General features: G+C 33.7%; 6 protein-coding genes and 5 pseudogenes across 9 annotated transcripts in view; 5 read left to right on the top strand and 6 right to left on the bottom strand.

Annotated features, from left to right (window-relative positions):
* Window positions 1-2,846, top strand: part of LOC115992566 — a 13,218-nt gene extending 10,372 nt beyond the window's left edge. The window contains exons 9-11 of the mRNA XM_031116783.1: window positions 198-1,611; window positions 2,215-2,295; window positions 2,483-2,846. Of these exons, the coding sequence (XP_030972643.1) occupies window positions 198-1,611; window positions 2,215-2,295; window positions 2,483-2,547 (1,560 nt within the window). The 3' untranslated portion in view covers window positions 2,548-2,846. The remainder of the gene's footprint in view (window positions 1-197; window positions 1,612-2,214; window positions 2,296-2,482) is intronic.
* A 23,121-nt stretch (window positions 2,847-25,967) lies between these two features.
* On the bottom strand, window positions 25,968-28,264 carry LOC115992314 (anthocyanidin 3-O-glucosyltransferase 5-like). The gene has a single exon (XM_031116466.1). It carries the CDS (start codon window positions 28,108-28,110, stop codon window positions 26,692-26,694), a length of 1,419 nt encoding a protein of 472 aa, XP_030972326.1. The 5' UTR covers window positions 28,111-28,264; the 3' UTR covers window positions 25,968-26,691.
* Window positions 28,265-31,973: 3,709 nt separating this feature from the next.
* LOC115989379 lies at window positions 31,974-32,485 on the bottom strand (annotated as a pseudogene).
* A 3,314-nt stretch (window positions 32,486-35,799) lies between these two features.
* On the top strand, window positions 35,800-47,485 carry LOC115989200 (annotated as a pseudogene).
* A 1,060-nt stretch (window positions 47,486-48,545) lies between these two features.
* LOC115988390 lies at window positions 48,546-52,299 on the top strand. Its single transcript, XM_031111936.1, has 5 exons — window positions 48,546-48,700; window positions 49,250-49,943; window positions 50,530-50,766; window positions 51,152-51,243; window positions 51,346-52,299. Exons 2-5 carry the CDS (start codon window positions 49,293-49,295, stop codon window positions 51,956-51,958), a joined length of 1,593 nt encoding a protein of 530 aa, XP_030967796.1. The 5' UTR covers window positions 48,546-48,700; window positions 49,250-49,292; the 3' UTR covers window positions 51,959-52,299.
* A 1,381-nt stretch (window positions 52,300-53,680) lies between these two features.
* Window positions 53,681-59,231, bottom strand: LOC115989207. The gene is made up of 4 exons (XM_031112877.1): window positions 58,815-59,231; window positions 57,659-57,835; window positions 54,452-55,576; window positions 53,681-54,255 (listed from the first exon to the last, which is right to left on the bottom strand). The coding sequence occupies exons 1-4, from the start codon at window positions 58,905-58,907 to the stop codon at window positions 53,980-53,982; spliced, it is 1,671 nt and encodes a 556-aa protein (XP_030968737.1). The 5' UTR covers window positions 58,908-59,231; the 3' UTR covers window positions 53,681-53,979.
* A 6,357-nt stretch (window positions 59,232-65,588) lies between these two features.
* LOC115989209 lies at window positions 65,589-68,715 on the top strand (annotated as a pseudogene).
* Window positions 68,716-68,813: 98 nt separating this feature from the next.
* LOC115989210 lies at window positions 68,814-71,268 on the bottom strand (annotated as a pseudogene).
* Window positions 71,269-75,847: 4,579 nt separating this feature from the next.
* LOC115989206 lies at window positions 75,848-82,716 on the bottom strand (annotated as a pseudogene). Its single transcript, XR_004091843.1, has 14 exons — window positions 82,051-82,716; window positions 81,826-81,888; window positions 81,538-81,720; window positions 81,200-81,290; window positions 80,997-81,063; window positions 80,769-80,891; window positions 80,188-80,280; window positions 79,743-79,872; window positions 79,381-79,462; window positions 78,796-78,929; window positions 78,198-78,403; window positions 77,981-78,108; window positions 77,442-77,751; window positions 75,848-76,417 (listed from the first exon to the last, which is right to left on the bottom strand). The product of XR_004091843.1 is annotated as a probable inactive purple acid phosphatase 1 (transcript).
* Window positions 82,717-92,914: 10,198 nt separating this feature from the next.
* LOC115989208 (25.3 kDa vesicle transport protein) lies at window positions 92,915-98,498 on the top strand. Its single transcript, XM_031112878.1, has 6 exons — window positions 92,915-93,105; window positions 93,909-94,117; window positions 94,660-94,820; window positions 94,951-95,097; window positions 96,180-96,256; window positions 98,061-98,498. Exons 2-6 carry the CDS (start codon window positions 93,930-93,932, stop codon window positions 98,142-98,144), a joined length of 657 nt encoding a protein of 218 aa, XP_030968738.1. The 5' UTR covers window positions 92,915-93,105; window positions 93,909-93,929; the 3' UTR covers window positions 98,145-98,498.
* Window positions 98,499-99,283: 785 nt separating this feature from the next.
* On the bottom strand, window positions 99,284-113,217 carry LOC115989212 (3-oxoacyl-[acyl-carrier-protein] synthase II, chloroplastic-like). Of its 3 annotated transcripts, XM_031112880.1 has the most exons (14): window positions 112,907-113,217; window positions 112,367-112,771; window positions 107,609-107,814; window positions 107,329-107,532; window positions 107,071-107,181; window positions 106,870-106,965; window positions 106,079-106,124; window positions 105,925-106,004; window positions 101,281-101,349; window positions 101,066-101,150; window positions 100,659-100,813; window positions 100,496-100,585; window positions 99,842-99,901; window positions 99,284-99,632 (listed from the first exon to the last, which is right to left on the bottom strand). In XM_031112880.1, exons 2-14 carry the CDS (start codon window positions 112,695-112,697, stop codon window positions 99,510-99,512), a joined length of 1,656 nt encoding a protein of 551 aa, XP_030968740.1. In that variant the 5' UTR covers window positions 112,698-112,771; window positions 112,907-113,217; the 3' UTR covers window positions 99,284-99,509. The 3 variants fall into 3 exon arrangements, with proteins under 3 accessions (XP_030968740.1, XP_030968741.1, XP_030968739.1); XM_031112881.1 differs by having other exon boundaries at window positions 100,496-100,576; window positions 112,367-113,217; XM_031112879.1 differs by having other exon boundaries at window positions 112,367-113,217.
* Window positions 113,218-123,158: the final 9,941 nt, after the last annotated feature.

A 123,158-nucleotide genomic window follows, 5' to 3' on the forward strand; every position in this document is an offset into this window, starting at 1 on the left:
CATGTAGACTTATAAGTGCTTATTGGAGGTTAATGTACTCCTTTTGAAGTAGACTTGGGATTAACATATAGGACATACGTGCTAAATCTGATGACTTGTATAATTTGATGTGTACACTCAATCTTAATTCTGAAGCCGTATTTTGGTTTTTGATTTTCTTTCTTGTAACTAATCATAATAAGATTGTGCTTTCACAGCACCCAATAGATTCCTTTCAGAGTGAAGACGATGAAGACCTTTCTGAATTTCCTGAACATAAATTTTATGGACAAGACAGATTTTCCAGTGAGCCATCTGTGGGAGATGTTGCTTCCAGAAGTGCTCAAGCAAAGAAGATTTTGCCTAACAGAAATGTGTCTATATCTACTCCTCGCACCACAGTAAATTCAGTTACACGGTCATCAGCCAAAGTCTCCAATTCCAGTTCTGGGAGGAGAAGAATGCAAGCAGAAAATCCTCTAGCACAGTCAGTTCCCAACTTCTCAGATTTCAGGAAAGAAAACACAAAACCTTCTTTGGGAGTTGGCAAAACAACCCCCCGCTCACAGGTGAGAAACTTTAACCGCAGCAAGAGTATCAGTGAAGAGGCACCAAATGCTAAGGAAGAGAAGCCACGGCGGTCTCAGTCCTCAAGAAAAAGTGCCTCTAATCCTGTAGAGTTGAAGGATTTGTCCGCTGTGAACTCTGACAACTCTGTTTTGGCTCCATTAAAATTTGATAAAGAGCAGACTGAGCAGATCCCATCTGAAAAAATTTCAAAGAATGTGGATTCAAAGGCTTTCCTCAGGAAGGGTAATGGCATAGGTCCTGGTGCTGGAGCTAGTATAGCTAAGCTGAAAGCTTCATTGGCATCCGAGACTTTGGAAAATGACGAAGAATATGAATCAGCCTTTGAGGCAGATGATGTGGATATGGCCAAAGAGGAAGAAGAGGAAGAAGATGAAGAGCTTGAAACCATGCCAGTCGAAGATTGTGTTGACGTGGATAATGGAGAAACAAGACTAAGTCAAGAATATGACAAGTCAGCTAATTCTGGGTCTGAAAATGGCGATTCCGTGAGATCTCTTTCTCAAGTGGACCCTACTTCTGTTACTGAATTGCCTGCTACTGTGCCTTCAACTTTCCACAATGTAGGATCTCTGCAGGACTCACCAAATGGAAGTCCAATCTCATGGAATTCACGCATGCATCATCCATTTTCATACCCACATGAGACCTCTGATATTGATGCTTTTGTGGATTCTCCAATTGGGAGCCCTGCATCTTGGAATTCTCATAGTCTTACCCAATCAGAGGCTGATGCAGCTCGAATGAGAAAGAAATGGGGAGCTGCTCAGAAGCCTATTATTGTTGCCAATGCATCCCACAATCAGTCTCGTAAGGATGTCACAAAAGGGTTTAAACGGCTATTGAAGTTTGGAAGGAAAAGTCGCGGGGCTGATAGTTTGGTTGACTGGATCTCTGCTACAACTTCTGAAGGAGATGATGATACAGAAGATGGGCGTGATGTTGCCAATAGATCATCAGAAGACTTGAGGAAGTCGAGAATGGGATTCTCACATGGTCATCCTTCTGACGACAGCTTCAATGAGAGCGAGTTCAATGAACAGGGTAACTTACTCTTTCCCCTATTTTTATGTTTTTCGTATTTATTATTTTTATTTTTAGTAGTAAATAAATTCATTGAAAAATCAATAAGAAAAGCACTGCCCAAGTACACGGACTGTATACAAGTGATACCGCAGAAAGAAATAAGAAGAGAACAAAACTAACAAATAAACAGAAACTAATGAAAGCTCATGGAATCCAGAAATCTAGAAACCCTTCTGCAGAAAATGGAGTTCAATTGTTGACAGCAAGCATAAAATTTTGTCACTTAATAAAAAGATTTCAGGAGTTCCATTGGTGCTGCTTGCTTATATGGGTTAAGCTTCAACCATCATTCTGTTAAATGATCATTTTTCTAATGTAACCGCTGCCAACTTTGAGTTTGTGGTCTGCATGATAGCCACTTGCAACTTATTTAGAGTGTGTAACTTGTTTTCCACTGGGTTAAATTATGCTTTCGTTATTTGTTGCATCTTCTCCTTTGTTTGTTTATTTCTTTTCTTTTTTATGCTTGGGATAGACACAGAAATGTAACTTTTTCTCTAGTTGATCACTCAATAATATTAAAAAAAAAGTTGATCAATCAATGGCTTTCATTTCTTTCAGTCCAAGCCTATAGCTCTATCCCAGCACCTCCAGCAAACTTCAGACTAAGGGATGATCATTTGTCCGGAAGCTCCTTAAAAGGTATGGTTAATCAGCATTAATCTGATTGTGTTGTTTATCATACTTTTCCTAGCAGTAACATTATCAATGCGATGGAGCTGAAGTAATAGTCTCTCTGTCAGAGGTGACTCTTGATCAAAATAATTATCATCAAAGAATGGTTGAACATCTTTCTGACAGTGTTATAACCAAATATTTAATCTTACAGCTCCAAGATCATTTTTCTCGCTCTCATCATTCCGAAGCAAGGGAAGTGATTCAAAGCCTAGATAATCATTGAGTGGATGGTCCAGAGCAAATGTGTTGGATTGTTGAAATTGGTAGGGTGTAAAGGATTATAAGATACAAATGCTTGAGTTAGGGATGATACGAACATTTATAAAAGATCTAGAATGGACTATGTATATCTTCTTGGTCTCATGAGGCCTTCCTCATGATTTAGTCGGTAATCTCATAGTGTGATTCAATATTTTGTATATGCTATTGAACGAAGAGTCGCTATTTTTGGTTTTATTTGTCAAAATTTTGTGAATGTTTGTAATCAATTTACGTCAGAGACTTTTGTCATTGAATTTTGTTGGGAATGATAGGCACTTATAGATGATTATACCAAAAAAGAAGTCTAAAACACAACAAAATGGCACAATATTTTCACAATACCTTTATTTTCAGTCTTGGTAAGTTTTGGTTTGATATATTATTATTTATTTTATAGAAATGTTATTTTCATAATATTTTCATAACAAATTTTAAATGATAAGTTGTTATTAATTTCAAAATGGGCCCACGACTAATATCATTTTTTTTTCCATCAATAGTAGTTTACTTATGATTTGTTGCGAAATTAATGTGAAAATATTGTGAACTTAACATTTTTTTTTTAAAAAAAATTGATCTATAAAAAATTGAGATCTCAACAATTGTGAAAATATTGTGATAACAAGTGTTACAAAATTTTCACAAAACTTTTATTTTCAATTGTAGTATGTTACAGTCTCATATTTTATTATTTTATTTCGATCTATAAGAAATTGACATTTCAATAATTGAAAATATTGTTAAATTTGATTTCTCAGTATAACTATATATATATATATATTAGCTCATATAAATATTTAAAAGAAAAAAAAGAAAAGAAAAAGATACCGATGACCAAAAAAAAAAAAAAAAAGAGTATCTACAGTGCCAATCAATAGCTACTATTTATTTGCGCATTCGTGCATTTTATTTTCACAAAACATTTATTTCTAGTTGTGGTTAGTTACAGTCTCATATTTTATTATTTTATTTTGACTTATAAGAAATTGACATCTCAATAATTGTGAAAATATTGTGAAATTTATTGTGTCAGTATAACAATATATGTACCAACTCATATAAATATTTAAAAGGAAAAAAGAAAAAGAAAAAAAGAACAAACCGATGACTGGAAAAAAAAAAAATGTAGCTAAAGTGCCAATTGAACAAACCAAAAAGGCACTGTAGCTACAGTGCATTTGCGCATTTGCCCTTTTTATATATACTAGTAAGGGTTGCATGTGCAAGGCACGTGCTGCCCCTTGAGTGAAAAATTTTTAGATAGAATTTTTATTTGAAGTAGTATCAAATCATGTATTTAAATTTAGAATAGTTATTTAACATATGACTCTATTTATTTTGTATTATAATTTCTTAGGACCTTTTTTTTTTTTTTTTTTTTTTTTTTTTGAGAAGCCAATTTCTTAGGACCTATTTACTAAAGATAGTATCTACTCACCAAAAAAATTATACTAAGAATGATAACAAATGTCATCATTTTCCAACAATAAACAATTAAGTTTTGATAAAACATTGTCACAATATTTAAATTTTCGCAATAAATGATGACATATGCTACAATTGAAACTCTTCATCAAATTAAATACTTACAACCATTTGCAATGAATATTTTATTATACATACTTCCTTCTTTATCATTTTATTTTATGAGCCTAACTACGACACTTCGCTTACTTATTTTTTAATGAACACCTTTTTAAGAAATAGAAGAAATAAAAAAACAAATAACAAAAGACAAATGTCATTGAAGTTTCTATAGATAAAATTATAAATCTAGAATATTTAAACCTCTAATAAATTAGGGTTCTCTAGATAACAAATAGAATACCATAGATCACAATTTTTACTTTTTAAGTATGTCTAACACATAAATCTCAAAGAACACAAAGAAAATTTTTGGGACATTAAAATTTAGTGAGGCATTTTAGATATTGCACAATGAAATATCTAGGAATCATAAGATTTTGTTAGGATTTAACTAAGAGAGTAACAGCAGGGACTATATGCTTGTGTACAAAATATAAATGAGGAAATTATTCAACTTTAAAGTTGGGAGATGAAATTACTCCAAACATAAAGGGGGAAAGTATTTTTTTTTCTATATTTTTTTTTTTTTGTTGGTAAACTATGTGTTTTTTACTTTAAACAATGTGTTAAAAGAAAAACCCCAAGAAAACTGTCTGTAAAACTATGAATTTTGGCTCAACAGATTGGCTAAAAAAAAAGTTAGGAACATCATAAATGTCATGTTATTTTCTCAATACTTTTATTTTAGCTATGGTGGGCCCTAGTATGATATTTTATAATTTTATTTTAGAGTAATGCTACATCCATAACATTTTCACAATAAATTCTAGATGGTAAATTGTTATTGATTTTTAATTGGGACAACTACTTTAAACTATGCATTTAAAAAAAAAAAAAAAAAACAAACAAAAGAAAATTGTTTGTGAAATAGTGAATTTTTGCTCACCAAATTTGACTAAACCAAAAGAGAAGTCTAGGAACATAACAAAATGTCACAATATTTTTACAATACTTTTATTTTCAGCCTGATAAATTTTGGTTATATATATATATATATATATATATATATTTATAGAAATGCTATCTCCATAATATTTACATAACAAATTCTAAATGACAAGTTGTTATTGATTTTAAAATGGACCCACAACTGATATCACTTTTTTATCCATCAATAGTAGCTTACCACCTATGATTTGTTGTGAAATTAATGGGAAAATGTTGTGGACTTAGCAATTTTTTATTTGATTTATAAAAAATTAAGTTTTCAACAATTGTGAAAATATCGTGATAACAACAAGTGTTACAACATTTTCACAAAACATTTATTTTCAGTTGTGGTTGATCATAATCTCATATTTTATTATTTTATTTTGACTTATAAAAAATTGACACCTCAATAATTGTGTATTAAAAAATTTGTTATGTCAGTATAAAAATATATATGCTAGCTCATATAATATTTTTTTTTAAAAAGAGCACAAATTGATGATTGTGTAATGTAGTGGGCCTTTTTTGCAATGTTGGGTTAGGCTGTCTCTTGCTGTATTTGGCCCAAATGTTCTGAGTCAGGAAGTCGGGACCGGTCCAATTGTAACTCACTTTGGTCCGGTTTGTGCACAAACTATGCCTCGTTCGCCAGAGTTTAATCACAGACCCATGGCAGACAGAACCACTGTGAGGAAGTTATGACAGGCAGATATAATAAAGATGATATAAGAAACACAATCACTACTTTTAGCCACAATGAATGAAAGTGAGCAACAAAAGGCTCTTTATACACAAAATAAGCTAAGTGAAGGATAAAAAAAAGAGTTAGCAAAATCAAAGCGTTAGTTTGCCAGGCCAAGTAATACACAGAGTTGAAACCAAGAAGGGAAAAAACCATTCCCTCAATGCAAGTAATCTCAGAGAAGAAATTAATTGCTTTGAAAGAACAGGCCTAAATAGTCCATGCCCAAATATAGATCTTTTGCCTTTTATAGAGAGCAAGGCAATTGAGGGAGAGAGGAAATTAACCTATTGGTGCATGCCTGTCGTTCTAAACTCTCTGTTTTTTCTTTTCCTCTCTTTTCTACTTCTTGGTTTTCTTTTTCTTTTGTTTTACTTCCTTTCCTTCTCAATACTTATTTCTAGGTTATGTTTTTCTCTAGAAGTTCCTATTACCGTAATTTTTCTGAATCCCTTCTTAGTGCACAACAAGGGGTCCTTTATAATGCCTGTCATGATTGGTATTTACTATTTTAGCCCTTAATTGCCTTTGTCTGGTGTGGGTGTCTTTGCTAACCATTTACTGGTCGTCAGTGGTTCAGCCACCACCACTTACTTGTGCTGACTGTGTCGCTCCCTTTGCCAGACAAAGAAGGTTATTTTGTTTGTTTGTTTGCTTGCTGTGGCTTTTTCTATCCATTACAGTGTGTGTGCTCTCTCTCTCTCTCTCTATTCCTCATGACATGCACCTGGTGGTTCCAACTCATCCTTACTTTTTTTTGGTGGCATGTCATCACAGCAGGACATTTCTCCCAAAAGAGCTTGAGCAAGAACCCCAGAATAGGTTTTTTCCCTCTCCCCATTGCCAGACCATGCCCTCTGACTCATGACCCACCACTTCCTATATTGGCTGGGTACAGGCTGGTGGTGCCTGGGTCTCGCGCGTGCTTCATCCTTTTCACCTGCCGCTCATGCATTTATCGTGTTCTGGAGATCGATCTGTACGTTCTGCCGTGCACTTTTGGTTTCTTATGGCATGGGTTGTTTTTCCGATCTGCCATTCTTTATGACTTGCTTCTTTTGGGGAATGGGCCTTGTTGGATCATGGGCCTTCCTTCCCCCCGGCCTATTCTGAGTTCACTTCGTGACCTTGTTAGCATTTTCCTACTGTACCATTCTGCTATTCCTACTATAATGTTGTTTGACTCAATCCAATTAGGCCTCTTTGGGCCTGCTGTTTATTTCCCTCCCAGTAACTTAGTGTATTCACGAGGCCTTTTCTTACATTGTTTGCGGACTCCTGTGTTCCATTTCCCTCTAAGGCACTCTTGGCCCATTTGCTTTTCTTGGACTTCCTCGGCACTTTTCCAATCATTCTTTCCCATGGGCCTTTACTGACTCTCTTTGGGCTTCCTTGGCCCAATTACTTTATACTTCATCATTGGGGCTAATGGGTCTTCCATTAGTCCCTTACTTTTTTTGCTTGCATTACCTTGGGCCTGCTATGGTCCATTCTCACTTTTCTACATACTGCCCATGGGTTTTCTTCCTTTCTCTTTCTGGGCCCATTTAGGCCCGTTTGCTTCTTCAGGACCCACTTTATGAGCCTGTGAGCCATTCATTCCTACCACTTGGGCTCAATGGTTTTTTCTTGCTTGCTAACTTTGGACTGCCCATGTTGCTGGGCCTTTTCTCTTATCGGACTTGCCAAAAATGAGCTTCAACAACTGGAAAAAAGAAAAAAAAAAAAAAAAGACAAAAATAAAGGACTAATGAAGTGATGAACACTACCTATTATATAAATAAAAAAGTAATGTAGCTACTACAGTAGCTTTTACATATTCACTGATTCACATAACAAGTGTTATAACATTTTCACAAAAATATTTATTTTTAATTATAGTTGGTCACAGTCTTATATTTTATTATTTTATTTCGGTTTATAAGAAATTGACACTTTAATAATTGTGGAAATATTGTGAAATTTGTTGTGTCAATATAACAATATCTTTATTTTTAGTTGTGGTTAGTTCTAATATGATATTTTATTTTGATCTATAAGGAATTAACATTTCAACAATTGTAAAAATATTGAAACAATTTATTGTGTTAACTAATAGCTATATATATATATATATATATACATATATATATATATATATATATATGAGATGAGTTCAAGTTACACCTAGAATTACACATTTTTTAAGCCGTTAGATCTACTTAGATCCAACTGTTAAAAAAAACTCTCATTATTAAAAATAGTCTTATTACTCTTATTTATTATTACATTCTAAACCTATCTTTAGACCCAAAAATGTTTGACGTCTCTCTCTCTCTCTCTCTCTCTCTCTCTCTCTCTCTCTCTCTCTCTCTCTCTCTCTCTCTCTCTCTCTCTCTCTCTCTCTCTCTCTGATCCAACGGTATGAATCACAGATGCTTATGATGTGGGCATGACTATTAGTCTATGTAGTCCGAATTTCCCTTGTTTCCCTTCTCACACGTGACGTGCATGGAACGAAAAAGAAATTGTTCTAGTAATTCCAAATTCCAGGCTATACGTATCATTACTACTTCTCCAAGCATTCATTGAGGAAATTACTGTGACAATTACAATCAAGTCAATGACCTCACCTAAAAAGACTTGCAGAACCACAGACGCACCTTCCCTCTTTATATATATATAAAAGGAGTTGACTGGTCAATATTACCGAGAATAAAAAAAAAGGCCAACGAACGGTGCAAATTGAACAAAAAAATGTAGCTACTACTATAGTTTTATGCATTCACACTTTTGTTATGAAAGTGTTATAAAAAATATTGTTGATGTACCACTTTTTTTTTCACAATATCTTTATTTTTAGTTGTGGTTGATTTTATATAATATTTTATTTTGACCTATAAGGAATTAACACCTTAACAATTGTGAAAATATTGTGACAATTTATTGTGTTAACTAATAGTTCTATATAAAATTTATAAAAGAAAAAGGAAAAAAAAAAGGAGTGGACTGCTGGACGATATTACACGAAGGAAAAAAAAGAGTAAAAGGCAGCAAAACAGTGCAATGGATTGAATAAACCAAGTTACTGTAGTTAGCGTATTCACGCTTTTTATATATAGATTAGTGTGGGTGGCACGTGCTACCTCTTCAATAAAAATATTACAATAAAGTTTTTATTTGAAACAGTATGAAATTATATACATAAAAAATATATGTCATACAAAGTTAATCTCATTAGTATAAGAATTTTGATACTTATTTGTTAAAGGCAATATTCACTCATTAAAAACTTTTAAGAATGATAACGAATATCATTATTTTTCAACAACAAGCAACTGAGTTTTGCTAAAACATTGTCACAATATTTAAATTCTTGCAATGAATGATGTCATATGCTACAACTGAAACACTTCATCAAATACCTTCAACTATACACAATGAAAAATTTGTCATTCATACTTCTTTTTTTTAATCATTTTACATGAGTCGAGGTGTAATCTTTACTTAATTAATTTCTATGAACACCCATTTTAGGCAAGAAAAAAAAAAAAGATAGCAAAAGGTATGTGTCATCAAATTTTTTACTAGATAAATTATAAGTTTCGAAGATTTAAACCTAGTATTTCAATGTCCTCTAGGTAACAAATAAAACACCTTATATTACCATTTCAACTTCATAAGCATCACTACCATTTAAAACTCAAAATACGTGAAAATTTTTTTTTGACCCACTATAGCTGTCACTTTATTTCAAAGCAAGAAACCGATTGCAACTTTATCCAGCACACAGCCCTGCGCAACTTGCCTTTGAAAGATCCTCTTCTTCGAGCATCCACAGCAGTGGAGTTAAATTTTTAGTTTTTTAGTACCACAAAAAGTCACTTTATCTATTTTGCTTTCTCACATCCAATAGCAGTTGTTTTATTTTAGCTTTTAACACAATAAAATAATATAAACATTGTCGGGGATGTTTTGCGACAAGGGCCGAAAATGCAAAAACGGCCCAAATATCCCCTTGGGTTTCTTAGAAGTGTTTATTAGTGGAGAATCAAGCCCGAAATTCACAATGTATAAAAAACAAAGGCTAATGGTGCTTTGACAAGAGAGAATAACAATGCTAATAACAAAAGTGTAGAAAAAGTGTAAAAACATAACGGGTCTGAAACTTCGACCTACAGTTACCGAGAAGAGAAAAATGAGAGAGGTTGTGAGGAAGAGAGGGAAGGTTCCCCTATATCCATACTTCCACCCCTAAGGTTCAGAATTGTGAGAATGTTTCCTAGCTTAGTGGGTTTTTGCTCTTAAGTTTCAGCTCTATGGGGAAAACGTGGTTCAACAGGTCTGAAACTTTGACCCACAGTTATCCATAAGAGGAAATTGAGAGAGGTCGTGAGTAAGAGAGGGAAGGTTCCCCTGTACCCACATTTCCATCCCTAAGGTTTGGAATTGTGAGATTGTTGACTAGTTGAATGGGCTTTTGCTTTGAAGTTTCAGGTTTCTAGGTAGAACGTGGTTGGTCCATTTTGAATCTGATTGGGGCCTTTTGTATTGAACTTGGGGTGCTCTAAGTGACTGGTTTTTGGTCAATAGAAGAGGCTTTGAACCCCAAGGTCTCAATCAAAGAGGTTATGGTCAGATTTACTTTAATTGGGTAAGAGAGTTGGCTTGCTTTTTACATAATATGGGAAATGGAGTGACCTAAATTCATGGGCTGATATTTCTTAGACATGGCAAGTCCTTGGAGTCTGCATTTGGGTGGCTGAGTGAGCTAGGTTGTTCAACCTTTTTCTTAGAGTCAGTTGTGTTTTGGTGTGGAAAATGGAGCTAGGTTGAAAATTAGGGACACAATCACCCAGAGCATAAAAGCTCTTTTGAGGTGGAAATTTTTGGTACAAGACCTCCTCCATGAGCTTGAGGTGCTACCAGTGTCCCTTGCCCACTTGGTAGCACGCATGGGTTGGGCTCATGCAAAAGGTCCAAAAGGAATAGACCCATACCCTCCAAACCACACTTCCTAAATTTCCCCAATGAGTCACATGGGCTTGGGTCATGCTTAAAAGAATAAAACAAAACATAATACATGAATTGAGCCCACAATAAAGTCGGGCTTAGTTGAATCGGGCTTTTAGAAAATGTGTTGCAAAAATAGGTATCAACAAACACTACAATAAAATAATATTTCATTCAACCACCAAAACACAACCACAACCACCATCAAAGCTATAAAAATCATTGCACGGAGACATGGAGAGAGGAAAAGTAGTGTCAACGCAAAATGAAATGCATAGAAATCACTGCACAGAGACACGAAGAGAGAAAAAGTAATGTGAACACAAAATAAAATGCAGAAGAAAGAATAAAAAATAAGAAAAGTAGTGTGAACACAAAATAAAAAATAAAATTTTTTTTAACCTTTCAGCTACGGTGCACAGCCAAAAATAGCTATGCACTGTAGCTGTGGAGCCAAAAAATATTACTTTGACTCCACTATTGCAGGGTACATTTTGAGTTTTAGTGGTATTAAAAATAGCTATATAGCTATTTAGCACTGAAAGTTTAATTAGTGTATAAAACACTATGAACGTTTAGACCTCCAATTAACAAATTACCAATTCAAACTTAATATCAAACAATTAATGTGCGGAATATGAACATAAGCTTAATACAGAATTGATAAACAATCTAAACCAAATAAAATCACATCCACAGCAGAAATTAAATGGCAAAGATTAAGGGAAGAGAGATGCAAACACAAGGACAACACATGATGTGTTATCGAAGAGGAAACCGAAACTCTCGGCGTAAAACTTCTCTGCCACCCTCCAAGCGGTAAATAATCCACTAAAGAATGTAGTTGGGATACATGAATAGCAGAAGACCCTCCAAGCTTAATCTACCCAATGTACCTAAGCCCTCCAAGCTCCTACTCCAACGAGGTTCTGCCGAACCTATTTCTTCTTTAACTTACCGGATTCCGCTACTTAACCATAGCATCTACCAATATGAAATTGGTCCCTTCTTAACTGCTTCCCAAAGCACCAAACAGCCTTCTCACAGATATGGGTATGGTGAGAAAAGGTTTTTGGTAAAGTACCTCTCAAGGATTTAACAATGGAGAGGAAGAGAGTAGAAGAATTTGAAGAGTCTCTAAGTGAAGATTATGAATGAATCAATCTTATTTTTCTCTAGGGTTTCTCTCTTAAAATTTTCTCTGGAAGCTCTCTACATTTGGTGGGTATAAGGGTCTATATATAGTAGGGTAAGAAAGGAATGCGAAGAGTCAGTTTTTCCCAAACAAAGTGGTTTGGCGACTTGGCCTCGCGATTGGACTGAGTTGCGAGTACAAGTCGTGAGCTAACGACTTGGCTAGCCTGGGACTTTTGTCCTGTAGTGCAACAGCTGGCATGACTCTTCAGCTCCCCTGCATGCTTCACACGTGTGCCAGCTTTGGCGGCTTACTAGTCGCGAGTCACCCGCAAGTCTAGTAGCGAGTCTCTGCATCCTTGCATAATCTTGAGCATTTCTTCACACTCTCTCACTCACTACCCTTACATGATTCCCACCTAAATACATGACTACTAATTGCTAAAATACAAATAAATTTAATACATAATAAAGCCAACAAGATGATTGATAAAATTCAACCTTACAAGCATCACTATTGCTAGCGCTCTTATGCCTATATAAGGAGATAAGAGTTATTGTTTGAAGCACGGTTCAAACAATAAGAGAGCATTTCTATTCTGCTTAAGAAGTGTTTCAGTTTTTCATCCCCTTCCCCTATATGTATGTGTGTTTATAAAATAAAAAATAAAAAATAAAAAAGAAGTGTTTCAGTTCTAAGTGAACCAGTCATATAATAAGTTTATTTTGAGTGTTTGTGAGTATTTTTATCTTTCCAATATTTTGTGTGGTGTGGAGGAACTTCCTCAGTATTTGTAATATTTGATCTTCTTCAACTCTTGTAAGGTACATTCTCTTTTTGTTATCTAAGTGTGTACTCAAGTATTTTATGTGATATAGTACTGTGTTTATTCAAAGCTTCTTTTATATTTCAAGCTCTAGTTTATTTACTGTACTTAGAAGGTGTCATAACTACCGCTGAGTGCCTCGTAGAGCCCGTTTGTGTCCGTGTTAGGACTTTGGTGGCGTCGTTGAGGATTTCCATGTAGGTCAACACCCTATAGGTATTAGAATATTGAAAAAAAAAAAATATATATATATATATATATAGTTTATGATTGACGAAATAATAAGGTTATTGAGTCCTAGTATCCCTGAGAGTCTAAAAGAAAGAAGAAAAAAGAAAGTGGTGTTTAGATTATTGTTCATACGGACAAAAGTTTGGATTGTTTGTCTACCATAGGGTACCATATAAGACCAAACCTTCCCATCACAAGCCAAATTTTAGGAGAAACTTTAAATTGGAGTAATTGCACTTTGAAAAGAATAGAAGATAAAACTGAATATATACAAAGCAAAGTAGAAGAAACATCCTCAGTAGAACTACCCACAGACAGCAATTTTTACGTTTCTTAGCATCTCAAAACTCAGATATCTTAGAAAGGATAAGTGAAATAAAAGCACCCAAGTTAGATCTCTCAAGCTTAGACAGTAAGATACTCAAGTTAATTATATAACCTTTTAGAAGCTTAGACAGTAAGATACTCAAGTTAATTATATAACTTTTTAGAAAGATTTCCGTCAAAAGACAGCATAGAAAGTCTTAAAAGAGCTATAGAAGAACCGAAAGACAGAAAAGGAAGCAGCTGAGCTAATTAACCAAGCAAATAGCAAAATTTATTAGAAGCAGAACATATGTTAGAACAGATAGACCTTAGGTTAAGAGAAATAGAAGAAACCAATACAAATCTTAAAAAGCTTTTAGAAGAAGTAAAAGCCCAAGCCATAGAATTAGAAAGATTAGCCAAAATATAAGTTTATGTCTATAAGTAGAGTAAGCTGTAAAATAGATGTAAGAAAGACTGTAGAAGCACTGTCTAATAAAGGAATTAAGTTGATAGAAGCTGTAAAATTCCCAGCAGATATGTTAGCAGGTTTAAACTGGAATCTTGAATCTTTTCTGAGTAAAGAAATCATAACTCCGAACTCAGTAAATATTTTTGTTAACGGTAACCAGGGGCGGAGCTGTGTTGAAGGTTGCCCCCCAAAATTTTGAATTTTTTTAAAATATATATAAAATTATTTTAATGTTTTCAAAATTTAGTCTATAAAAATAAGAGTTGGCCCTCCCAAATATTTGAATTAGTCCAACGATGCTTTAAAAAAAAATTGTTCTAATAGTTATAAAGATATAACTTTATTTTTTGCAATTCTATTTTTTATTGTAAAATGTACTCTTATATCTGTTAAATATTTTATAAAGTTTGACATCAAATATATTTGAATCTATATTTTTTAACCCGTTATGTGGCGATTAACAAGTCATTGACTTATTAAAAAAAACTTGTCACTAAAACTATACATGAAATGTGTTTTTAGTTGCCACATAATAGCTTAGAGCAAGATGACTTCAAATATGTTTAGAGACTAATTTATTCCTTCTAGTTTTGGATCATTCATATTTTTAAAAATTTCATTAGTTCAATTGAAAGATTTTATACTTACTTTAGTATAAAATTTGATAATTTGTATTTAAAATGACATTTTCTAAGAATTTCACTATGAAAATGGGAAAAATGAATTTTATTTTATGAAAGATCGCCATCAAATATAATTTTGATTGAAAATACTAAGTTTTTTTTTGTTGTTGTTGGGGGTGTGTATATATATAACTTATCAAATAAAAAAGTGTATATATATATGCATGTGTATATATAATAAAAAAACGTGTATATATATATGTATGTGAGAGTTATCTTGATAAATATATTAATGCCGCAACTTGGCCCCCTAAGCAAAAATTCCTAGCTCCACCCCTATCGGTAACAATACCATAAGCCTTAGATTTTCTGATTATCAGTATAGAGAAGCACCTTTAGCAGAAGATAGTGAAAGCATAATGGAAGAAGAAGGTGATAGGCCAAGAGAGCAAATTTCAGCTATGATGTTTAGAGTAAGGTCGATAGATTTAGATGAGTTCAAAAATAGTTTCGAAGTAGCATTAGGATATAGAAAGCCTAGCATAACTAAGAAAAACATTTTAGATAGTAAGTTAAGCAAGAAAGAAGATATTAAAATTAATAAGCCAAAGATAGTAGAAAAAGTAGAAGCTAAGACATTTAGACAAATAGATTATTCAGTTCTTAGAAAGGCAGATAATGTAGAAGACTATATAAATATGATGTATGACTTTAGTGACATAAATTTTGGAAAAGAAGCAAATTTTGATGATGAGATAGTTATGCAGCACATAGATGAGCGAAAGTATAGAGATAGTTTAGATAAAGAAGCATTTTCGTTAGATTGTTTTAAAACCTATAAAGAGCCAGTTCAAGCCAAAAAACTAGAAGAGATAGAAGTCATAGAAGCTAAAGTAAATGAAGAAGGATTATTCGAGGAAGCAGTAAGCTATAGTGATTCAGAATTCGAGAATATAGAAGAAGTAGAAAGCGTGTATATGATGATAGTTCAATATATAGTTTAGCAGAAAGCGAAGAAGATGATAATAATTTAGAAAACATAGAAATAGCAGATTTCTTTTTATTAATAGATGAGTCAAGCTGTGAGCATAAATGGTATCAAGGAAAAGGAGACAGCAACATAGAATGCATAGAATGTAAATTTTATCCTAGTTTACAAAATAGATAAAAATGCATAGAATGTGGAATACAAGTCTGTAAAAATTGCCTAGCAGAGAGTAATAAGCCTCAGACAAAAATAGAAAGAGATTTCAATAAAAAGGAGACTGAAGTAAGTTTAAGATTAGAGAAGCTAGAATTACAAATAGACAGATTAAAGTTAGAAAATGCTCTGTTAAATAAAAAATTAGAAGATTTAGGAATAATAGTTAGGGGAGAAACTTTAGAAAGAAGATCGATAGGAGATAGGTCAGTAGGAAGCTATAAAGAAGATTTCGAAGATTTAGAAGGAAAAACATTTTTGGTAGAAGAAGGATATAATTCAGATTACTTACAGCCCATAGATACAAGTTACATGTATATACATAGAGATAGCAATATCATGAATCCACAAACAGCGTGTAGAATACCCATAGAAATAATAATAAATAATAGGGTAATACAACTTGTAGGGATAGTAGACACAGGTAGCACTCATTGCATGATAAATAGGAAGCTTATTAAAGATACAGAGTATGTTAAAAGCAAAGTAATTTATGAAGCAAAAATGATGAATGGTAGAAGCATAATAATAAATAGGCAGTTACCAGATGATAGTAAGATTAAATTTCTTTAGCAAAGATTTGAAAACAATGAAAATAGGACATATAGCTTAACCAGAGCTTTAGTATTAGATGAGACCGATTGTGATTTTGCCATAGGATACCAGTTCCTTATTTCTTCACGAGGAAGTCTGTGCATGTCAGGAAACAGTCATAATTAGTAAACAAGTAGTAGAAATTCCAACCATACCATACGTAAATAAAATTTTAGACAACATTTCATTAGAGTTTGCACAAGCGAAGCGTGGTGGAACCTTAGAAGATTTAGAATTTTTTGATAGTTTTTAATAGAAGAAGATGGAGAAATAGAACTTAAAAAATGTATAGAAATTTTAGATGATACAGAAATAGATAGATATTTAGAAGAAGATATAGAAATTGACAATTCTTTAATTTTTATACTAAGTCTGACATATAGTAAATTTGATTGTAAATCAGGATTTTGGCAGATAAAAATGCACCCAGATAGCATTAAGTGGACAGGTTTTACTACTCCACCAGGACATTTCGAGTGGTTAGTAATGTCTTTTGGCTTAAAGAATGCTCAATTAATTTTCCAAAGGAAGATGGATGAAATCTTCAATGATTGTGCGGATTTTGTTCGTGTATATATAGATGACATACTTGTGTATAGCTTAGATGATAGACAACACATGAAGCATTTAGAAATAGTCTTTAGATGATAGGCCAGCTAGCAGATACACAGCTAGGGCCAGCTCAATGAATTTGGGGGCCCTAGGCAAAAGCTTTAAATGGGGCCTTTTATTATATTTAATTATAAATTAATATATTTTTTTAAATTAAAATTTATTTTTCTTGTTTTTTAAGAGGTAAAATTACTAATTAAATTTTTGCATTCAAGTTCCGCTAACATTTCATTTTCAATTGATAATATAGCTAATTCACTTAATCTTTCTTGTGACATAGTTGATCTTAAATAAGATTTTATTAATTTTAATTTTGAAAAACTTCTTTATGTGGAAGCAACTGTAACAGGTATAGTTAGTAATATTCTGAAAGCAATACATGCATTTGGAAAAGATTCTAGCCTATTTATGAATAAATGAAAGACAATCTATAATTTAAAAAAAAATACAATTTAACTAGAATAATATAAATTTAATGTATAAAACAATAGAACCCGGTTTATCAAAACCACAATTGCAACTTTACTTAATATGATCACTTTACAATTTAAACCTGCACAAAAAAATTAATATTAATATTAATACAAAGTAAATTATTCTAAATTTATAATTGTGTTATCAATACTCTCTTTTTTTGTGTAGCAATAAACCTTTTTTTTTTTAGCAAAATGTGTAGGACTTAACTTGATTGGATCCACTAAGACTAGCCCACTAGCAAAATATGTAGGACTCAACTTGATCCACCAAGACTAAGACTGGCCCACTATTCCTCCATGGCTCCATCCCACTAAATCTGATTAATTTCTTAAAAAAAAAAAAAACAAAAACAAAAACAAAACAAAACGTGTAAGACTAAGTGTGTGTTTGGTTCCAACGTCTGAGTTTTGCTTTTGCGTTTTGCTTTTTTTTTTTTTTTTTTTACACGCGTTTCAGGGGACAAGTGCAACAGAGGAGTACTGTTCAGTACTGTTTGGCCATGTTTTTTTGACATTTCTGTCCATCAGTGGGCCCGTGCACTGTTCATGGACCCACAAATTTCATTTTTTATCAAATTTTTCATTAAAAATGAGTCCCACAGCACTATTCACACATTTAAAAATTACTTTGCTACAGTGTTTTCAGTTTTCAGTTTTCAATTTCAGCAAAATAAGTTCTATCCAAACACACCCTAAGTCTAGAATCAATACTTTAGATTTCTTTAAGTGGGTCCGGACCATTCCATTGGCTTCTAGAAATATCTAAAGAAATCTAAGAGAACAAAAAAAAAAAAAAAAAAAAAAGAGTAAAGAGTACTTGTACAAGTGTACAACTAAACTAAAGTTCAGCCAAAATAAGAATAAAAACCCAGCAGAAATGAGCAAAGCAAACTCCTCTTCAAAAAAAAAAAAAACCCAGACACCCAGCAACAAACCATGAAGGAGACAAAAGAGGCAAATGAGGAGAAAACAAAAAATGAACCTGAAATGAAGATCTGTGAACACACCAAGTCTATTGCCAACACCAATTGATGAGTAAGCCAACTAAAAAGAGTGTTTTTTTTTTTTTTTGGAATCAAGATGGAGAGAGTCAGAGAGTGGGTGCTTTTTTTCTTCTTTCTTTCTTATTTGTCTCTTCTTTCTACCTTTTGTAATTTTTTCTTCTACAAGCTAAAGATTTCTGCCTTTTGTAATCTTTTCTTCTGCAAGCTAAAGATTTGGTGATGGAATTAGCCTTCATGTCACTTCAGTGTAAAAAACGGGCCCTTTTTTTTTTTTTTTTAGATGAGAAACGGGCCTTTTGTAATCTTTTCTTCTGCAAGAAAGATATGGTGATGGCATTAGCCTTCATGTCATTTCAGTGTAAGAAACGAGCTTTTTTATTTTTTATTTATTTATTTTTAGATGAGAAAGCAATATTATATAATATATTATTACTATTTGGGGGCCCTCTTACAAGTAGGGGCCTTAGGCAGTGACCTAAATGGCCTATAGGTTCAGCCGGCACTGTTCATAAGTATGGATTTGGCAAAGCCCTTACCACTGTTATTCAGAATATCATCAATCAAGAATGCCATTGCTCATCAAATGAAGTCATTGTAAATATAATCAGCAAGCCACCAGAGTGGACCTCTACAGGAAAACTTATTCCAACATATCATAGCATCAATGTCAGTAGAAGCCATGGAATAGCCTACAAGATTAGAGCATTCTCATCAAGTCTCCTAAATGCTATAAATGCTATTTTTTAGCATCTGAACCCCAAAAAACCCACTCCATCAAAACTTGTATATGCTATAAAATTTGCAATCTTGCCATAGTGCACTCTCATTTTTGAGAGCGCACTGTAGCAAGATTGTATAATATTTTATTGATTTTAATTCTCTCTCTCCTTAGACTCTCATACTCTCCCTCAGACTCTCCCTCTCGTTCTCTGGTTCTCCCTCACAACCCAGGCATCATCTCCCTTCCCTTTTCATCACGCTGCCTCCATTTTGATGAGCATCTGATCTCCATTAAGCTTCAAGGGTTTGTGGTCGGCAATTGTGGTTATGATTTGGTGGGTTTCGTGGGTCTGATTTGGTGGGTATCGGTGGTGCTCGGTGATGGTTTTGAGGAGGTTGAGATCAGGGTGGGTGGGTGGTGGTGGGTTTTGGTTGGCGGGGTTGAGATGGGGGTGGGTGGGTGGTGGGTTTTGTGGTGGTGGCGATGGAGATTTTTTTTTTTTTTTTTTTTTTTTTTTTTTTTTTGCTGTGTTTTGGTTTGGTGTGGGTTGTGGGTCACCGATCCTGGGTTTGTGTGTGTGATGGGTTTTGGTTCACCAATCTGGTTTTGGTTCTTGTGGGTTTTGGTTCGGCGTGATGAGTTTGCAGGTGGGTTTCTTGGTTGTTTTTGTGGTGGTTGGGTGTGATTTTCGTGGATGGTTGTGGTTATACTTTAGTTTTTTCTTTTTTTATTCTTCCTACAGGGGGTTGTGGTTACCACGATGGTGCTATGACTTGTAGTGGTGGTGGCTGTGGTGGATTGTGGTTGCTACAATGGTGGTTATGGCAAGTGGAGCGGTGGTAGGGGTGGTGGAGGAGGGGGTTGGCTGGTTGCTATAGTTTTGTGTGTAGTTGTTTTATTATTATTTTAACTAGCAAACTGATCATGAAGCATTTCATATGTCATGTTGGAATCCTCCGATATTAATCTTTTAAAATACACACAAGCAACCAAGTCAATCTTGCTAGGCATGGATTTCTTTCGACAATACCAAAATGTTTGAAGATTTCAGATCCATGACTTCAATCCTTTTCGGTCCATGAAGGTAGATGATGTGCCTAAATTCTATCAAGTTTTAGGACTTGAAACCTACAAATCCTTCAACCCTTTGCACTGCATGAATCTCAAATCCTCAACTAAAGGGTGGTTGGAGATTCAGTTTTTGCGGTTGTGGATGCTTTATACCACTATGCAATTCCAGCTTACACCTATGTAACCTTAATCTAGTTAATTGTTTTTGCATTAATAACAGCCTAAGGCAAACTGAAATGTTTATTTTTCTTGACAAGAACATGGATAGCTCTTTTATAAGAGGTAATATGTAGGACCAATTTTGAAAAAGTCCTTAAATATCTTATTATTATTCATCATATCCAGACATCCCTCCTGTTCTTGAATATTGTGTTGGTCAAATTTCAAAATGGAGAATGAACTCCACATCTGCTTCCACCTTCTGGATAAGATACTGGTTGGAGTTGCATCGTTTGTAGCACAAAGGAGAGAGTGTGATTAATGATGTGTTAAGGCAATTGAATGATCAGATCCCTGGATTCAACTATCTATCTAGCTTTTTTAAATCTTCTATACAATTACTTTCTCAAAAATTTTTATAACTATTACAAGAAGTTTGCGAGGGGAAATTTTAACCCTAGTTCTCTTTATAAAGAAGGCTATGTAATGCTAAGTAATGCTACGTCCACAAAATTTTCACAATAATTTCATAACAAATTCTAGATAGTAAGTTGTTACTAATTCTAATATGGGTCCACTATTGAAATTACATTTTGGTTAACCAATAATAACTTACCAGCTAGGATTTGTTGTGAAAATTTTGTGAACCTAACATTTCTCACTTTTTTATATATTCAAAAATAACCCTATTATTTAATTGAAAATGATTAAACATTAAGACAAATTAGGATATAAATGTAAATCGAGAAATTTCAACTTCAATTACAAATACTCCAAAGTGGTACAATGGATTTTTATTCCTAACTTATTGTTATCAATGAGGATGGAATGTTAATATAGTGGGTAATGCTAAAGTTACTATAGATTTTACTATATGAAATTTACAAATTGACATATCACAATTCCAATTATTATTTTTTGCAACAAAATCTGCCTAGAGAACACTGTGAGAAGAGATGGTGTGGTAGGATGAGACCCTTTCTGAGGAAGGTGGTCCAGGTGGTGAATATATTGATGTAATATGAAAAGTTTCAATGAATGAATTATGCTATTTTGTATTGTCAGAGAAGAATTTTTAATAGGCCAAAAATAAAGAAAAGAGCCCAAACATCTCCTTGGTTTCTTAGAAAATGCAATAAGATGGGGAAATCAATTCCAAAATTCCAATATTTGTTAAATAGAGACTATTGGTGCATTACAAGAATGAGCTTAAGGTGCTGAACAATAGAAAAATGGTAAAACATGTGAAACACATAAATTTGAAACTTTTCTTTACACACAGCAGGAAGGAGAATTTAAGAAAAGTAGTGAGGGAGAGAGGAAAGACTCATTTGTGTCATTATTTTCACTCTTAAGAATTGAATGTGAATATGGCTCCTATGATGTTGGTGTATGGGCTTTTACTCTAAGTTATGGTTTTGTAGGTAAAAGGTGGTTAGCTCCTTTGAATTTGAAGATGGGGTTTTATATCAAGCTTTGGAAGCTCTGTTTTGGTTCAGTTTTCTTGTGTTTGGAAAAAGATTGGCTAGCTTTTAGCATTATTAAGAGAAAGTCTTTACCAAATAAGATTGGGTGCCCTTCCCTAGCCCTTTTCTGCCTCTTGGGAAGCTGGTCATGCTTGACATTGTGTAGCTAAAGTTAGCCAAAAAGCTAGCTTGGTCCAAAATCTTAAAAAAGGAAATGTTTGAAAGTTTCAGCCACACATATAGCAATAACTACTAGTCTTTATTTGGGTGAAAACTTTGGACATGTGATCTTTTCCATGAGCACTGGGTCATAGCTTGCATAGCACAACCTATGTCCTAGACTCATGCAAAAAGTAATAAAAAGTCTACCCACACTAACCAAACCACACTCCCTCAAATCCCTCAAAGGTGCATAAGCTTGGGCCATGCAAAAGAGAATAAAATGAGATAAAATACGTGAATTGGGCCTAAAAATAAATTGCTCTTAACTTGCATTGGGCTTATAGAAAATGTGTCACTGAAATAGGTTTAGAGGAAGAAGTGGAGCATGAGGTTGCTACTAAGGCAATTAGTCTGGAAGAAGAGGTGGAGATCACCTTGTATGCACTCACAGGAACTCCCACACTTGGTACTATGAGGGTGATGGGTAAGGTTAATGGAAGTGGGTTGGTAATCCTAATAGACACTGGTAGTACCCATAATTTTGTAGATAATGCTTCTTTGGCTTCTGGGTTGCAGTTAAGGGTAGATGTTTCTAAGATTTTGGAGGTTAAGGTAGCTAATGGTTATGTGGTTAAAACTCAGGGTTTTTGTAGTAGTGTGCCAGTGTGCATTCAAGGAGTGAAGTTTTGCATTCAATTCCATGTTTTAGCATTGGGAGGTTGTGATGCAGTGTTGGGCACCCAATGGTTAAGCACTTTAGGAGAGATTCAATGGAACTTTAAACTTTTAACCATGTGTTTCTGCTATAAGGATCAGAAAGTACTGTTTCAAGGGTTAACTCCATCTTTGGGGTCTTTTATTATGGATTGTAAGCAGTTTTTCAAGGTACTTGTGAAGAAGGGACTGCTGTTACAAATTTCTAGTATGGAGGCCGGTGAATCAGAAGCTAAGCTGCCTACTGAAATGGAATTATTGTTACATGAGTTTGAGCATGTTTTTTAGACTCCTACAGGATTACCTCTTTTTAGGGGTCATAAGCATCCCATTGTTCTTAAAGAAGGAGCTCAACTTGTGTGCCAAAGACCCTATAGGTATCCTTTCTACCAAAAAAAGTGAGATTGAGAAGATTGTGAGAGAATTGTTGTCTGTTGGGTCAATTAGGGACAACAACAGTTATTGATGAATTGTTGGATGAATTGAGTGGAGCTGTCATTTTCTCCAAGCTGGATTTGAGGTCTAGACATCATCAAATCAGAATGAGGGAAGAAGACATACCTAAAACAGCTTTTAGAACACATGAGGGCCATTATGAGTTTTTGGTGATGCCTTTTGGTTTAACCAATGCTCCCTCAACCTTTCAATCATTGATGAACCAGGTATTTAAGCCCTTCCTTTGACAGTTTGTATTAGTGTTCTTTGATGACATACTAGTCTATAGCAAGTCCTTGGCTGATCATGTGATCCATCTAAGAAAGGTTTTGGAGATTTTAGCTACTAACAAGTTGTATGCTAAAAGGTCAAAGTGCATGTTTGCTTGTAAGGGAGTATTTAGGGCATGTTATTACTGTTGAGGGGGTTCAGACTAATCCTAGGAAAGTTGCTACAATGCAACAATGGCCTATTCCTAAGGATATTAAGTCTTTGAGGGGGGTTTTTGGGGCTCACTAGGTATTATAGGAAGTTTGTCAAGGGGTATGGTCAAATTGTTGCCCCCTTGACAGCCCTATTAAAAAAAACTCCTTTTGTTGGTCTAATGAGGCTGAGTTGGCTTTTCATCAACTTAAGGATGTTATGAATTCTCCAGTGTTAGCTTTACCAAACTTTGATCACCCTTTTGTGATGGAATGTGATGCTTCTAGAAGAGGGATAGGTGTAGTTTTAATGCAACATGGCAGGCCAATAGCCTACCATAGTCAGGCACTTAAAGGTAAAAATTTAGCTTTGTCAACATATGAGAAAGAGTTGCTAGCCTTAGTCATTGCTATCAAGAGATGGAGAGCATATTTGGTGGGCAGACCTTTTACAGTTAAAACTGACCAGTAGAGTTTGAAGTACCTGTTGGAACAAAAAATTGGCACACCAGCTTAACATAAGTGGTTTGCTAAATTGCTATGCTATGTTTTTGTTGTTGAGTACAAGAAGGGCAAAGACAATTTAGTGGTTGATGCATTGTCCAGGAAAGCTGATTTTGATGATTGTACTTCTAATGGAGTTTCAGAAGCTTATGAGGGGGTCTTATGCATGGTTTCTTTTCCTTCTCTAGCCTAGTTAACTGATCTTAAGGCCAGTTATGCTTTTGATTAGCAGGTGCAAGATATCTTCCAAGCTTTTCAGTTAGGAAAGGGGGTTCTAAAAGGGTATTTTGTGCAGAATGGGTTGTTGTTGTATAAAGGTAAGATCTATCTCGGGTCATGTGATGCTTTGAAGGCTGCTGTTCTGCAACAAGTCCATGACAATCCTTTAGGGGGGCATTCAGGATTCCTCAAGACCTTACATAGGGTGAAGAGAGACTTTTATTAGCCTGGTTTGAGATTTGATGTGAAGAAGCATGTTAGGGAGTGTGATATATGCCAAAAACTTAAGTATGAAACCTGTCATGTTGATGGGTTGTTACAACCCCTACCTATACCTGAAAAACCTTGGCTTAATGTGAGCATGGACTTTGTTAAAGGCCTTCCTAAGTTTGAATCCAAAGATGTGGTTCTTGTAGTAATGGACAGGCTTACCAAGTTTGTTCATTTTATTCCATTATCTCATCCTTATACAGCTGTCAAGGTGGCTAACCTCTATCTGCAACATGTGTTAAAATTGCATGGCATGCCAGCTTCAATTATAAGTGATAGGGATCTTGTTTTTACCTCTCATTTTTGGCAAGAGTTGATGAGGTTTCAAGGGGTTCAGCTTGCTATGTCTTCATCTTATCACCCTCAATCTGATGGATAGACTGAGGTAGTTAACAAGAGTTTAGAACATTACTTGAGAGCATTTGCAGCTGATAGACCTCAAACTTGGGTGGAATGGCTACCATTAGTTGAATTTTGGTTCAATATCAATTTTCATACCTCTACCAAGTTGACTCCTTTTGAAGCTTTATTTAGCTATCCTCCTCCCAAGCTATTGGATTACATTCCAGGCACCACTAAGGTTGATAGTGTGGATGTGCAATTGAGGACTAGACAGCAGCTCCTAGCTTTATTGAGGCAAAATTTGGCAGCAGCTCAGGAAAGGATGAAAGTGAATGCTAATAAGCATAGGACTGAAAGGGAATTTGCTGAAGGAGATTGGGTCTACCTCAGATTGATTCCTTATAAGCAGAAATCATTGAAGTAGAAGCATTTGGGCAAGATGTCATCTAGATATTATGGACTTTTTAAGATTTTACATAGGGTTGGCAAGGTATCATATAGGTTGAATCTACCATCAGATTCTAGAATCCATCCTACATTTCATGTTTCCTGCCTTAAGGAGAAGTTGGGCAAGCATGTAGCTGCTGTTCCTTCATTACCTTTTGTGGATGCACCTTGCAGTCTTAGTCCTGAACCAGTGGCTGTCTTGCAGACTAGAACTCATAATTTGAGGAGCAGAACTATTACTCAAGTCTTGGTGCAATGGCAAGGGGAAAGTATTGATGATGCCACCTAGGAAGACTTGTACCAGCTTCAACAACAGTTCACTCACCTTGTGGGCAAGGTGCTTTAAGGGGAGGGTACTTGTTAGGGATATTTGTGGTTAGTGCAGATAACAAGTGGGGTTATACGACAAGGATTGTGTATGATTGTAATGCAATTGTATCAGTAGGTTCAATATTGATATTGTATAGTGTATTGAGATTGTTTGTATACAAGATGGTGAGGACAAGTGGTAGGGTGGTTATGATAGGGTGGCAAGTCAGGTAGTTAGAAGTTAGTTAGGAAATTGGGATTTAGCTGTGAGTACCAGCCACGGGTTGGAAGGCAAGGATTAGGCTTTTGTACAAAGGCAAGAGAGTTGTAAAGAAGGATCAATAAGAAGATTGTTACTCAATTTATATTCCTTTTTCTTTGTTTCCTTCTCTATTATTCTCTCTTTTCCATTGGAGGACCAGCTGGCCTCGAATTTAGCTAACCATCAATCCAATCCTTAACAGAATTGTTGATGGGAATGCTTACAGCAAGCCATGACAGTGGAAATTGAAACATCGAAAGTACTGTAGAGCAAGTACCCTTTAAAAAAATATATTTAAAAAGAACTGAACAAATCAATGTACTGTAGCGTTGCGCACTTTAGTACTAACTCATTGGCCCTTTTTATACATAGACTAGACTTGTTCTTCTTCTGCTTTAATCTTCACTCATTCTAACAAAGGCCATCTCTCCACTGCTTGCTCACTGCCATTCAAGAAGCAAGGTCCATACTCTCCAATAAAGGAAAAAAAACCTTCAAAACTTCTTCATAAATCCTTTTCCACACACAACAGAAATCGAAGAAGAATAAAAATATTCCTCTGCAACCCTTCACATCATCGAAGGGCCTAATTCTAAAACCTGTTAAAAAGAGTAGGAAAATTGGAAAAGCCTCACGAAGAGGCACTTCTTCACACCAAGGATCATGCCAAAAGTGGACACACTAACCACCACCAAACTCAAATTTAATAAAAGAAAGAGAAATGTGACTAACCATTACAAATATGTATCCAAAGGCTATTATGCCGCATGTAATTTTTCACAATGAAGACAAAAACATGCATGACCAGAATTTAACTCAAACAGCGCATAGGTGATCGGAGTGTGTAATCGTCCCAAACTTTCAATTAGATTTGATCTGAAGTCGTCCATTCTTTGACCACACGAAAAAGTGACTCATATGATGATCCACCAAAGTTCAACCCTTGAGATGCACTGTGTTCTTGCTCTTTAGCCCTACCCCTTATTGCCTTCCCTTCTTCACCTTCCATTACCATCCTTACCATCCTCTCTATTTCCTCCCTTTCCACCACACCTTTTCCCTCTCCCACCATCGGCTTAACAGCCACACCGACCTCTTCCACCAGCATCGCCGCATTCATTCTCTGCTCTGCATAAAGCGGCCACGCTATCATCGGCACACCATAAGTGATGCTCTCTAGAGTAGAGTTCCACCCACAGTGGGACAAAAACGCACCCGTTGATGGGTGGCGGAGCACTGCTACTTGTGGAGCCCAAGATGGCACCACCAGCCCCACCCCTTTGGTCCTCTCTATAAACCCTTCAGGCAAATATGCCTTTGGATCATTAACATCACCATCCACGTTAAAAAATGAACCTGAGGCACTACCATCGGTTGGCTTACGTACCACCAATATGAACCTTTGTTGGCTCAGTTCCAAACCCCATGCCAACTCAGTGAGCTGCGCATTTGTTAGAGTCCCTCCACTACCCAATGAAACGAAGAGAACCGAATCCAATGGTTGTTTGTCTAGCCAAGCCACACACTTGGCACCTAATTCAGTCAACGGCTCGTCCTCTTTGATAAGCGGCCCAACTGGATGAACTGGTGGTGTGGCTATTTGCTTATAGAAAGGGTGCTCTCTTATTGCTTTAAGCGAAGCTGGTTCAAAATCCTCCCATGAGTTCAAGAAAATCCCTGTTGCCAATGGGGTTCGATTAAAGTGGAACAAGACCCACTTGTATTCATCAATCTTCCGGTTCCTGACCTGGTCTAGCAAGTCCTCGATTCGTATCGGAGTGCAACCTGGGACCTGAACCGGTTCAGGAAGGTCAACGTACTCGCACTCCACCTCACGGTCCAGTGTAGGAAGGTACAAAGTGAAAGCAAGGAAAGCAGTTGAGCATGTGAACAACGTGTAGGTAGGAATAGAAAGCTCATTGCAGATTTCAAAAGCTTGTGTACAAAACAAATCAATAATTAGAGCTTGTGGCTTGCCCAACTCGATGAGGACCGACTTTAGTGGCTTGAGGCTCTCCTGTACGATGATACAAAGCCGAGTGACAATCCCAGCGTCTTCTGTGACTAGTGCTGAAATATCAGCAGGTGGGAGGTCGATAACTTTGAGGTTTGGAGGGAGAGTTGGTGAGTGGAGTAGTTGGTTTTGAGCTGCAGAAGCCTCGGTGGTGATGTTGAGGAGGCTGACATGGATGCCATGGCGGACGACAAGTTGTTTAGCTAGCTCGAGAAAAGGGATGATGTGGCCCATGCCTGGACTTGGAAGGACTGCAACATGGACTTTCATGGTTTCAGATTGTGAGATGTGGTTGGAGACTGGTGTGGATAAGTGGGTCTATGTATATATGTACAGTATAGGACAGTTGGCTCAGGTTTGCAATTTGCAACAACTAAGAACAATTTTGGTGTCTCTGTGTAGGTAGCAGAACATGGGTTTGTGGTGCTACTGGACGTATCTATATACCTCTGCTGAAATAAAAAATCTCTCAATTTATAGAGCAAAATGGTAACCTTTTTTTAATTCAAGTTTACATTTTACTGTCATTATAAATCTAAACTTAAAATTTTCCTTAATTAATAATATAGAATTGTGTTGGGCATGTATTTTTTTCTAAGAGTTTTGATTCTCTCACATTCAATATTTTTCATTTTTAGGTTTCAGCTAACTCAACTGGTAAAATCTCTGATGGTTGAATAAGAGATCTGGACTTCAATCCCCGCCTACATCAAAAACTGATTGGTATCTTGGTTTGATGATAAAAGAGCTATCATCAGAAGCAGACGCCATAGGTTGAAACTCTTTAAAAATATATATATATATTTTTTTTTTTTCATTTATTTTTTTTACATCTACTTTTATATGTGAAAATGTGAATATATTTAAAATATAGTATTTTCACATCAATTATGAATGTGTAAAAAAATGGATGTGAGTGTGAAAGAATATTTTTCCTTTTTCTTTCTTTGGCACTTATGCTCAGCTTAGCTAAGGGAAATTTTATTTTTTTTATTTTTTTATCAATAGCGAAGGATTTTATTGAAGAAGAAAAACATTAGGAACTGCCTACCTCAGAAACAGGTCAAGTTCCTACAAAAGAGTAACAACAAAAATCTTGGACCCAAGAACAGAATCAAAAGACGACCATGTAAGCTGCGTGTATAATAGGACAGTACTAGCTAGCCGCATAAATATATGAAAAAGCAGCTATCATATAATTGCACCAAATGCGCCGAAAGCTTTTGTTTCTAATAGGACAGTGTGTTAGGTGCCTATTGGGACATGCACCTCCTTTATTTATATTAGAGAAAAGGTTATATGGCCTTATCAGCTCGCATAAATATATGAAAATGCAGCTATCAAATAATTGCTCTAAATGCTTCGAAAGCTGTGTTTCTAATAGGACAGTGTGGTAGGTGCATATATGGACATGCACCTCATTTATTTATACTAGCCGCGGTTCTATGTGTTGCGTGTGATAATTCTTTTAAGGTGCTCTATGTTTAGTTTATTTTTTACAATTAGGATTAATTTAATAAAGAATAATGTATTTTATAACTATATTTTCATTTACTATAGGAAAAATCACAAATGTAAAATATATAAATTTTATTGTATCTAATGAAAAAAATATAATTTTTCAAGAAATCAAAGGTAAGTTAGCGAAAATATTCATTTTTTTAATAAAACTTATTTATAACATTTTGTGTATTATTAAAAAATATATAAAATTTAGAAATTATTCTTTTAGTTTTAAACAAACTTTCTCTAACCCAATTTTTTCTACCCTACACACCAAAAAACATATCTAAAAATAATAATAAAACTCAACAAAACTATAATTTAAAACAAAAAAGAAAGAGAAAAATAAAAATCGCATCATAACCAAACTCCTTCCCAATATGTAAAACATATCAAATGTAATGTGATAAGCCAAATATCCAATGTACAATCAAATTCAAAAATTTTAATAAGGTTTTGAAGTTATGCAATAGAAATAGATGGCTGATTCTAAGCAAAAGTGCTAGTTGTAGCTTTATACATGATGATTTTAACTCTTTTACCTTAATAATATAAAAATAATATAAAAATAAATCAATAAACCAAGAGTACAATTCCAAATGGGAAAAAATTAAGGAAAATTTTTGAAAAAAAGAAGGAGAAGTATTGTGTAAATATTGTCATAATCTAATCCAATATTTGAATAATAAATAGATAAATAAATAATTTTAAGCACAAAATTGAATTTTTTTTCTTCAAAATCTTCAAAAATATACTAATGAGATATGGAAGATGAAGAGTAATATCAGATATTCGTAAACACTTAAAACAATTACTCAAATATCTAGGAACATCATATAAAAAAAACATAACAATTTGCTGCTAGTTTGTTAAAAAAAAATTTACAAATAGTAAAAGGAAACTATACAAAACTCTTCTTCTTCGACTGCACAAAATGTTCTTCATCATATTGTCTAGACTATCTTTTTCCAAATAAACAAAAACTTGACAACAACACAAAATAGGACATATTATAATATGATTTTTCTCCAAATTAGGTCAACAACAAACACCATTGAGTATAAACCTCTAGCAGGAGATCTATAACATCCTTGATTTGGATTCCTCCCATGGGGTAGTTGTCAGGTTATATCTTTTCTACCATCAAATATTAAGCAAGATTTGTGAATGCCATTTTATAAATTTAAAAAAAATTTTTTTTTTTTTTTTTGTTTTTTGTTTTTAATTCTTCATTGATTTTATTTTTCAGTTATAAACATCTAAATTAAAGTAAATGAACATGTAAATGCAAAATTATATGTAAAGTTAAAACCGCTCAAGATGAATATGTATAGACAAAATTTTTTGTTTTGGTTTTTTATTGATTTATTATTTAGTTATAACATCATAATTAAAGTAGATGAATATGTAAAACCAATATATATCATATTTATTTGTTGTGTTAAGAGAACTACTCTAATGTCTTGTTTATATTCTACTCCCCCTTCCCTTCCCCCTCAATCCAAACAGGCCTAAAATTTTCAAATTTCAGATTAAGAAAGCAACCAAAAAGCAAAAGTTGTTTTTGGTGGTGAAGTTCCAGAGAACCATTAGGGAAGCATCTTCTTATACCTCATGCAAATTTTCAAACCCCCAAAAAGAAATTCAAATGCTAAAACATAGAGAATTTTATCTACTATACTTAAAATCAAAACAAGTAGCAATGTATGATTCTTAAACTTGCACTACATAATATGACAATATTAGCACCTCTAGAAGACTTGCAGAACAACTCATTCCACTATTTTTTGTAAATTTCCCTAATTTTTCATTTAAACAAAGAACGATTATAAACAATCTGGGAAAGCAATAAATTCGCCCCCCAAAAAAAAAATCAGAGGTTCAACTACCTAAATGCTTAACATAACACCCTTTTGCCACATAAACCTCAGATTATCATTAAATCCACAAAAACCATTTCAAAAAGCAAACTTGCTTTATTTTCCAAAAGAACGATTGTAGACAATATGGGAAAGCAACAAATTCACACACAAACTCAAAAGTGCAACTACCTAAGTGATTCTAACGAAAAATTGATGGTTTAAGTTTTCAAATTATGTCTTCACTGCATAAAAGGCAAAAGAAGCAAAGCAAAATAATCTTCAACATTTATCATCGTGTTCACTTTGCAACCAGAGATAAGCAGCCTTGACAATTTGATGGATACAACTTGCTTACTCCAAATATAAAGATCATTTTAAGGGTATAAACTAATGTACTCAAATAGTCAAATTCACATTATAATCAAGCATTTCAATACTAATAACAACAGAAAAACTATATCCTGTAACGGATTTACTTCTTGACGCAACAAAATCAACTGCAATAAAATAAATAATCTGAATTAGACACAATGCACAGATAGAGCTTGCCTCATTCCAATTGGAAAAAAAAAAATCTCCAAATACAATTAGTGCGCATTTGACTCCAACTTAAAAAGTTAGTTTATTTTTGTTACTATTTATAATCCACTGCACTTTTTGATACTATTCATGAATCTCACTGTACTATTTTAGCTAATTTTTAACTTTTAACAAAAAGTTTTCAATTTCAAGAAAATAATCCGGTCACAAGCAGAACAACTGCTGCCAAAAATGGTTTGTAAGTGATACAAAAATAAAATCAAATAAAGTACTTAACCATCTGAATTTCTTTCTGTTTAAAGCCACATTTCTCATAGAACGCTCCATTCTCCAATCTGCAGTCAAGAATCACCTTATAACATCCCATCAAACGAGCATGCTCTGTGAGGAACGCAATAATTTTCTTGCCTAATTTCAACCCTCGAGCATTGGAGTCAACCACAACATCTTCAATGTGCCCAACTTTGCCACAATTCCTCAAGAACTTTTTCTCGATGAAAAATGCTCCCAGTTGCAATAATTTTCCCAGAAGAAGATTCATCTTCTACCACAGAAATAATGTGGTCATCTCTTCCAAGGGCGCTGAGCTCCCAAAATCGATCTTCAAAATCTTTGTCAGATACAGAGTCACAAACAGTTAGTTGCCTCAGTAGCTCTATGAAACCTTTGTTTTTGTCTGAGATTTGTTATTTTCGGACCTGAAACTTCTGTTCTTCTCTAGACGAGTTACTGGCACGCATCTTTTTCGAAAGTACTTCAGTTCTTTGCCTAACTTATTAAAGTTTTCACAAAAGTTTTCTTACCTCTTCCCACCCAAAAAAACACACAAACTCATTTTATTTCCTATTTTCTCTCTACTCCAAACAAACCCTGAATGTCTGTTTGAGAATAATTTATTTACTTGAAACTAAAATCTTTTTGCTGTAAAGTGGGGCTCATTAATACTATCAAAAAGTATAATAAGATTTATAAATAATAGCAAAAATAAATTAAATAGAAGTAAAAATAAACTGAATAGTAGAAAATAAACTAAGGTTGTGTTGGCATTGACTTAAAAAACCAGTTTTTTTTACTATTCAGCTTATTTTTGCTATTATTTATGTGTCTTATTGTATTTTTTGGTATATTATTCATAGATCCCATTATATTATTTCAACTACTTTTTATCTTTCTTTACAGTATTTTCAACAAAAAAAACTTTTAGTTTCAACTAAATAAATTATTCCCAAACAGACTCTAAATAGTAAAAAAAATTAGCTTTTTAAGCCAATACCAAACTCTGAGTGTGTGTATGCGTGTGGATTAAGAACTTTTTGGCTTATGATCGTGTGTACTATGATAACTGAAATATAGGTGTCAATAAATATGCCTTTTCTCTTATTGGGGTTGACATATACTTATTCTCTGGTTCAAATGGTGAAAACTGAAAACCGTCTCCAATATAATGGTACACATGTTTATGCCCTCATATGTGTAGCGTGACTAATGAGTAATGACCATCATCCTCTTTACTAAACATTGATTCATAAATTGTATCCCAAGAAGAAACAAAAAGACAATGTGGATATAAATGCATTTTGAACAGGCTGAATTCTTTCATTGAAATCTCAGCCTTTCATATAGAATTTGGTCTTAAAAGCAATAACTGAGACATAGGACTTGGTATTATCTACTTGGAATTTAATCTCTCATTCTCATTTTATCAACAAAGCCTTGAGGTCCTTGGATTAATCCCAGCTCTTAGTGACTCCCTAATGAATATGAGAAATACTATATCCAAAATATTTTCACGACACTGTCATAACAAATTATAAGTGATAAGTTGTTATGGGTTGTTATTGGTAGACAAAAAAATAATTTTAGTAGTAAGTTTAAATTATAACCAATAACTTATCACCTATAACAAGAAAAAAAAAAAGAAAGAAGAAGCATCATGGTACTTTTATATAGGCTTCTTGCATATCACTAATAATACCTGATGGTATGTTCAATGGGCTACTCTTTTTTTTTTTCTTTTCTTGGAACGAATATGTTCAATGGGTAATTGGGGAAGAATAAAACCATATGTCGTAAACCAATGTTACAAGTAACAAGTTTTTTATGTCAAAACTTGTCACACATCCTTTGTAGGTATAAAATTGTCATTCAATAAAATAAATAAATAAATAATTTTAGGTTTAAAAATGAAAGAAAAATATAAGTCATATTTTTGGAAAAGAGTAATAACATTCAGGGTCAAATCCCATTTTCCCCAATTATCAAATTATTAAGAAAAAAAAAGTTGCAATTGAGACTTTTCATAATCACTTATGAACTCAAGATTCATCTAGAAAATAATTTGATATGGAAATCAGCACATGCCCGCTTAATACAAATTTAAACAATTCAATCCAATCAAATCCACCCAAATTATATCATACATAACCTTCCAGGTGGATAGGTAATAGGTATATCTATCCTGGTGCAGATATCTTGTATTTTCATTTGTTTTCTTTTTGAAAAGTCTCATATATTAAACTATGAAAACGTAATTGTCCAATTTGATGCTAGTTGGATTTGATGGTAAAATGTATCTCTTTTATTCCTCCCTAAGCTTTGGGAGTTCCTATTGGAGATGGTCCGTGTTCCCTCTTTGTGGAATAAGACTTATTATTTTGTTTTGAAACATGTATCTATCCTTTTTTTTGAGAACTTTTCAAGGGCTGTGTCATGGTCAATCTTTCATGTATAATTGACTATCATTCATTGTTGGATGCTGTGGTCTCTTCACCAGTGGATCCAGTCTGGACCCTTGTTAAATCACATTTTAATGACAAATGAGGAAAGCCTTGTAACTATAAACTATTGATAATTTGCTGCCATCTAGGGAGAGAATATTTGCTATTTTTCATTAGCAAACACTCACAAGCTTCTGTATCAAAGAAATCGTTTTCATAAAAAAGTGAAAACAACCCATCACAATTCGAGAAAATACTGCTAAGATTTAGTATCTACAACTATAAATCATTACTTAGTTTACAAAGATACACATTTTTTATATATTAATATTTCCTAAAATGATAAGTCAATGTCTAAGGAAACTATGATTATGAACATTTTTAAGTAGCCGGCCTCCTTGCATTATAAGCTGGCCGTGCACTATGTTGTGTTGTCTGTCTTTAGGGATTAACTCACATACCCAAAACAAGGCCATTTGTCAATTCAAATAGTGTTGCAACTTAAAATAGAGGTTAAAATCTCCCTTTGGTTGAATAAAGGATAGTAAGACACTATAAACTTTAAAATTTGATATGAGTCAACAAAATGTTTTGACATTTTTTCAAACTAGAACAATAGACCCTCCTGTTCTTATGCATAATGTTGCTAGTCCTTGTACCTTTACAATTACAAGACCTCAACTCAGACAAAACAAAGAGAACCTTGAACCTATATTTCGATTGTTCTGATCCTGTAGAGTAACTTGGACTATACTAAACAGAACCTTTAACAACTAATCTTTTTTCACTTTTTTTTTTTTAGATTTGATAAGATTTCAAATTTATGGGGTCCATTTTATAATAATTGTTCTTTACTATTTAGCACCCGTTTGGATTCCACGTCCAACATCCACGTTTAGCGTTTTGCCTTTTTTTTTTTCTTGCATTGTTCATGGGATATGAACAGTGCATTAAGGCAAATGAACAGTGTTTGGTGGAGTGAACAGTAATCCAAAATTTTATTTTTATTATTGTTTTCAGCAAAATAAGCGGTATCCAAACACACTCTTAATCAAGATCTCAAAATAAACTTTTTTATTTATTTATTTAAGCAAGATTAAAACCTACGCTTGACAAGAGAATTTACCGATTAAACTAATGGTAATCCACCTTAGACTAACTAAACTAGAATACAGGCGGAAGAGGCAAAGTATAGTGACTAACAAACCAACATTGGACGCCAACTACAATGTAGTCCTTGTTCTTTTCTTCTCCTCTATATTCTCTCCTTCCCTTCCTTTTCACCACTTCCATTTCAAGCTCATGTCACATTTCCACACCATCACACTCCTCCATCAATGGCTGACTCCTCCTTTGAAATGGAATTCTACTCTCCCTCAAGCCACCAAAACCACCTCCATCTGACACCCACCAGCTCACACTTTAGCACTTCTTCCAGCTCTCATCACAGGTCCGATACTCCCACCCCTAGAAGAACCCGAAACAGACCTCCGGCCACACCTTTTGCCTCAGACAATGACATGTCATGGCAAGGTGAACTATCACGGCAGTTTGAGCCTACTAGCTGGCATGCTAGTAGCAACTTAAGTGCAGCTTTAAATCCATGGACTCCCATGCCCCCCTCAAAGAGTCGTATATTTCGTCGTTCAGCCAATGACTATTACCATTCTTGATCAAAAGGCTTTCAAGACTTTGGAAGTCCATAACATGATTATTCAGGCTATGGGGCTGTTTCTGGCAAAATTTGCCAAACAGTACAATTTCAGAAATATTTCAGCCGGATAGCACGCGTTCAAACTTATTTAGTTAGTTAGACTCTTTTTGGAAGTCGATTTTATCAAACTCAACTTCCAGGCAAAATCAACGCCCCCCACCGCAAATATTTAAGTCTGATGTGGATTAAAATAATGAAAAAGGCCACCTGGAAGTCGAGTATACTGAACTCGACTTCTATTGAAAGTCGAGTCTAGTGAACTCGACTTCAAGCTTAGGTTAAAAAATTTCATGGGGGTAAAAAGGGGAATCCAAGTTTAGTATAATCAAGTTCACTCTCTCTCCTACACCATTCCTTCTCTACGATAACCTTCTCTCTCTCTCCGGTCTCCCTCTCCGTCCATCGTTTTCCGACTCAACCGGCAAGTTCATTCTCTCTCTGTCTCTCCGGTGTCCCTCGCCGTTCCTTCTCTTTATTTATTGGCTGAAATGAAATGGGTTTTGATTTGCTTTTTAGGTTTAGTGATTTGGAGATTTGGGTTTCATTTGTTTGTTTTTCTTTCTCTTCATTTGTTCGTTCTCTCTCCATCATTTTATTTGTTTTTGTTTCGAGCATTGCTCCAATTGTTGAAGCTAGCAGGTAATTGCTCAATAATTTTATGACCTTCAAAGCTAACCTTTACAGAAAGGTGCATATGAAATTTGTCTAACTTTTGTTCATGATTTAGAAAATAATATTATTAATATACATATAGTTCTTGATCACTGCCAAATTATATAAAGTTAAATCACGGTATGCTTTTTTTTTTTAATGTGCATTTTAAAGTTGCTTATGAACTTTTGGATGTTTGTTTGGTAGTGGGATTAGATTTGAAATATGTTTCCATTTTCTTCTGAATGTAAATAATATTTACTCAATTTGGTCTTGCTTATTTTTCAATGTCATACCCTCTGAGAATGTTAGCACTTTGCTTAGTTTATTAGTTGAATACTAGTGGAAATGGTCTTTGAACTTTGGCATTCGCTCAGTCTCAATGTAAACCAATGAATTTTTGAATTGTTTTTTGTTTCATTCACACTTGGGTACCATCTATAGAAGGCAAAAGAGTAGGGTGAGTGGAGAGAAACTTTTAAACAAATACTAGTGTATATTATTGTTTGTTAGCATGGTTTCTTAGATTTGTCGTTAGTTACTTAGTTTTGGATGATGGCAATTCCCTTTTGAGATTTTTGCCTGCCCCAACTATCAGTCATGTTTAGTATATGATATCATTTTGGCTTTTTCCTATTTTTTTCTTAACTTTTTCTTGTTTAGGCCAGAGCAGATTTGCTTGCGTTTTCGTATCTTGAAGTGGCCTCTAATTAGATTCCAGCCTTTGCATAATTATATTTGGGACCCTAAAACCCTTGAGCCATATGCCTTTACCAGTGTGATCTCATGCTTTTAGTTGTCTCTTAGTTATCATTTGATAATATGCAAGTTTCTGTTACCACTCTCTCAATACTCCATAATGAAAAATAATTTCTTGAGAGTTTTATAGGGCTGTCTCTTTTTTGGTTTCTCCTTAAATTGTTTCCTTATGGCAAGGACTACATGAAAATGAAATTGAAAAATGAAGTTTGGTGACCATGTTACACTAGCAGCAATAATTAAAGAGAAGTGCAGAAGTAGAGTTTACTTATTATTGTTTCAAGAAAATTCTATGCATTGCTTAGTTTGACGACAAACATAATATATCTCCAGAGTAACCCCATTAGGCTAATCTGTCCCTTGTTAGTAACCTGTTCTTAACAATGAAGCAACTTTTAAAAGCAAACTTTGGAATAGCTTTTGGAAATCAAACAATGTTCCACTAGTCAACAAGAAGTAGCTTTTGCCTAATAGTTTCCTAGGTTTCTGCAGTTGTGTATTTTCCTATCTTATATGCAGCCTAGAAACACAATCTTCATTAATGAACTGACTGTGTGTAGCTGACTTTTTTTTTTTTTTTTTTTTTTTTTTTTTTTTTTTTTTTTTTTTTTTCGAATTAGCTTAGTGGAAAATGGTCTTTCCTTTACCTACATGATGCTAGGCCTCAAGCCATACTTTTCCTCCATCACACTTTCTGTTGGAACCATAGCTCTCCAAAACTCTTTGAAGCATTTTGTTCGCAAATGGAGTTTCTTTGAAGCATCTCTTCATACTCATCTCTACCATGATCAACATCATCTTCGTCTTCGTCTTCCCTCCCTAGAGATTGAATACATTCTTGTTGATAACTAGATCCGCTAACCTCCATTGGAGTTGGTGTCTCTTGGCATGGTGGTGTATAACCCCCAACCATGGTGCACGGGGTAAGAGTCGGATAACTATCCATATGTAATGATTGGAATTCTTCCCCGCCACCACCCTCCAAAGTTGTTTGTTGCACATCTTCACCGCCAACTTCTATACGAGGCTCCACACTTATATACAACTCGGCAACTTTTAACTGGGGTGTAGAGTTTATCCGGTCAAACATAATCTTAACATGCTTGTCTCCTTTTATTTCAATGGACGTGAAGACAATACGGTCATTGAACACTGCATGAGAAGCATGATATATAATTTTTATGTCATGCAACTGACGGTCCAAATCTAGCTCTTTGATAATTTTCTTTTTCAACTTCTTCAAATTTATCTCCCGCCCTTTTTTTAGTTGAATAATCTCTATCTTTTTACCAGGCCCTTCATATGTCACTCCATAAGTCACATCACTGCAGGACTCCCCACCATAATATAGATATAAATCAATCGAACTCATTACAAGCTTGTAAGTCAAATAAGTTTACTAAAAATTAGTGACAAATATAACACCTTTATTCGATATGAACTACAAAATATTACCTCAAGGCAAATATAAAGATAACATTGTATAGTCCACCAAACAATTATAAACAAATTTTTAAACTCAAACAAATTTGTACATGGTCGCTAACCTTAAAAAATTAATATTTGTTACACCTTACAACTAACAAACCATTACACATTACAACACATTGCAAATAAATAACATATTACCAATTAAAAAATTTGTACATGTTACACATTGCAACTAACAACCCATTACAAAGGACAAATAACAAATGCAAAAAACAGTAATAATAATGAAAATAAATTACTATTACAAACAACACATTACTCATCAACAATATAAAAGTGGTATGTGTATATATATATCTACCAAATGAAAAAGTGAGTATATATATTAGCCAAGTCTAACCAAAAAAAAAAAAATTAAAATGGTTTGAACATTACAACTAACAAACCATTACACATTACAAATATTAACATGTTACCGATTAAAAAATGTGTACATGTTACACATTGCAACTAACAACCCATTACAAAGCACAAATAACAAATGCAAAAAACAATAATAATAATAATGATAATAAATTACTATTACAAACAATACATTACTCATCAACAATATAAAAGTGGTATGTGTGTATATATATATATATATATATATATATCTACCAAATGAAAAAGTGAGTATATAGCTAGGTCTAACAAAAAAAAAAAAAAAAAAAAAATTAAAAAGGTTTGAATATTTACCTACAAATTGAAGAAGAAGAAAAGCTTTAATTTGTAGAATGATCAATGTGATTTGTAGAAGAAGAAAGGCCTTTTAATTTGTAGAATGATCAATGTGTGTGAAAGGGAGAGCTTTGGCGTGGGAGAGAGCTGTGAGAAGTGAGAGTTTGAGTGGAAAGTGAGAGTTGAATGATCAATGTGTGTGAAAGGGAGAGCTTTGGCGTGGGAGAGAGCTGTGAGAAGTGAGAGTTTGAGTGGAAAGTGAGAGTTGAGTGTATCATCAAAGTGTATAATCTGAGACGGGGGTGGTAGTAAAATTTATTGGAACTCGAGTTTGATAGACTCAAGTTCCATTTAAATAAATTTTTACTGTGCTCAAATAATTGAGATAGGTGGGGTAGGTGGGGAAATTTACTGAAAGTCGAGTATGTTATACTCGACTTTTAGTGCTGAAATAATAGATACGTGGAGGTGGCAAATTTTTTTATTGCACCTGGAAGTCGAGTTTAGTATACTCAACTTCCACTGAAAGTCGAGTTTAGTGGAAAGTCGAGTATACTAAACTCGACTTTCAATGCATCTACGTGGCTTTTTCCTCTCTTTTTTAATCCACGTTAGAACAGATTTTTAGTAGGAAGTCGAGTTTGGTAAAATCGACTTCCAAAAAAAGTCCAACTTACTAAATAAGTTTGAACGCGTGTTATCCGGCTGAAATATTTCTGAAATTGTACTGTTTGGCAAATTTTGCCGGCTGTTTCTGCAGGGAGGCTTGAGTTCCAAAGTTATGTTGCTAGAGATGGCGAGAGTCCATTTTTTGGAAACAGTTTCATTTCTGGTGAATGTAGGTCTCGTGGGGTTTCAACATTGGACATTAGAGGTGGAACTAGTAGTGGTCCTTTGGCTACGAAAGATGAGCTTAATATGATTAAATATGAGTCTCAAGAACATGAATTTCTTCATGGCTCGTCTCATAAGGTAATTATCATCATCATTGTCATGACCTATCACATATGCATTCTCGTTATGATCACCGTGGTCATGAAATTTCACATATTGGACACCATGGTGAGCAATATAGTTATGTGCACAATGGTCATGGGATATCACATGGGGTTCAGCAAACTCCAAGTCATCATTTTGGGGGTGATGATCAGTACAATGACAGTGATAAGGTTTCGGCATATGAGGAAGATGATGATGATGAGGGTGATGGGGGGCCAACAAAGTCAATTGGGCTGCTTGGCTTGTTCAAGTATTCAACAAAGTGGGATATATTTCTTGTGATCTTGGGTTGTTTGGGAGCTCTGATTAATGGGGGATCCCTTCCTTGGTATTCTTATCTTTTTGGAGAGTATGCGAATAAGATTGCCATAGAATCGTCAAATGGAGAAAAAGGCCAGATGATGAAGGATGTAGAGAAGGTACACTACTTTCTGTATAAATAACCATTTTCCCCCTAGTGTCATTATTTTTAGAGTGAAATAACAGGTACCATTTGCCCCTCCAACCTCAGAAGGGAAGTCTACGAATATCGAACCATGGAAGATAAAGGATTGAAAATGGAGGATTAGCCTTATTATGCAACTCAGTGTTCCACCTGATGAATTTTTAATTGTTCCAAAAGCTTAAAACTCAAGAAAACTTGCTCTTATACCATGATAAATTTTCAATTGTTCTAAAAGTTTAAGCTGTTAGGAAAATGTAAATGTAATCATTTAACTATTATTCTAACAAAACTGAAAGGATAAATTAATAGGTTACATTCTAAAATTCTTAAATATTTTGTTGTAATGAACCAAAAGAATGAGTCAGAATATATTTTGACCAACTGTGGAAATTAATCATCTTTTCTTTGAAATTTTCAATTCTTAGGTATGTCTACTTATGACTGGATTATCAGCAATTGTGGTCGTTGGAGCATACCTGGGTAAGAGGGAGATTATAGAATAAAGACCTACAATACTTCATTTCATTTTCCTTTGTAACTTTTTAGAGCCTTTTTTGTAAGACTTGAATATCTTCAAAAGTAATACAACAGTGTACTGTTTTCTATATCTCAAAATTTGCAGAGATCACTTGCTGGAGACTGGTTGGAGAAAGATCTGCTCAACGAATAAGAACAGAATATCTAAGAGCAGTTCTGCGACAGGATATTGGCTTTTTTGACACAGAAATCAGCACTAGTGATATCATGCATGGAATTTCAAGTGATGTTGCTCAAATACAAGAAGTGATGGGAGAGAAGGTTAAACCTCAATGTTTCAAAAAAATATTTCACATTCCTTTTCATTATAATTTGTTATTTGCTTCATAATTATAAGATAATCTCATATGAAGTATTTTTTTGGAGATTTAAGCCAGCAGTATGTCTATGTTTATAGAACAGCTAAGTTGAGTAGCATGTTATAAAGACAAATAGCATTAACAAATTTGCACCTTTTTTTTTTTTTTTGATTGTGTGTTTAACTGTAGATGGCACCCTTCATCCACCATATATTTACCTTCATCTGTAGATATATTGTTGGATTTTTGAGGTCATGGAAAGTATCTCTAGTAGTCTTCTCAGTCATCCCATTGATGATGTTCTGTGGTATTGCTTACAAAGCTATTTATGTTGGTCTAGCTGCAAAAGAAGAGGTAAGTAGAAAAGAGAATAACATGGACTAAACAACTTCTTTTCGTGTCATGTCTTAGTATTTTGCTCATTCGTTTTTGGTGATTTTGTTTCAGGTTTCCTATAGGAAAGCTGGTAGTGTGGTAGAGCAAACCATCAGTTCAATCAGAACTGTATTTTCATTTGTTGCCGAGGATAAACTGACTGCAAGATATGCTGAATTGTTGACAAAATCAATGCCTCTTGGGGCAAAGCTTGGCTTTGCTAAGGGTGCAGGAATTGGAGTAATCTATTTGGTTACTTATTCAACATGGGCATTGGCTTTCTGGTATGGAGGTGTCTTGGTTGCAAGGGGAGAGATCTCTGGAGGTGCTGCCATTGCTTGTTTCTTTGGTGTCAAAGTTGGGGGAAGGTAATAAGCTTGATATCCACTTTCTTAAGAAATAACTAAGAATCGTGCAAACTAATTCCATTAAATGAAAGTTAGTCTCTCAATTACATGTGCCTTTTATAACATAATCCTGCACATTGCATCTATATAATATCTAAAAACTAAAACGTAATATTTATTATTGCTATGCTCCTTTAAGCAACATCAGTGTAGCATTTCAGTCCAACATGGTCCAATTTGGTCCAGTTCAATCCATTTCAGTCCATTTAGGTCTACTTCCATCCAGATCGGTCCATTTTAGTCCATTTAGGTCACTTCAATTCGTTTGGTCCACTTTGGTTCATTCAGTCCAGGTCGGTCTATTTTGATCCATTTAGGTCTACTTCAGATCATTTCAGTCTAATTCAGTCTACTCGGTCCATACAGTCCACTTTGGTCTATTTAGTCCACTTTGGACGGGTTTGGTCCATTAGGTTCTCTTCGGTCCATTCCAGTCTACTTCGGTCCATTTCAGTCTATTTAGGTCTACTTTAGTCCACTTTGGTCCATTTGAATCCGTTTAGGTGACTTCAGTTCATTCGGTCCATTTCGATCCATTTAGGTCTACTCCGGATCATTTGGGTCTAATTCTGTCCATTTCGGTCCACTTTGGCCTATTTAGTCTACTTTGGTCGATTAGGTTCTCTTCGGTCTATTTTGATCTACTTCGGTCAATTTCAGTCCATTTAGGTCTACTTAGATCTATTTTGGTCTATTTCAGTCTAATTCAGTCTATTTGGTCAATTTCAATCTACTTCAGTTTATTTAGGTCCATTTTAGTCTACTTCCATTCAGTCCATTTCGGTGATATTTTGGAAGTAGAGGTTTTTGTAGAAAAATGAGTTGCTTCATTGTGTTACATTCTCAGTGTAATTTTGGTAAGTTCTTTATAAAATTACATTTTTATTATGTTATTAAAGTTTTGTATATTTTTTTCTTCATGATAAATTTACTTATATATGTTTTCTCTTTAGGTCATTCAAGATGTATAGAATATAAATCATTTGTAAGGAGTACTAGAAACAAATCCCAACCAAACATTACATTATTTATAAAATCTGTCACTTTATATAATAAATTGAATGTAAAGTGCATTATGTTTTCTTGAAAAAAAAAAAAAAAAAAAAAAAAAAACTTACAAAATTTTAAACACTTTTAAATAACAATATAAATAACTTAATTTAGAAAATCTAATATAATGTATCAACTATATTTTGTTAGAAAATAATCACATCATTTTAAGAAGGGTTTGGAACTAAAACTAATAGATCTTAACTACTATTTTCATTTTCACTTAACAAAAAAACAAATCGTCAAATTTTTCCGGGGCATCGCGTTGACATTAAAATGATTCTGAAATTTTCTTGAAAAGGCACCAAATCTTCTACAATGTTCTTAGTACTTGACATGAAAGATACATGTCTACATTTTCACAGGGGCTTGGCATTGTCGCTATCATACTATGCTCAATTTGCACAAGGAACTGTGGCGGCAAGCCGGGTGTTTGAAATTATAGACAGAGTTCCAGAGATAGATCCCTACAGCCCTGAAGGGAGGGCAATCAAAAGTGTTCGCGGAAGGATTGAGTTCAAAGGCATTACTTTCGCATATCCATCTCGTCCCAATGCTCAAATTCTCAATTCTCTTCATCTGGTGATTCCATCTCATAAGACTCTTGCACTTGTTGGTGCAAGTGGAGGTGGAAAGTCCACTATTTTTGCTATTATAAAGAGGTTCTATGACCCTATCATAGGTAAGCTTATGATCATATTATGCAAAAGTGTTGCCATTACTACATTTCACTCCTGTTTTGGTTAGAGTATCAAATATTTTGGCGGGAACAATCACCTTGGATGGTCATGATTTAAGGACACTGCAAGTCAAGTGGCTAAGAGACCAGATAGGTATGCTTGGTCAGCCAGCTCTTTTTGCCACAAGCATAGTAGAAAATGTGATGATGGGGAAGGAGAACGCTACCAAGAAAGAGGCAATTGCGGGCTTGCGTTGCAGCCAATGCTCACAGATTCATCACTGACCTCCCATTAGGCTATGATACTCTGGTGCAATCAGACATGATTAACAACATATGCATAGACCATTATACATAAGAAATACTTACAAAACGCATTCATAGTCTAACTTGGTTTATATACTTTACTTGGACAGGTTGGGGACCGGGGAACCCAGCTCTCAGGAGGTCAGAAACAACAAATTGCACTCGCTCGTGCCATGATCAAAAACCCTAGCATCCTTCTCTTGGATGAGCCTACCAGTGCACTAGACCCTGAGTCTGAGACTATAGTCCAACAGGCCATTGACAAGATTTGCTCTGGCAGAACCACAGTTGTCATTGCTCACAAGCTAGCAACAGTAAGAAATGCGCATACCATTGTGGTTCTTGACCGTGGTTCTGCTGTAGAAATTGGCAACCATAGTCAGCTTATGGAAAAAGCCGGGGCCTAGCCTTGTCAAGCTTGCTTCTGATGCAGTTTCAAACCACACTTCAAAAAATAATACCGGAAAAGTTTCTGAGTTGTCTATGAATGAGAAATCAACTTATGATGTATTGGGATCGAAGTACTTCAATGATGTTTCAAGGTCGAATTACCTGAAGTCTATGCTAGATGAAGAACTAGAAGAGAAGGAAGAAAAACAAGAAACAAATCCAGAAAATTATTAACTTTCAGAAGTTTGGAAGTTACAAAGACCAGACATCTTCATGTTAGTATTAGGATTTCTCTTGGGATTGCTTGCAGGTGCAGTTCTATCCATTTTTCCTCTAATTCTTGGCCAAGCCCTTCAGTTTTATGTTGATGAACCCCCATAAAAAATGAAACAAAAAGTTGGTGACCTTTGTTTAGTACTTGTTGGGCTTGGCTTTGGGTGTATAATCTTCATTACAGGACAGCAAGGTTTGTGTGGTTGGGCTGGAACAAACCTCACAATAAGAGTGAGAGACCTCTTATTCCAATCCATATTAAATCAAGAACCTGGTTGGTTTGATTTTGAAGAAAACTCCACTGGGGTACTTGTCCCAAGGCTCTCAATTGGTTGTACTAGTTTTCGTTCAGTCCTTGGCGATCGTCTATCAGTCTTATTAATGGGATTGAGTTCAGCTGCAGTTGGACTTGGTGTGTCATTTTTCCTTCAATGGAAACTAACCCTTGTAGCTGCAGCTCTCACTCCTTTTAGCCTTGGTGCAAGCTACTTGAGTTTGATCATAAATATTGAACCAAGTCTTGATAAAAAAATCATATGCCAAAGCTAGCAATATTGCATCTGGTGCAGTTTCAAACATTAGAACAGTCACAACATTTTCAGCTCAAGAACAGTTAATTAAGTCATTTGACCAAGCCTTATCAGAGCCTAAGAAAAAATCAGTGAAAAGGTCACAAATTCAAGGCCTAACACTTGGCTTCTCCCAAGGTGCCATTTATGGAGCATATACCTTAATCCTTTGGTATGGTGCACGCCTTGTCCAAGAAGACACAACAAACTTTGGGGTGGTATATAAGATATTTCTCATTCTTGTTTTGAGCTCATTTTCTGTTAGACAATTAGCTGTTCTAGCCCCAGACACTTCCATGGCTGCAACAGCAATTCCAGCAATACTCAACATCATTAATCGTAGGCCATTGATTGGTAATGATCAACATAAAGGCAGAAAGATTGAAAGGTCAAAGCCAGTGGATATTGAGTTCAAAAGGGTGACATTTGCATACCCTTCTCGGCCTGAGGCGGTTGTGTTAAGTGATTTCAACTTAAAGGTCAAAGGTAGAAGCATGGTGGCCTTAGTGGGGGGAAGTGGATTAGGAAAATCAACAGTAGTATGGTTGATACAAAGATTTTATCATCCAATTCAAGGGAAGGTAATGATGGGAGGTATTGATTTGAGGGAATTTGATGTTAAGTGGTTGAGAAGGCAAACAGCTTTGGTGGGTCAAGAGCCTGCATTGTTTGCAGGGACCATAGCAGAAAATATTGCATTTGGGGATCCAAATGCGTCATGGGCTGAGATCGAAGAGGCTGCTAATTAGGAAGCTTACATTCACAAGTTCATCAGTGGCCTACCTGAGGCTATGAAACTCAGGTATGGCATAATACTGGGATTATCATAAGATCTAAAATAATACATTCTCTTAAAGGTTTGATCAAGGGTGAGATGAAATTTTAATTAGATGGCTTATAAGGGACCTTTTATGATACACCATAGCAAGTGACCAATCTCTAATTACCTTACCATTTCTTTTAATTTTTTACTACTATACATGTGACCTACCCTTGGTTAGTCTCTTGAGAATTCATAACCGATCCCAAAATTTTAGGACTAAAGCTTGATTATTGTTGTTTTTTTTATAGGTTGGTGTAAGTGGGGTCCAGTTATCGGGTCGGCAGAAACAAAGGATTGCAATAGCAAGGGCCATACTGAAGAGATCAAGGGTGCTACTACTAGATGAAGCTAGCGGTATACTGGACTTGGAGTCAGAGAAGCATGTCCAAGATGCATTAAGGAAGATTACTAAGCGAGCCACCACAATCATTGTGGCCCACCGCCTCAACACGATCAAAGAGGCCGAAATGATTGCTGTTGTGAGAGATGGTGCAGTTGTGGAGTATGGGGACCATGAGACACTCATGGCTTCCCATGTTAATGGTGTGTATGCTAACTTGGTTCGTGCAGAAACTGAAGCCAATGCATTTTCCTGAGCAATGTATTTTATTCATATCTTCATGTTATAAAGTTTGCTTCCCATGAATAGAGTAACTTTAGCTTCATTTTGTTATTAAACATTTTTTTTTTGTGGTAATTTTAATGATTGTGATTTGTGATTGATAGCTGATATTTAATGTGCAACCATCAAGTGGAGAGTTTGAACTGACTATTATATCTACTTACATCAAGTAACATCAGATGATTCAGGTCCTACATTTTTATTAGATTTGTAATTGGGCCAATGGATTTGGATTGGTTGAAACTTACACTTGGGGTAGGTGTCCTAATGAGTTCCTTTTATTTTCCTATCTTTTCTTGTGTCAGAAGGGGACAAAAGAAAAGAGACTTGGCTTCCTTATTACTTTTTCCATGAATCTAAGCTGAGCCTTGTTAAGTATTAGGTAATAGTTCCCTTTCAGTAGCCTTAGTTGAGAGAATGCTCGGTATAGGACTATATTAATTTTAAGTTTGTTTTTTTCCATTTAGGAAGTCAATTGTATGTTATTTTAAGTCTTATATTATAGTTAATAAAGTTAATTAGTATCAAGTTTTGCTTTTTTTCTTGAGTTAAAATATTGGTATGAGAGCTCATTGTTCTACAATCTACATCAATATGTTTATCCAAAAAAAAGGTCACATTTTTATCCCATTTCTAATGTGTCATATGTGCAAGTTCTCTAGTCAAATTAAAATGATTAAGTTTATCAAAAAATTTAAAATGATTAAATACTGCATTAATGACTGAAGTAGACATTGGAATCCCTTTACCTTTCTCAATGGCTCCCTTTCCTCTAACGTAAAAAGAAATGAAACCAGGAAAAGACGACCCTCAACCAACTGACTAGAATGCCCATTGACGGTACCAATAAAGCTTCAACATGATGCTCCATTAAAGGGGGGGCAGATTTGTCATTTTAAATCAAAGGACCACATAATTCAAACATGTAAATATTGTCTCTTGGCTTTTTTTGGATACATTGTCTCTTGGCTTGAAAGCCAAGAGAAAGTTGATAATTACGTGCCTGACATGCAAAGCTATAGAGGCTCTTGTTTAAGCCTTAGACCAATACAATAAGACTCACTTTGTGTCTTCAAGCTACAGTTGTTTCGCTTCTTTATGCAAAACTTTGTTCTTTCACTCAGAGAAGGACCTCTTTATTTTTTTTTCTCTTGGCTCTTTATGCTCTGTCTCTCTCTCTCCCTCTCAGGTACTTATACATCTTTCTTGCTCATGTCAATATTTTTATTCATTCCAAAGCACATCATTGTGATACATACAGCTTAATAACTTATACCATTTACTCATTTTAGGGGAAAAAAAAATCCAGTACTTACTTTCTTGGTTTAATTCTTGTTTGTCAATGAATATAGCGTTATGATGTTTCAAGCATTATAGTTCTTTTTTTTTTCCTCAGTTTATTTTGTGACAGATTGTCTAGCCTGATAGGGTGCAAAACATTTAAAACTTTCGTACTTGATTTATTTGAATGATTAGTCCAATTCAGTACCTTCATTTTGTTAGGCAATTTTATTGCTATTACCACACACTTGATTGAAACCTTATTAATAATAGGAAGCTATAGACAGAAAGTGTCAATCTAATTTTCCTAGAAAAATCTTACACAAACTGAAAAACGTGGCAGTCTTTGACATTAAGGAATGCATAGGATTAATATTTGTAATGTATGAGGTAAATTTCATGGAATAAACATCTAACTCTGATTAGTTAATGCCATGAACTTCAATGCATCATTCAGGTAGACATTACAAATTTGGATCTTCAGAAGACAAGGGAAAAGAATGGCATCGCTTACTCCTGGAGTCCTACTAAAGCTTCTTCAGAGTATAAATTCCAATGTAAAAGTTCGTGGAGAATATCGATCCGTTCTACTGCAAGTGATTAGCATTGTGCCTGCCTTAACTGGGTCTGACTTGTGGCCTAATCAAGGCTTCTTCATAAAAGTCTCTGACTCGTCTCATTCGACATATGTCTCACTATCAAGAGAAGACAATGAGCTCATCTTGAACAACAAGTTGCAACTTGGGCAGTTTTTATATGTTGATAGGGTGGAAGCTGGAAGACCAGTTCCTATTCTTGTTGGAGTGAGACCGGTCCCAGGACGCCACCCTTTTGTGGGGAATCCAAAGGATTTGATGCAAATGTTAGAGCCATCAGAGGGTCCAGTCCAATCTGACAATGAAGGAACAAATGGCACAAAATTGAATGAGTTATTGGAAGTGAAGGAGGAAATCTCAAGGCAGAAAATTGTAATCAAAGAGGAAAAGGCAGCTGTTGCATCCAGGTACATGCAGGGTGTTTTGACACCAAATAATGCTAAGGCAAGTGTGGCAGAATCAAATGAAAGTGGGAAGAGCAATGAGAATGAGAATGTTGGAGCAAGTAAGAAGATTGGATTAGTGAAAGGAAAGCAGCAAGAGCTGAAAGGTCAGGTATGATTCTTGCTTGTTTGACATATATTCCAATCTTAAAGGAAAAAATACACAGTTTAGGACTTTTTTTATCCTGCTTTCTTTGTCTAGGCAATATTTGTTGGAAATTATATCAGTATGTTAACAATTGAAAAGCCATTGGGAAAATTTTAGAATATAATAATAATAATAATATAAAAAATATATGTGCGCCATTAATTAGAATGTCATGTTTTTCTGCAGTACAACCCTGAAATCCTAATGTAATTAGATTCTGCAAAGCTCCTGATACAATAAAAATGTGAGGTACATACAGTGAAATAAGTGAATTAACAAGAACTATTTATAAGAATTAGTAAAGAAAGAGTTTATATACATCAAATGAAAATAGTGGTGTGCATTATTCAGAATTATTTAGGATTTATTGTCCCCTATAAGGAAAAAAAAAAAAAAGAAGCAATTTCAGACAATGATTCATGTCAATGGGACAATCAAATAAATGATACATGGTTCATATGATGGGCTCAATGAAGAAATGTTAGTCAAATGAAGCTTAAATGTGTGTAAAAAACCTATTTAGTGACGATCATTTGTACGATCATTACAGACACGCTCAATGACTCCTTCCCGAAATCGATCTGATGCACTTTCATCAAAGCCAGACGTAGCTGTATCTGACAACAAGGAGACTGCAGTGCCTTCGAAGAGCACTCCTGCAAAACGTACTTCAAGTAAACAGGAAAACATGAACTTTAATTTTTTATCAAACAATAAAGACAAAAACCAATCAGCTGAGGCAATTTTATGGGCTTCTCTACCTGCTAAACTTTCGAAGCCAGGGAAGGTAACTTTCCTTGTTTCCTCCACTTCCATTAATTATTTTTTATTCTTATACAACTTCTATATTTCATAAATTAGTTATATGGTTACTGTTTCATCTGCCACATTGACAATTCAATGGATATCTTTTGCTGCTTCTTTTATGGTAGCATATATGGCAGTACTTAATTTGAAGAAATACATTCATCCCGCTGCATTTCACTAAAATTATGGCCAAATATGCCTTGCATTGCCTACTATCCGTTATCAGTTTTTGTTGACTGAGTAGATGGTCTATTAATAAATTTAGAATTGACATGGGAAAAATACCTTAAAACAGCAAAATATCACAATTTCTTTACAATCACTAAGTAATTCTTCTTTCTTTTCCTTTATTAAAATTTTATAAGGGAATGCTTAGAAGGAGAAATTTAGCTTCTTTGGTTGCAGCAGAAGCTCAAAAGGAGGCATCCACAGCTGCAACTCTTGTCAAGTGCCTCAAGTAAGTTCATTTCATGACAAAATCATTCATTTCAAAAAATATCACCATAAAGGAACCAGTTTATAATTATATCCAAGTCTTACTTGTGCATTTTTCTTTCAGTATGTTTGCTGATCTCTGCGCATATTCCTCACCAGAGAACCCCCACCTATATCTCACCAAGTTCTTCACACTATACCAGCTCATTGAACAACCAAATGTAGCAGATCCATTAAAGAATAAATCACTTCAGTTATTGACTCACCAATCTGCTCCAAACACAGACAAAACTAGCAAAAAGGCTGGTCTTATTCACGGTAAAAGTATGTTAAAGTCTCCAAAGCTCCCTATTGAGTTAAGTGGGACTGAGAAATCAGAATGGGCTAAAGGGGATGGTGCAAAAGAGATCAAAGAACTTAGAGAGGTTCTCTTAAATGAAACAAGATCTTGGTTTTTGAAATTTTTGGAGGGAGCATTGGATATTGGATTTCGTGTAGTTACCCAAGAGAAGAAAGGTAAGGACAGTGCAGGACGGCGAATGGAGCCAGACAACCATATTGCTGTCACATTGTCACAGCTTAAGCATGCAAATGAGTGGTTGGATAAACTGACAAGCAAATTGAGCTCAGAAAATGATGGATTAGCAGAGACAGTTGAGCGGTTGAAGCAGAAAGTTTATTCTTGTTTGCTTGCTCATGTAGAGTCTGCTGCATCAGCTCTGGAGAATCGTAGTTGATTGATCAACAAAGGATGGTTTTAAAAACTTTGTTTGTCTTATGATGTTTGAAAATAACTTATGGTTAAGGTGACGTGGATTGCTAACTACAGATGATAGGAGCGGAACAATGTTCTTGAGGTGTTGGCCAAACAGGTTTGTATTGCAAATTATTTATTAGTTTAGTTGTGTATGAAAATAATTAAGGCCACCAAAGGTCCATATTAATGTAAATGGTGTGTGTGTGTGTGTGTGTTATTTCCTCCTTAATGGATCCTCTACCTAATTTAAAGAATAAATAGAACGATATGTCAAGAATATGTAGGACAAATGATTATGTATGAAGATGAAACATTGTGATACTACAATCTTTTTTAGACCCTTAGCAAATGCATCTTTTGAAGTAGAAGTTTCAAGACAAACTTGCAGGCAACTTACCTCTTTTATTACAAAGCCTGCTCAATGTATTTAACCTGTACTTGCAAGAAAGAGGGTCCAAGCTGGAGAGCTAGAGCACATGCAAAATTCTCAGATCTTCATTCTGATATATCTGGCATGTGCCCTGCTTCTCCAGCATGGCTCACCCTCTCCCTGTCTCCATTTCCTGGAGGCTGAAAGTTCAAAAGCATTGGTTAAATAGCTTATTGTTTTGACTTAGAACTGGCACTTATATGGTTGGTAGATATTAAACAACATTGTTGAATAATGGGATACAAGGAATTCCAAGCACTTTTTGTATATAGTAAAATGTACTTGTATGGTTATGATTAATGCTGTCCAAGGCTGACGACCTTTCATGGATCCCAAATATGAAATTGCAAATGCAAGCGTTTTTTTTTTTTTGGGGTGGGAGAGTGGTTGTCTTGTGGTTTGCTTATAAAATAAGAATTTTTATGTCACGCATTAAGCAAAAATCAAATGCTAGTACCAAACAAACTTTGGTGAAGTGACCGTTGAAGTTTGGCTGCCAAATAAGCTGTTAATGAAGTGTCCAAAGCACAAAAAATTTCAGGTAAATATATGAGGTAAACCAAATGCAAACATAAAGTAGTACCCCACAGGGTATGGCAGACCACCCACCATGGCCTAGTTGGAGATCTAAACAAACTGTACTCACACCATCCCTTACCAATAGGGATCCTATTGTTGAATCAGGTAGCTTCAAAATAACCGTCGGATTCAAGAATCCTTAAAAGGTACAATTGCCTCCCAAGAACATACATTCTTACACAAAAGTAAAATTATAATAATTTAAATGGTTTATTTGCTCCTAGCGTGAGAGAATGTATTTCTTTTAGGCAAATGGGCATGCCCATGGAAATAAATTGATTCCAACGTGTTAAAAGGAAGACAATATAAATGATTAGATTATATGCTTTTGTAAGGTATACTGCGCGCGCGCACGGTTGAATTATTACTTAATGAGATGGGAACTTTTTTCTTTTTTTTTTTTTGAGAAAAGAAATGCATTTTTTCTTTTAGTTTTATAGATGAGGGAAAGGAAATTTGAACGCTAAACATCTCTTTATTGAAAACATTTGAAAGTGTCAATTGATCTTCAAGGCACTCGGCAACAATCGCAATCTCATACCTGTACCACCAATATTTGCAATAATAGACCATTTTATATATGGAATTTTATACCATTAGTATTACTTGAAACCAAAATATGCCACCTCTACAGGTCGTTTAATGAAAAAATAAATAAATAAAAAGAGCTAAAAGTTGTTTTAGAGGGAGGAGGAAGAAAGGAAAATTGTAAAAATGATAACTGAAACATAAATCAATTACAAGGAAAACTGTGATACACGTCATTTTTGCATATGTTTGGACTCTGGATGTGAGGAGATGGGGAGATAGGAAAGGAAAGGGAAGGGGTCATCATCAAAAGGTAAGGGCCGAAGCAGGGCTTACAATGACCACCAGAATATCTACATAAACGGTTATTACATCAACAAAAGTTACAAAACTATCGTGTACCTCTCTGCTTCAAGAAACTTTCTTAATCACTTTGAGGGAGTTCCAAATATATACCAAGGTTTTCAATACTGTCTGAAAGTAAGATTCAACCGGCCAGGCCGGAGTTTTGTTTCTTCAAGCAAGGACTTTGGTGCACTGTTTGGGTGAATGGCTGTAACACCATGAAAAATATGCCTAGATTTTCCACCGAATATAAGAACATCTCCGGATTCCAACACAACCTTCTCTGCCTTGTCAACATCCCTCTGATCACCGTATAAGAAGTCTGCCTTGTCACCAATTGAAAAAGAGACCACAGGTAAACCTTTAGCAAGACTGTCTGGGCTTTCATCACAATCCTGCATGGATTTGAAGTCATTAGCTGTCATAGAAACTTCACAAAGCCATAGTTAATGAGGAACCTAGAGAAACAAGTGAGGTGCAAGTTATGGATGAATAATTAATGAAAAATAAAACATAATCAAGGAAGGAAGAATTTCCAAGAATAGAAATTGCAAAGAAATTGATAAGTCAGATTATATGGGTAAGGCACACCTGATGGAGACCAAGTCGACCATTTTCAGAGTAATAATTTACAAGACAAATGTTTGGTGACATCCAGGGAAGTATGCTTTCTACATTGCTTGATTTGGAATTTTTCTGAATAAGGGAATGGGAATCTTCAATTGATTTTTTTACCAACTCATAGAATTCAGCAGGTATAGTGGGTGGTTTAGCCTCATCAACTGGACGGTGATCTCCATAGTTACCTGTCTCAGGGTCCCAATTTTTACCGAGGCACATCATCTTCAATCGCAGTTTTGCTCCATCACGGTAACCTGGTTGGTAGAAACCTCCAGGACCCAGACCAAGGTCTCGGCATTTTTTTACTATTTTGACCTGATCACTGACTGATATGTAACTCTTTAGAAGGACCATCCCAGCCCTCAACACATCTCCATTTTGCCCCTCCAAGGAGGACTTGATTTCATTCCGCCTTTCTCTATTCTGTACAAGTAAAGAAGGTTTGAGCATTACAGTTTTCTCAGATTTGGTTGGGCAGAGATCAAAAGAGTCAAGTATTGTGGAGTGCTCAGAATGCTCTAAATTTTTATGGCCTGCAGAACTTTTTGGATCCTTGCTTGAAGATGGCTCTAATATTTTAGCAGATACAGAGAGGGGCTGAGTCTCAACCTGATGGACAGAATTTTTTTTCAACTTGGATTCCACGTCCACCTCCAAACTGGCTCTTTCGTTGGAAGGAGCTGCTTGGTGCGGGAGATCATCCGGTAATGTTATGCTATCAGCAGTCCCCACACTTAAGATTTTACCACTCTGAATTCTCCCTGCATCCAAGTCCTCAGAATCAGACTGCCCAGACAATTGAGGAAAATCCTGTTTATGGGCTGAATCTGGAGTACCCATGCACTTGAATTGTTTTGATCTACTGCCTACACTCTCTGGTGAATTTATTCCTTGTTGAGACCTCACTATATTAGCAAAACCATCTTTGCCACCATATGAATGCCACTCCTGCTGGGTTTTGCTACCAAGTTTGGGTTTATACTCAGAGTTCTTTGGAACACTACCCTGTGACATTTGCTGCAAATTATTCCTTTTGCCTATGGAGGATCCATCCTCACCACCAACAGTATCCTCAGCAAGTCTGTCTGCCCCAACCTGTAGTTTGTATAATACAAAAAATAAAACAAACTCAAGGTTAATCAAAACCAATTACTCAAACTCAAATCCCATAAACACTCATAAAATCAAACGATAAATAATGGAAAGAGAATGCAATCTGTAGTTCGTAAAGTACAGTAAATAAAACAAACCCCAAGTCTAATCAAACCAATTACTTAAACTCAAATCCCATAAACACTCGTAAAATCAATTGATGAATAATGGAAAGAGAATACAAACAGGACAATGAATTTGCTTCAAGCATATATTCTCAGTACTTAATTTCAAGCAACTTCAAACAATGACCAGCACCCGAAACCCCGCCCCCCAAAATGACAACAATACCAGACAGCTGAGAAATTGAGGTGTTATCCAAGATGGAAACAAAACTATCAAATTCACCATAAGTAAATAAAATGAGTGTAACATTTCTCAATCTTCCTTTATACCAAATTCCTGTGTGTGTATATGTATAAATTAGATAACACAACCTGGAATTTCTGTTGTATTTATCTTATATAAACATTAAAAACTTACACAGTCACGCGAAAGCTGTAACACATAACATATATCATATCACATTTGTAATGAAATTATCCCTATCATGCCATGTAAATATTGTATAATCCAATCATTATACAATCATAATTACATAAATTCCAAAATTTTGACACATTACACATTAATTAGACAATCATAACCAACTTTTCTTACATATTCAACTTGGGTCTATTTCAAATCTTTCACAATATTCCTTAAACTAATCCAACAATGACAAAAACCCATATCTCAAATTTGCAACTTTTTACATAAACATGTCACATTTCACATCATAATAAATAAATAAATAAAATTAACCAATAACCGTACATTTCCCATATATCATAACACCTTCAACAAATAGAGAAATCACAGATTCTACAAAGACTCTATCTTTTCCATAAAATAAAAAATAATGGGAAAAAGGGTGTGGCACAATTACAGGGCTGTGACGATGCACTGAACCACCAGTCTCTTTTTTAACCCAATTGGCTCCAGTGCTCTTAGCTCTGCCATGGCCAGTTCCATGGTGCATGTTTGTTTTGGTGGTTGTGATTATTTGCTTTTATTGAAAGGGAAAGTTTGAGACTTTTTGAGCGTTTGATGATCTTTGATGATGATGATGATTAACACAAACTCTGCTCTGGGTTGGCTGAGTTTGTGTGTGTGTGTGAGAGAGATAGAGTCAGTCACAAAGAGTAAAGTAGAGGATGGGGTTATATAACTTGAAGCAGAAGGAAAAGGAAAGGAAGAAGGCGAAGGGTTTTAACTTTTAAACCCTTTTCTCTTCTCCAGACCGAGGGGCTAAGAATCTAATAAATAAGTGATTTAAAAAAAAAAAAAAAGTGAAAATAAGGGATGTTTTGAACAAATTAATCCTTTCTGTCCAACTTAAATTCTAAAATTTTAAGGGGATATTATTTATACGTATTTTTATAAATAAAATATTAAAATTTGATTTTTCAAATAAACCAAATCAAATAATGGAGCATTCTACAGTAGAAACTGTAGAATGACCCATCAAATTATAAGGTGTTATTAAGAAAGTTATGAAAATGGATTTATTAATTTTTAAAATTGGAAAAAGATTTAAGGATAATTTAAAAATAAAAGTAGTAATGTATGCCCTTTTTTTTTTTTTTTTCAACTTTTCTTCCTTATTTTTTCTTTACTCAAATGTAGGGTTCAAGCATCTTTATAAATAAATAAAAAAATTTTAAAATGTAGGGTTAGAGCTTTTTCAATATGGTGTCAAAGTATTTCTTGTTAAAAGCAAAGTGTAGTCCTTTACAAAATTCTCTGTAAAAAGTGATAGTAACGATTCTCTAAAAGTTTATGCTACCATATGGTTAGACACAATTAATGATGATATAATACATGACTTAACAAAATTTACTCAATGCTTCTACCCAAAAATAAAATAAAAAATTTACTCAATACAACGCAATCAAAAAAACTACATAAGTGAATACATACATACATACATATATATATATATATATATAAGGGATCAAGACCCTCTTGTAACTTAATTGGTACCTCTTGAATGCCACCACGTGAATGCCACTCCTGCCTGTTTTTGCTACCAAATTTGGGTTTATAGTCAGAGTGATTTGGAGCACTACCATGTGACATTTGCTGCGAATTATTCCTTTCCCCTATGGAGGATCCATCCTTACAACAAACAGCCTCCTCAGCGAGTCTATCTGCTCCAATCTGTAGTTTGTATAATACAATAAATAAAACAAGCCAAAGGTTAATCAAAACCAATTTCTCGAACTCAAATCCCATAAACACTCATAAAATCAAGCAATAAATAATGGAAAGAGAATACGACCTGTAGTTCGTACAATAAATAAGTAAACCCCAAGTTTAATCAAAACCAATTACTCAAACTCAACTCCCATAAACACTCATAAAATCAATTGATAAATAATGGAAATAGAATACAAAGAGGATAATCAATTTGCTTCAAGCATGTATTCTCAGTACAGCAACTTCAAACAATGACCAACACCCGAAACCCCGACCCCCAAAATGACAACAATACCAGACAGCTTAGGAATTGAGTTTTTGTCCAAGATGGAAACAGAACTATCAAATTCACCATAAGTAAATAAAATGAGTGTAAAATTTCTTAATAACAAATTTCCGTGTGTATATATTTAAACTGGATAACACAACCTGGAATATCTGTAGGATTTATCACATATAGACATTAAAAACTTACGCAGTAATGCAAAAGCTGTAACACATAACATATATCATATATGACATTTGTAATGAAATTCTCATATTATGCCAGATAAATATTGTGTAATCCAATCAGTACACAATCATAGTTACATAAATTCCAGAATTTTCACACATTACACAATCATGACCAATTTTTCTTACTTACTAAACCCACACCGTCCTTTTCTATTCAAATATTCAACCTGGGTCTTTTGCAAATCTTTCACAATATTCCTTAAACTAATCCAACAATGACAAAAACCCATATCTCAAATTTGCAACTTTTTCCATAAACATGTCACATCATAATCAAAATATTAACCACTAAATGTACATTTCCCATATAACAAAACACCTTCAACAAAATGAGAAATCAAAAATTCTACAAAGACTGCATTTTTTCCATGCTAAAATTCTACAATAAGGAAAAAAAAAGGGAAAAGGGGTGTGGTAAAATTACAGGGTTGTGACGATGCACTGAATCCCCTGTCTTCTTTTGAACCCATTGGGCTCCGGTGCTCCTATCTCTGCCACGGCCAGTTCCACGACGCATGTTTGTTTTTGGTGGGGTTGCTTTTACTGGGCGCAGAATGAAGGTAGATGAAGCAATAAAAGGGAAAGTTTGAGACTTTGAGTGTTCGATGATCTTTGATGATGATGATGATGATGATGATGATGAAGAACACAAACTCTGCTCTGGGTTGGCTGAGATTTTGTGTTTGTGTGTGTTTGTGTGTGTGTGTGTGTGTAAGAAATATAGAGTCAGAGAGTAAAGTTTTGTTTTTGAAAATTCAGAGAGTAAAGTAGAGGATGGTATAATATAACTTGAAGGAAAAGGAAAGTAAAGGAAGACGCTGAAGGGCTTTAAAACTTTTTGTCTCCTAGAGAACAAGGGCTAAGAATAAGAATCTAAGGCCGTTACATCATTTTAAATATATGTTTTCAGTTTTTAAATAATATTACACGTATTTTTATATATTTTGTCATTTATATATATTTTTTTTAAAATTAAAAATTATTGTTTAAATACATGTATCAAATGGGCCCGAAATCTTCCTGTCGAGCTTAATGGCTATTGTTTAAATAATAGTTTTCAATGTTTAAATATCATAACACGTATTTTCACAACGCTTAGACTTTGTTTGGAAGTTCATAAGAGAATATAATAGAATGATCATAAGAAAATAAAAATGAATGGAATGGAATGAAATATATTTAAGAAAGGGAAAGGAATGGAAAAGAATGGAATGAAATGAAATTAAATAATCTTGATTTAATGTTTTAGGGTTCGTTTAAGAGTTCATAAGGGAATTGAATAGAATGGAATGGAATGTATTTAAGTAAAGGAAAAGAATGGAATTAAGTAACTTTGATTGGATGTTTTAAAATAAAAGAATGAAAATAAATGGAATGTAAATAATCTTGTTTGAGAGTAATATGGAGGGAATGGAATGGAATCAATTTACATCAATATTACTATTAGATCCCTATTTTAAAATAAATGGTTGAATATATAGGGGTATTTTGGGAGTTTTAGTAAAAAAATCATTAAATTTAATTCTATTTCCTCTCATTCTTCTCAATTTTGAGGGAATGAAAATTTGAGGTTTTAAGGAAATATGGAGGAATGAGTGTTCCCTCCTACCCATTTTATTCCCTCCATTAAAACTCTCAAACAAGAGAATGGAAGAATATTCTAAAATTATTTTTTTCATTCTTTTTCATTCCATTCCATTCCCTCGTCTCAAACGAGAAACAACATTACTAAAAATCTCTTACCAAACTGGATTTCTAAGAAAATAGTATTATTTATGTTTTTATTAAATAGAAGTTAGATAGTATTATTTAAAATGAAAAATTATGAGTTTTCAAAAATTTAAAACTCAAATAAAATATTAAGAATTGATTTTTCAAATAAAATCAAATAATGGAGCATTCTATAGTAGAGTGACCCATCAAATTATAATATTTTGATAGACATGAGGTGTTATTAAGAAAGTTATGAAAATGTATTTATTGATTTATAATATTAGACAAACATATAGGGATAAAATAAAAAGGTCCAGTATGTATGTCCTTAGTGTTGGCCTTTGTGGAGCTTTTTTTTAAGAAAAATTTTTGTGGAGCTAACTATATTTGATTTGAATTATGACCCAATCAGATATAAAAAGTGTTACGATTTTAAATGGGCCAAGCCGGAGCGCTCATAGTCAAGCTTCCTGGGGGGTCCGTTTTTAGCCCATTATGAATTCTGTGCACATGGTAGGAGTATTTAAACAACAGTTTTCGTTGTTTAAACAACACAACACGTATTTTCACAACACTTTTTCATCCACATATATTTCCAAAAAACTTAAACAACGTTACTAAAACAACATTGCCAAACGAGCCCTAGAGTTTGGTGTATTGTTTTGAGTGGAAAAAAAAAATTGTATTACCGCATTTTGTATTTTTCTCTGAATAGTAAAATCCTTACAACTCCGTAGACATAGCCAAATTGCTGGACCACGTAAATCTTTATCTTGTGTAATTGTTTTCTTTGTTGCATTTTTTTTTCTATTTTTTGGATCTCACATATCTAGGAATTTCATGTATAATTCCTACACTTAGGTGTGTTTGGATAGAACTTATTTTGCTGAAACTGAAAACTGAAAACACTGTAGCAAAATAATTTTTAAATGTGTGAATAGTGCTGTGGGACCCATTTTTAATGAAAAAATTGATAAAAAATGAAATTTGTGGGTCCATGAACAGTGCACGGACCCACTGATTGACAGAAAAGTAAAAAAAAAAGGGCCAAACAGTACTGAACAGTACTCCACTGTTGCGCTTGTCCCCTGAAACGCGTGTAGAAAAAAAAAAAAAGCAAAATGCAAAACGCAAAAGTAAAACTCGGACGTGAATCCAAACTTACACTTAGAGTATACATTAATCATCTATTTTATGAAATACTAGGAAAAGTGGCAAACTAAATGGAATGGATTATGGATATAAAAAAAAAAGGAATGGAGTATGAAGTAGTAATGTATCCTCTCTTCTTTCATTCTCTTTTCTTTTTCTTTTTTTTCTTTTTTTTCTTTTTTTTACTTTTCTTCCTTATTTTTCTTTACTCAAATATAGGGTTAAAGCTTTTTCAGAATTGTGTCAAAGTATTTTTGTTAAATACAAATGTTATCCTTTACAAAACTCTAAGCAAAAAGTGATAGTAAGAATTTATCTAAAAGTTTATGCTAACATATGGCCTGACGTAATCAATGATGATATATCACATTGTGACTTAATAAAATTTACTCAATGTAATGCAATCGAAAAAACTACATAAGTGAATATATATAACCTACATATAAGAGGTCAAGAGCCTTTTGTAACTTAACTAGTACCTTTTTAGTGTTTTCAATGGAGCTGCCAAGAATTCAAAATCCCAAGTTCTCAATGTATTTGTTGAATCTATCAAAAAAAAATAAAACAAACAAAAATCCTTACAGATATGGGACTGGTCCTAATAATCTTGCTAACGCAATAAAAAAAAAAAGTCATTAATATATTTCTCCATCATATTAAACTAACCCAAGAGATGCCAAAAGCCATGCTAATAATCTTGCTAACACAATGAAAAGAGTCATTGATTTATTTCACTATCATATTAAACAAATCTAAGAGATGCTAAGAGACTTGGAATTCAATTTGTTGCTACCTCTTGGTGTTTCTAAAACATTTATGGTTCAAATCCTCCCTCCCTATTGTAACTATCGAATTATCACTGCAACAATAACAACAACAAAAAACTAATAGATCATTCATAAGCCCATGCTAAAAGTTTTATAGATTTAAATGATGACAAGCCACAAGAGAAAATGTACTTGTTATTTTAGTATCGTACTAAAAAGCACTTCGTAATCCATATAGCCAAGGTTCTTCTAATGTTAGGATTTTAGGTTCAAATCTTTCATACCCTATTTGTTGCAACTTGCAAGGAAGAAAGCACATTAGTTAACATAATAAAATGAAAATTCATATGCATAGGGGTTACATTAAAATAATGCCTAAATATTTGATTTAATAAAATTTAACACTTATAATATGCATGATAATCTCTCTCTCTCTCTCTCTCTCTCTCTCTCTCTCTCTCTCTATATATATATATATATAGAGATTTATTTGATCTTCCCTTAATTGTAAGTCAAATAAAAATATATATGAAAATTTAGGTTTATAAGATTTTCATTAAATTTATTGGTAAAAATATAATTTTCAATTAATAGTCATAGAAGGAAAAAAAATATTTAATAATTAATACATTTCTTAAAAACCCTTCAACTATAAAAGTAAAATTTCACACCTTTATAATATCATAAATAAAGCCAACTTCCTCTTTTTTTTAATGGGAAAATTACACATTTCTACCATGAACTATGACTATGATTACACTTGAACATTTGAATTATTGAAACATATGATCGACCCCTTAATTTTAAAAATATATTACACTAACCTTCTACTAAATGTTTTGTTGTTAATTACGGAGTATGATGGAATTTAGCAACGAATGACTAATTTACCATTTTGATGACTATCTTAAAGAGAGGAGTAAAATGGTCTTTCAATATTTAATTCTATCATACTTAATACAAAAATAGATAGTGGGGGGACATTGAAACAATTTTAGGGGGGTCAATTGTGTGTTTTAATAATTTATGGGATTAACAAGTGTAATCATGGTGAAAGATTAGGATGGAAAAGTATAATTTATCTTATTTTAAATGTAGTTTATATATATATATATATATATATATATATATAATGTAGTTTTAAAATATGACTTTTCTTGTGCACTTTATTTTTTGCATTGGACACAAACAAAAGGATGGGATTTTTTTCACAAATTTAGAGGAATCATTAATTTTTTTTATATTGTTTTTAGAGGATTTTTGTTTTATTTTTTGAGAAATGTTTTTAGAGGAATAGGATTCATTAATTTGACGCTTTGTTTAGTATTTACATAGGATGAGTCATTCCATTTTAAAGAGCCACCATCCAAAACTAGACCAATTTGTAGAACTTTTTATCCAAATGAAAATCAATAAAATTGAAAATTAGAAATATTTATAAAAATTAACCATAAAGAGAAATTATAGTTTCAAAAGTGAATATTATTGTGGACTATAAATAATATATAGCATCGTCTTTTTTTTTTTTTTTGATGAATAGAATCGTCTATTTTAATTTATAAAAAGTGATTGATTTAAAAATTTTGAAAGGATGCACTTTATATATCCGCCAAGTTTGTATTGCATATATATTAAAATTTTCTTTGAGGATTGCATTCTATTAAGTAATGAATTTGATTGAAATCAGTTTTTAATACAATGTTCGTATGTATATTGTTAGGACCCGTTTGTTTAGACCCCCAACTTGTGAACAATTGATGGTGGTCCAGTGAGCCCAACACAATATATTTGTTAGAGAGTGGATCTTACAAGAAAGAACGTTTTAGCCAATTAATTATGGGCCTTAGTTGAAAGGGATTAAACCAATTAGAAAAACACCACAATGCGAGAATAGCACTCCTCAGTCAAGTCCGAGGATAAATTGTTCTTATATTGACTCAAGCTTTTTTCTAAATACAAGGTGTTCTATCTTTCTCCCAGAGACTACCTACCCCATTTTTTATGGAGGCCATTCCCTTTTATAGTCTTGTCCTCTTCGATCCCAGCCTTCCACTTGTTAATTATGTGGGTGATCTCCTAGATGCTTGTCCCATCAAAGACATCCTAACAACTTTGTGAGTAGTAGTGAACTGAGATATCTTTGTTGAGGGGTTATTTTCACATAAATGCGGCCAGTTGGTTAGGTGCAACACATTTAATGTGGTGGTAGCAGCCTTTCTCCCCAGATATTTCTTCTTTTGTTGTTGGTTACCTTGCTTGAAGCTTATCCATAAAAGGAAGGATTATTTTTTGTACAACATGCCAAGGAATACTGGGCTCCAACCTTTCATAATGCTCTCTCGAGGAAACCCGGCTCCTTATGAGCTACCATCTGTTTGTTGTTATACTTTCTTGTCCTCTGCTCAATGATCCCCAAACTTAATAAACCCTACTACCATCCTCAAGCACCTAAGTATCCTCGAACGCAGCCTACAGCCCAATACTCTTGCTCGGCTTGTTTATACTCACATATATCATTAAATTAGATATCAATTGGTTTTGTTATAAATGAAGTTCAACACTAAATCCCTTATTTGATGATAAAATACTTTTATAATTGAGGTAATTTGAACCACCAACAATATGAATGATTAATTGTGCTAAAACTTTTCCTATAAAAAATAAAAAATTGTACTAAAAGTCTAAAGTTTTTTTTTTTTTTTTGAAATCCAAATATTTGGATGAGAAATTGAAAACCCATTATAAATGGGCCAAAAGAAAAATTATACTTTATACAAATTTTAATATATATATATATATATTATACAAGATAAAAATTATACTTTAGAATAATTTAAGTGTATATGTGTATGAAGTTCCTTTTTAGAGACTTGAATCTCAACTTTTGTCCCCCACACCCTACAAGCAAATTATACTTGTGGAGTAACTATCGCGTTAAGGGTGCACTGTGGTTTTTAATATTCAAAATTGTGTATATGGTTTTTTATTTTTATATTTTACCTCTAATCATAAAATTTAGCTGCTTTTAATTATTTTTCTATTACATACTTACAAGTTGAGTAATGCTATAAACATTAATTATTTTACAATATTTTTACAAATTGATATTGTGGACAATTTCTTACGGGTTTTCATTTAAGTCTACCATTAACATCGTTTTTTTATTTACCAATAATCACTTACCACAATATTTTTTTTGTTTCTTAAAAAAAAAAAAAACTCATATTAGTAATTTGTAAATTTTTTTACAAAATAGTTTGTATTTCCAGAATTACTCTTTCAAGTTACGTTCATTCGTTTCTCAAAAAAAAAAAAAAAAAAAAAAGTTACGTTCATTCATCCTGCTTGATAATTCAAAAACGTAAATAAATAAATTACATTAAAAAAAAAAACGTAAATAAAAAAGGAAAAAAAAAAGAAAAAGAAAAAAAGAGTTGGATGAGAATTAGATAGGTTACATTATTATGACAATATATCACGGCTGTGTAAGTTGTACCTTTTGAGAATAATAATGTTATTTCCAAATTGGCCTTCCAAGGTACAATACCTTAAAGCGCGCACTCTCTCATTATTTTTGGTCCTTCAAAACCAAACCCCTCTATTATAGCCATATTGTCTCGGTCAGATTCTGAGCATTGTCATCACCGTCCCTCAGATCCTTCACATCAAAAGCAAAGCCCAAATGATATAAACCAGGTATGTCCATTACATATTAAAAAAAATACACAGTAAAAACTGTGTCTTTGTTATTTATTTAAGGTTGTTAGTCTGAATTTCCAGATGGGAATGGCATTTTTTTTTTCAACAAATTGTTCATTTTGGTTTAATGGGTATTTTTAAAAATGAATAAAGATATGATTTTGGTGGCTCATATGGCTTGGTTTGGTGCCTTGTGATATAGATCATTGGAGATCTTGATTCAGATGGGGAATGCTTATCATTTTGTATTATCACAATTGAATTCATAGCATGTGATGAAGAAGAAGAATTGGGTCATTTTGGTGATCTCTTATGTGTTTTTAGTGAATATAAAAAATGGGTTTTTTTTTTTTTTTTTTTTTGTTCTTTGTGGTTTTTAACAAATGCCTCTCTAATGCCCATCACAATGAAATATGTCAATATTGTAAGAACCAAATCATGGGTCTTTTTTTTTTTTTAATGGGAGTTTGGTCATTTGGATTCTGAGAGTAACATTTGAAGAGGTGAGTTGTCAAGATGTGACCTTGCTTAATAACTAATTGTGATCCATTAGAGTTAAGAGGAACGATAGATGGTGTTACCAGGACAGATATGATTATGGACTCTGCATGTTAAGCTTAAATGGCAGTAGTTGTTCATGGATGACTGAGAGAGATAAATTAGCTGTTAGATTATGTGAATTTAGTGGTTTGTTATGGTACTAAGCTGAGTTATTTGTTAATTTGTATATCAGTTTCTTATTTGTGTAGGATTGTTGTCTTCATAATCTCCTGGTTTTGGGATAATGGCTAACATATTTGAGTCATTTTTGTATAGCTGAAAAGGTCTAAGCTGAAGATGGTGAAGCTAACTTTGATTGCTCGTGTAACTGATGGTCTTCCACTAGCAGAGGGTCTAGATGATGGCCGTGATTTAAAAGACGGTGAATTCTACAAACAGTAAGTCAAGGCTTTGTTTAAAAACCTATCAAGAGGTCAGAATGAGGCTTCAAGGATGTCAATTGAAACTGGCCCTTACATTTTCTAGTATCCTTGTGAGATTTTTCATGCGTGTGTATTTTCCCAGTATAACTTATGAGCGATAGAAACTGCAGTATTATTTCTGGTACAATCTGGAGTATGCAATCTCTTTATAGTTTAGAGAGTATTCAAACACAATGTGAAACCCAACTTGATTCAATCTGGCCAAAAATTTATTGCAATTAAATTTGAGGTTGGCTTCAAGCACAATGTGAAATTATGGAGATTTTATGAGACTTTTAGATGATTGTGAGATATTGAGTTCCTTGTACGGGTTGCTGTCTAGTTAAAATTGTTCTATTATATTTAACGGATGCAAGATTTGATGGGGATAGCAGCTTCAGTTTAGAAATTATGCTGTCTTTTTCAACATGTCTTTATGCTGAAGTACCCTACTTTGCATAAAAGAGACTCAGTTAGAATTTCTTTCTTTTTACATAAGTTGGACATCTGATCTTCTTTTCTATATGCTCTGTTAAAATAATAATTGTGTCTGAATGTGGAACAATCTTAATGTTACATTGACGTAAGTTCTTAGTTATATTATCGAAGGATGCGTTTATTACTTGACAATGTGTGACCATGCTTATCCTAAGAAACTTGCCTTTCAATACCTTGAAAACCTCAAGAACGAATTTGAGCGTGTTAATGGGGCTCAAATTGAAACTGCTGCCAGACCTTATACCTTCATCAAATTTGGTATGTCTAGTCTTTTCTTCATGATTCTTTTTTGTACTTCCTATTCTTTCAGCATTCTTGTTGGTGTTTCTTTTGATGAGTTTAATTTTCCTACTTTTTATGTTTAAAAGACACATTCATACAGAAAACCAAGAAACTGTATCAGGACACCTGTACCCAGTGGAATATTGCAAAGTTGAATGATGAACTCTATGAAGTCCACCAAATAATGACTTGCAATATTCAGGAAGTTCTTGGTGTTGGTGAAAAGTTGGACCGTAAGATATTCCTTTTTATTTTCACAAATACTTAAATTTAATTATGTTATTTTGTTCTGATGTTTGTTTGAAGCTATGCAACATAATCTATTCGCAAATTTTAAATAATGTATGAAATGCTTAAGATCTTGCATTGTTGCATTCAATAAGAAATTTCTCTTTGGTCACCCTGGTGAGTTTATTTCACAGGTCTGCACAGCTTTGTGTGCGCACACACACATAGGGCACCCCAAAAAAAACATTCAATGTCTTAGGATACTTGTAGTTGTATGTGTGTGCTTGGAAATGCATGTATGTTGCTTTGTTGATACGTGGTTGTGTTTAGTCTTGAAAGAAGAAGCTATTATAGATACATTCACCATTGTTGAAATAATGCTAGAGTGCAATCGGTACCTATCCACTCGTAAAGGTACCTCCACTTTGCTGTACCAGAATCCGCACACTGGCATGAGGAGTGTCAAGAACAAAGCCAGGCTTGCTTTGAAGTTCTGGCAAGATGGATTTTGTGGGTTTGCTAGCTATTATCAAAATTTTGTGTTTACTATTGTCTCTAAAGAAACAGTTATTGGCATATTTGCGCTTGGTTGAAACACTTGTTGAATGTGAAGTTATGTTTGTGACATCAAATTATATGGTGTTAACACAAAATAAATTATAGTTTCATAACTCTCTTGTAGGTCACATTCCCCCCCCCCCCCCCTCTCTGTGTGTGAAGGTCACATATTTCTGTTTATCTAGATTTTGCTAAAAAGAAATCAGAAGAATTACTTAGTAACTTTATTTCTTAGACTAGTAATAAATCCAAAGCCTCCCCCCTTCCCCTTCTCTCTCTATCTATCACGCTAATGAGTGCCTTTATTTTTTTCCTTATTAAAGTATTTGTCTTGAATAGTACAACTAATATAATCTCTTTCATATTTCAATTTTGCAGAGGTCAGTGAAATGTCAAGTCGGTTAACATCAGAACCTATATATGCTGATAATGCAAGAGACTTAAATTGACAGGTTAGTTTGATTATTCAGAATCTCGTATATCTACATAGACGGTTATTACATCAACAAAACTATCATGTACCTCTCTGCTTCAAGAAACTTTCTTAATCACTTTGAGGGAGTTCCAAATATATACCAAGGTTTTCAATACTGTCTGAAAGTAAGATTCAATCGGCCAGGCCGGAGTTTTGTTTCTTCAAGCAAGGACTTTGGTGCACTGTTTGGGTGAATGGCTGTAACACCATGAAAAATATGCCTAGATTTTCCACCGAATATAAGAACATCTCCGGATTCCAACACAACCTTCTCTGCCTTGTCAACATCCCTCTGATCACCGTATAAGAAGTCTGCCTTGTCACCAATTGAAAAAGAGACCACAGGTAAACCTTTAGCAAGACTTTCTTGGCTTTCACGATGATCCTGCATGGAATTGAAGTCATTAGCTGTCATAGAAACTTCACAAAGCCATAGTTAATGAGGAACCTAGAGAAACAAGTGAGGTGCAAGTTATGGATGAATAATTAATGAAAAATAAAACATAATCAAGGAAGGAAGAATTTCCAAGAATAGAAATTGCAAAGAAATTGATAAGTCAGATTATATGGGTAAGGCACACCTGATGGAGACCAAGTCGACCATTTTCAGAGTAATAATTTACAAGACAAATGTTTGGTGACATCCAGGGAAGTATGCTTTCTACATTGCTTGATTTGGAATTTTTCTGAATAAGGGAATGGGAATCTTCAATTGATTTTTTGACCAACTCATAGAATTCAGCAGGTATAGTGGGTGGTTTAGCCTCATCAACTGGACGGTGATCTCCATAGTTACCTGTCTCAGGGTCCCAATTTTACCGAGGTACATCTTCCATCGCAGTTTTGCTCCATCACGGTAACCTGTTTGGTAGAAACCTCCAGCACCCAGACCAAGGTCTCGGCATTTATTTACTATTTTGACCTGATCACTGAATGATATGTAACTCTTTAGAAGGACCATCCCACCCCTCAACACAATTCCATTTTGCCCCTCCAAGGAGGACTTGATTTCATTCCGCCTTTCTCTATTCTGTACTAGTAAAGGAGGTTTGAGCATAACAGTTTTCTCAGATTTGGTTGGGCAGAGATCAAGAGAGTCAAGCATTGCAGAGTGCTCAGAATGCTCTAAATTTTTATGGCCTGCAGAACTTTTTGGATCCTTACTTGTAGAAGGCTCATATTTTTTAGCAGATACAGAAAGGACCTGAGTCTCATCCTGATGGACAGAAATTTTCAACCTGAATTCCATGTTCACCTCCAAACTGACACTTAAGATTTTCCCACTCTTAATTCTCCCTGCATCCAAGTCCTCAGAATCAGACCGCCCAGACAATTGAGGAAAATCCTGTTTAAGGGCTGAATCTGGAGTACCCATGCACTTGAGTTGTTTTGATCTACTGCCTACACTCTGGTGAATTTATTCCTTGTTGAGACCTCACTATATTAGCAAAACCATCTTTGCCACCATGTGAATGCCACTCCTGCCGGTTTCTGCTACCTAATTTGGGTTTATGCTCGGAGTTCTTTGGAACACTACCCAGTGACCTTTGCTGTGAATTATTCCTTTTGACTATGGAGGATTCATCCTCACTAACAACAGTCTCCTCAGCAATTTCTGTTGGATTTAGCATATATAAACATTAAAAACTTATGCAGTCACGCGAAAGCAGTAACAAATAACATAGATCATATCACATTTGTAATGAAATTATCCCTATCATGCCATGTAAATATTGTGTAATCCAATCATTACACAATCATAATTACATAAATTCCAAACTTTTGACACATTACACAATAATTACACAATCATAACCAACTTTTCTTACATATTCAACTTGGGTCTTTTTCAAATCTTTCACAATATTCCTTAAACTATTCCGACAATAACAAAAACCCATATCTTAAATTTGCAACCTTTTACATAAATATGTCACACTTCACATCAAAATAAAAAAATAAACCAATAACTGTACATTTCCCATATATCATAACAACTTCAACAAAAAGAGAAATCACAGATTCTACAAAGACTATCTTTTCCATAAAATAAAAAATACTCGGAAAAAGGGTGTGGCACAATTACAGGGCTCTGACAATACACTGAACCACCGGTCTCTTTTTTAAACCCAATTGGCTCCGGTGCTCTTAGCTCTGCCATGGTCACTTCCACGACGCATGTTTGTTTTGGTGGTTGTGATTATTTGCTTTTATTGAACACACAATGGAGGTGGATGAATTAATGAAACTGAAAGTTCGGGACTTTTTGAGTGATTGATGATCTTTGATGATGATCATGATCATGATGATGAACACAGACTCTGCTCTGGGTTGGCTGAGTTTTTGTGCTTGTGTTTGTGAGAGAGAGAGAGAGTCAGTCACAGAGAGTAAAGTTTTGTTTTTGAAAATTCACAGAGCGTAAAGTAGGATGGTGTTATATAACTTGAAGAAGAAGGTTAAGGGTCTTAAACCCTTTTGTCTTCTCCAGACCAGCTTAAAATTTAATGTGAAAATAAGGGATGTTTTGAACAAGTTAATCCTTCCTGTCCAGCTTAAAATTCTAAGCTTTTAATGGAATATTATTTATATGCATTTAAATAAATAAATAAAACTTCAAATAAAATATTAAAATTTGATTTATCAAATAAACCAAATCAATAATGGAGCATTCTACGGTAGAAACTGTAGAATGACCCATCAAATTATAAGGTGTTATTAAGAAATTAATTTTTAAAATTGGAAAAAGATTTAAGGATAATTTAAAAATAAAATATTAGGCAAACGAAATGTTGGAATACGGAAGTAGTAATGTATCTCCTCTCCCCCCCCCCCCCCCCCTCTTTTTTTCAACATTTCTTCCTTACTCAAATGTAGGGTTGAAGCATCTTAAAAAAAAAAAAAAAAAAAAAAAAAAAAAAAAAAAAAACTAGTATTATGCTGGTGCATGGCTTAATAAAAAATATTTTGATAATATAATTAAATTTAATAACAAATAAAATGAAAAAATAATTAATTCAAAATTTAAGATTAAAAAATAAATTGTACTTGGTACACTTAAAAAAAAATTTATTTCTTATTTGATATTTAAATCATTTGTTTTAGTGTTGAACTGTTGATTTCATTCAAATGGTTATAAATTATATCAACCCTAAACCAGCATATGTATCCAAATGTAACATTCTAAATTAATAATAAATAAAAATATAATACTCTAACTTAATGTAACATTCTAAATTACTAATAAATAAATATAACACCCTAACTTAAAGTAATGTTTGTAATTGTACTGTGTTTTAGCCTTTAAGAACACATATATTATTATTTTTTTATCATAAAAAAATAGATATTAATATTACACATGAAAAAAATAATGAATTCAATAATTGAAACAGTTGAAAACAAAATAAAGCCAAAACCTCAATTCATTAATGAAAAAATATCCAAAGTTTTGAACTTTAAAAAAAAAAAAAAAAAAAGGGAGTTAAGTAAAGATAGACTTGCATAGAAATTTGGATAAATGGATTCTCTCGTATCCAATTTCATGTTTGACAGCAAATTTTGCTTTTAATTAAGGAATATAGATTACATGGAACAAAGCACCAAACAAAAGCCATAACAAATTAAATCCATTATAAAATATTGATGTCAACAACAAATAATCATATTATATATAATAAAAAGGCAACAAATATACAAAATCTATTCAATTTAATGAAAGAAAAAAAAAATTACCTGCAAGGTTGTAGGTAGGGTAGAGAGGAGAAATGAAGAATATAGCAAATAATTGTAAAGTACGTAGTATAAATAATGAAACACCAAAAAATTGTGTGTATATATAGTAGGAATTTAAGGTTGTGAAGAAGATGATATGATAAAAAAGAAGTAGTTTAGGTGGAATTCAAATAATTTTTTTTTTTTTTTAACTTTATTATTAGGAAAAAGATGACATAAGATGCAAATATATCCACACAAAAAAAAAAAAAAAAAGTAGGAAAAAAAAAATGCAGGTTCTATCTTTTTTTTCCTTTGTTTTTTAAAGAAACGTAGAAAAAAATGCAAATTAATCTTTCTTTTTCTTTTACGGTTTTTTTTTTTTTTTGTCTCTCTTTTTTATTTAAATTCTATCTTTAGATAATTTTTGTAGGGTCATGTTTTTCAGCCCAAACCCAAGATGTATGGAATCTTGGACCAGTGAGTCCGGTACAATAAATTTGTAGAGAGTGGGTCGAAGAGCTAGGTTTTAGTGTATGGACAACAGTTAACATGATGTTTATCACAGTTCATCCTCGCTTAACTGTGATAAACATCATGTTAACTGTTGTCCATACACTAAAACCTAGCTCTTCGATCCACTCTCTACAAATTTACTGTATTGGGCTCACTGGTAGCCCCTATCACTCGAGAGGCACCAAAAAAAGCTCCTCAGACCGTTGCCAAAGACCAACCTTCTTTGATAAACCTAGTTCATTCTCGCTTAACTGTGATAAACACCATGTTAACTGTTATCCATACACTAAAACTTAGCTCTTCGACCCACTCTCTACAAATTTATTGTACCGGACTCACTGGTCCAAGATCCCATACATTTTAGGCTTGGACTGAAAAACGTGACCCTACAATTTTATTCTATTGATTTTAGGTTTTGTTGATAACATTTTAGATAAACACAACTATTATAGTTGTAAATCAAATACTATTTTCTTTCATTACTTGATTTGTTATATTTATCCAAAAAATATGTATATTAAAATTTTTGCAATTTGGTGAACTGTGTGTGTATATATAATGAGAATTTTAGGCTGTGAAGAAAATGATATAAACAAAAAGAAGTAGTTTAAGTGAAACTCAAATACTTTTTTTTTTTACTTTATTATTAGGAAAAGGTGACATAAGATGCAAATTTATCCACCAAAAAAAAAAAAATGTAGGAAAAAAGAAATGCAAGTTTTATATTTTTTTTCCTTTTACGTTTTTTAAAGAAACGTAGGGAAAAAAAATGCAAGTTCTATCTTTTTTTCCTTTTTCCTCGTTAGGGATTTAAGCGGGGGAGATTGTGATGCCCAATTTGATTGATTGTGTGATGTGTGTAGGTGTGTGATGAGTCCCACATCAGGTATTTATTGGGTTGAATTGGGTTTTATTAACAACTGCAAGGAGCTTCAATTGTGACTAGTCCTTTTGAGGTATAGTGCAGATGTGGCTAGCGCTTTTCCTTGGGTCGTTACATATGATATAAGAGCCGGCCCGATAATCTTGTGTGGGCTCAGAGACACTACCCCACAAAGTGGGCCCTAACGAGGACATTAGGGATATAAGTGGGGGAGATTGTGATACCTCAATTTGATTGATTGTGTGATGTGTATGGGTGTGTGATGAGTCCCACATCGAGTATTTACTGGGTAGATCTGGGCTTTATTAACAATTACAATGAGCCTCAATTGTGACTAGTCCTTTTGAGGTATAGTGCAGATGTGGCTAGCGTTTTTCCTTGGGTCATTACATATGGTATCAGAGCCGGCCCGGTAACTCCATGAGGGTTCGAAGACACTGCTCCACAAAGAGAGCCCTAACGAGGATGTTAAGGATTTAAGCGGGGGAAATTATGATACCCCAATTTGATTTATTGTGTGGGTGTGTGATGAGTCTCACATCGGGTATTTACTGGATTGAACTGAGCTTTATTAACAACTACAAGGAATCTCAATTGTGACTAGTCCTTTTGAGGTATAGCGCAGATGTGGCTAGTGCTTTTTCTTGGGTCGTTACAATACCGACACGACTTGCCGAACTCCGGTGTCCGAGCGGTGATTTTTTTTTTTCGCTTCTCCGACACGTCGCCGACGCGGCTCCGACACAGTGGACATGCCAGCAGTGAAAAAAAAGAAAAAGAAAAACAGAAAATCACAAATCAACCCTCCCTCTAGTGTCTGCCCCGCTGCCCTCTATCCCTCGCCAGTGCTAGATCAGGCTGATTGGCGAGCTCCATAGACAGTCGCCGTCGACGTCGTGCCTTTTGATCTCTCTCTCTCGCTTTTAGCGTGGACAGGACCGACAAGCGACAGGTCCGACCTCTTCTCTTCTCTCTCTCTCTGCATTTTTTTTTCTTTCTTCGCTTTGGCCAACCTTACCTGACTGTCATTGCGTTACTTATAACGCGTTTTTTTTTTTATTTTTTTTAATCCCACTCTCTCTGGCACTGTGTTATGCTATATATATATATATATATATATATATATATATATATATATAAATTTTTTTTTCTTTACTTTTTGGTTTGTACTCTAAATATTTTATGTGTATTATTATACTACTTTAGGTGTTAATTTACTTATTTGTAGTTCTTATATAATTTAAATTCTAGACATAAACATATTTTATGTCTAAAAATATTAAAAATATGCCTAAATATAAAATTTAATTAATTATTTAATTGCCGTGTCCACCCCGTGTTGTGTTCTTATTTTTCAAAAATTGTCGTATCCCCGTATTTATGCCCGTGTTGTATCCGTGTCTGTGTCCGTGTCCGTGTCCGTGCAACTTAGATAAAATATACAAAATATGATAAAACTCAGATGCCCATCATCAAAATAAAAAATAAAAAATTGGTGGGTTTTTGATACTATCATTTGCTTTTGAAATGAGCTTTTTAATGGTCCTTGCCACTCCATTGCATGGTGCCTTCGAGAGTAATCATTGGGGTACGGCAATGCCACACTGGACAGTTACTTCTATTTTTAGAATATGAGTTTGCTAATAAAATGATGAATTTTTCATTGATAATGTTTGATATGGTTTTTGGGGATTGATAGTAGAAGAGTTCACAGATAAGTCACCCTTATTGCCACTCTACAGAACCGTACATGACATTTTCGAAAATAGTTGGATCATTTTCCTTGTTCGAAAATCTCCTCCCTTCTTCCACTACGCCCCAAAGAGTAAACTAGGATTGATTCAGTCATGCTTTCATTCATTTGACATTTGGGTTCTTCTACTTAATTTTGTCGAAATAAAGACACGGAACCAAAAAACAATGCATAAATACAAATTTTACGTATATTTGCTTTTTTACAATCAGCTGGTTAGAAGATCAGAGATCAATGCAAAACATATACAGCTTATGAGATAAAAGTTTCAGCAACTCAACTAAAAACAAATGCCTACATATTTATATATCTTTGGTTTCTTACAGATATAGCAACCTGTCTCTAGCATTCAAGTAATAATCTTGATAAGAGATTACTTATTCCTTTTTTCTTTGTTTTTTTGCTAAAGAAGAGATTACTTATTCACAATTTTATTGTGGTAAGACAGTCACAATTGTAATTAAAAAAAAAGAAAAAGAAGACAATCATAACTAATGTGATTTCACTACAAGAAGCCTCGTCATTCAAGATGCTAGGGTCATGCTTGGGCAACTATCCACAGTGCAAGCCAAGATATCCCTGTAATCCCGGGAGATTCTGAAAGAGTCGTAAACCTTTCCATCCCTGCTCTTCTTGTACTCAAACAACAGGTTTGAATGGTCAAATGCTGTAAGTTTTATGAATCCATAGTCATAGTCTCTAAAGAAACTCCATTTGGTTTGGAGGGTTGTAAAGGGTGAAAGGCTTGCTCCTGCACCACCAGCAACCACATGAATTGTTCCATTCAAGGTGCCCTTATAGTAGTGCTTCTCTTCATTGGTGCAAATATTCTGCAAAGAAAATGGCAATGAATTGTTAGTATAAAAAAGCTTGCAATTCAATACATTTTCAGACTCAATTGCCTGTAGCTAATATTTATCTCACAAGTAGCATGTCCCATGTCTTTTGAAAGGAGGCACTACTATATTTGATAGTTAAGGAGTGTTTGGATATTTTTCAATAATGGTGACTTTGTAAAAAAAAAGAAAAAAAGAAAAAGAAAAAGGGAAATGATAAGGACTACATGAAAATTTTTGTTTCGGTGTTGTGTTCTGTTTTCCAATTATGGAGTGTTTTTTTTTTTTTTTTTCCAAACTTAAAAATTATAATGATAAAAAAAATTTATAGTGGAGACTGGAGAACCGTGACTGTGCAATTTTGACTTCAAGATTTACTTACTGCTCAACTGCCGCAATCCTACTACAGTCAAGATGCTTGCCCTAATAGGCTATATAGACCATTTTAAGTCAGGTCCATGAAGGGTTTGTTCAAAGCATTTATAAGATATTAGAACCAAAAGAGCCAAGTAATCTTAATACACCATATAATTCTGCAAATTCTGTCCTCTTTGTGTGTATCTAGAAAAAGCATATAGAAATGACTTTTAGATGGAAAGCAGATACAGATTTGCTGTCTAAGTAACATCAAGAGAAGTGGAACCCCTTATTACTAATGTAGCTAATATTACTATTGCTGTCCTTGTTGTTTTTGTTTTTTCTTGGAGATTTTCTGCTTGAGAAAAGCTAATGAAAGATAATTCTCAGAGATGGGGAAAAAGTAATCAAATAAGTCTATATTCTACAGGTCAGTAACTCGTTATTTACAAAACATATACATAACATTAGCAGGTTATTCTGAAACCTGCTACCCAAAATCACATTTCATTGTGACCTTATTTGACTTAAGTTTAGAGGCACAATGGAAATGTTGTAGTTTCCTTTGAAACAATTCATATTAACTTCCTTGTTGGAGTGAGATGCATAAAAAAGATATGGATAAGTAACATTCTTTTTCATGCAGAAATTATAAGAATACCTGGTATATGGGACATGTCCTTTCATAATTGTGCACATGGCCATACACAGCAATGTCCACCTTGTATTTCTGCCAGAGCTTTTGCAGGCTCTCCCTCCCCATTGGTTCCTCAAATGATCCTTCAACTGCATAACTGATACCAGATGAATAACCAAGTACTCGATGTGCAAGAAAAATTAGCCATGGTTGCTTTTGCCTATCAACTAATGCCAAGCAATGCTCAATGAACTTGTACTGCTCAGTTCCTTCCCTCCAGTCATGTTCAGTGTCAGCTATGCAGAAGTGGAACATGCCATAATCGGTGGAGTACCTAGAAAATGAAAATAATATTGTTTACGCCAGTTTCTTGCACATCTAGAATTTAAGTCCTATTGTAGGCCACATATGGGGAGATTGATGTACTGGTACAATATTAATAAAACATATAAATATACAGCTATAGGTGAATGCCAATCACTTAGCAATCTACTTTTTCATATAAAAACACAAACATATAGGTGAATGGAAAGCAAAACAAGTTTGAAATGATATTCCTGTACCAGAATTTGGCTCTGTTCTCAGCAGGGACATAAAACATAGTCTTCGCCAACACGCCACATTCCGCCCCCCAGAGTCCATATTCCCATAGAATGATCCAGTCCCTGGCCAGTCACACTCATGGTTACCACTATAATGATTGTTCACCAAGTGGCACATAAGACAAGGTACAAGACAAGTATAAGCTTAAATATTATGCGTGATATTTTAAGATGAAACCTTGCAATCATGTATGGCACTGTTGATGCAATTGGCTCAACCTGTGCAGTAAATTGGTCCCACTGTGAAATGTATCCATTTGCATAACAAATATCTCCAATGTGGAAAACTATATCAATGTTCTTTAAGTCTCTAATAGGCTCTCGAGTAGCGTTAAGAGAGCCACGCTGGAAATTGTTATATTCGTTGGAACCATCAACTTCATCCTACAGAGGGAAAGGTTTAAGCAAAATTCCAAAAACTACATAAAAATTGGATAGGGCTTCATAATCTTAAACATTGATCCTAAAACTTAAAGCAGCAAATTTTTAATACACAGCAGATTTGATCTTGGAGATCAATATTCTGAGTTTAAGAGAATGAAATTACTGTGCATTCAAAGTGAGAAATTGAATATACTACTGTAAGATCAGGCAGATACTTGTACATTTAATATTATAACAAAAAAAAAAAATGCTAAGCAAGATAAATTAGTATGCTACTGATGATAAATATAAATAAACTGCAATAACCCACACACGAGTCATTGATTAGCCATGGCTGCAATATGGGATTTAATAATTTAGATGTACATAAAATTTTCCAATAGAGTTCAAACCTTCCCCATGTCACCAAAAATAACTACACGTTGTAGAGAATTTTGACCAGGATAAGGAGATGCACTAAACTGATAATTGTTGACTCCAAACATATGTACCATTGAACAATTTATGCCCCAGCTTGTAAGTATATCTGAATAATCATCAATAAAAAAACATAATTGAATGTTGAGTTACTCATAAGTTGAAATGCTGAAAGCGAAATTTCAACAAAGTACCCAACCAATAACTTCTACGGTTCCTATCTTATAGTCAAAACTAATCTAGTGAAAATATTCCTATTTCAAATTCAATCCTTTTGGGTCTATGGGTTAGCCCATTGGTTGTTATTGCTGGAGAGGTGTTACTGATTGATGAAATAAGAAAAGAAATTTAAGAGCTTGTGGATTGAAATTTTCACAAAATTTTGGCCAAAAAGTAAAAACTTAAGCTCAAATAAAATTATACAAAGATTAATATTATGGACATATAAATGCATAACAAAGGAGGTGCTGCTCCTCTGCATAAAACTTGGCCCAAAACCCAATTTTTAAGAGTTCACACCTAAAATCAAAATCATATGCAAGAATAAAGATACAACATACACTGCATTGGGCCACAACTCATTCAGAAAACTCATATGTATAAATCCAGGATCCTGCCATCCCACTGTCCTTGCCGGTGCATCTGCTCAAATATAACAATAAGATGAGTTATGGACCAATGGGAAAGAACTCAAGAACAGATTTTGAGTGATATTTCAACAATATTGAAAAGAAAAATGAACCATCATGCAATTCTTTTGCAAATGTGTCAACCTTCTGAACATAATCTGTCCCAATTCTAGGGATAAGTTTATTTTTTTTCTTTTTCCTTTATGCGTGCTGGTGAGTCCTGATGTTTAGAGCAGCAACATTCCCAGATAGTTTTTAAGAAAAAAAAATTCAAACGTACGAATTTTACACACCACACATGCTGTTACGATCGAAAGTCAGTGTCCCAGCTGGAGAATGCACTTGGTCACCTCCTTTTGGACCCCACTCAACAAAAGCTCCTGCTTCATTGATCCCATATCCACTTGTCCATGTCACAGTCATCAGAGTATCAATTCAAAACCGTGTTATCTACTTGAAATTGTAAGCTTCTTAATGTAAAAGCAGTAACCTAAGGTAGCATTAGAATAAGTATCAAATGTTATTAGTTCAAGGAAAAAAAAAAAGAGTAGAAGAAGGTGCTAGAAAACTAGTGGAACAAAAGCTTCAAGGTAAATGAATAGCTTTACAGTACAAAGCAGAACAGGCAGGATAAATACATGTGCTGTGTTGATAGTCTATGCACAAAATAAGCAGACCTACTCTTGTTATGTCATGTATGAGCTTCAATTATTAAAAGAAAATAAAAATTGGACTTACTTCATTCCATTGTTTCCCTTGAGCTAAGCGTGGGTAAACTGGTGCATTTGGATTTGCAAAAGGTACTTGATTTGAAACTGCCACTAGCTTAGGCTATTATACAGAAAATAAATACATAAATAAACAAATTGCAGAAAAGGTCAATCAAGTTCTAAATGCAAATAGCAAAAAGAAAGCTTTTAATGTAAAAAAGAGAGGTCATGAAAATGGAAAAAGAAAATGAAGGAAGACAAGAAGAGAGCAAAAAGGACATAGGTAGAGGCCTTGCAAGAAGCCATCACTGCCAAGGTTTTAAGGAAAATATGGAGTCAGCATTCAGAATAGCAGATATGGATTGAGTTAGCCAACCCAAAGTAGTTGAGATTAGAGCTTTGTTGTATATATACTATAATCCATGAAGCAATGATCACAAGCATTGTTTATATATGAAATTTCCAAAATATCAAAAGTTAAATATTTTTTTCTTTCTTTCAAAGAACTAAACAGGAAAACGTAATATTTCATTGCATAAGAAATATTGCTTCATATAAAACAAATAAGTTATCATGTAAATATGCAGATATTGACATTTGTGAGCATACATTTGATAAGCCACCAGAAAATAGTGCAAATGAGAAATCTAATCTCTGATTAATCAGCTGAAGCTTCAAATATCCTTTACCAGTGTCTTTGTACTCAGGACTGGAGTAGTTTGCAAACTGATACTGCAAAAGAAGACAATCGAGTTCACACTTTTAGCTCCTTTTCTATGCCAAAGAAGTTCAGGGCAAGAAGAATTTCAAAAAGTCAATGTGCTGTGCAGGATGAACCTTGATAGGTGCAGAACATAGTAGTGGAGGATAAACTCTAGGGTTTACTTCAGGGCAGGTGGAAGCACTGAAAATGTTGAAGTGGAAGGGCTTCCAATTAGATCAATGCCATTAAGGTTTATTACAAGCATAACAAAACAAGAAAAGTTCACAAGGTTCCAAATGTGGACTGAAGGTTCAGAAATGCATTGACATTTACTCACTTGAAATTGGCAGGAGAAAATACTCCTATCCAATCATCAGCTGATGGCTTTGGAAACCATACTCCAATGTCACCCATTCTGTAGTTTGCTCCTAAAACAGTGAACAAAACTTGCATCAGCCGCAAAACAAAATCTACATTAAGCACAATTTTAGTGGTTTGATCCCCCAACACAAACTACAATCCACATAGGAAATTCAATGGCCATATTTTATTTTTACAACTAAAAAGCATGCAAACTTGAAGATCATCAAGTTCAATCAAGCAAGTTCCTGATTAAAATACATATTCTAAATGATTAGACAGAGATGAAAGAAGCACAATGCTGTTGAGGCATACCTTTAATCCGAGGACTGTAGGAGAAGCTTTAATATAAGCATCGCGATTAAGATCAACTGTTGCCTTATGAATCGCAATTTTTGACAGAGGCTGATCCCCATGTGACCATGCTTCTTGAAGGGTTGTAAGAACCAAAAATATTGCCAAGGACAACAAAATTAGTCCTCTCATCCCAACCAAGATCTGAGTTCAATAAAAAGGATATAAGTTCATACTTCAAAGTGAAAAACAAAATTGCAACTCCAAAAACATACTTTCAAGAATTAAACTAACTTATTACACACACACATTTTTTTTTTTTTTTCCGAGCACGGTACCTGGGCTGATATTATTAACCGTGCTAACCTTGTACTGCAACCAATATAATATGAAGCTCAAAAGAATGTCAAGATACTATCTTCCCACTAAAAGCAGAATGAATGCAACATATGAATGAAATTGAAACTCCAAAAATATTCTTTCAAGAAGCAAAATTGCATAAAACACATGTAACCAGACAGACTTAATACATACCTTAACTAGCACTGTCAATATAGTCATCATAAAAATTCAGACAGACTTAATACAGTAACCAGCATAATATATAGCTCAAAAGCACTTCAAGATACTATCTTTCCCCCTTGAAAGCAGAATTGAATTGCAAAACACTGGCATATACACACCGATATTATCAACCAAATGAACCCATCAAAATGGAAAGCCCAATCAAATTCCCACAATAGGCTTACATTGCAAGGGTACAAATACACCAAAGAAATACCTCTACTTACTGATTCTACTGCAAAGGAAGCAGAATAACAATTGAGAATCCAAAACAAGCAACTGGGTATTCACCCAAACTTCAGTAAGAAGCACAAGATAAGAAAAAGAAAGAAATTTGGTGCACCTGTAGAGAATTGTACTGCCAAGAACGAAAGGTCAACGTGAAACAAATAAATAAACCAAAGATGGTAAATTTGTAAATAATTTAAATTGAGGAATTTAAGAAATTATAGAAAAACATTGGACTTTGGAATATCTAAGAGAAGATTCGACCGTTGGTACCGAGATTAAAGCTGAGTCGTCACTTGTTCATTGATGGACATACTACGAAATACCCTCTTTTTCCTTCTTTCTTTCGGGTTTGGGGGATTAGAACCCAAGTTTAGTTTAGTTTAAAAGAAGATGTTCACTATATATGTCTGCATTTGGTAGCCTACAAATTTATGGTAGGCTTACAATGCAGTCCTTTTTGGAAGAGAAATGTTACCTTAACGAAATTTTCACAATAAATTTAAGCAACAAGTTATTATTAATTGTTACGAGTAAAAAAAAAAGTAATTTTAGGTGTAGATTCAAATTTGAATCAATAATAACTTGTCACTAAAATTTATTGTAAAAATATTACAGAAATACTACTTCTCTTTTTGAAAAGTTGGTTAGTTTTACGGTGCTAGTGTTTTTAGCATCAGTCATAGATAATTGGGATCAAAACGATATTTTGACTTATATCCCAATTATTTATAAATAAATAATAATAATAATAATAATAAAACTATCATATTAAATCCAAGGAAAAAAAAAAAAAAAAAAACACGCTGGTCCAAAACAAGTAGTTACACAAACCGCTACTATAAAGATAATAGGTATGCCCATAGCCTTGTAGCTGGATTGACATCTCCCCTTGCACAAAGTAATTGGGAGTCTAAAGGGAAAAATGTTCGAATTGTAAGGTTAACAGCATATTGTAACTATCTCAAAATAAAAAGTAAAAGTTATGAACAATGCCACACCACACTGAACAATTGATTCACTGTTTCTTCATCATTAGAACATGAGTTTGCTGATAAAATTATGATGATATTTCATTTATAATGTTTGATATGATCGGCTGGTTGGAAGATCAGAGATCATGATATAGCAGCCTGTCCCTAGCATTCAAGTATTGATGTTGATAAAAGATTACTTATTCACAATTATATTGTGGTAAGACAATCATAATTGTTATTAAAAATTTAAATTAAAAATAAAATAAAAAAGAAGAAGAAGAAAGAAGACAATCATAAGTAATGTGAAGTCACTACAAGAACCCTCATCATTCAAGATGCTAGGGTCATACTTGGGCAACTATCCACAGTGCAAGCCAAGATGTCCCTGTAATCCCGGGAGATTCTAAAAGAGTCATAGACTTTTCCATCGCTGCTCTTCTTGTACTCAAACAACAGGTTTGAATGGTCAAATGATGTAAGTTTTATGAATCCATAGTCGTAGTCTCTAAAGAAACTCCATTTGGTTTGGACGGTTGTAAATTATGTAAGGCTTGCTCCTCCACCACCAGCAACCACATGAATTGTTCCATTCAAGGGACCCAAGCTTATAGTAATGCTTTTCTTCATTTGTGCAAATATTCTGCAAAAAATGACAATGAATTGTTAGTTTAAAGAAGCTTGGAATTCAATACAATTTCGGACTCAATTAATATTTATTGTAGCATGTCCCATGTCTTTTGAAAAGAGGTGCTGCTATATCTGATAGTTAAGGAGTATTTGGATATTTGAGTATAAAAATAAGAATTAAAAAAATAAAAATAAATAAACAAATGTGAGAAGGACAACTATTTCTTGAAAATTTTGTTTTGGTCTTACATGTTTTCTGTTTTCAAATTATGGAATTTTTTTTTTTTGGTTCAAACTCTAAAGTCATAATGATAACAAATATATAAATAGTGGAGACTGGAGAGTCATGTTCAAGTTTTGACTTCAAGATTTACTCAATGTAGAACTGCTGCAATCTTACTGTGATGCCCCAATTTGATTGATTGTGTAATGTGTGTGGGTGTGTGATGAGTCCCACATCGGGTATTTACTAGGTTGAATTGGGCTTTATTAACAACTACAAGAAGTCTCAATTGTAAACAGTCTTTTTGAGGTATAGCACAGATGTGGCTAGCGCTTTTCCTTAGGTCGTTACATATGGTATTAGAGCCGGGCCGGCAATTCCGTGTGGGCTCAGAGACACTACCCCAAAAAGTGGGCCCTAACGAGGACGTTAAAGATTTAAGTGGGGGAGATTGTGATACCTCAATTTGATTGATTGTGTGATGTGTGTGGGTATGTGATGAGTCCCACATCGGGTATTTATTGGGTAGATCTGGGCTTTATTAACAATTACAATGAGTCTCAATTGTGACTAGTCCTTTTGAGGTATGGCGCAGATGTGGCTAGCACTTTTCCTTGGGTCGTTATATATGGTATCAGAGCCGACCCGGTAATCTCATGTGGGCTCGGAGACACTACCCCACAAAGTGAGCCCTAACGAGGACGTTAGGGATTTAAGTGGGGGAGATTGTGATGCCCCAATTTGATTGATTGTGTGATGTGTATGGGTGTGTGATGAGTCCTACATTGGGTATTTACTAGGTTGAACTGGGCTTTATTAACAACTATAAGGAGCCTCAATTGTGACTAGTCATTTTGAGGTATAAATATTTTAAAATGTTACCTCTGTATTTTTCTAATTTTAATATGCCATCATAATTTTAATAACAGAGATATATCATAGGCCAATTTCCAGAGATCCTTTAGCAATGCACAACATCAGCTTACTTGTCTCGGCAACCTCAGATCTCTTTGGCTATTCAAATGCAGTCATTTGAAAAATATCTTTTCATTGTCCATAGTGAGAGGTTTGGTTGGATTTGTTTCCATCAAAGCCATTGGATTGTACTCAACACAATTTGGTTCCTGTCGTTAACTCACCAACGGAAAATGTTTACATAGCAAATGGTGTGCATAGTTGGCATATGTGATGCCGACATGGAAGATAAAATAATAAAAACATCATGTAATAAGTATTTTAAAATGTTACCTCTGTATTTTTCTAATTTTAATATGCCATAATAATTTTAATAACAGAGATATATCATTGGCCAATTTCCAGAGATCCTTTAGCAATGCACAACATCAGCTTGCTTATCTCAGCAACCTCATATCTCTTTGGCTATTCAAATGCAGTCATTTGAAAAATGTCTTTTCATTGTCCATAGCGAGAGGTTTGGTTGGATTTGTTCCCATCAAAGACATTGGATTATACTCAACACAATTTGGTTCCTGTCGTTAACTCACCAACGGAAAATGTTTACATAGCAAACGGTGTGCATAGTTGGCATATGTGATGCTGACATGGAAGATAAAATAATAAAAACATTGTGTAATAAATATTTTAAAATGTTACCTCTGTATTTTTCTAATTTTAATATGCCATCATAATTTAATAACAGAGATATATCATAGGCCAATTTCCAGAGATCCTTTAGCAATGCACAACATCAGCTTGCTTGTCTCGGCAACCTCAGATCTCTTTGGCTATTCAAATGCAGTCATTTGAAAAATGTCTTTTCATTGTCCATAGCGAGAGGTTTGGTTGGATTTGTTCCCATCAAAGACATTGGATTGTACTCAACACAATTTGGTTCCTATCGTTAACTCACCAACGGAAAATGTTTACATAGCAAACGGTGTGCATAGTTGGCATATGTGATGCTGACATGGAAGATAAAATAATAAAAACATCGTGTAATAAATATTTTAAAATGTTACCTCTGTATTTTTCTAATTTTAATATGCCATCATAATTTTAATAACTGAGATATATCATAGGCCAATTTCCAGAGATCCTTTAGCAATGCACAACATCAGCTTGCTTATCTCAGCAACCTCATATCTCTTTGGCTATTCAAATGCAGTCATTTGAAAAATGTCTTTTCATTGTCCATAGCGAGAGGTTTGGTTGGATTTGTTCCCATCAAAGACATTGGATTATACTCAACACAATTTGGTTCCTGTCGTTAACTCACCAACGGAAAATGTTTACATAGCAAACGGTGTGCATAGTTGGCATATGTGATGCTGACATGGAAGATAAAATAATAAAAACATTGTGTCATAAATATTTTAAAATGTTACCTCTGTATTTTTCTAATTTTAATATGCCATCATAATTTAATAACAGAGATATATCATAGGCCAATTTCCAGAGATCCTTTAGCAATGCACAACATCAGCTTGCTTGTCTCGGCAACCTCAGATCTCTTTGGCTATTCAAATGCAGTCATTTGAAAAATGTCTTTTCATTGTCCATAGCGAGAGGTTTGGTTGGATTTGTTCCCATCAAAGACATTGGATTGTACTCAACACAATTTGGTTCCTGTCGTTAACTCACCAACGGAAAATGTTTACATAGCAAACGGTGTGCATAGTTGGCATATGTGATGCTGACATGGAAGATAAAATAATAAAAACATCGTGTAATAAATATTTTAAAATGTTACCTCTGTATTTTTCTAATTTTAATATGCCATCATAATTTTAATAACTGAGATATATCATAGGCCAATTTCCAGAGATCCTTTAGCAATGCACAACATCAGCTTGCTTGTCTCGGCAACCTCAGATCTCTTTGGCTATTCAAATGTAGTCATTTGAAAAATGTCTTTTCATTGTCCATAGCGAGAGGTTTGGTTGGATTTGTTCCCATCAAAGCCTCATCACAAAGACACCAACCTGAAATGAGAGTGTCTTCTTCATTTGGGCTTTTTTTTTTCCTTTTATTTTTTGGTTTCTGAGAAAGTTTGCTTGGGGAATTTGTTGAATTTTTTGTGCTCTAAAATTTCAATTTCCTATTGGTTATTTTTGTTCCACGTGTTTCTCAATTTTATAGAGGTGAGATGTTGTGGAATGTATTTATGAATTCAAGGATTTAAGATAGAAAAATTATGGTGATTTTGTGTTTGGTTGCCATGAAAATCAAAGAAAATCTAGGATTTCTAATTTTGTTTTCCATCTTTAAAATTTGCAAAATTAATTTTTTTTTTCAAAATAAATGCTTACGTGACATTTAAAAATATTTATTAAACAATATTTTTATTATTTTATTTTCCACGTCAGTATCACATGTGCCAACTGTGCACACCGTTTGCCACGTAAATATTTTCCATTAGTGAGTTAACGGTAAAAATCAAATCGACTACAAGTTGAAAATAGTAGGGATCAAATTGACTACTAATAAAATGTAGGGACCAAATTAACTATAGCCCTAAAATTTAGAGACCAAAATGGAGTTTTCGCTAAAAAAAAAAAATTGTATTGCAGAATATTGTATTTTCCTTGTGAATAGTAAAATCCTTACAAGTCCGTGGACATAGCCAAATTGCCAAACCACGTAAATCTTTATCTTGTATGATTGTTTTCTTTGGTGCATATTTTTTATTTTTTGCATCTCACATATCTGGGAATTTTATGTGTATTTCCTACATTTAGAGCATCCATTAATCATCTATTTTATAAAACTTTTTATGAAAAATTGAAAAAAATATCAAAAAGGTTAGTCATTTTTGAGTAATGCTATAACCAAAAATTATTTTACAACTTTTTTTTACAAAATGTTGATATAGCTAATCTCTTATTAGTTTTCATTTATGTCTACCATTAATATCACTTTTTCATTTACCAATAATCACTCATCACATCAGCCATTTGTAAAATATTTTGTAAAATAGTTTGTATCTTTAACATTATTTGTCATTTTTTTATTTCACATAAAAAATTTCCTAAAATAGTTTACTAACATGTAATCTAAAGGCATACATTAATAAAACCCAAAATGAAATACTAGGAAAAGTGGCAAACTAAATGGAATGGAGTATGAAGTAGTAATGTATCTTTTTTTCTTTTTTAACTTTTCTTCCTTATTTTTCTTTACTCAGATATTGGGTTTAAACTTTTTTAGAATTGTGTCAAATTATTTTTGTTAAATACAAATGTTATCCTTTATAGAATTCTATGCGAAAGGTGATAGTAAAGATTCTCTAAAAGTTTATGCTACCATATGGTCTAACATAATCAATGACGATATAACACATTGTGACTTAATAAAATTTACTCAATGTAACACAATCGAAAATTACATAAGTGAATATATAACCTACATACAAGAGGTTAAGAACCTTTTATAACTTAACTAATACCTTACATTTTTGGCGTTTTCAATGGAATCGTCTGGAATTCAAAATCCCACATCTTCGTTGTATTTGTTGAATCTATCAAAAAAATAAAACAAACAAAAATCCTTACACATATGAGACTAATCCTAATAATCTTGCTAACACAATAAAAAAAAATCATTGATATATTTCTCCATCATATTAAACTAATCCAAGAGGTGACAAAAGCCATGCTAATAATCTTGCTAACACAATGAAAAGAGTCATTGATTTATTTCTCTATCATATTAAACTAACCTAAGAGAAGTTGTGGGTTCCAGTTAGTTTAATTGGTAAAATCTCTGATGGTTGAATAAGAAAATTTGGGCTTTAATTCCTGCCTACACCAAAAATTGATTAGTATCTTGATTTGATGATAAAGAACTATCATTAGAAGTGGACGCCATAGGCTAAAACTCTCTTAAAAAAAAAAAAAAAAAAACAACTAAGAGATGCTTAGAGACTTGTAATTCAATTCATTGCTACCTCTTGGTATTTCTAAAACATCTATGATTCAAATCTACCCTCCCTATTGTAACCATCGAATTATCACTACAACAATAACAACAAAAACTAATAGGTCATTCGTAAGCCCATGCTAAAAGTTTTATAGATTTAAATGATGACAAACCACAAGAGAAAATGTACTTGTTATTATTATTATTTTTTTTTTGAAACAAGTGTACTTGTTATTTTAGTATCGTACTAAAAAGCACTTTGCAACCCATATAGCCAAGAATCTTAATGGTCAATGGTATTACCAAGTTCTTCTAATGTTAAGATTTAAGGTTCAAATCTTCCGTACCCTATTTGTTGCAACTTGCAAGGAAAAAGAAAGCACATTAGTTAACATAATAAAATGAAAATTCATATGCATAGGAGTTACATTAAAATAATGCCTAAATATTTGATTTAATAAAATTTAACACTTATAATATGCATGATAATCTTGTATCTCTCTCTCTCTCTCTCTATATATATATATAGAGAGGGAAATATTTGATCTTCCCTTAATTGTAAGTCAAATAAACATATGAAAATTTAGGTTTATAAGATTTTCATTAAATTTCCTTCTCAAAAAAAAGAAAGAAAGAAAAGATTTTCATTAAATTTATTGGTAAAAATATAATTTTCAAATAATAGTCATAAAAGGAAAAAAATATATTTAATAATTAATACATTTCTTAGAAACCCTTCAACTATAAAAGTAAAATTTCACACCTTTATAATATCATAAATAAAGCCAACTTCCTTCTTTTTTTTTTTTTTTTTTTTTTTTTCTTTTTTTCTTTTTTTTTTTATGGGAAAATTACACTTTTCTACCATGAACTATGACTATGATTACACTAAACATTTGAATTATTGAAACATATGGTCGACCCCTTAATTTTAAAAATATATTACACTTACCTTCTACTAAATGTTTTGCTGTTAATTATGGAGTATAATGGAATTTAGCAATGAAGGACTGATTTATCCTTTTGATGTCTATCTTGAAGAGAGGAGTAAAATGGTCTTTCAGTATTAAATTCTATCTGTAAGGACTCAATTTGTAACGACTACAAAATGATATTGGGTTCGCACGTAAAAAGGCCAAAACAATATAATTTGTAGAGCGTGGGTTTGAAAAGCTAGGTCTTGGTCACCGGACGGTAGTTAATCAGGGTTTCCATAGCGATTTGCACAAGGATGAACCTGACGTGTTTAATAATAATCTATTCCGGTACGTCATGAGTGGCTCCGGTCCTTAGACCTTGTTCAAGGAACTTCATGTCCTCATTATTCTCATTTTTTAGGACTCCACCGTCTGGAAGCCCCCCTTTTGGCGCATAAATCTTCACATTATATAGCTTTTCTCGGTTGATCCTGACCCTCCACCTGTTGATCAGGCAGGTACCTATTCAATTACCTGTCCCATCAGCCGCCTCCCCTTACTTTTTGTTAGTTGCAATAACCGAAGCCACACTGTTCAGGAGTCTTTTCCCATTAATACGGCCAGGACGTTTGTGGGCGCATTCAGTGCGGAGGTGACGTATTTACCTTGAACCACCCCTACTCCGTGCCCCCATGTGGGTCCCATTCTACTCGCCTCTTCTTCTGGGGGCATTTTGGAGGCAACCTTCGACGAGATGTCGCTCTTCCCTTTGAAGTCTTGGGATGCCGATGACAGGATCGTCCTCGGCTGTGTCTCTAGGCTATTTAGTCTTTCACCACTTGTACTCGACAACTACTCTCCTCGGCACGGGCCCTAGGCCCTAGTGGAAAGTGGGCCGGGTCATAAGTTCTCTGACCCCACACTATCATACTTAATTCAAAAATAGACAGTGGGGGGACATTGAAACAATTTTAGTGGGTCAATTGTGTGTTTTGATAATTTATGGGATTAACAAGTGTAATCATGGTGAAAGATTAGGATGTAAAGGTATAATTTATCCTATTTTAAATGTAGTTTATATACATATACATATATATATATATATATATATATATATATATATATATATATATATATATATATATATATATATAATATAGTTTTAAAATATGACTTTCTTGTGCACTTTATTTTTTTGCATTGGACACAAACAAAAGGATGGGATTTTTGTAACAAATTTAGAGGAATCATTAATTTTTTTTATATTGTTTTTAGAGGAATTTTTTTTTTTTTGAGAAATGTTTTTAGAGGAATAGGATTCATTAATTTGACGCTTTGTTTACATAGGATGAGTCATTCCATTTTAAAGAGCCACCATCCAAAAATAGACCAATTTGTAGAACTTTTTATACAAATGAAAATCAATAAAAATTGGAAATTAGAAATATTTATAAAAATTAACCATAAAGAGAAATTATAGTTTCAAGAGTGAATATTATTGTGGACTATAAATAATATATTGCATCATCTTTTTTTTAATTATTATTTTTTTTTATGAATAGAATCGTCTATTTTAATTTATAAAAAGTGATTGATTTAAAATTTTTTGAAAGGATGCCCTTTATATACCCGTCAAGTTTGTATTGCATATATATATATATATATATATATATATAAGTTTTCTTTGAGGATTGCATTCTATTAAGTAATGAATTTGATACCATCGCATACCCTTGGTGCGATAATCATTCCACAAGTATAAGTACTTGTGGGGTGTGGGGGTAAGGGCTGGGGTTCAAGTCTCTAGGAGGGAGTTTCATACACATATATATTTAGATTAACTTAAAGTAGAAATTCTATCTTGTATTAAAAAAAAAAAAAACGATTTCCAATCAAATTAGATTAGATATCAATTGGTTTTTGTTATAAATGAAGTTCAACACCGAATCTCTTAGTTTATGATAAAATACTTTTATAATTGAGGTAATTTGAACCCACAACAATATGAGTGATTAATTTTGCTAAAACTTTTCCTATAAAAAATAAAAAATTGTACTAAAAGTCTAAAAACTTAAAAAAGTTTTTTTTTTTAAATCCAAATATCTGGATGAGAAATTGAAAACCCATTATAAATGGGTCAAAAGAAAAATTATACTTTATACTTTTTTTTTAATTTTTTTAATTTTTTTTTTATATACAAGATAGAAATTATACTCTAGAATAATCTAAGTGTATATGTGTGTGAAGCTCTCTCCTGGAGAGTTGAACCTCACATTTTGTCCCCTACACCCCACAAGTAATTATACTTATGGAGTGACTATCACGCTAAGTGTGTGCTGTGGTTTTTAATATTCAAAACTATGTATATGGTTTTTTTTTTTTTTTAACCTCTAATCATAAAATTTAGCTGCTTTTAATTATTTTTTTATTACAAACTTACAAGTTGAGTAATGCTATAAATATTAACTAATTTACAACATTTTTACAAACTGATACTGTGGACAACTTCTTATTGGTTTTTTTTTTTTTGAGAAACAAACACACACACACACATTGAAAGAGAGAAATGAGTTCTAATACAAAGGCACACTACAACTCTATTCAAAAGTCATGATAACTTTTAAGGGAGAGTGGAGCAAGTTATACTGGTTTTCGTTTAAGTTTACCATTATCATCGTTTTTTTATTTACCAATAATCATTTACCATATTTTTTTTTGTTTCTTAAAAAAAAAACTCACCATATTAATAATTTGTAATTTTTTTTGCAAAATAGTTTGTATTTCCAAATTACTCTTTCAAGTTACACTCATTCATCCAACTTGTTAATTCAAAAACGTAAATAAATAAATTACATTAAAAAAACGTAAATAAAAAAGAAAAAGAAAAAGAAAAAGAAAAAGAAAAAAAGAGTTAGATGAGAATTAGATAGGGTACACTAGGACAATATATAATATCACGGCTGTGTAAGTTGTACCTTTTGAGAATAATAAAGTTATTTCCAAATTGGCATTCCAAGGTACAATACCTTAAAGCGCGCACTCTCTCTCTTTTTTTGGTCCTCCAAAACCAAACCCCTCTATTATAGCCATATTGTCTCGGTCAGATTCTGAGCATTGTCATCACCGTCCCTCAGATCCTTCACATCAAAAGCAAAGTCCAAATGATATAAACCAGGTATGTCCATTACATATATAAAAAAAATACACAGTGAACACTGTGTCTTTGTTATTTATTTTAGTTTGTTAATCTGAATTTCCAGATGGGAATGGCATTTTTCTTCAACAAATTGTTCATTTTGGTTTAATGGGTATTTTTAAAAATGAATAAAGATATGATTTTGGTGGCTCATATGGCTTGGTTTGGTGCCTTGTGATATAGATCATTGGAGATCTTGATTCAGATGGGGAATGCTTATCATTTTGTATTATCACAATTGAATTCATAGCATGTGATGAAGAAGAAGAATTGGGTCATTTTGGTGATCTCTTATGTGTTTTTAGTGAATATAAAAAATGGGTTTTTGTTGTTGTTCTTTGTGGTTTTTAACAAATGCCTCTCTAATGCCCAGCACAATGAAATATGTCAATATTGTAAGAACCAAATCATGGGTCTTTTTTTTTTAATGGGAGTTTGGTCATTTGGATTCTGAGAGTAACATTTGAAGAGGTGAGTTGTCAAGATGTGACCTTGCTTAATAACTCATTGTGATCCATCGGAGTTAAGAGGAACTATAGATGGTGTTACCATGACAGATGTGATTATGGACTCTGCACGTTAAGCTTAAATGGCAGTAGGTGTTCATGGATGATTGATGAGAGAGATATAGTAGCTTTTAGATTATGTGAATTTAGTTTATGGTACTAAGCAGAGTTATTTGTTGATGTGTATATCAGTTTCTTATTTGTGTAGGATTGTTGTCTTCATATTCTCCTGGGTCTGGGATAATGGCTAACATGTTTGAGTCATTTTTTGTATAGCTGAAAAGGTCTAAGCTGAAGATGGTGAAGCTAACTTTGATTGCCCGTGTAACTGATGGTCTTCCACTAGCAGAAGGACTGGATGACAGCCGAGATTTAAAAGATGCTGAATTCTACAAACAGCAAGTCAAGGCTTTGTTTAAAAACCTATCAAGAGGTCAGAATGAGGCTTCAAGGATGTCAATTGAAACTGGCCCTTATATTTTCCAGTATCCTTGTGAAATTTTTCACGTGTGTGTGTTTATATGTATTTTCCCAGTATTACTTATGAGAGATAGAAACTACAGTATTATTTCTAGTACAATCTGGAGTATGCAATCTCTTTATAGTTTAGAGAGTATTCAAATACAATGTGAAATCCAACTTGATTCAATCTAGCCAAAAATTTATTGCAATTAAATTTGTGGTTGGCTTCAAACACAATGTGAAGTTATGGAGATTTTATGAGACTTTTAGATGATTGTGGGATATTAAGTTCCTTGTAGGCGTTGTTGTCTAGTTAAAATTGTTCTATCATATTTAACAGATGCAAGATTTGATGGGGATAGCAGCTTCAGTTTAGAAATTATGCTGTCTTTTTCAACATGTCTTTATGCTGAAGTACCCTACTTTGCATAAAAGAGGCTCAGTTACAATTTGTTTCTTTTTACATAAGTTGGACATCTGATCTTCTTTTCTATATGCTTTGTTAAAATAATAATTGTGTCTGAATGTGGAACAATCTTAATGTTACCTTGACGTAAGTTCTTAGTTATATTATCGAAGGACGTGTTTGTTACTTGACAATGTGTGACCGTGCTTATCCTAAGAAACTTGCTTTTCAATACCTTGAAGACCTCAAGAATGAATTTGAGCGTGTTAATGGGGCTCAAATTGAAACTGCTGCCAGACCTTATGCCTTCATAAAATTTGGTATGTCTAGTTTTTTCTTCATGATTCTTTTGTGTACTTCCTATTCTTACAGCATTCTTGTTGGTGTTTCTTTTGATGAGTTTAATTTTCCTACTTTTTTTATTTTTTTTTTATTTTTTATGTTTAAAAGACACATTCATACAGAAAACCAAGAAACTGTATCAGGACACCCGTACCCAGCGGAATATTGCAAAGTTGAATGATGAACTCTATGAAGTCCACCAAATAATGACTCGCAATGTTCAGGAAGTTCTTGGCGTTGGTGAAAAGTTGGACCGTAAGATATTCCTTTTTATTTTCAGAAATACTTAAATGTAATTATGTTATTTTGTTCTGATGTTTGTTTGAAGCTATGCAATATAATCTATTTGCAAAAATTTTGAATAATGTATGAAATGCTTAAGATCTTGCATTATTGCATTCAATAAGAAATTTCTCTTTGGTCACCCTGGTGGGTTTATTTCACAGGTCTGCGTTGCTTTGTGTGCGCGCACACACATAGGGCACCCCAAAAAGAACATTCAATGTCTTAGGATACTTGTAGTTGTATGTGTGCGCTTGGAAATGCATGTATGTTGCTTTGTTGATAAGTGGTTGTGTTTAGTCTTGAAACAAGAGCTATTATAGATACATTCACCATGGTTGATATAATGCTAGAGTGCAATCGGTACCTATCCACTCGTAAAGGTACCTCCACTTTGCTGTACCAGAATCCACACACTGGCATGAGGAGTGTCAAGAACAAAGCGAGGCTTGCTTTAAAGTTCTGGCAAGATGGATTTTGTGGGTTTGCTAGCTATTATCAAAATTTTGTGTTTACTATTGTCTCTTAAGAAACAGTTATTGGCATATTTGCGCTTGGTTGAAACACTTGTTGAATCTGAAGTTATGTTTGTGACATCAAATTGTATGGTGTTAACACAAAATTATAGTTGCATAATTCTCTTGTAGGTCACAGCTCTGTGTGTGGAGGTCACATATTTGCGCTTGATTGAAACACTAGTTGAATGTGAAGTTATGTTTGTGACATCAAATTATATGGTGTTAACACAGAATTATAGTTTCATAACTCTCTTGTAGGTCACATCTCCACCCCCCCCCCCCCCCCCCTCCCCCCCCTTCTGCCCCTTTCTGTGTGTGAAGGTCACATATTTCTGTTTATCTAGATTTAGCTAAAAAGAAATCAGAAGAATTACTTTGTAACTTTATTTCTTAGACTAGTAATAAATCCAAAGCCTCCCCCCTTCCCCTTCTCTCTCTATCAGTCACGCTAATGGGGGCCTTTATTTTTTTCCTTTTTAAAGTATTTGTCTTGAATATTACAAGTAATATAATCTCTTTCATATTTCAATTTTGCAGAAGTCAGTGAAATGTCAAGTCGGTTAACATCAGAATCTCGTATATATGCTGATAAGGCACGAGACTTAAATCGACAGGTTAGTTTGATCAGATTAATGCACATCATAAACATGAGAATCATCCAACTAAACTCTTTGATCCTTATGAGCATCCTTGAATGTACTACTGAAACTGCAATCTGTTTGGTGCACAGATATGCTTGTGAAGCCATGTTTGTGTGAGTCATGAAACAGTTATCCAAAATTTAAACTTATTAATGTGATTTTTCCCTTTCCGGTACCTCAAAGCTTGTAATTTTGCGTCATCACTTTCTTAACAACTCTTTGTGCTGGTTTTAACTTTTAGCTACAGCTTGGGATACATGCATACATGTTAGCAGTTTTAATGGATATTTTACATGTGTGTGTATATATGTAAAGAACCCATGGCTGATAATGTTAATGGATATTTGTTAGCAGTGCTGGTAAAAGCGCGCTTTAAGTGCAAAGTGCAAACCACCAGGGCTCCAATGATTTTCCCCTCTGAGGCGAGACAAATTCAAAGAAGTGTGCTTTAGGCATGCTTTTTTGTGCTCTTTTTATTTATTTTTTATTTTTTTAATTTTTTAATTTTTATATTTTTCAATAAAATTTAAACCAAAACTGAATTGTTGTTATAGTTGGATCTTCTCATTATTGATATAAACCATTGTTTTGGCATATTTTTAGTGTAACTTTAGGCTCTATTTTAATTTTTTTCTTGGTTTTTTCTCCCCAAAAAGTAACTCACCCATCTTCTTTTTATTTTATTTATTGCCCTTTGAATATCTACTTGATACCAATTACCAAATCTGCTATGCCCATTCTTAGTTCATTCATGGAAAAAAAGTATGATATAATTTACTTGTGGTAATTGTTTAGTTACTTTAGTAGTTGATGTTGAACATAGCACTTAAGACTTATAGTCATTAAGTTATGAGGTTATTAGTCATAGGGAATTATGGCTATTCGAGATCCATGAAAGGCTATCGCATGGAAGTACTCATATCTAGCTTATCCAAAAAATAAAATTGACTTGACTTGCAATATTTGTGGTAAAATTGCAAAAGGAGGGCTTATATAAATGTTATATGAATAATATAAAATGTTTTATTTCAATTTATATGATTATTTGATCACTTGATTGTTGTATTGCCCATTAATAATTATTTTCGAATTTATTAAATTATTTTTTTAAAATGAGCACTCTCAATTAGGCATGCACTTGCGCTTTGCACCTAGGCTCTAGGAGACCAATGCGCTCAAGTGTGCCCTGCTTTTTACCAACACTGATTGTTAGAACTCCCACTAGATATGGGCAGTGCCTGGTATTGGGCTGTTATTTGTGCCTGCAGCTTGCCACTGGTTTGTGCAGTGTGCAATCCATTTCTTTCATAGATTCTGTTGATTATTTGTCATTTAGATTGTAATTCTTTTGAGGAATCCTATAGATATTGCTTGTGTGTGTTATATTTAATAAAATGTTACTTATACATAAAATAAATGACTTGTGCCTCCAGCTTATTGAGTTGTGATGTCTTATTTAGAATTGAATATAAATACAAGGTAATTGCAAGTCTTATGAGATGAGACCTACATGACACCTTTCCTGGTAAAGATTCATATTTACAGGCTTGTGCTATTGCTAGTGCTATGAGCTTGGCACGAGTAATTTCCATTTGAGTAGGCTTGCCAGTTATCTTTATAACAAAAAATTTCTTTATTGTATTTATGTGTGTTATTTTGACAAGATGCATGACATTTACTTTTCTAGATTGAATTGTTTCTCTTATGTGTCTGCATTTTGTTTCTCATGTATCTGTAATTTGAAAATTACTTATCTGCTTATACATCTCAATTTTAGGCGTTGATTCGGAAGTGGGCTCCCGTTGCCATTGTATTTGGAGTGGTCTTTCTCCTCTTCTGGGTTAAAACAAAGATCTGGTGATCATTCTGAAAACAGGTTGCGCATTTCCTCTGCACTTCTTGTGGCAAAATAGTCTTAGACTCCAGTTTCATGCCAATCCCCATATATACTTAAAATTGTGTTTCAAGACGAATTCTAGTTCTTTTTTGGCTTAGGTTAAGGAAACTAGTCCAATAGGTACCTATGGAGATAGATCTGCTTGTAAGATTGTGGAAGAGAGACCTGTTACCTTTAAGACCAGATAAGGAGCCAAATTTATTGTTTGAAAATATGAGAAATCTTGATATATGTTTGTTACTTCTACTTTTGAATATTTTCTTTTGATTACTTACATTGAAATACTCAGAGTAAGATCATGTTAACCTTTCTAACTCATGTTTCTTTGATTTTGACTTCAATTCTTGCTGAATGATTTGTATTTCATATGTAGGGACCCAATGTTAGTACTCTTTATAACAAACATACCAATTCACAGGTGTTATAAAAGTTGATGAGTGAATGTCGTGATTAAATTTTATACTCCTTTGTTAGAGTTGGTTCTACCAACCATCCACATGGTATTTATTCATTGGCTCGTAATATGGATGATTTGATATGCATTTCACGATTGATACTTTTTTGACCTCAAGACGCAGTGTGTAATTACATGACATTAGTTTATGCCAGAAAGATCATAAGTACACAAAAAAAGGAGGGGTGGAAAAATGAGGAATTGAGCAATAATTATCTTACCTATATATGGATCTCACACCTGTGTGGGATTCACACCTTGTAAGAGATGCATATGTTGAATGCATAAGGTAGAGGGTTGAGAGGGGTGCTCATTAGATTGCTCTACGTCTGGCAATAATTGCATAGATCAAAAGAGTGTATTGCTTGTATTTCCTTCTTGTTGGTGCAGGTAAGTATCTAGTGCACCCATTTCATACAATGGGTGCCTCACAGCAGGAGGGTTTATGGGTGCTTGAGACATGGGTGAACTAGTTAAAAATTATGAGGGTGATCGTTCACACTAGCTTTTGATTTAGTTGTCCAAATCATATTTGTTGCGTGATTATCATTTGTACAATCATATAACTTGAAGCATTTGAAGCACTGCAAAATGTCTCTTTTCCCCGTCGAGAGAAACTGGACTTGAATACCCCACCCCCCACTTGTATGAAAAATCTATTAGAAACGCTATCATTAATTAATCAATAACTCAGTAATCAATGCAATCAAAGTAGTTGCATCTCCATTAGATAGTCATCCAATAAGCTCACTAGGTTTGATTAGCATTTGTACAATCATAGAATGGATTTCCCACCAAATTCAAAAATATCAATACAAGCTGTAGCAACTCTAACTTTGTTCAACCCTCTAATAATTTCAGGTTGAGTTGACACATCAGATGCACTTGTAAGGTGCAAACAAGATGGATGAATTGTGTCCTCCAAAGCCAAATGAGTTAGATAGTGCTACCTTTATGTCCAAAGGTTCCTTCTTGATGCCGACAAGCACATTCATGTCCTTATTCAAATTCAAATAGCACAAAACCAAGTTAACACAAATTCAAGCTTCTAAAAGCATGGACCTTCCTACTTCCTAGTATATCCTTTCAAGCCCCATGTAAACTTAAATGGTGTTGGTGGATTGATAAAATGCTTAGAAATCCATTTTTAAAAAGATAGACTATTTGCTGATTAGATTTGATAGGAAACCATATTATAGAAGCATACCATGCCTTCATCAGGATTTTCAAGATTGATGTTTGGATGTACCCATCCTGTCTGTATTGCCTGCATTTGAGAATTAAATCTCACTTTAGGGACAATAGTGATGTATAGAAAGGAAACCCATCAAATTATGTATAGGGGCATCAATGCCTATCAAGGAGGAATTTTTTTGGGAAATTACGTTTTAAACCCTATAATTTAGGGGTGCAAGAAAGTGAACCCTAAAATTTCAAAAAGTGACATTTTTTTTTTGGGTATAGAAACAAAGTGATAGATTAAACTCTCAACCAATATTAAACCCCCAATACAATATCAGTCCACTTAAATGGGCAGAAGTTTAATTAATTATTTTTTGAAACCCTATGGTTTAGTTTGCTACTTTTGAAACTACATAGTTTAATTTGTTTTTTTGTTAACCATAACGTTTAGTATACTTTAGAAACTATGGGGTTTAATTTGTTACACCCCTAAACTACAAGTTTTTTATTTTTTATTTTTATATTTTTAATACTCCCTAAACTGCAAAATAGTGAGATCAATACTCATCAATAACCTGAGCAAAAAAAAAAAAAAAGGGAAGAAACTTGGAACTTCCTCTTGGCCTCTATCTTTTCAAATCTCATATGAGGGTTTTTCAGCAATGTGAGAAACTATTACCTTAACTGTTGCAACAGCTTCCACAGCACCTGAGGCACCTAGTAGGTGACCCGTCATAGATTTTGTAGAGTTCACTCTTAGCTGCAAAAACTAGAACTCAAACTAAGTAATGTCATATTGTAAATTTGATAATAAGAAGTAAAGAAATATGCCTTCATTATACCTCTGGATTCTTGCCAAAACAATGGATAAGGGCCCGGTATTCTTTCAGATCAGCTCTTGGTGTTGAACTACCATATGCGTTTACATAGTTTACATCTTCTTTAGCTACCCCAGATTGGGCTAAGGCCTTCTCTATGCAAAGAACAAGGCCACTACCTGATTTTGGGAAAAAGTAAGTTTAGAACTTTATCTGGATCAAATGCACTCTGCAAATATAAGGTACCAAAATACATATTGCTTGCTGTGTCTCATAGAAGAATAGCTGTTTTTAATTTTAATGGACAGCTTATTTGACAGCAAAAAACTACAGGAGAGGGGAAAATATATAGAAACAGTCGAAAGGAAAAGATGAGGCTAATACACAAGTACCAGCATTATCAAAGTAATCCGAATGACTTGACTACCTACCATCAGGATGATGCTCAGTCAAGTGATAGGCATCACAAGTGTAGCTTCCACCTAGAAACTCTGCATATATTTTTGCACCTCTTCTCTGTCATATTTATAAGAAATAAGAACAAATAACCCAAAAAAAAGGAAAACAAAAGGGTTTAAGCTAAAACTAAACATATAAATATCAAGAGCATTTAGGGAAAATAGAGAAATTAATTTTACAGATATACCTTAGCATGTTCTAGGTCTTCTAAGAGCAATACCCCAGCACCATCTCCAATAACAAACCCATCCCTATTCTGCTCATATGAAAAATTGTATCTCAAGTCATGACTTACAAGTATGTGTCACAGAATAGTTCAAACCAATTCAGCAATTAGATGGGGTATTTTCTTATTAAAAAAAAAAAAAAAATCAAACTTTTGGTCTTCCCTTTCTCTAAAGAAGAGGTTGAGAAAATATTGGACTTATATTTTTCCAAGGAAAGCTAGTTGATGAACATTGTGATATTATATAACTATTATATTCTTACATGAAGCGTAGCATTTATTAATAAATGCTCTGTTATGACTTTTAATGGGTTGAGATGTGGTTGTTCGCCTTCTTTAAAAATGTCAATTTTTGGTTCTTGTCATTTGAATTTGTGTAAGCAGAGAAAGTTTTCTTTATGGTTATGTGATTCATTGGGTTTGTTGGGTTTGATAATCTAGTTGTTTTCTTTTGAGATAAAAGATAGAACTACATTGAATGTAGGGAAGTATAATCGAAAGTACAAGACCTGGTCAGGGAACACATTCCACTAGAGAGACACGAGAACTTTGGCTTTGGGATGTTGCTGGATTTTGGCTTTGGCTTTGGCTTTGGTTTTTGTTGTATATGGTGGTGCAATGGTGGTGGTGTCATGCCGTGGTGGTTGTTGAGTGGCTGTGCTGCGGTGGTGGCTGGTTGTGGTGCTTGTGATTTGTGTAAATTAAAATTAACTGAGAGATGAGAGAGATAAAAAAATATTTAAATGAAGTATAAGACAGAATATTAAGTTTGATAGGTGTATAAAAAATATGAATAGCTAAATTAAAAAAAAAGTTAAGTTTTTGGGATTAATTTAGCTAAAATTTTGAGGAGATTGATGTAAATGCTCTTACTTTCTCATTTTTGAATATTTTTCTCTTTATTAGTTTTTCACCTTACAATTATACTTCTTCTTTACTTTTGGTAGATTTTTAATTTTTTATTGCATCTCTACTTTGGGTTGATGAATTTTTGTGTTGAACTGTGCTTTGGGTTAATGCAATTTGGTTGTGTTTTAATTTTGCTATCTTTTTTTTTTTTTTTCTTTTCTTTAATTGATAAATGTTATACTATGACATTATATATTATATAATGATATAATATTATCTATTACGTAGCATAACTTAGATAATTTGGTATTTATAACAATACATTTTCTTTTGAGTACTCTTCAATTCATCTTCTTTTATATAAACTATATGATGTCTCATGCGATGTGCAAACTATTTTACAATTTTATTTGAAATAATTTTTTATGTATATTAAAACCTACATATAATACTTATTTTGTTGTATAATATTTATATTTACTCACAATATTGTTGAATACTTTGAATCTTGATTTCTTAATTTATATTTTATTAAAAAAATTGTATAACACTATTAGACTATAACATATTATAATATTTATTGTAAAAAGTAGATTTTATTTATTAAACTGATTAAATGATTTTGAAATCTGTAAATAAGAAATTAAAGCATAAAATACTTTTATATCCTAAAATTACATAAATTTAAGCAACTTCTCATACACTTCCTCAACCACTCTATTTTCACAACCAAATATGGGGACCTCAATTGCAAACTCCCAATTCATTTTCTCAATGAAATTAAGGAAATCATTTGTAAGTATCAATATAAAGAGAACATGATTAAAGAAAGAGAAATTGGTTAAAAACACATCAATTTATCAATTTTTTTTTTTTTTTAGTTGGGCTTTCGTATCCTTTAAAAAAAAAGTGGAAAATACTTTGAAATCATAATTGATTTTTATTTTTATTATTATGGCTCATACCAAACAAAATAGCAGTAAAAAAAACCTATTGTGGGTGCTCGAGGACCAAGGACGGGACTAATGAGTCGCAGTACTGATATGGGGGTATCACATGCTTGATGAGGAAATTCACCCGAGGAGAGGAGGGGATGAGATGAAGGACTTTGAGGTGATCCAGGTGGGAAATGTGGTCTGCAAAGAGAGAATCAGTGAGAGTAGGGGAAGTTTCCAGTTGGGAGTAGCTTGTTGCCTCCGCATTAAATGGTGGGCAATAGCTTTATCAGCTGCACTGATGAGGAAGTAACCTGAATAATGTAATTCACAGCTAAGTAAACTCCATATGATATGAGGGTATCACATACCCGATGAGGAAATTCACCCGAGAAGAGGAGGGGATGAGACGAAGGATTTTGAGGTGATCCAGGTGGGAAGAATGGTCTGAAAAGAGAGAATTAGTGAGAGTAGGGGAAGTTTCTAGTTAGGAGTAGCCTATTGCCTCCACATTAAATGGTGGACAACAGCTTTATCAATTGCATTGATAAGGAAGTGACCTGAACAGTGTAATTTACAGCTAAGCAAACTCCATCTACCACCTTCTTCAGATGTTTAAAGGGACAAGTGTCACGAGGAGAAATTTGGAGGTAAAGATGGATGGTCAGAATGCGAAGGAAGGGGAAGTATAGAAGAAAAAGATGGTTTTCAGAGAAGAGGGATCCAGACACAAGCATCAAAAAAGAAAAAAGAAACAAGAAGAATATTGAGAGAAGAGAGTGAACAGTGTAACTTTCTGTATAACATTGGCCTCCTCGGGTAGGCTTGTAAGGAGACATTTGCTCATCTATTCTATAACATCAGCCCTTTCTTCCTTATTTTTATCCTCGGGTAGAGCCTTCTCTTGTTGTTTGTTTCTCTCTCTTACAAATTTTATTGATTTGGGCCAAAATTGAACTGTACAACTCATTGTTCTAAGTGGGCTTAGGCTGCTAGATCTGTTGGTCCTTACACCTACAAATAATGAGTTCTAACACAAAATATAAATATAAAAAAAAATACTAATTTCATAAATAATCAATTAAAATGTTTCTTTTTCTTTTTCTTTAGTTCTAAAAGAAAAACTCATTTATGACTTTCCCAAATCAAAATCTCAAACACCCAAAAACTCAAAGTGAATCACAACCTTTACAAAATCCACAACGTTCGACTTCAACATCAAAACCGTAAGCTACCATTACCGAATAAACAACGCAAGCTTGCTTCCTTGGTCATAGCCTACTCATCAGGTTAGGATCAAATGGTACCACAATACTGGAGTTATGTAGGTGTTGTTGAAAGGTTGAAGGTAAATGACATCGTTTTTTGTTAGAGTGTATTCAAAATTGGATGTCATGAAGGATTGTGAGCATGTGTATATAAAGAAGTGAAAAGGGTGAATAAAAATGCGAATAGTTTTTTGTGTGAGAGAGAGAGGAAAAGTCTGAAACATTGAATCAAATAAAACAAATAGTAGTCTTAAAACATTAAAAAAAAAATGTAACAAAAATTAGTCTTGAAACATTGAATCAAAGGAAATAAGGGGCCCCTATACTCCCTATTTTTAAATTTTTTTCTTATCTCTAATGTGGCTTGAGAGTATTTCAATTCCTTTCATAAAGTGCTTCACATGGCAAAGTTTCATGCTCTCCATATGAGGTCTCTACTTATATATATATATATATATATATTGATTTACTATTTCTCTCACATTGCCACCCAAAAAAAAAATGTGATTATTCCCTCCCTGTCTCTCGATTTTTATTCTTTATTTTGTGTGTGTGTGTGTGTGTTTTTTTTTTTTGGTGGTGTTTTTTGTATCTCTACTTTAGGTTAATACATTTTGGTGGTGTGTTTTTTGAGTTCCCCATCACATGCACTCGCTCCTTCTCTTATAATTTTGATTTAAGCTAATTCTTAGATATTTTGGAAGTTAAAATTTGAGTTTATATCAAAAATTCAAAATATAATTTGCATGACTATGTATTTGAATGTGTCTATCAATTATTTGAGTAATATTAATTGTACATTTGTAATGAGGTTTGATTATCATATAATCTTTTGAAGAAAATGAGAAATTTGAATAGTTAATTTGAAACATAAAAAAGTTTAGTTGTATAAAAAAAATAAAAAGGAAAACATAATACACTATAACAAAAGTTTGAATAACATAAAGTACTTTTAAAAAGAATATATCAATGAAACAAACTCAAGTTCCTCCAAAACAAAACAAAACAAAACACCCAAAATAATAAAATGGTATATTTGTAAAAATAGAGAAATGGAAAATACTTTTAGAAATAGTTCAATTTTTAAGTTTGGGAAATCAACTGTTTGCTTTTTTTAGTGGTTCTCTGTTGGACTGGTTACTAGTTTGGGGACTCACATCTAATGATGTCCTCCCTTTGTTCATTAGTTAGCTTCTCTCTTGTAATTAATTCATTTTTTCCTTTTTGTATCATGTCTTCTTTAAGCTCTTTTTGCATAAAGTAACTTTTTCAATCATAATTTTCTTATTTATCAAAAATAAAAAGTTCAATTTTTAAGGAAACCAAATTATCTTCAATAAATTTTAGAGAATAAATTATATATTATACTATATTTCAAAATAATAATATATTCCCATGTATCACGACCACTAATTATATAAAATACCTTCCTATTTTAAGATAAATATAGCAATCTGTCTAATTCACATTTGGAACCAGAGGTCAGGAAACTGATTTTGTAATATGAAAAGCAGAATTGTAACCATAAAGAAGATAGAAGTTGGATGCAATACAATATCCCAGGGGCGTGAAGCTTTGGTAGGTTCACCATTCCTTTTTGAAAGAGCTCCGCATGCCACAAAACCTCCCAAGCCTGAGGTATCAATTCACAATGTATAGAACATAATATTCAAATCAAATCCAGAATGAGAAAGGCATGTGTCATACCTATTGGAAGAATTGCTGCATCAGATCCACCACAAAGCATAACGTCCTGGAAATTTTCACTAATCAGATAACAGAATTTGGCCTAATTTCATTTTAGAATAAGATAAAGTTATTCAAAAGAATGAAGAAAAATAATCAGGACCGCCATTAATACTAAACTTTCTCATCAAAATAGTGTTTGTTGATGAGGGTTATTTGTGGAAACACTCCGTTTATTTTGAAGAAAAAGTTTTACATGTAAAATATTGTTTGGTATGATTTGTCAAAATTTTCAAGCAAATCACCAAGATTGGTGGCTAAGCCATTGCAGCCGGATGTCCGGTGATTAGACCATAGGTGACCATAGCTGAAGTGGTGTCTCCGGCCACCGAATAGACATCACTAGTCGCAGAAGTGGTAGCTTCGGCCACCATACATCTGACATTGGTCATTGGAGTGACGGCTCCTATTACTGGACTGCTGATACCAACTGTCCAGCCCATCAGACCAATGAATTAGCCACCAGATGGGGAGAGGGGAAGTCACTGTGTGTGTTTGTAAAATATTTTACCAAATTTTTAAAGGAAAAATATTTTACAATTTTTTATAAGAAATTTTATAGTTAACGGAAATTATTTTACAAATTTGATCACATTTTACATTCAAGCAATTAAACACTTGAAAATGAGAAAGCATTTTCCAATAAATATTTAAGAGTAAAATTCATCTGTTTTATTCTCTCAAACAAGCTCCCAAAACAATGTAAGATCCTATTACAAATTCCATTTAATGAGACTAAAGCATGCACATACACTTTCACCGGTGATAATATGGTGTGCTGCACTCAGTATACAAAAGTTACTTGTTGCACAGGCTGAAGAAATTGAGTAGTTTGGGCCCATCCATCCCTGCAATTTGCTAACTTAGAAACAGCTAGAAGGTTGTAGCAGCAACATATGATGTTGACTTGTCCCAAATCCTTAAATTTCTACAAACATTGGCATCAAACTTACTAAATCCATCGCTAGTAAAGCAGAACCAATATTGGTTGTCGCAAAAGGTATACCGAAAGGATTTATTTTCTTGTACGAAACCCTCAATGCTTCTATACCATCCTGAAAAGTCTGATTAAAATTTCTCTTATAAATACATGTAGTAGAAGAAATAACTGATAAAAAATAATTATGGGTTTAAAATAAATTTGAAATCTTAAAGCAACTACTAAGACTACAGTCAATTTTGTGTCACAAATAATCTGAGCTTATGCTTACCCTCATTCCTCCTAGTGCAGAGCCAACAATAACCCCACATCTACGTTTGTCTAATTTTCCAAGGACCTCTTCTGTAATCCCAGCATCTGCCAATGCTTTCTTGCCAGCAGTAAGCAAGTAAAGTGTGAATTTGTCTGCCCTCTTGGAAAGCTTGGGTGAGACCCATCCATCTGTTGAGAAAGACTTGATTTCACCAGCAATTTTCTGTTAGAAAGATAACTGGAGTCAACATCTAGAGGCAACCATTTACTACCATGAAACTGAGCCAACGAAGATCTACCGTTGGAAACTGAGCACAGTCAAAAGCCTCTATCTCACTTATGCCACTAACACCTTCAAGGAGATTATTGTAGAAGACATCTACTTCATCACCAATTGGGGTTACCACACCCACCCCTGTCACGACAACCCGCCGCTGCTTTGTAAGCTGTTTCTTCTCTGTTGTAACCCCATCTGCAGGTCTCACAGCCACAGTATCGCCTGAAACTGTTAAAGAAAATTATCTAATCTTTGAGGTTTGATAATTGGGTTTAGACCAGTCAAAAACAGGCTGAGTTTGATTATTAGATCTATTAGAAAGCTTAGACTAATTCAACAATCTTCAATATCAGGTACAACAAAATATAAATATAACAAAAGGTATGATCGCTTAAGAAAACCAATGAAACAAATTAGTTTCGCAGTAAAAAAATCCTAGCAACCTGACCTTATCAATCCCAATCAAATAATAAAAGTATACACGTTGAATAACTCAATTCGTAGTAAACTTAACTAAAGATAGAAGATACGAGAGAATTCTAGATATAGAAACCCTAGATACAAAATAGGAAGCACTTTTCTATCTTGTTTATTTCAACCTATATGGTCTCTTTTATAATGTATGATAAGTGGCACGAAACCCTAGTAGCTTAGATGTGGGCTGAGCTTTAAAATTTACAAACAGATCAAGAATTCCAAATTCGCACTCTAAATTGCAGAACTTTGTAGCAATATTGCAGAACTTTGCATTTTTTTAGATACAAAGCATCACATTTGAGTATCTACACAACCAAAACAATAAACCCATAAATGTTAGCTTTCCTTATCCCTCCAATGTTAATGCCAGACACTGGAAGGTAGAAATTTAAAAACTTACCAAGAATTCTAGAGGCACATCTCCACACATACACAAACTAGTGCCCACAAACACAAGTAGGGTAAAGTGAAGACAAAGAATAAACTCAAGACCTTGTACTTTGATATCATGTTAAATTAACAGTTGTGTAAGCTGTTAGCAAATAGTAAATTTAATCATTTAACCATAATTCTATCAAAAGCATTATATCACTTTTGATTAACATGGGTAGACATGGCAAAATTCGTAGACCCGACTTGAACCCTAAGGAAAATACCCAACCTGAGTTCCATTTTTTTTTTTACTTAAAGTAAAAACGGGTTGACTTGTAACCTGACATTTTTTTTGCAGATCAACCCAACTCGACCAAGCTAACCCTTGACAAGACCTATTTTTAAAAAAATCTTTTTTTTGGTAAGAAGAATAAATAAATTAAGACAAGGTTGGTTTATTTGTTTGTTATTGACTTTTCAATGCACAACTCAAACTCTATTAACAAATATAATGCACTAATTATTATTATTATTATTATTATTATTATTATTATTGTATTTTTTATAAAAAATTCTTCAATTTAAAAAAAACATTTTTTGGATAATGCCATTCAAATATATATATATATAAATCAATTGAGACTTTTATCTAATTGAATACAAATGAATTGAAAGATGAATAATTGACACATTTTTCTTGCTTGAATAATGCGATAAGTAATGATTTTAAGATATCAAATGATAAAGTGCATGCCAAGATAATTTGGTTGCAACAGAGTTAAAAACATATATTTGAAATTATAGGCATGTATGAGAATAATTCATAAGTGTGAAAATAAGAGTGAAGTTAAAGAATATCAATAAAATTAGTATAAATTATGGATATTTAGACCTATTTTTTAATAGTTCATAGCCAAAATAAATGGATTTTCATAATAAAAAGTGATATTTCATGGATTGGAGTGTGTGTTGTTTAACAATGACATGATATTCATAAAATATTCCATGTATAAGTAACTAAACAATCAAACTTTGATGTATATTCCTAAATTGAAACATAGTGTCAACCACAATGCATCTAAAATTATACACAAATATTAGATTATTTTTCAAGATATTAAATTATAATTGTAAATTTCATATATATTTTTATTCTTTATCAAATTAGCTATTCTATAGGGCCGGTATTTGTAATTTTGTTTTATATTTTGGAATGTTGATATTGTGTAAAAGTAAAACTTGTGTGTTTGTCTTAATTAGATTTCAAATGGTAGACTAGACTATTTTGTGTTTGTGATATTTTGTTTTGTTTAGCAATATTGGGATTTGTATAATTTTATGATTATTAAACAAGCTTCAATTTGTTGAGTTGAACTCCTTCTTGATATGAGTGATGAATTCAAAATAATACATTTTATATCAAATAATTAGTTGCATGACTTAACAACTAACTAGGGGCAGAGGGAGGGGGTCTATGGGGGCATGAACCCCTTGAATTTAAAAAAATCCTCCATCCCTCTTGTTTTTTTGGTAAAAAAAATATTTTTAGACATAAATTTCAATAATGGTCCCCCTTAGATTACTACTAAAAGAGAAATGCTATATTCATAACATTTTCATAACACTTTCACAACAAATCTTAAGTGGCAGATTGTTATTGGTTGTTATGGATGGGTAAAAAAGTAATTTAAGTTATGGATTTAAATTAGAACTAATAAAAACTTACCATTTATGATTTGTTGTGAAAGTGTTGTAAAAATGTTATGGATGTATCACTTCTCTTACTAAAAAATGTGCATTTATACAATTGACTAATGTATTTTTTATTCCCTAAACTTACTCTTATATGTCATATAAATCACATTAAATTAGAGTATTTAATGTATACCATATATAATTTAATTATATATATATATATATATTTTTTTTTTTATTAAATTGACTTGTATATTTTTAGACAAGTCAAGACTTACTTTTTTGTTTTTGATTTGTTTTGATTTTTTTTTTTTGTTTTTTTGTTTTGCAAAGATGCAAACGATTATTTGATAAAAATATTTTTGTTTATATAAGAAAATATCATTTTTTAAATCAAAATTACTAAATTTTCATGTATAAGAAATAAATAAATAAGTATATATATATATATATATATAACTTGGTCCTCCTAAAAAAAATTTGAGTAATGCCACTGCTACAATCTATTTTTTTGCAACATTTTTACAAATTGTTGATATGATTAACTTTTTACTGATTTTCATCTAAGCTTACTATTAACATCACTTTTAAATTTACCAATAATTACATTAATAATTTGTAAAAAAATTTGTATCTCTAAAACTTGGTCCCCCTAAAAAAATTTGAATAATTCTACATCACAAATTATTTTACAACATTTTTACAAATTGTTGATGTGGCTAACTTCTTACTGATTTTCACCATTAATATCACTTTTTCATTTACCAATAATTACTCATCACATCAACAACTTGTAAAAATTTTGGTTAAAATGTTTGTATCTCTAACATTATTAAAAAATTTATAGCTCTGCTACTGCCACTCAGGGACGAAGGGAGACTTGGACTAGGGGGGGGGGGGGCAATGACCCTCCCTAATTTTTTATTTTAATTAATATATACACAGTCACCAATTTTAGCAATTTTGTTCTATAAAATCACACTTTTCCCCCCTTAATATTATCATTAATTCATTTAGGAGTACTACTCTAGCCAAAAAAAATTTCTATAACATTTTTACAAACTGTTATTGTAGTAAACTTTTATTGGTTTGCATCTGACCTCATTACTTACATCGCATTTTTACTTACTAATAACCACTCACCATATTAATAATTTGTAAAAAAAAGTTAGTAATTTTAGCATTTTCCTCCTTTTAAAGGCCAGATCTAAAATCTAAATCAAAATAAACAAGCCCAAAAAAATTATTCAACAACAGAAATTACCAATAGTAAAGCTAAAAAAAATTAAACTCAATCAACCAATTTTATTTAAAACAAACAACTTGATCCTTTAAAAAATTTTAAATAAAATAATTTTGTCCATACCTAGATACACACATAAAAAAAAACACAAAAAAACTCATTAGCTTTTAAGCAACTGACCCAGAAGCTAGAGCCACCTCACGCAACTAACAAAAAAACTGCCCCCCTAACTTCAAGTTCTTGCTCCGTCCCTGCTGCCACTACAACTAACTAATATATATATTTATACTATTTATAAGAGGATTCTCTTTTTTAGACTGTACTTTTATGTGGTTCAGAAATACCCTTAAAAATTAGGTTTAATAGGGAAAAATTTTGAGGACAATCCGGTAAAAATATATCTTCAACTTCACTTAAAATACTTACAAAATATGGCACTCTATTACTAATCCATGTCTTAAAAAAAAAAAACTTAATTTTTTTTAAAAAAAGAAAAATTATAACATTAGATCCCAAAAAAAAAAAAAAAAAAAAAACTCATCACACACTTAAAAAAAGAAAAGAAAAGAAAAGAAAAGGAAACACTGGGGAAAAAAAAAAAAACTTTTATCATACGGGCAAAACAAGTGTGATGTGTATATATATATATATAGGGTCCGGTTAATGTGTGTCCTTAAAGCACACATTAAACTATTCATTTTTGGAAACATTTTTTTAAAAATTGAAAAATAGTTTTAATTTTTGAGAAATTTTTTTCAAAAATGATTAGTTATTGTGTGTTCTTAAGCCATGAGAAAAATCCATATATAAATATATATATATATATATATATATATATATGTATGAAGTTCCTATGAAAAATTATGGGTCCACGTGACCTAACCTGCCCCCGATTAACCGGACCATTTTTAACTTGCCTAAAATGACATGACTTTTGACTACAACCAAACCTGAACCTCCGTTTTGCCACGTCTAAGGTACACGTTCAATTACCAGAGATTGCAGCAGGACGATTTATGCTCCTTTGCTTTCTAGTCCAGGCCGTCTGAGACCCTACAAGTGCAAACAGCCCTTCTGAATGGTTATACTCCTTGCACTTCTCGAATGCGAGACAAGAACTTTGAATTCCAGAACCGTTTGTAAGCAAATTACTCACAAAATCAGCATCACCACCACCACGACTAATGCATTTTGAAACAAACTTCCTTCTCTTTGTCCATGGACTCAGTCTCTTTGGATCAGTGTGGTGTTTCTCATAAGAAACGGACATGCAGGCAGACACAAGCCATGTACAGAGAGGAGGGGCTGCAGCAGAAGTCGCCATTGGAGGTAACAAGAATTCACACTAATTCTCACAAACAAAAAGAAGCAAGAAGACGCTGATGAAGACTGAGAATCCTGAAAGTTTAGTAAGAAACTACAATCTAAGAGACCAAAATAGAATACACCCAGATAAAGATTTCAGCAAGTGATGGGATGGAAGAAGAGCAACAATGCTACAAAGAAGCTAACTTTGAAACAACCATGTAATACCCAATTGAGTAAGTCCAAAACCCAGATGGGAAACTTGAAAACTTTGACAAATTCAGCAAGAAATGGAATGGAAGCAGGCAAGAACAGTCATTTCTATTGATTAGTAGAGGTGGGTTTTTGTCATTATCTGGAGGAGAAGAGAAATGCACAGTAGATAGAGGCTATGAATATATCATTTGAGCGATATACAAAGAAGCTGAAGACGGAAAGTGAGACAATTTGACAGATGACAACGCTTTAAATGTACTTTGCGGGGAAAACAGAGTCGAAAGAGACGTAACAGAGTTCTGTGTGAGGCAGAGTGCCCTGGATGGCAGAGAGTGTCAATTATTATTAGTAGATGAGAAGGTATACCCTTTAAGAGTATATAAGCCCTCTCTCACAGTTGAGTGGGATGTCGGCTTAGAGACTTTCTCACAATTGAGTGGGACCTACCAACAACTCATATATCCATAATATATTGTTCCAGAATGAAGAGTGTCGATGACAATTTTTTTTTTTTTTTTTGGGCTGAATGAAAGGGGGGTGGGGGTGACCATATGTGATTTACCCCCAGGGCGTGACCTAATAGGGACACCCCCCGTTAGGAAATGTTGGATTGAGCCATAACTATTGTGACCGGGATGCCACAGACCTCACCCTAGCACCCCAAGAGAGCCAGAGTGTGGGATGCATTGCATGCCATAAATCCCCCCACATGGTACCCGCCACGATTCGAACATGGGACCATGAACATGCACGCGGGATCCCACACCGCTAGGGAGTGCCGATGACAATTAGTGCATATGCTAGTACAAAAATTATATGAAGCATTAAGTCCGGTTCTGAAAAAGGAAAATAGTTGGTATGCAGTTCGTGTAAATTATACACATTTGTACGATCATTTAAGTCTGCTGAAATTGTTTTTGAGTCTTTGACAACCACTCTCTCCACGTGATACTCCTCCATTAAAATGACTAATGTCTACACTCTACGTACATTGTCATTTCCTACGAGCTGAAAAGACATTTGAACAGCATTCTAAAATGAGTAATGTCTGCAATGTTATTATCCCCGAAAGGCCTGACAGCTCACGTGAGTAATCTGTCATTACTCATATGGAAACTTGAAAACTTGGACAAATTCGGATAGAAATTAGGTGCAATTGTTGATGCAATTAGTATGGATGGTTGAGGTTTAAAATGGTTAAAATGAAAAAAAATATAAAAAATAAAGAAAAGTAAAAAAAACTGTGAAGGACTTGGGTGATTTGCATGATACAATTGCATTTGCACCGAATCCCAATCCAACAAATTCAAGCAAGAAATGAAATGGGAACAGAGAAGAACAGTCATTTTGAAATGCACAGTAGATAGAAGCTATGAATAATTTGAGGACAAATGACAACGCTTTATATATATCAATACATCTAGGATATATCCGTGATATGACTTAGATATCATTCTAACCCAATCCTCAATAGTGAAAGATGGTCCAAAATTGTAAGAATTTTTATTTATATGTTTTATATATTGGTTTCAATATTGAACGCTTAGTTATCTTTTATATAGTCTTTTGGATCTTGGTTTGTACTCTAAACATCATTTAATAGCTATGAATTCACTTTATTATTCATTATTGCTGTTAAATTGATATATGCTTAACAATATAAAGATAAATGCTTAACAATATATATAAAATATATTTAATAAATTATGAATATACGTATCCCCTACATATGGTGTTTTAATTTTTTTTAAAAAAAATATTGTTTCCCTATTCCCGTACCTATATTGTACCCATACCAATATTTGTACCCATGCATCATAGATATTAGAGCATACCTAGCAAAGTGGAGATTGTCAATGACAATGAGTGCATATACTCAGGAGCGTAGCTAGGAATTTTTGTTTGCAGGAGTGAGGTAAAACTATCATATTGATTTGTAATGCAAGAGAAAAACTCAAACCATAACATACATATATGCATACATGTGTTTATGCATTAGTTAAAAAAAAAAAAAAAAATCTTAAATCCAAAGTAAGTCATAACGTATTTATAATACTGCAAGACTATTGTTATACAAATTTCTTATCAGTGTAATTTTTATCAACACTTAAAAATACTAACAAGCTAAACACTCGATTGAGCATCTTAAGGTCATTTTTTATCTGGTGTTTCTATAATTCTTATTAAAAATCATAAGTTCGTTACATTCATAGAAATTAATATCAGTATATAACAAAAGGGTAAGACTTAGGTATAGTACTTAGGTGCTGTTCCATAGGTTCCCTTTTTAAGATTCTGTCTTATGGATTTTTTCTCCTGTAATGGAAGTATATTTTTTAGTTAAATATCCACATGGCAGAATTTTGAGAGGAGAACTTAAGGAACAGCACCTAAGATACTGTACCTAAATTTTGTCCATAACAAAACTAGACTATATTTACAATTTCAAGAAATAATATCCACAGAAATAATAAAATAAAATAAAATCACTATAAGAAACCATAAAATAATAGAATTTAATTTCAACTAGATTAGACAACTATATAAAAAATAAATTCATAAATCATAAGATAAATAAATAAAAATTAAACTAAAATAGCACTAAAAAAGAAGAAGAAAAAGAAATAAGAAGAATTTTGCAACATAGAATGCATTGTAAAAGAGAAGAAATGATACGAGAATTGAGAAAGAAGAAGGAAAAAAAAAATGTAGTATTTGTCACACACAATCTATTATATGTATACTATACACGCATTTTTTGAATTAAAATGGTAAGTTCAAGAGCACAATTTCACTTGAAAAAATAAGTTCATAATAATGTGTGTATGACAGAGTGTGTAACAATTTCTATTAAAAAAAAAAAAAAAAAAAAGGCAGTAGAACCATAAAGTGTCGTAAAAAAGTAGAGGGACATATATCAAGTGGGAGGATGGGCTTTGGCAAAAAATGAACTTTCTTGAGAGTTGTCTATTTTATAATGCTATCACACACCTTTTTATTTACAAAAATACCTTTTGTTTTTAAGTAAAAATTGGGAATCTGGAGGGCAATTTTGGTTGATGTGTTGGAGGTTGAAGGGGGGGGGGGGGGGGTCATCTTTTTTTTTTTTTGGTTAATTTTTAAAAAGAGGGTATTGTTAGAAGGTTTTTCAAAATATTTGGGGCATTGCCCCAAAATTATATGGAGCATTCAACTCCGGTTTTGAAAAAGGACAATTGTTGGACTTTGGAGTGTGGCCGGTTCATGTAAATTATACACGTGTACGATCAATGACTGCGAAGCATGCTAAAATCGTATTTGAGCCTTTGACAACTATTCTCTCCACGTGAAACTCCCTTGTTAAAAGAATTATGCCAGTGCCACAACTCGCCCGTGTGACGAGTTGTGCCATAAGCTATGGCACCAACATAACCCTCTTTAAAAAGGTTAATGTCTACAATGTCATTTCCCACGAGCTGAAAAGGGCATTTCAACCACATTCTAAAAAGACTAATGTCTGCATTGTCATTATCCCATTAATTCCTATGAATATAGGAAACTTGTATTTCTCATTCGCAAATCCAATCATTTTTTATGCTGCTAACTATCAATATATTTGGTTAGTTTATAATGTAAATATTTAATTTATAATGTAAATCTTATATAAAAAGTGGGATGTAAATTAATAATTTTTCTTTAAAAAAATTTCATTCTATTCCAAAAAAAGAAATTTGATTTATTTATTTTTCATTACAAGCTTTACAATACACCTTATATTCTATTCTTCAAGAAAGAGAGTACTTAATTAAAAGAGGAATATAAAATTTATACACAATGATACTGTAATCGTGTATATTTAGATCACACTATATAATATGTAAAAGATTGAACAATGATGTATAGCAGGAAGTGAGAGTCTTTTTGATAATTTTTTACTACATTGTTATCTAAAATGCATTTTGTATCTCCCTATGTGAATTCTCATACTAGATTTGGAGGTGAATTTAGGCAATACAAGTTTTACTTCAATACTCGTGTGGCTATTCAAATGAGTTTTACTACCATATGGTTTACATAAGATATGAATTCTTTCAAGGTTTTGAGTATAGTACTAAAAACCCCCTTAGAATTGTTTTACGTGTAAATATTAATTGCTTTTATATTATTAATAATTAAATAGTTATAATGGGGATGGATTTGAATTATAGACGTTTTTCTAGGAAAAATTAAAAGTTGTCAATTGAGAAAAAAAAAAAAAAAATCTGTATCTAATAAAATGTTATTGTAAAATAAATTACTAGTGCATGCCTCCAGGCTCCAGCTTATTGAGTCGTGATGTCTTGTTTAGAATTGAATATAAATACAAGGCTACTGCAAGTCTTATGAAATGAGACCTACACGAGACCCTTCCTAGCAAAGATTCATATTTACAGGCTTGTACTGTTGCTATTGCTATGAGCTTGGCGTGAGTAATTTTCCTTTGAGTACGCTTACAGTTATCTTTATAACAGAAAATTTCTTTATTGTATTTACGTGTGTTATATTGAAAAGATGCATGACATTTGCTTTGTTAGCCTCATTCAAGCTGCCATGTGCTTTTCTAGATTAATTGCATTGTTTCTCTCATGTATCTGCATTTTTGTTTCTCATGTATCTGTATTTTGAAAAATTACTTATCTGCTTATAAATCTCAATTTTAGGCTTTGATTTGGAAGTGGGTTCCCGTGGCCATTGTGTTTGGAGTGGTCTTCCTCCTCTTCTGGGTTAAAACAAAGATATGGTGACCATTCTGAAAACAGTTGTGCATTAATAGTCTTAGGCTGCATTTGTTTCAGTGTAAAATATTTTCAGGAAATAAAAATATTTTCAAGTGTTTGGTTGCATTTCAAAAAATGTTTTGAAAAATATTTTCTGGTGTTTGGTTGTATTCTTGAAAATACCATAGAAAACACATTTTCTACTTGTTGCTCACATTTTCTCACATTTTCTCAGCTGCCAAACAAATATATAATATCATTCCTCAATACAGAAATACAAAAGAAACAAAACCCAGAAAAAAAAAAATCATCAAATCCGGTCAAATTGAGAGAAGAAGGAAGGGAGAGAGGCGACTGGGTTGAGGCGAGATCGCGCGGTGGAGGCGAAGGCGAGGTCGTGTAGCAAAGGTGACTGGGTTCGATCTAGAGGCGAGATCGCAAGGTGGAGGCGAAGGCGAGCACGATCAGATCGGGTTCATCGGAGATGGGTTTGAGGCGGTGCGATCAGACCGGCGGAGCCGTGGGTAGGGGACTGGATCTGGGCTTCACCGGCGATAGCTCTCTCCATCCTTTGACTTGGGCTTGGCGTGAGTGATGAGAGTGAGTGAGGGGAGAAATTTCTTGGGTGGATCGATGTGACTGTGAGAGTGAGCTAGTTTCTTATGTGACTGTGAGAGTGAGCTAGTTTCTTTCTTCTTTCTCTCTGTCTCTCTCTCTTTGTGCTTTGATGAGTCCGGAAATGGTTTAAAGTGAAAATGAAATTGTAAACCAATTTCCAGGTCAAAGTGTAAAAACACACGGTCAAATGAAATGGTTTTCCGAAAAATTTTATTTTCCATGCGCAACCAAACACACGGTGACCCGGAAAACCATTTCCTAAAATGCTTTTACGCCAAAACAAACGCAGCCTAAGACTTAACAATCCCCATATATACTTAAATTGTGTTTCAATATGAACTCTAGTTCTTTTTTGGCTTGGGATAAGGAAACTAGTCCAATAGGTAGGTACCTCTCTAGAGATAGATCTGCATGTAAGATTGTGGAAGAGAGACCTGTAACCTTTAAGACCAAATATAAGGAGCCATTTTTTTTTTTTTTTTGGATAGGATAAGGAGCCAAAATTGATTGTTTGAAATTATGAGAAATCTGGATATATGTTTATTGCTTCTAATACTTTTGAATATTTTCTCTCAATAAGATCATGTTAAGCTTTCTAACTAATGTTTCTTTATTATCAGATCAAGACACCAATCAAATTTTAGTGTAAGTGGGGATTAAATCTCAAATCTCTTATTCAACCATCAGAGACTTTATCAGTTGTGCTAACTGGAACCCACAATGTCATGACTTAAAAGAAGCATTTCTTATAACAAACGTACCAAGTCACCCATGTAGTATACCAAATTGCTAGAGTACCACTACAAAATGGTCTAATCTTTGTAGTAGTAACATAGGGTTATAAGGACTGAAACTTTAACATATACAACCAATGTGGGATAAACATCCCTATTTTTTTTTTTTAAGAAACAATAATATTTATTAAAATACACAAACACAGAAGTAGTATATAGAGTTTTTTAAACAGACTTATAATATATTATATAACCAGAATACTACTACAAAAAAAAAAAGCCTAAACTTTGTAATAGGAGTGAATGTAATGTGTTGGTTCTACCATCCTTCCACATGGTATTTATTCATTGGCTTGTTATATGGATGATTTGATATGCATATCAGGATAGAAAAGTAAAATATGTGTGCTTTTGCCTATATGTTTTCATAAAGTAAATAAAATTTATAGATAGAAAAGTAATTTTAAAGCCCTTAAAAGTCAACAATTGCAGTATTTTTTTTTATTTTTTTATAGAGACTACGGCTAATGTATTTTTTAACGGGCATTTCTCTCAATTTCCACCCAATTTGGGTGGAAACAAAATGCCTGCCCGAGTGATATATTTTCCATCAAATTTAACCCATTTTCTTTTCTATCATGCTATTCAAATAGCGGAAAAAACTTAATTTCTCTTTGTTGATGGCCATTTTGGAAGGCCAAGTAGAAAGGAGAAGCCCAGCAACATGGACAGAAAAGAGCTGGCAAATGGATAGAAAACCCATTAAGCCCAAGCGGTAGGAATAATGGATCACAGGTCCATGAGATAAACAAATGGGCCTTAAGGGGGTAAATGCGCTTAAAGAAGCTCGAAAAGAGAGAAAAAGCAAACCATGGGCAGTATATGATGTGGAAAAGTGAGAATGGGTCACGGTAGGCCCAAAGTAATGAAAGTAAAAAAAGTAAGGGATTGATGGCAAGCCCATGAACCCCAAGGACGAGGGATAATGTAATTGGACCGGGGAAGCCCAAAGAACTCAGTAAAAACCCATGGGAATGCAAAGTTAAGAAAAGGACTGAGGAAGCCCAAGGAAAGCAAATGGGCTAGGGATGCCCAAGAGAAAACAAATGGGACACAGGAGCCCACCAGTGATGTAATAAAAGAACCAATGGCCATACTAGGTCATTGGGAGAAGAATAAATGGCAGGCGCAAAGAGACCCAACAGGATTGAGGCAAACAACTTTGCAGTAGGAATGATAGAGTGGTATGGCAAGAGATGGTAGTAGGAAAAAGGGTGGGCAGAAGAAAGGTAAAGCCCACCGTTAAGCAAGGCCCAGCCCCTAAGTGGGGCGAGCCATAAAGGAAAAGGAAATCAGAAAATAGTAAAAAACGGACGGCAGACTGTGTAGGCCAACCACGGCAAACGTGTGAGCAGCAGACAGATTTTGGACATACATTAAAGAGAGGCACGCACAAGGCCCAGACTTCACCAGCTTGTACCTAGCCAATACAGGGCACGGTGAGGTCATGGGTCAGAGGTAAGAGGGCATGGTTTGGCGGTGGGGAGAGGGGAAAAACCTATTTTGAGGTTCCTGCTCGAACTCTTTTGGGGAAAGTGTCCTGCTGGGATGACATACCACCCAAAAGAAGCAAAACTGAGTTGGAATCACTAGGTGCATGCCATGAGGGATAGGAAGAGAGAAGGCACCCACACCATAGCAGGAAAGGGTGCCATGGCAGACAAATAAACAAAATAGTTTTCTTTTGTCTAGCGATGAGAAATGGCACACAGACGGACCAGTGGTGGTCGGCAAGTATACCCAGACCAGACAAATGTGGTTAAGGGCTAAAATAGTAAAATCTGATCATGGCAGGCACATAAAGAGGCCCTTGTCATGTACATGAGGGGGACGACACAAGCACCACGGTATTAGGAAATTGAAAACCAGGAAATAGAAAACAAGTATTAAGAAAAAGAAGTAGAAATTAAAAAGATAAGAAATGGGAATATTAGAAGAGAAGGAAAGAAAAAGATAGAGAGTTAGAACGGCAGACATGCACCAATAGGTTGATTCCCTCTCTCCCTCTCAAAGTCCTGCTTTCTGTCAGGAATAAAGAGTTCTCTTGTGCACGAACCATTCAGGTCTGCTTCCCTCAAAGTGATTAATTTCTACGGTAAGATCTTCCTGGGAGATTATTCACTTTGAGAAGAGGCGTTCTTCCCTCTCTGGTTTTGGTCTTGCGGATTAGATTTAATTTGATTTCTTTCATCTTTTAATTAACCTATATACTACCCATTTGTTTCCCTTACTTTCCTTATAAAAATAATTGTTGTTAAACTGTGATTATCTTTTTTTAAGTAGGGATTATCTATTTATTTTAATAAAAAATTCAAAGTATTTTCTTTTATCTTATTATTATCATATCTACCTGCCACGACTTATCTGAAACAGTTCTGCCCGTCGTAAGCGTGCTCTTGGCAGACGAGGTATAGTTTGCACACAAGGCAGACCAAATTGAGTTGCAGTTGGACCAGTCTCAACTCCCTTACTCAGAATATTTGGGCCCAGTACCGCAGGAGGCAGCCCAGCCCGATTTAACCAAAAAGGCCCACTACACTCTTCCTTATCTTTCTTTTCCTCTCAAACCAAACATAGTGTTAACGTTTTTATCCTTAGGATTCTTATTTTTTTTTTTGGGTTCCTTTGGGAGGACAATGTGATTGGAAAGGAATGGTCACACGGGAAGTTACTAATACGTTGGTACCTTACATGCCAAGCATTCCACTCCCTCTAAAGTGAACTCTTTTTTGGTTATCTTTAGACTGAGTCATCAATGAGCTTCGCAACTTGACATTTTTGTTTGTTTAAAGTGTATAATTGGTCCCACTCTCTACTCCTCTCCAAAGTTTATAACTGCGCCTTTCTTTCGGTTGATCAAAATATATGAATTTTTTTGCAACACTTACTTTTTGTTTAAAATCTAAATACACTTTCTTTGAAAGAAATTATGTTGTTTTTAATGCAAAATGTAGTGGGATGGATATTAAGTGTAGTAAGATGGATATTGGGCCCGTTTAACATTAGCCTAAACAATGGAAACAAACCCAACGTTGACTGACCCATTTTAATAATGAGCCCTCCCATGCATATCAAGCCTCAGTCTATTGATCAGGTGTGAAGACTATCCAAGCTATCGAGGTAGAATCCCAGGTCCAAATACCGAGGTCACAGTCCATAGGTTCGAAGACTATCCGAGTTATCAAGGCAAAATCCCAAGTCCAAAAACTGAGGTCATGTCTGAAGCGTGTCCAAGCTACTGAAGTAGAATCCAAGAGGAGGAAAACTTCTCTAAGGAATCTTTTTGAAGCTTCCTGATGATTCTATAGTAACCTCTGCATTAATGAAGATTACCTACCTGGCACCATCGCATTTAATGCAAAAGGACAAGCTTGAACAGTTAAAATAAGATCCAGAAGTCTCCATTCATGATGAACAAGGAACAAAGAGCTTGATAAAACAAAAATTATCTAGGTGGACGCCTGAATAGTAAGAAGAAACCCTAGAAGTCTTCATTCATGATGAATAACAAGGAAAAAAGAGCTTGATAAGGCTGGAAGTTATCCAGGAAGACAAGGGCAAAATATGAAAAAGAAGGAGATAAATCATATATAAAGAAGAAAGAAGAGAAGAGAGAAACAACACATAATATACATGAGAGTAAGAATAAACTAGAAAGGGGAGAGAAAATAGAGAAAAAAGGGGATCTAGGTTCTTGAAAAAAACCTTTTTTAACATGATCCATAAGATTGAAATAAAAGGAGTCATTTCTATGCATCTTGTGTAGTCATTGATGTGTTCTTATCCAAATTTCCCATTGTGGATCAATATTAACCCATAATAAAATTAATTGTAACCCTTATCTTATTTAGCATAGTTAACCACTAAGAAGAGGATTTTGGTCGCACACAAAGGTGGCGAAGCTAGGAATTTATTTTTGTGGGGGGCCATATATAAATTTGTGTATGTGTGTGTGTGTGTGTGTGTGAAATGTAAAATAGTAATATACAATACTTCATAACTCAAATTTTCCCTTTTATTTGTTGAGATAATTGTTAATTAAAATACTTATGTGTTCATTTTAAAGATGATGAATGTTTAATTATTGTAATTTGTTGACATATGTATTTATAAATT

Source organism: Quercus lobata, chromosome 5, assembly GCF_001633185.2.
Source record: "Quercus lobata isolate SW786 chromosome 5, ValleyOak3.0 Primary Assembly, whole genome shotgun sequence".
Taxonomy (NCBI): domain Eukaryota; kingdom Viridiplantae; phylum Streptophyta; class Magnoliopsida; order Fagales; family Fagaceae; genus Quercus; species Quercus lobata.

What these genes read in the sequence shown, in the direction of transcription:
- LOC115992314 (XM_031116466.1), bottom strand. Translation starts at nt 28,110, where the DNA reads ATGAAAGTCCATGTTGCAGTCCTTCCAAGTCCAGGCATGGGCCACATC.
- LOC115988390 (XM_031111936.1), top strand. Translation starts at nt 49,293, where the DNA reads ATGGCATCGCTTACTCCTGGAGTCCTACTAAAGCTTCTTCAGAGTATA. An exon ending in AACTTTCGAAGCCAGGGAAG is followed by an intron (nt 50,767 to 51,151) that starts GTAACTTTCCTT and finishes AAATTTTATAAG; the next exon opens with GGAATGCTTAGAAGGAGAAA. An exon ending in ACTCTTGTCAAGTGCCTCAA is followed by an intron (nt 51,244 to 51,345) that starts GTAAGTTCATTT and finishes TTTTTCTTTCAG; the next exon opens with TATGTTTGCTGATCTCTGCG.
- LOC115989207 (XM_031112877.1), bottom strand. Translation starts at nt 58,907, where the DNA reads ATGCGTCGTGGAACTGGCCGTGGCAGAGATAGGAGCACCGGAGCCCAA. An exon ending in CAGTGCATCGTCACAACCCT is followed by an intron (nt 57,836 to 58,814) that starts GTAATTTTACCA and finishes TACAAACTACAG; the next exon opens with ATTGGAGCAGATAGACTCGC. An exon ending in CACGTGGTGGCATTCAAGAG is followed by an intron (nt 55,577 to 57,658) that starts GTACCAATTAAG and finishes TACAAACTACAG; the next exon opens with GTTGGGGCAGACAGACTTGC.
- LOC115989208 (XM_031112878.1), top strand. Translation starts at nt 93,930, where the DNA reads ATGGTGAAGCTAACTTTGATTGCCCGTGTAACTGATGGTCTTCCACTA. An exon ending in ACTGGCCCTTATATTTTCCA is followed by an intron (nt 94,118 to 94,659) that starts GTATCCTTGTGA and finishes GTAAGTTCTTAG; the next exon opens with TTATATTATCGAAGGACGTG. An exon ending in TTATGCCTTCATAAAATTTG is followed by an intron (nt 94,821 to 94,950) that starts GTATGTCTAGTT and finishes TATGTTTAAAAG; the next exon opens with ACACATTCATACAGAAAACC.
- LOC115989212 (XM_031112880.1), bottom strand. Translation starts at nt 112,697, where the DNA reads ATGGCGACTTCTGCTGCAGCCCCTCCTCTCTGTACATGGCTTGTGTCT. An exon ending in TCGTCCTGCTGCAATCTCTG is followed by an intron (nt 107,815 to 112,366) that starts GTAATTGAACGT and finishes TTTCTTTAACAG; the next exon opens with TTTCAGGCGATACTGTGGCT. An exon ending in GTTTTGGCAAGAATCCAGAG is followed by an intron (nt 100,586 to 100,658) that starts GTATAATGAAGG and finishes TTTGAGTTCTAG; the next exon opens with TTTTTGCAGCTAAGAGTGAA.